This window comes from Topomyia yanbarensis, chromosome 3, assembly GCF_030247195.1.
Source record: "Topomyia yanbarensis strain Yona2022 chromosome 3, ASM3024719v1, whole genome shotgun sequence".
NCBI lineage: Eukaryota > Metazoa > Arthropoda > Insecta > Diptera > Culicidae > Topomyia > Topomyia yanbarensis.
Window position 1 is genome coordinate 249352755 of NC_080672.1, and position 120983 is coordinate 249473737.

Here is a 120983-nt window from a genome sequence, read left to right on the forward strand (position 1 = left end):
TACGGATCCCTTCAGAATTCATTTCGCATTTTAATCGGATCCAGCTCTACAGAAAAAAGAAAACTAATGGAACGGCTTCTACCGGAAGATTTCATGTTGGTTCGATCTTGAAGATTTTCGGAAATTTCAATATAAGTGGAAGGGGCTCGATTTTGAAAGCCATCTTCTTGTATTTCTAAAAATCTAAATTTCTAAATATTTTTCTTGGGTTTTTTTGATCCAAAATGGAATCTATGTTTCTGTTAAGTCACTCCGGATTAAACAGGAGCAAAAACTCTTTGCTCCTTTTTACTCCGGTTTGCTACCAGAAGAAGAAAAAAGAGAAGAAGAGAGTACAGGAACGATTTTCTCCGGAGTACTTCCAGTTTCTCCTGGTACTGGAACAGACCTAATTGTGAGCATTCAAATGAAAGGTGATAGCCCGAATTATCAAGCTAAGTTGTTTTTGTAAGCATGTCTTGTGGAAACCAAAAGTTATAGCTGTTGAAAGTTATGGTGCTCTACAGACACCATAAGTTGGAAAGGGTTAAAAATCGCGACGGACCTTCTCCTATCCAAACGTTTGTTTTGGTTTTGGGTTGGTCTTGATATTAACATATTATATAAGCAACCATTTTTACACAATAGTGTTTGATGGCATTTTTTTTAAATCGGTAGGTTGTGATGCAAAACTGCACGAGAGTCTTTGTGAAAAATGTATAAACTGAACAGTAAATTGAAACAAAAAATATTTTTAGGATTGAAATCTAATATTCAACTTATTCAGCAAAAAGCTGAAGATAAAAGAAATGTTTTAAATAAAGTTGCATCGTGGAAAAGCAATTAATATAAAAGATTTTTTGAATATCAACAACTAATGTATTTCTAATGTCTATTGTTAGGCAATCAATTTTTTTAAAAAATATACCAAATTCTATCAGCCTTATTCTGCATTACGACGGATCGCTTTTTCGAACGAATGTGATTTGCATTCTCAATAACGACAGCAAAACTAAACGGGAGCCTGCTCTTCGATCGAACTACATTCGTTTGAAAATGCGATCCGTCGTAATGCAGATTCAGGCTGCATATTTCGAAGCAGCTTACTTCTAATGTTTCTATATAAAAGATATGTGTTTTAAAATTTTGTGCTGCAATAGTTTACCACTTTTTGAATGTAAATTACTGTCATTGTACTGAGCGAAATAGTTTGATTTTATTTGCTATCCAGGACCGTCTTAAGACCAGCAGGGGGCTGGTCACTGTTGGACGAAGGGGTCACTAGTTGAACAAACGTAGACAGAGTTACATTCGATGCATATGATTAAGTGTCACATCACAGAGATGACATCAGCATATCGTATTTTACTTCACTCGTTCCAAAACGGGATATGGCAATGACAAGTGAAAAGATAAGAAAACAAATGAAAACTAGCAATATGCGTTGCATTCTTCGTAATAGCATCCGTATAATTGAATACACGGTTAGCAGTATACTGATAGAATTAACAATAGTAATTTGGTCTCCCTAGTTACATTGCGTTGTTTGAGAACGAAGAGTTTCTTGACCAAGAAGGAGGAATAAAAGAGGGCAGATTTACCGTAAATTCACCATTCAAACTCCTTTGTCCAGGCCAGTTTATGATGCGTTCGGTTATGCATAACTGCGTAAATACTAGAACATCATTTATATATGCTATTACTTTCCAATAGATGCCAATCTTCATTGTTCGTCCATCTAATTATTACTAGTTTGGAAGTCTAACGCTGAAGTATAGCACATGAAGTTGACACATTAAATGTGGAAAAAATACAGGACAAGTCCTTCTCCGAACGACGCAGAATAACCAATTTTAATTGTATTACAGTTTAATGCGTAATGTTCACAATCTTCTACTCTCACGGTTTCAAAAAATCGATTTTTTTTTCTTTGTTTAATTCCAATCTATATGTGTCTGAGAATATGCCACAGAAAGGATTTGATGAAAATCATATTCATATTCATGGCATGTTTCTAGGAACCGAAAGGTACCCATCTCCGGCCGTTTCGGAGACACTAAGCGCAGCGCACCACGATGGCGCTTGTCTATGGAAAAATCATTGTTTAAAGAATTCACTGGTCATTTTTTGTCGGTTTATGTATATGTGAGCTTCTGTGAATAGTTTCTTGTTTTTTTGAGGACGAGAAAATCGTACAAAAGAAAGAATGTGTCGGACATGTTGAGAAGCGTATGGGAACGAGATTACAAAAACTGAAGAAAGACTACAAAGGTATCGGTGGGAAAGAAAAGGGAAAGTTGACGGACAAATCAATCGGCTCGCAAACAAAATTTTATGGGCTGGCGATTCAGAGAAACTCAAATTCTGTAGAACATATGCGAAATGCAATATGGGCCTCCCTGGAACACTGCTCGTCATCGAACGAAAAACACTCAAAGTGTTCACTCGGTGAGGACAGTTGGTGCAAGTGGCGTCAGGCCGAAGCAAAAGGAACTTTAAAAACTTTCGAACATGTCAGGTTCTATGAAAGTCTATCATCTAATAATTTATTAGAAAAATGCTTCGGAGCTCACACCAAAAACATCAATGAGTCTCTGAATAATAGAATCATTGTCTTAGCGCCATAACACTTGCACAAATTCTGGCAGGCAGGTGGTCAATATTTCGACTTATTTTGCCGTCAGTATCTTCAACCAAGGATTTTCATCGATATTACAAGCTATGGAGATGTTGGGAAATACGTTGGGGACTGAAACTGAAAGATAGCACAGCACATTGACTCAACGGTGAATTTGTCAATTTGTTCCATTTTTATGGCCCCTAAGGCCAAAAAATAATGTAAAAATTGGAAATTTTCACGAATCGTTACATAATTTTTGCAAATCATAAAATTAAAAAAAAACAACCCTCACGGGAAAACAATATAATATGATAAAAATATGAGTTTCCTGATTATAGATAACCTAATTTGCCAAAACTTTACTTAAGCGAGGCCCATGCAGTTTTAACATCAATGTCATCAATCGCGAGAGATTTTTCTTTTCGTCTTCAAAAATAAAATTGAAAAGCCAAAACATGTATCTTCGAAAGAAAAAAAAGTTTCAAAATCCATTGAGTAGATGCTTTACAATTTATTCCCGAAAAATCGCTAAATTTCAGGCTTCGTGAGTAGAAGTTTCTTTGTACACTTTAGTATTCATATTGTAACACAACCAAAAAATAGCTAAGCAAACGTAAGACAATTCAGCTCCGTATCGCAAGAATTCGAAATTATCCCGTCACAGATCTAGAAACGACTCAAACAATGGAGGCCTCAGTTTAGACAGTGTCTGATATTTATCGCCAGAGTTAAATTTAATATCGCAAAAAAATTCAAGCAAACAATAATTCGAATTTGACCAGATTTTTTTTGGGCTGGCAAGCAATCTACAGAAGCGACAAACGAAGTCTGATTTAAGTGACAACCGGGATTATAAACCAAAGCAGGGAACTTACCACAAACAAAGTGCCTTAAAAACGTCGACTATCTTTTTAGACAAGATTGTGGTTCTTTCGTGTTTTGACCTGATTTGTCAAATCATGTCGTGCCGTTATGCAAAATCAGTTCTAGAGTTACATAGAGTCATTAAGATAAGTTTTGTGACCAAAGACTGTCTAGATCTTTAGTGAATCGAAAAATACTGGGCAATTACGAAGCAGCAGCTAAAAAAATCAGATATTGCTAAAATGAAATGAAAAGTATCACTAATTCAACTTTTCTCACGACCACAAATATTTTTTTTTTGCAAGTAGGATGTAATATTAAATTTGTTTCCGCGAGATGCTCTGCACTACACTAAATTGCAAAACTTATTTACAGGGAATCAACATACAAAAATTAGTTCTGTCGTCCTAAGCCTACATAATTACGCCGCGTACATCAATCCAGATTGTAAATTAGCATGTTCCAGATTTGTAGAACATCTTATAACACAACATAAAAATGGATAGAGGAATAGCAAGATAGGTGTGAGTCGTGACTTTTGTTATGATTGGGGTGGGCGGGGGATGGCATGTGAGAAGTGGTAACTGATTGGTAGTGCCGTCTTATTATTTTTATATTTTATGCGATATTTTGCTTCCTTGTATCATTATTATGAATAATGCAACTGGTATTTTTGGCCATAGCCTCCGTTCCCAGTGTAACCTAAATCTTGCAAAAGTTTTCTCAAGAAGTTTGGGAATCGAAAATACAGTTGCCTTCGATAATGTCACGACTACAATAAGAATATGAATTATATGAGAAATGTTTTGTCGTACTACTAGGTGGATTACTTTGTGATTTGTGAATTCATATACCAACCAACATCTAACCCACGGCTGAACGCAACGCCTAATCCTAGTGGTAAATACATCCATTTATAATAAAATTCCGTCTAAAGAGAACCTTTGAGGAGAATTTTCACATTACTTTCTGATAAATAGCTCAATCATTATTGAATAAAATATTTTCAGAATTAAAATCATTGAATCACGAAAATATATTTTCATACCCCAGTATTCCCCGGCCTCGGAAGTTTAAGCGAATCCTATAATTTTTATGTAAGAAATGTAAAAAGGTTGAAATGTTTGTAGTTTTTTGAACAATTCATTTGCATGTAACAGATATCGCTCTCGCTGGCACGTGCCGAATACCAAACCAGAATCTTTTTTCCTGTCGCCTCAACAAGCAATTAAGCATCTTTGGTTTTTCGATTTCGCTGATGCACCCTTACTAAGTAAATAATCATTTTTCCCCGTGCAACATTGCGATCGAAAAGCAACAAATCATCCCGCAACCATTTAGTCCTAACGGTAATCCAGGAAGCTGTGCATATTATAGTGGTTGTTTGTTTTCGTCCTTCTTTGTGCCTTTGCTTCCGACCGGGTGTTGTTCTCTTGAATTAAAAAAAAAGATCAACAAATACATTGGCAATTTATCGTATCCGATTTTGCCCTACACCCTAAACAACCCTCTCCTTTAGATTCGTCCATTGAGCTCATCCGTAGGTTACGCAACGATTTGAAGTATAGGGTAAATCAAACAAAACAACGAAACACGCGAAATCATGAGTGTTAAATGAGAAGGTTTCGGATATTGCGTAACACTATTAAAGGAAGGACTGCTGTCGATTTTTTTACTGGTAAAAAACCCGGCGATAAATGTTTTCTCTGGTAACATGTTTGATATGGTTTGATGTGGGATATGGATAATAGAATCTATTCAATACAGATTTGTTAATGTAGCACAGATGCATTGAATTAATTGCCCAGGATCACACTTTTTTAAACGCACAATACGATGCATCCTAATTGTAACAATTTGGGATAGTTTTTAGCATTGAAAATGCTTTACTTTACTATATGGGGCTGGGGCTAGGTGTAAAACTAAAATCTGATTTCGAACAGCGTCACGAAAATGTGGCATAATTTTAAATTATAATTACAGTACTGTAGCGTTGTTAATTGTTGATAGATTTGTATCATTTATACACTAATCGATTCAGAGAAGTTCAACTTAAAAATTGGTTGCAACTATAAATTGCTATTTCAACTGTACACTATTGAAAAATCCGTATTATTGTGAAAATATTGGGAAAATGTAAGAAAATAGACAAAGTTTTCGCTTACGTTTTGTTAATTGTTGATGGATTTTCATAATTCGAACACCAATCGATTCTAAAAATTGCCAGTGAAATTTTTTTATCAAATTTATCTATGTATTTTATTAACACACTATTGAAAAAATACTTAAATATGCAATTAATTGGGAAAACATATACAATTTTCACAAATTTGCGCAAGACTTTCCCTAACACGGACCTCATCTCGACATTCATAAGCATTCTATGCATTCCATCGCTTGATATAAAAGGAATATTTTTGACCGAATTCCTTCATTGTCATGCCTGCTCTACCGACGGAACTAATTAGATTATCGCTCCTGTTGCTTGTAGGCAGGGCAGGAAATATTCGAACCGAATCTATGTTCGATTACTTTCAAAGCGCGAAGCTTTGCGTTACTGGTTCGTATTCACAAGCTTCGCATCACAATCGCTTACATTTGGGCGATACTTTTGCATGCTCTTCGGCGAGGACAAATGAAGCTTCTTGTTCATTTCATTGATGTTCGGAAAGATATGTAAAAGCTTTTGCGTAGTTTTCGACGAACACGAGCTAAGCTCTTGGTTCGTGTGATGGATATTTTTGAAACAGTTACACGGAGCTTCGAAGCGATGTTCGCGAATACAGAAAAAAGATTACCTCGAAGTATTTCAGAATCGCGAACACCGAAGGATTATATCAATTTAGCATCGCGAGGGCCATCGCTTTATTCAAATACCTACCTACTAGTTATGCAAAAAAAGTATATTCTAGACAGAGGCCTTGTATTAAGGGTGGAATAGGTGAAAAATAATTGTGACAATGTGTAGCTTATGGATGCTGGGGTTAACTGAAAAGTGACGTAACAAGTTTATTTAAGATACCCTACTGATATATTATATATAGTAGGGATAAAATCAAGATTTCGTGACAAGGCGGGGATAAATTTTCAAATGAAATACATTAGGGCTAGAAAATCAAGTTAAACACAATGTACACAACGTATTGAGTGGCTCGCTTATCTTAGTCATGTTCCTATGTCAGTTTCTTGAGGATCCAGTTATGTCAGTTTCTTGAGGATAAAGATATCGATATCCATTCAAAGGAAAAAATCGATTATCAGTTAAATAAATAACGTCATGATGTGTATGATGAATCCTAGAAATAAATAGGGAATGTCAATAAACTCGACCATTCCCGATTCATATTTGGCAGTTCTGGTCGTTTTGTAAATCTTGTTTTCGACTAACAGTAAAACCATTTTGATTCAGAAGTATGTTTTAGAATGGCGCATGTTTTTTCGTGCACTTATTTAAAAAAACGCTTTGAATCCATCTACCAGTGTGATGAGACATTTTTATAACTGTTTTCGAATATTATATCGGTTGAGAACTTTTAGAACATGATATTTCGAGAAATTTTGAAAGTGAAATTAAATCAGTTGTAAAGTTATAGAAAATAGCCTTTTAAAATGAACGGACAATCGAATTATTACTAATACTTTATGAATACATTATCTAAGTTCTTCATTCAATGCAATATGTATGCAAAAAGTTAAAAACTGGATTTCCCTTGAGAACTGGGCCAAAAAATCGAAAAAAATGTGTTGGCAATCCGAGAACTAGAACAGAAATTGTAACCCTTGGACCTCTGAAGTGCATGCGTACAAAATGCTATAGTCTAATGTTTGTTTTCATTCATTTCATTTAATAATTTTCAGTTAAGCAATTCTGTCGCAAACTGCATTGTGGAGCGAGGGTCATAACTTCCTAAATTTAAGTGTTCCTATTAATTTAATACACTCTCTTTAACATAAACTACTCTAACGAATGAACGAATGGGAGTAGGTTCGATAAATTTTGAAAGAAGCCGTTAAATCAACCACTTAAGGGATTACACCACCGCAAAATTGAAAAAAAAATGGAAATTGATCTTGATTGATTTTATTATTCCATATCAACATTTGAATAGGGCTAATAAGATTTGTGAACAAACTTTTGTTTTGCTGATTTCTCTTAATTTGTTATCATTTCAACACAGAAAACATTTGAAATCGATTCTACCAAGGGCAAAGATGTTGATTCATGTGTATTTTTAATAAAATTCAACTCTGTAGCGGAAGCGAAATAAGTTTGTTTACAAAAGTCTCATTAGCCCTTTTGAAGAATTACTATTGTATTGATCTTAAATATGGGTCTTCAAAATAATATATCAAAATATGGAATGCGACAAATGCGAATAATAATGGAAATACAGTATTCGAAAAAGTTCGAGTTTAGAACGACTTTCATTCTACTTGGAGTTATTTATTTCGCTTCTCATTTTCCGAGATTTCCCTTACATAAAGAATTTCGGCTATAACTGATTCAAAAAAAAAAATACAGGGGGCCCTAAAGATTTCTTTCTTTTATTTTTTATTAGTAAAATTCAAATAAGGGAAGATTACATCATGGAGAAGATAAACCAAATTTTGTCCTTTTCAGAATTGTTTTTGGATTTCCAACAAAAAAAAATCACTAGAACATTGTTTGTAAGTTCTTTGCGTTTCTCCATCAGTAATTAGTTAACAAATACAATACAAACAAGTTGGAATATCCTTCTCATTATTTATCACAAAACACATGTACAGGAGTCAGGAAATAAATTTCATAAAAGTGGAACATGTAATAAGTTTGACACTTCATTTATTAAGTGAACAGATTCTGTCGAAAATGTTTGAAAATAAATATTTTGTCTCTTGTGATTAGGTAATCAACCAATAAACTTATAAAACAATATTATAAAAATCATTTGGAAGCTTTCCTCATGGTTTGGTACAGATGCCAAGAAATTATAATTCAATTAATGACAATAATAATGGATTCAAGTATGTAGGTATTTGTTAACAAATTCATTTGGTAAAATTAAAAATAACGTTTAACACACAAATCATCGCATATTATTGAGTGAATATGACTAGCCGATTTAGGAATGTTGCGCAAGAACGTTAGAAACCGCAACAAGTTGAAAACAAAGGCCAACGGACTACGCCTAACTACCCCTCAGTGGATGCAAATAACTGAAGTTCGCCGTCTAACTGAACTCGGACGTCAGCAGTGAGATTCCATCCGAAAATTGTTCTTTTTAGGAAGAATTTGTTTTAGATAGGGAGATTATTAAGAGAGGGGTAATGGTTTTAGCGTTAAAAAACACTATTTGCGATTTTTTTAGAAATTTGGGCGAAGCGAATTGATCAAAACTTTTGTACATTATAATGTATCATTTCATCCAAAAGAGTCATTTCACCAAAAAACATTTTTTCACGCTGAAACCCTTACCCCCTTAAACATACTTTATACATCTTCACCTAAACTTCTTGGCAGGGAAAATATACTCCGATTGAAGAAGAAAAGACGAGTTTGCAATCAAAGTAGCTAGTAAACATAATTGTATTCCGAAAAAAAGAATTTGAATTTCACTACCACTACGCTCATTCAAACTCGTGGCTCATAAATTGGTAAGGTATGCGACGCACCTAATCCCTAAATCCTAAATTATAATCTTAAAATAATCCATTTTATTTATACTCAAAATAAGATTTACAGTTTATGATTTTAAGACAGATAGTCACGTAGCGAACATGTTCGCGGTGGCCTCATGATGCTGATGCTTGAAGCGATATAAAACTTCGATGTTCGCGATTCTCAAATAAACGAGGCATTCGCTTTATATGTGTTCACCGAATATCGCTTCGAAACTCTGTGGAAATGTTCCAAAAACGCAAAAACCACGAGCCAAGAGCTTACCTCGTGTTCGACGATGTGTGCTTCTAAGGTTAATGTGAACTTTTTCGAACATTGTAAAGAGCGAACTAGATGCGAAGCTCGCTTCGTCCGAGCAGAGATAAGTTTTACCCCTAAATGTTCGCAGCGATTGTGTCAAACTCATCGATTGCATGTGGTATGCTTGAGAAGGTGCTTCGTGAAGCTTCGAACAGCAATCAATTCATTTTTCGAAATTTTCCTGCCCTGCTTGTAGGATAGCTGCTAGATCTTTTATTTGACACGAGCTACAGAAGGGGAACGTTTATCTGTCCACTGGAAGGATTTTGTTCGCAGTTCCAAATGACGATGGCGGAAAAGAAGCGAGATGGCGAATTGCTGGGTCATACCGTTAATATTAGTCGTGCAGGCAAGGCTCAAATCGTTCCATATGATTTTCGTCCGTAACCCAAAACATGGTTATTAGCAAACCGTCCCTGTTAGGATGAATATATAATGGAAAAAGAATTCAATTAGAAAATTCCTTTAATTAACTTATATTAAGTTTGTGCTGTTCCTTTACCAGTGAATCATAATATAAGCAAATATTCAAAATAATAATCCCCGATGATTTCTGCAAAACCTTTAAGAAAATTAGTGAATGTGACAGTTCTGCCGCTAAGCGAAAGCCACACCCAAAATGCTGCATTTTCAATGTGACTGCGGTTGTGTCTTGTACACAACCCTTTAATTTTTTTCTCGTTTCGTTTTTTTAAGTGGTAGTTTTGTACAAGTGATATTATCAATCGTGACTCCACCTCCGCTATTGCAGAGTCATAGTACCTTTTATGAATAATAAAGATCAGTTACTCCGAGTCAATACAGCAACTGTGACTATTAAACAAAAATCCAATTGACTGAATCATTATCGTAGTTGACTATATGCAGCTTGATTTATCATTTTTCAAACTCATTGTAGGTTTCCAAAAGTAAGAAGACGGTTATTTTATACAAATAATTTTAAAAAATACGTTTTTACATTTCTTACAACAGAAATGTATAGGATTCGTTCAAACTTTGAAAACTTTTACGAGGCACAGCGGACGAGTCTCATTTACCAACTGACTCAGCTCGACAAATTGGGACGATGTCTGTATGTGTGTGTCTGAATGTACACTGTAATTATCTAAGCAATGGCTGAACCGATCGTAGCGAAAACCTAGTTTCAAATTAAAAGCCTAACGGGACATTACATGTTATTATTGTTGTTTTGCCTTTCTCATATAGAAAGGTTATGCAATCACTCTGAAAAACGTCAACATAATCCCGGCCCGGAGGGCCGAGTGTCATATCCCATTCGACTCAGTTCGTCGAGATCGGAAAAAGTCTGTATGTGTGTGTGTATGTGTGTATATATGTGTGTGTATGTATGTGTGTATGTGTCAAATAATGTCACTCATTTTTCTCAGAGATGGCTGGACCGATTTGCCCAAACTTAGTCTCAAATGAAAGGTGCAACCATCGGCTGCTATTGAATTTTGGATCGATCGGAATTCTGGTTCCGGAATTACGGGTTTAAGAGTGGCCACACAGAAATTTCTCATATAAACTATAGGAAAAATTAAAAATAGAATTTTTATTTTTGATGCTAAATGTCTTCAAGATGCATGAAACGTCGAGATTTGATGCAAACTCGAAAAAAAATTGACGACGGTTCACTTTTTTGGATTTTGGCACATTTTTGCCTTTCTCATATAGAAAGGTTATGCAATCACTCTGAAAAACGTCAACCTAATCCCGGCCAATTTTTTTTTGACTCGCATAAGGTTTCAGGATTTTAACAGGGGCGTAGTTGATGGTTTAAGGAGAGGGGTTACACCCCCCCCCCCTCTACTGTTCACTCCCCTCCCTTAAAAATCTCCTTAAATCACCCCTCAGCCCTCATACCCCTCCCCTTCAACCCCATCATCTTTAAACCACCACTATATCACAAAGCATACCAATTTAAGTTGGGGAGTCGTTCGTTCATGGGACTTTCGCCCTCCTCACATACCCACCCCCGCATGACAAAATGAGTTAGCAAGCAGATAACATTGATGTAATGCTGATTAGGCTAATGAAGTACGATATTTTTTTGTTTCAAATGTTTCACCGTCGACACGTAGCTCATCAAGTTCGTGGCTGGCATGTCATTGTGTATAAGTGCAAAGTGTACTAAGAATGTAATGGACATTTCCACAATTATGTTGAACGTAAACGGCCTCCGTGCCATAGTTTTGAGAAATGAGAAAGGCACAATTGCACCGCTAGGTGGATTAAAACAGGTTTTTGGATAAGTTTGATTTTGTCAAAACACGACATGTTTTATGCATATAACATTTGAACGAAGTAATTCATTTTGAACGAAGCAATTCATTTTGAATTTCGGTGTATGAAAACACATCTACGTGATTCAAAAAATACGATTCCAAAAACATTTTGTAAGTTTACTCAACAATTAATGAACGATTTTTTTAAAAATCCATTTGTAAGTTCACAGTGAATTTCTTTTCCAGAGTTTATGTATTTACCCCTTGAATTAAGCATTGCGTTCAACCATGAAGCAGATGTTTGAATGGTTGGGTTCATCTATAAATGACGTGACAGTGAGCATTTCGTCACAAAGTACTAAACCCCTTCTATATAATGACGTATCTGGAAAACACCCCCCCCCCCACCAATTATTTCTATTTTTTTATTCGAATACAGAAGACGTGTTATGTATTGGTGTTGGCAATTAAGACATTATAAAATACAAGAGTAGTAAAACATTTGAAAATTCATATTCAACTTATCTGAGCTCTATCATTAAATCTTATGCTGTGAACTATTTAAAGATTTTTTTCGTTGACAGCTCGACAGTAATTCCCTCTCGAGTGATCAAATTTATCCTAGAAAGCGGCCCATTTGGAATGTTGACAGATAAATAGTTGATAGCTGTTGAAATTCAGCAGTAGTAGAAATTAAACCTCCGGCAATCGCGCCCTTGTATTTAGTGCAACATCTTCAGAAAATCTAGCGAAATCGGCTGCTCATCCCGTGAGCCATTCGCGCAAGTGCCAAAGAGTTAAGGACGCTGAATTTCTGGAGACTGGAGAACAAACGGTTGATGTTTCCCACTTACCTGTCATTGTTGTTCGCGCACGAGACTGGTCAAAAACATTCAATCATTCTCGAACGAGGTCCATTGACAGCTCTCGTGCTGGATTGACATGACCCTGACCGATAAATGGTATATGAACGGTTAAGATAGTGAGACTTTGTAACAGAGATTCAGCACATTTAGTAAACAGTAATTGTTATTTGAATCTTAGATTTTCGCCTTTAAAATAAAGGGTCACAGTCTGATCCCAGAAGCTTAAATATTCATATCATCTATTAACCCAAACGAAGCTTGACGTCACGAGTTGTTATACTCGTAACTGACTACAAGCACTGATAAATGTTTCCACCTTTTTTTCTGTTTCGCATGTAAACTTGTTTCTATCATACTGTCAAAATTATGTATTGAGTTATTAGACATCTAGAAAACCAACACAGTTACAATGTGTTGACAAAACCAACTCTGAATCGTCAATCAAACGTATTGTGGAATGTCTAAAACAGAGCAATTAATTCAACTCTGCATAACAAGGCTTAAAGATTATTGATCAAGAGTCGATACAATATTTTTCGCGTGCCAGAATAATTACAAAAACTAGTTATATAAACAAATTTAAATAAATGCGTTGTTGTCTATTATTCTGTACTTATTATTAGAAAGGTGCACAACTAAATTTTCATTTTTCTAATTCAAAGAAAGCTACATAGCTTTGTTTGAGACCCTACCTCTCCATCGTCACATATCGTCACAAAATATTAAAAATATTTGTAGTTGGAAAAACATTTGCATTATGTTCAAACCCTACTTTCCTCTGGAGATGAAGGAAACGAAATGTTGCACTATGGGAAGGCATATGACCAAATGTATGAAACTACATCAACACCAATTTAATTAAATTTTATACTGGGTGTTTATATATGGGTATCTCAGAAAAATACTTGACGATACTGGGTAATATGGATGTTTAAGATGAACATTTTAAATACAAACATTCCACGTGCGTTTTTTAAACTTTTCATATCTCTATTGAATATTGAATTTTTAAACTTAAGATTGCCTGTTTTGTGATGATTTTATTGAAAATGGATAGCCATTGTATTGGTATAAACTTTAATGGAAAATAATGGATCGAACTCCAAAAATATTCACAAATTAAATCCAAGAAAAAAGTCTCTCAATGACCCCTTGAACTCTCGGAAGAAGATTCGAATAACATGATTCTTCTAACTTATAGCGAAAGTTTCAGTTGCCCATGTTTGCTCTATGTTAAGAACGCTTCAATTAAAGTTTCAATGGCAGTCACAATTCGTATTCTTTTCATGGTATTCATTTGTACAGGACTCATTATGCTACATCTCTCAGTGGCGGATCCAGACCCCGGAAATTTTTTAACTTCTTGAGAAATTTTAAAATTGTTTTAGTTTGAATTCATTCTAAATTCAAAATTATCCCAAACCAGATTCGACCATCAAAACTGATTTCAATTGATGATAGTATTACATATTACGTATTATACAATGAACATTTCAAAATCGAAATTTCGGACCCCCTCCGAAATTTTTTTCTGGTTCCGTTCCTGACATCTCCCGAACGAGAATTCCGAATGCCACAATTTGCAAGCGATAAGAATGACTGGAAAGAGACTGCATTGTAATCCACGGCTTTTACGCTATCGACAATAACATAATCGCCAACATAGCCTAGGCACTTCACAACCTTTTCTTTTTACTTTAATGCAAATGATTACTTTGAAATATTTGCCCGTCTAATTCACTAATAGCATTTTTTCTCTCACTGTCTCGCTCTTTTTAAGGGGCTTGAAAGGACGTGTCACCTTATCTCATTTTACTATTTCCAAATACGCGTTAAAATACTTGACCTAAAAATTCTATTCTGTACAAAATTCGTCTTAAAAAATCTGTGACCAAAAAGTCGTCTTTAAATTCCAAAACAAATTGAACGTACCAATTTTCTCACAACGAATTTAGGTCCAATAAAATAGAAACACCAGATAATATTGGTCTTAGTTAAACAATTACTCCAAAATTGATTCAAATCCGTGAGCGATTTTACGGATCACTTGCGCGGAATGACATAATATTTACAACAGGTGAGCCTGTATCATCCCATTTATATGATTCTGTACAGTTACTGTCTCCAATTAAACTCAAACCGTTTCAACAAAGTTATTGCGTCACAGGTTATAACAAATAAGCGGATTTGCAGAACACGTCAAGCAAAGCCAGTTTCTTTACCATCGACCAAAACCATTCAGCTTGAACAGTAGAACGTTGCCAATATACACTAGCGTGTGACTTCCTGCAGGCGGAATGCTGAAACTCACGTAGCATGTTGTATAATTCAATTTTACAATAATTATAGACTAAATTTCGGTATCCAAACGTAAATCGGTCCAACGCACCATGAGCATTCTTCGAGTGTGCCTTATGATGGATCACTGCTGTGGCGAGTGTGCAAAAAACACCTTCTCCGGTAGAATAACTTCATTCTCAGGCGCATAAATTTTCAACCTGGTTAATTTACGATCCATCATTATTTTTATGATTTATATCTTAAGAAACAATGGTCTAATGATTTACCATCACCCTTTCACTAGTGTTTAGTCAAATCCACGGGCGATTTCAGAATCAACATGCATTTGTTATGTTAGAATTGTTTCGACACAAAGGCACCAGCAGAACGGTAGAAATTCAATGGGGTAAAGAATTATCCTTACACGGCTTTCCCCTTCTACCAAAATCAACTTCCGATGATAGCACAGTTGGTGTTCGCTGCTCGGGTAAAGGGTTGAAGGGGTAACTTAATTTCAACCGTCATTTGGTAATGTCATATCACGGATGTTTCTTGATGGCTTTCTTAGCTTTTCATCATTCATTTTTTTGGTTTCCGGATAGGTAAATTTCCTGAATGCGAGCCTATTGAAAGTTTTCTTCTCATAATGCAATCTAAGGCTAGCTGCTGACCGTGTTCTAATTACCCACTGAGAAAGCAAACACGAAATCATAATTCCCACTCGAACGCATCAAGTGGATGCTCGCAAACGGCTCATTGAGAAATTGTAACAATAAACAACCGTCGCTGTTCGGCTTCTGATGGGAAAAGCCAACCGTTTGTGTGTGGACCCCGAAATGCTGAAAATCTGAAATATCGCAACACCCAACCTCGTGGTGTTCGCGCACAGTTCAACCGATGAGATGAAGCTCAATCAACCTCATGTAAGTGGCACTCAGTTTCAAAGCCACATGCATTATGTAAACAGAGCGTCGGTAGTTGGTTGAATCTCTCCTCTCATCATAATTCGTGTTGGTTTCTGCTTTTGCGTGCATCATTTTCCATGTTTTCAGATTCTTATACGGTTGTTTTCCATCTCAGAGCAGAGTTTGGCATCTATTACGGAACTTTGATTTGCCATGTAGTCTGATTTGCAACACTAGATGCTGCATCTAATTCAGTAGAGTAATTTCGGAAGAGATGCAGCACATACACAGAAATGGTTTTTATCGTGAAAACGCTTTTAATCCACCTAACAGTGTGATGAGACATTTCTTATAACTCTTATCACTCTCTTCTGATACTATATTGATTGAGAATATTTAGAACAAAACGAAACATAATCGCGATGTTTTTGATAACACATGCAGAAAACTAAAAACTGAAATTGTAGCTCTTGATATCACGCTACCTCTGAAGTGCATACGTGCATAGTTCAAACTTTACTTCGATTTCGACTTTTTCTAAATGTGACTTCCCAGTAGTATCTTTGATTTGAATTATTATCATTGGAATTTTCGTTTCCACGATACTTTTCGATAACCTTCCGTCACTTGTGTTAGTGCACTGGGTGCACGCTGCTCTGAAAATCTAACGAAATCGTCGTAGGGCACCAGCGGGTCTCATTCCGAGCCATTTGCGTGATTTTTGGCGGGTTAAATCTGTAAAGAATTTTAGAAACTAACTTCTATTCCATAATTTTCAGTTCAGCAATTCGAGAAATCGTGCTCACCGCAAGCCATGAAAAATAAACTGCGCGGTCACTACTCCGTTTACTAAAGCTATTAATAATTCTCAAATACTTTTTAATTTTTACAACCTTATTATGGAAACTTGTTTAATAAGCTTTTGTAGTATTGTGTAGAAAAACAGCTGAAGATTTCTGTATTTTTTTTATTTCGATTATAGAGGTTTTAACCTTATGGTCATTCGCCTCTTCGGGTTAGAAAAATCTCTTATGAAAAATTTCTAACCCTATGTGCGGGGTCAGGACTCGAACCCAGGTGCGCTGCGTACAAGGCAATCGATTTACCAACTACGCTACGCCCACCCCTATTTCTGTATTTTCAATCCGTAACATATAAGACCTTTAGTAATTAATTTAGTAAGCCCTTTTAACATAAACTATCGCACGAATGGGAATAGGTTCACCAAAATTTTGGAAGAAGTCGATAAAATAACCCCTTGAAAACTACCAAAAATTGGTGTAATTCGATACAAATGAAAGAAAATATCCTCAGAAAATGGGATGTACCTATTAATGTGGAACACAGTGAATAATAAATACAGTAAAGACCCGTTTTTATCAGCCTCATGGTGTGTTTTAAGCTGACATTGACTAAATCGGGACATATTTCTTTCCTTCTTTATAATAAACTGATGCTGTTAAAATATTCTGCCCTTCCCTTGATCTAGTCTGATAGCCATTTCTGATTATATAATATAAATTTCTCTTAAAGGGGCCTTCTAGCCCAAATTTAAAAAAAAATGATTTTTTTGCATATTTGCATCTTTAAGGTAAGAAAAATATGCTCAAGAAAGGATTTACTCGAATTCAGCCTTGTTCGTCTGCTAGAGCCTATCAAACATATTTTCATATGAGACTGACAAAATCGGGAGTAGACTAAATCGGGGGCTAATCAAATGGGGTCTTCACTGTATTATAATAAATAGGCAGTATTCGAAGAAGTTTCTTGTGGACGAGTGTAGAACGACTTTGTTTCTACTTACTTAGGGTCAGCGGCGTAGCTAGAAATTCGGTTTGGGTTGGGGGTTCGGTGAAAATCGAACTTAATGTTCAAATGGCATAAATCCGAAACCGTCATATTTGAAGTTTTAAAATTATGGAGAATTAATTTATCAAAAAATAGTAACAGAGTTCGTTTCTTTAGCGAATTTGTTGAGACTATCATTTAAAAAACTTTATTGCAGGAATGAATACTACGTGTAGGGAGTATATCGAATTTTAAAATTAATGTTTCTTAATCTATTTTTTTTATCTTAAAAAGCTTTGTATTGCGAGCTTCACAATCTCAAGCTTTGGATAAAATGTAAAATTTATTGTTTATAAATAGTAGAAGATCATAAACAAAAAAATCATAATAATTTATTTTAAAGGTACAAATAGCCTAAAATATGTTGATACCCTGAACACACAGAGCCATCATGTCTTCAACAAAGTGGTTTGTAATAGCACTCTCCAAAATTTTGCTGAAGACATTAAGTCTCGATTTAGATTTATTTAAAGAGTAAATTCTTCATAAATACTTCTTGGAGGATATAACGCCAAAGTTATTTTATCAGATGATGTGCTATTTAACGTTTGTAAAATAGAAGATACTAAACCTCCAGAATTGGCGGTTGCAAAATGATGTAATCTTGACCTTAAATTGCTGTTTGCGAACATTTATTCTACCTATTCATATTATTGACAACACAACAAAAAATAAAAGCTCATGTAAATTGATCAGGACCTGTTAGAGTCGAACGGAAAACTCCATTTTCCATAAGTTTTACTCTACTTTCGGAAAGTGTTATCCTCGTTATTAACCATATTACGTTTTCGTCTCAACTGTACGCATTCCCAAAATAAAGACTTGTTCAAATGTTGAATGCTGTGCAATTTTTTGGTGAGCAATTCTATGTTTCATGTTTCTGAGTTTCCAACTTCGCTTCCTATTAAAAAAGACCCTAATCCACATTACAGTACATCCATTCAATAGTGAGCTCAATATGATAGAACATCGGACGATTATGATTGATTTCAGAACTATGGAATGACTGTTTATTGGAATGTTTTCAGGCAGGTATGTGATATTGATGTGATTAGACAACTGTTAGATCAATACCAATAGATTAGTTACAGGTCAGGATCCCATTCGCACAACTTTTCAAAAGTCCTCATGATGCTTAAAACGACAGGTTATCAATGTACTGATTTGATAATTATTATTGTTATATTGAATGAAGTCAGTCAGCATCAATGAATTATTCTCATCAATCCAATTATTTTTTTGGGTGGGGGCAGGAGGTGGTGTTGAATCCTGAAGCCTTCTCTTGGCTACGCCGTTGCTTGGAGTTATTTATATAGCTTTTCATTTTCTAAGGTATGTTTCAGATCGATTCGATGTTTGTAACTTAGAAACTTTGCAGACTTCAGGTTCGGGCAAATGAAACTGCTTGCATCGATAAGTGATCAAGTTCCATCTAGACAACTTGGAATTGTTCGGCGGTTATTTCTAGCGGTTGTAGATAGAAAAAGGAAATACGAAATTCGTTTTATCGAAATAATATTTGGATAATTTAAATGCTTTACTACTATATTGAACAATAAATATGCAACAAAGGGTAATCTACAAACAACGATTATTCACAGAAGTAAGAGCTACAAATTGGCTGAAGACATCATTTCACTGCGGAGAGACTTGACCAAGATAATTTTGAAAAATCAGAACAAAAAACAGTGACATAAATCGTACTGCAATCCTTTTTTTCCATATTGTCGAGGTCCTTAGGGGCCATACACTAACTACGTAAGGGAATATGGGGGGAGGGGGAGTTTCAAAATATCTTACGAATTCTTATCTAAGGGGGGGGGAGGGTTTGTCCTTTCTTACGTAATATCATAAAACAAGTATGAAAAATTAAATCAATATCGAAAATATTATTTTCATAAGAAAAGGGTCTTATTTATTATTTCTGTCATGAACATGTATATTACACAAAACGAGCATATATTGTACATCATGGTCAAGGAAGGGCAGACCTCGAATTAAAATATTTCCGGCAGGATATGATTCCTAAATTAGTTATGGAATATTATGGATTGCTGGGACCGACTTAATTGTCGATGGTGTTGGAGCAGTTACAACAATTTCTTGACTCTTGATGGTACATTATTCTGTTCAGGAACTCGAGTCACCATATACCTTACAAGTTAGGAAGTGTTGATACCGTGTTATTAGTCTAACATCCTTTTTCAAATTTTCGCTTTAACCCTTTATAAGGCATATAAACCCATTACCCATTTATACTGCCACCTTTTCGTTTCGTTCGTAACGCAGGAATATGAAGTAGTAATGTTCTAGTCTTATGAAATCAATTTGTTAGGAGTCTAGCAACTCTTCTTATTGCTTTTTATTGAGCTACATTGAAAACTTTCAGATTGGTGATGAGTTGAAAAAAACGCGGCGATTTCCCTCTGTACAATAAAATTAGCTCGATTTTAAAGAAAATACTCTACCTTCTATAAGTTGGTGATGCAAATTTGTAAAAGTAACTATTTTGTATCCGAAAATTTCGTTTTTGAGTGGCAAAAATTACAAAGATAAAAATAAACTGGACTTAAATAGGTGGCCGCCCGTTAAAAAACGTGGGTCTTCCTAATGTTTGATGTATTTCAAAAGGGATTGGTGCGAATATAAAGACAAATCGAGCTGGATCAGAAATTTACAGATAAGTAAAGGTGGTTCACTGTTTATTATCTGATTAACAAAAAATCACTTCTGGATTTTGGGGATAAATTGAAAAATGAGACCAGAAATTACAGACGTACAGTCTAGAACGAAATTTACTTAAAAACTGGGCTGAAGTTTCAAATCGATATAAGTTGAGAATTGGTATAGACACATTATGTCATAGAGGCAGGCCCGTGCACAAAGGGACCTTGTGGGGAGGGGGGAGGGTTCAAACCCATTCCAATGAAGGTTTTGAATTACTTTTGAAATTTTCCTGATCAGAAAAAAGTCGGTCAACGAGCTTGCAACATCAGCTATGGATGAAAAACAATAAACGAACAACACGAAGTCGGAAACAATCGGAATAAAATTATCCTGAAAAATATTACCAATAATATTTCCAGGGAACTCTAAGCACCAGCTAAATAGGACCAGATAAATAGGAACAAGTAGTGCCAAGAACGATGAGAAACCATGGAAGGTAGTTGTAAAGACATGTATGTCATTAAGGTCAGCATCTTTCGCGTCTCGGCAGGTCACGATATTTACACCAGACCCCAGCATGTTAGATATACCAGGGAAATTTGGACAGCAAGCAAGAAACAGCAGCAATGGAAAACCACGAACAATTTACACAAAATAAAAGAGTAAGAACACAATCCCTAATAAAGTAATACCTAACGGTGACTCCATAAGGATGAAGGCTGGGAGGAACAAGAGGTTTACTGCAGTAAGAAACCGGCACTACGACGAGCCAGCGGTGTCTGTTGGTCTTCTCGACAACATACATTGTCCAAATTTGTTGAGCTGAGTCGATTGATACAAAAAAGTAGGCTTTCCAGATATGAGAAAAAATCTTTAAAGTTTGAGGGTTGCTATACTCTTCTTTATAAGAAAGGACTAAAAATACCCCCTCGTCGCCTCCTTAAAAATGTTCTGCGCGCGGGCCTTCATAGAGGTATAGGTAAAAACAATGAAACTAGCAAATTCAAAAATAATTACATGAAAACTTGCATGACGGCGGCTAGTATAAGCTCTCGTTTGAGTTTCTTCCTATCCTTTCCTTCAGAAATAGAGTTTGATGTAATGTTTTTACCGGTCGGTGGCAACTATATTGCCACATTTTTCATAACTGTTTTTATTACGAATAAATGTAAATATATTCTAAACTAAGTGAAAGAACCGTGTTTCCATTAATATAACATTCATTATTAGCCCCAAACTCTGGGGGTTAAAAGTTGTTATTAGTAGAGTAAACATTACAGTGGGACATGGTTATATGAAAAAAATAAAATTTCGCTCCGAGTAACTTTTTGGGTCCCATTTGGCTCACAGAACAACTCTGCAAATTTTTAGTTCGATCGGTGAAACTATATTTTTGCGCCCACGGTTTAAAGTTTACATGGGATTTCGTATGGGGAAAACGTCTTTTACAAATTAATTCTTCCAAGAGTCGCCCGTTACCTTCTAAAAATAAATAGATGTCTGATTTTTATAGGAAATTTGTCAAGGAAACAAAGTCTAGAAGACCACGAAACGATTTGATGCTTGTGGAAAATATTATGAAGCAAAAACCAATTGATGCCCTGAAGATTAATGAAAATTTTACTTTTCATAGCATCACTGCTGCTGACGGTCGAATTATATACAAAATCTTTAACTTCCTCTTATTATGTACAAAAGAAGACTCAATTTATCCCTCAAAACTCTTGCGAAGTGGCCAAACAGTATAGATAAATGATTTAGACACATTAAGAGAAGATCAAAACAAAATTACATATAACTGGACAACCAACAGCAGTGGTGCTAGAAAAAATGAATATTTTATCAATCGTCAGAGCGTCAATTGGTTTCAGCTTAATAACTTTTTTCTCAAGCATCAGATCGTTTCGTAGTTTTCGAGACTTTGTTTCTATGTTAAATTTCCTACAAAAGCCACATAATGGTTTATTTTTAGGAAGTAACGGGCGACCCCTGGAGGAATTATTTTGTGAAAGTTAGTTTTCCCATATAAAATCCCATGTAAACTTTAAACAGTGGGCGCAAAAATATAGTTTCAGGGATCGAGTTAAGAATTTGCACAGATATTCTAGGACCCAAATGGTACCCAAAAAGTTGCTCGGAGCTGAAATCTATTTTTTGTCCCACCCTAGTAAACATGTCCATACAAAGTTTGAAAAAATTACATCATTTAAAACAAATTTGTTAATTCGGAATATTTTAAGGATTTTTCATTTCAAGCTTTTAAAATTACCTTAAGGGACCGAAACAAGCATAAAAATATTTTTGAAAAAATTTGAAAATCTAATAAAACACGCTCTAGCCAATAATAGAATTCTGCACCTGGTCAAGTCTCCCCAGGTTCCCCTAAAAGATAAACGTGAGGAACTATTTTATGACTGATTGTTATTTATAGTTAAGATAAATGTAATGTAATGTGAAACTTTGTTAACTGTGTGTGTGCTAAAAGATAGTGAGGTTTTTACACACATTTGTAGATGCTTCTTCAAATTAGCTTTTCCTCCTCCATTACTTAATTAAGACCATTATAGGTCAGATGAAGAAAGAAGGTTAAATGAACGTAGTTTTTACCAAAAAATTTCTCCTCTAAAGAGAAATATAGCATAGTGTGTATTACATAAAGCTTGATAAGCCAAACCATGTTTCGATTTCATTAATTCTCATCAGCTTCATCAGAACTCTTTTTCTTGCAGAACATCCCGCATGACTAGTAGGGTGGGGCAAAAAAAATCGTTTTATCAGCACAGCACTTTTTTGGTTCCTTTTTGAGGTCCCACACAACTGTGCGAAATTTGGGGTTGATTAGTTTTGACCTGGCGTAGGAATCAGAATATATTGGCTCAAATGGCACGTTCCCCGTACATAGTCGGGGATTTGTGCCTAAACTTGTGGGAAAACCTACTTTTTTGTATTTTCAATTTTACAGACAATTCTTCCTACAGTATGTCAACAATTAGATAGAAATGTAGTCCAGAATATGCTGAACAACTTTGCCGAAGGATTATGGTGTTAGAATGCTCTAAAACAAGTCATAGCTGTTCAAAGTTCGATAGATCGAATTAAATACCAAAAATCATTTTTTATGTCAACATTGCGGGTGTACCAATGATATTTCATGTAACATACCAATATAACATTCTATATTTTAGAATTATCATTTTATTGGTACTTTTGGATGAACTATTCAAAAGCCTTAGCTCAATTTCATGAGCGTCCCATTTTTTACAAAAAGAAACAATATATTTAAATTATGCAACATTCAACTATTAAAATATTTACTACAAAGTACGGATGAACCACTTCATAATTTTTACTCTTCTTCATTTCCTGTTTAACAGCGAGTACATGTAAAGCTAGATGAAACAATAACCGCGACAACTACCGCAAGCCTATGAAAAATCCGAAACTGAAAGTGGCCAAGCAGCAAAGAAAATGAAGCTCTACAAATATTTGGAACATCTGTCTTTCTTGACGAGGCACACACAAAATCAAACATCGACGAATTAACGCAGGAATCTGAGGCTATTAGCACACATAGTGACGAAGAGTAACAAAATGATTTTCCGACACCAGCACACCAAAGTTCAATCCACGGAAATCAAAAATGGATACACCAACTGCGTCATCGCCCTTAATGGAGTATTTGATAAAGAATGAAAACAGAAACCGAGGCAGACCCAGTACATGTGTATCTTGCAAGTATTGCACCTCATCTAAAAAAGTTAACACCCCTGAATTTTTGCCTAGCCAGGCTAAAATTAATGCAATCGTTCATGGATTTTCATGAAGTTTGCAACTTTAACTGAATCTGACTGCTGTGACAGAAGTGATTGAGGATTTAGATGTACAAAGCTACCTTTAAAACTTTCAGGAATAAATATCAAACTGAATTCAATAAATAAACTAAAAAAGGAAATATAAAAATGATTAGAAAATGTTTAACCACTGGTCCAAGGTTTCAAGCACAAAATTACAATTCTTTTACATATTATTTTCTATTTGATTATATTGTTTTAGTATATTGGGTGTTCAGCCACAAGTAGTGACTTTTTATACTTATTGTTTACATGATTACATAAACAAATCTTATAAACTAACTTTTAAACTATAAAATTAGCTTATCGTTGCAATTGGTGATTGCAACGATTTTTGTCGGAAATTGCTTATGATACTGTTCGTCATAGTTTCTAATGTTTCTGTGGTTGCGAGTCTGTGCAACTCGTTTGTTCTAAACCAGGGAGGACGCTTCAAAATTATTTTCAGAATTTTATTCTGAATCCTTTGAAGCGTTTTCTTCCTAGTAGCAAAACAACTGAGCTGAGATTGGTACTGCATATAGGATTGCCGGTCTAAATATTTGTTTATAAATTAATAGTTTGTTTTTTGGGCAGAGTCTAGAATTCCTGTTTTTAAGAGGATATAAACATTTGTTGCATTTTGTTTGGATTCCTTCAATGTGATCCTTAAGTGAGTTTTTTTTATCGTGAATCAAACCCAAGTAAATTAGTTATGGAATTTGCGTTTCGACTTCGTCTCATCGGAATTCGACACTAACTTAGTTAACGGACTAAGCTAACGCCGGATTGCCGCTAGCGCCAAAAAACGTCGACACAACTTGTGTTCTTGAGCAAACCCCTAGTCAAGCGTGATGGCCCGCAAGAAAAGAAGCTCACTTTAAGCTGATGAGAACTAATGAAATCGAAACATTTGGTTTGGCTTGGCAGGCCAATGTAAGATGCACTATACTATATTTCTCATTAGTGGTGAACAATTTTGGTAAAAACTGTTTTCTCCATTAAGGAGAAAATTATTTAAACTCATCTTTGCGCGTGAAGAGCACAAAACCAATAACTAAATTAGTTATGGAATTTGCGTTTCGACTTCGTCCATCAGTCTCCTTAATGGAGAGAACATTGTTTTGACCAAAATTCTCTCCTAATGTAGCATAGTGTAACCAAGGTATTTAACTTGATCTGACCACGTTAAATGCAAACCATTAAATTTAATTATATGGTTATGATTTGGTCTAATAGAAAAAGCCCTTGGTTTATGCGGAAACACAATCAATTGTGTTTTTGTAGCATTAGTGGAAATTTTCCATTTTTTTTTTCAGGTAATCATTGAAAATATTCAACCTTCGTTGCAGTCGACTGCAGATAATACGAAGACTCCAACCTGTGGCTGAGATGTTTGTATCATCACATAACAGTGATTTTTTACAGCCTGCGGGTAGATTTGGAAGATCAGAAGTAAAAATATTGAATACAATTGGTGCGACGCTTAGTTACTCTCACAAGTTGATAAGTAGTTGAATGTCCAATACGAAATCCAAATTGCTCGGGAAGAAAAATAGAATTCTCATTGATATGCGACATTATTCTAGTTAGGATGATTTTTTCATATAATTTATTAATAGAAGAGAGTAAACTAATTGGTCGATAGCTAGATGCTTCAGCTGGATTTTTATCTGGCTTCAGAATACCTTGGCATTTTTCCATCTTTCAGGGAAGTGTGCTAATTCAAAACATTTGTTGAATATTTTGACCAAGTATCTCATGGTGATTTCGGGAAGGTTTTTAAGAAGAATGTTGAAAATTCCATCATAACCTGGAGCTTTCATATTTGTTAACTTTTTCATGAAGAATTTGATTTCATCATACTTCGTATCAAAAATCTCGTCTAGTGACGATACTTGATTTGAAACGTTTTCATGTTTTCATGAAACTTTGTTTTCAATAGGACTTACAACGTTGAGATTAAAATTATGGACGCTCTCAAACTGCTGAGCAAGTTTTCCAGCTTTTTCTTCGTTTGTAAGAAGTATGGGGTCGATATATCAATTTTTCGAGGTGAAAGGATCGATTGTAAAAAAAATCTCACCCTTTTCAATGAGAATTTTGGAGGAAATATTGCATTATTAGAAAATCGATTTTATTGAATTAATTAAATGTTTGCTGTCAAACATCAAACCGAAAAGATCGGGTGCAAAAAATCGACCTTTCGACCCGAAAAAAAAATCGCATCGACGTCGCCCATTTCTAAATTAAACAAAATTTGATTCCATCAAGTAAAACCAGAGTTATAGAGATTAAAAGATTTCGACCTATTTTTTCGGACATAAGTTCAATGTTGTCTTCTTGCTAACGCATATTGGCATGCCCGGTGATGATGACGGCGAATTACTCACAACCGAACCACCGCTCGCTACGGCCCTGCCAAAATCTAGAAAAGCTTTTTAAGTCAAAGAAATTGCCGATCACGATTGGGTTAATGATTTTCGGTGTAATTGCATGATGTTTTTGTATGAGAAAGATTAAAAAATAGAATGGTTTCGCTACTGTGCAATTCGCATTGAAGTATTTTGAAAGCTAGAAATTCATTTTCTGAAATGGCAGATTATATTAACTTTACACACAAAACTAAAAGTTTCCAACTGCAAGTCATCCTACGGTTTGCAATCCCTGGTGTTCCTGTCGTCGTCGCGCACTGTGGATGTGCACTAGAGGATGACGACGACGAAGAATGACGGATGAAAACGTGCTTCACGATAGTTTTGAATGAACTCGAGGCGCAATGTTTAAATCGCAACCGGTTTCAGTCAGTCAGCTAGAAGACTTCAACGCGTGCGGTGCTGCGGCTATTAGGGAAGGTATTTTATCCACTCGGTAACCGTTTTGCCAGATTTTGTCGGCTTTAGTGATTGTATGTTTTGCAGTGTGGGAAAATATTCCTTATTTGTGTTTTTGCGTATTTATGTTTTCGGCGATCTCGATCCATTGGTATAAAGATAAATAGTTATGTGCGTATAGAGGAGAAGTTTAATTATTTTCAACTCGGGTTCAGTTTATGAATCGATCAACGTGAAAGAGAAAAATAGTGAATCGGTTATAGCCAACTGCGATCATTTGTAGTGTGATTGATTCCTAAGCGAAGAATGCAGACGCATATCAGAGTAACTTGGTGGCCGAATTGATTATGTTGATAACACATTCTTCAATACAGTGAAACAAATATTTAATCGCTGTGTAAGAGTGACTTGCGGTGTGGAATTATTCAATGCTGCGGAGTGAATTTTTGTTAATATTTTCCCTCGTTTTATGGAGTATAGCAGCTGCAACAATGTATGGCTGATGTGTCTTTTCATGCGTTCAAGGAGAATGAAATAAGTTAAAAGGTATTTCAAATGTATATCTCAAATAATTGATTCTGGTCTTGCTATAGTCAGCAAAAAATATAGCGAATTTTATAAGAATATCGCATATGTTTTAGCCACAAGAAGAACGTATGTAAATTGTAAAATTATCTTATGAAACCACCTCTATTTTTTAACAGCTTTACTATGACTAGTTGAATTTCTATAGGGCATCTTTGATTTTTCAACAAGCATTATATTTCTATTGTATTAATGAGAATCATAAGATGCTCCTATGCAATTAAAACGACTAGCATATGCAATACATACTTGATAAAATGAAAACACAGCTTGTTTCTTTCCTAAGCATCAGAAGATAGTTCTTATGAATTTCGCTCTACGTTTTTGGCAACTTATACTGTATTACACTCAGACAACACGTATAGTTTCACGGAAAACGATAAAGGATAATATAGACGGAAGTGTTGATGATTCATCCACTTAAGGGGTTACACACCTTTTTGCCAGAAAAATTTCAACAAAGTTTGACGTTACGTAAAGGCATAAAGCAATGATTTTAGTGCATTAAAGCTATAGTATTTTGGTAGTACATATTTCATTGAAAAAATATTGATTAGTGGCGGAGTTATGGCTTTTCCCCCAAAACCTTTTTTTTATTTAAGAGGCTTGCGGTGATTACGATTGCTGACCAGTAGGTCAACTGAAATCCTAAAACTCAAAAAATTCCATTAATGTAGAAGTATTCCTCGTACCCTAACGATTAATTGAATAAATAATAACTTTTTCCTGCATTCGGGAACGTTTTCCCTAAAAAAATCGGTGTTCAAGGCTCTGAAAGTTATATTAAAAAATTCTTATCCATGAAACAAAAATTTATGTTTAAAAATGGAATCGTTAAGATACGAGAAAACTAATTACGAAACATTGAAAAAAATTGAAGAAAATCGGTTGAGTAGTTTTTCGGCCATCTTGATCATGGAAAAGCCATTCTCAGAAAAACGACATTTCGAGATAATCGAGTTTGAAATTTCTAGTTACCACTGCTCTTGGTAGACGAGGCGCACTTCAAAGCGCTGTAACTTTCATTCTAGTGATCTAATCGCTATGAAAATTAGGGAAAATTAGGGTCCTGTAAAGCATTATTATGTAGTTGTTCAGTTACATTTCGAGTACACTATCACTCTAAAAAGAAATGATTTTATTTAATTCTTAAGGTTTTTTTATACTCTGAGTAGCCGGCTACCGAGAGTATCCTAAGTTTTCTAAACAAAGGCTGTTTGAAATCAAAATAGTCGACCGTGGGAGTATTGCCTAGAAAAGATAATCTTCACTAATCGGGTCACTATTCACTAATTCACTTCACTAATCGGGTAACAGTATTCCAACAAATTTCGTTATTTCTTGTCTATCCGATCAAGTATCCAAATTGACGGTAGTGTTTTCACGCATAGATTCGTTCGCACCCTGTAATTCTGCTACTATCGGTAGAAGGCTGATAGGTTCGAGTCGTCACAGGACTAAATCTTGACAGACATATAATTACGGCGTAAAAGTCAACTGTCAAAATTCTCTTTGGAGGGGATATACGGACAAACCGTTACTGGCCGTTAACAGTTCACAGTAGTGAATGGAAGAGGAAACTTTTCACTTTTGTTTATTAGCAACATCTGTGATTGATGAGTAACGGTTTGTCGGGGATTTCAGCTCAAAGTGAATTTTGACAGTTACATACTTTTACGCCCTAATCATATGCTTGTCGAGAAATGTCATCAATTCAATTAGAATCGTGTAGAGGCATTACGTAGGAGACTCGCGAGAAGTATGTTATCTCACCGTTGGGTCATACTATGTACTCACGCTAAAACGAAGCATATATTTGTCACAGATGCGTTCACATTCTCAAACAATACACCTACACATACAAATTTACGGTTATTATCTACATTATAAACATAAGAATTATTAAAATAAGAAAACATTTATTTAGGGCAAGTTTGTATTCCTAGGACCCCCAAATTATTTGAAACGTAAAAATGATTGATAACAGTAAAATTTCATGAAACCAACGTACTAAGTTAGTTTGACATTTTTTTTATTTCAAAAAATAACAATATACGTAAAAGTTTCAAAATAGCTATTTGGATGCACGTTTCCACTATTTTTTTTATAAGAATTTCAATCAATTGGGAAGAGTTGGAATTTTCGCGATGTTTTTTATTTATTCATGAAGCCGATAAATTATTTGTTTTCTAGCCCTAGCGTCCAAAGGGAGATACCCACAATTCGTTCGTCCATTTCTTATCTTTCGTTTTAGAGTTATGGTGTCTTTAGTAAAGTTGTTGCATAGTATCTAGTGCTTTATTCGATCGTACCATATTGGTTAGAAATTCAGTCACTAGGGCGGTGCTGTTATCGACTCTTTGATTGGAGAGATAGAAAGTTGGTGTGTACGACAGATTTGTAGGTCGAGTAATAATAAGTATATCTTCTGAAGATATGAACTTTATAGGACCTATAAAATTTTGAAACATGCGCATTTTGAAAAAATAATCTGTAAGTTAAATTTTTACCCAAAACATGTTTATTTTAAATTAAATCGTGTTTAATTGTGCACCGTGTCTCTTTACTACGTAATTTTAATCTACTGTGACGAGAAAACCAAAATAAATACACGATCGTCGTCAAAAATATAGTTTGACCTCCAATAATTGACCCTACAAACAACCTTCGTGTTTGAGTACTGTAAAAGAGTTTTTGTAACCAAACATGCATTAGTTTCTGTATTCAGTAGTATTGATGAGAAATCAAACCCATGCAGCTATATCGCTTATGGAATCATAGGTCATACGGTTTTCAATCAATTATTATGATAACATATAACAAGGCGGAGTAAATCGAATTTGTTAATCTTATTATGATTTATACAAACCATTCTCATTTCACTGTAATTTGTTCTTTATGACATAGCGGAAATTATGACGAATAATATACGCAATTAGATAAGAACAAGCAAGCTTTGGGTAAAATTTACCATCATATTTTCAAAAAACGGTATGTATGAAATGTATAGGACCTACAAAGTTTGCATCTTCAGAAGATATAGTTAATAGATTATTAAATGGTTACATACCCTCTTAATTTTAAAAAAATTGCTTAATCTGAAAGTAGAATTCTTTAAGAAAATTTTCTCAGTTTGTCGTAGAAACCCGAGCAATAGATAGAAAGTCACAGCGCTTCGGAGTGTACCTCGTCTACCAATAACGTTGTTACCGTGAAACTTTAAACTCGATTATCTCGAAATATGCTTTTTCCAAAAACCAATCTTCTACATTCCTTCCTCGTGCCTTAACGATTCCCTCATTGCACAGAAATTTTTAATTTGTTGATAGCTATATTTTAATACAATTTCTAGGCTGCCCTTGTATGCAAAAAGGACCTAAACGACATCGAGGATATTGTTCAGGAAATCAATTTTCATCTTGCATGGTGCGGGTTAAAGTATACTTTCGTCATTTCATTTTTCGCGTTTCAACATGCCATTTTTTATTTTTATTGCAAGTGGTTACGCTGGAAGATGCGAATTTTTGCAGTGAACTTAAAAACGTGAAAAATGAAATTTAACCAAAGTGACGTTTACGTCACTTTTGCATACAAGGGCAGTAGGGCTCAAAACATCAACTTTATTTTCTGAATTAATCGTTAGATTCGATTGCTCTGATCTGCTACAAATTGTACACTTTTAAGAATCCCTCGCGCCAGAACCAATTATGTGATTAGTTCAAATTATATTGAGATTAGAAGTGTGTAAATGTCTGAGGAACACGATGAAACTAGAATTTTCATAATTAAAATATGTGTTTTGCGAGGAAAATGAACTTTGAATTTTCACCTGGAAAACTAGCATTATTGGTAGCAATGCCGCTTAAAACTAATACTACTAAAAACTAATTTCTAGACTCCTTGAACAATTTTCTTCTAAAAATATGGTTTGATTCTAGAGTGAATAGAACCGAAAATATAATCAAAAGAAAATCAAGAGTTTTAAGAAATTGTGAAAACGGGTGCTGTCCATGGACCGAGGGGTGATTCAATCGACACAAAAATTTAGGTTTCTATATATTGGCCCTAGATGATTAATTGCTCCTTCAAATCTGTGAAAGTCGATTTCAAGTTTCCATCTATGGGTTTTCTCCTTTTGGACGCTAGTCATTCAAATGTTGCTTTTATTTAACAATAAAAATTATGGGGAAATTTGTGAAGTTTGTGGCTTACCTCATTCTTATATAGAGATAAATATTCATGTAATATTAAAAATGTACGTTCATGTGAAATGACGTTCACGTCGGTTGTTATTGATTCATAAAAAATATTCATAATACTGTTAAACAGTGTGGTGAACATTTGTTTTAATTCGTTGGTGTGAAATTCGCAACAATGAATGACTACCAAATAAGTCTAAAAAGACTCAAAATCGTTAAACATATGTCCCATATTGAACGTATGTCGAACGATTCGTTGGTTTTCACACAACGTGGACTAATGATGGATCTGGACAATTTTGAAATACATTTTCTTAGTTCATGACAAGAACTGCGAAAAAAATATTATATTTCATCCAAAGAATTTTTATGTTCAAAGACGAAATGGAGAGAAAGTGGGAAATTTAAAGTAAGTATCCTATCTAGTATCTAGTAGGATCCGAGAATACACGTAAACAAATTTACAGCGATTGCGAGAAACGCCGTCCGTCATTAATTTATATTCGAATGCATGGGTGAAAAGCATAGATGCGCAATGATTTACCATAAAATTCTTTATCCAATCTACCCCATCTGATAGAGTTTGAAATCAGACAGAATTGGGTTTTTTACGATGTACCATTGCATACAGGAATCATCATACTTAGTAATGCAATCAAGAAGCTTAAGAGTAGAACGCTTACGGTCAGCGATGCATGAGGTAATTACCTGATAAAGAACCTGTTTGCTTGATTTGTTTTAAGCCGATGATGGAACTATAATTAGTTTTGGTTGGTTATAAATGAAGGGAGCCATTTCTGTAGCGCGCTTTTTTCATTCGCTACCTTAAAACTACATCAACTGCCGTACCCTATCTGACTGCATAAAATGCATGTTTTCCTTGTTGCACTTCTTCGTTTTGAACTTAGCCCATATTTCTCGTCAATAGATGGGCGAGACGGAACAAGAAAAGAACGAAAACATCCAGGAATATAGGTTCACTCAGCTAAATAATAACTACCATCGTCGGGGTAAAGTCATTATGGGATGGAAAACAACGGTTAGGCCGAGAAGAACATACACGCGGGTTTCGACATTCGCTTCCGCCAATGTCTTGGCTGACTATAAATTTAGGGAGAATAGAGAGGGTTCCCTTAGTTCCTATTATAGTTTCAACACATGTTTTTATACAAGCCTGGGAGTTTCTCCCACCAAAGCTTGAATAGATGGGCAAAGATATTAAAAAAAAATGGCATCGGAAACTATGGGAAAATAATTTGTCGATGTCTTATGATGGAAACCAATTTAGGTGCGGGAGAACAAACGGAGCTTATTGGAGTGAAACGCCTTGCACGACTCCGGGCCAGTTCAAGTGCAAATGCGGATATGGTCAAGCGTCATGAATTATTTTTTTATACTCCATTTGTTCAGAGGAGTGTGGTCCCATCTTCAACCAATATTTGCACACTTTGATTTATTTTTTTTCTTTTTTTCTTCACTAAAATTAGGTTTATACCACAACTTTAATAGAGCTCTTAATCTAATAGAAGATCATTATTCTACGCTATAACAGATGAATCCATAGCTATTTTAAAACTGGATTATTGTGTCGTTTTTTCCAACGGAAAAACACACCGGTATAAATTCTATTCAAGCACACCCGTTTCTCTAGGTCAGTCGATTTCGGTTCGTTACACACACTACTCCTTAATTAGTTCGGTCTGGTTTGGCAAATAACAGCTCATAATTGAAGCTGATTTGGTGATTTCTGCTGCCAACTATAAGCTTGATTTCGTCGCATTCGACAAGATCTTGGATGCGCCGTTTCAATTTCGATTTCTAATTGAGTTTTTGTTTGGGGTGTGCGTCAATGCCTCGAGAGAAAAAGAGTACTGCCCCTCGAGCCAAATAGTTCGTCGCGCTGTGGGCTGGGTAAAGTGAATTGCCTCATTCCTACATATTCGTAATTGAAGTGAGCTTATATTGGAAATGCTAATAAATGCTGCAGCTCCATTGAAAGGCATTTTATTGTGTGGGCTTCATCGTTTAGAATAAACTTCAAATAAATCTTCTTGCTGCTGGTTAGAACCAGGGGCGGATTCCGAAAAAAGTCGGAGGGGGTTAAAAATTTAGATATTAAAATGAAAAATGAACAATGTACAATACGTAATACATAAAACCCTCATTTAGTAAAAAAATTTGGTTGTCATATTTAGTTTGAAAAGATTTTGAGTTTGAAACTAATATAAAATTCAAACTAATTTAAAATTTCTCAACAAGTTGAAAATTTTCTAGAGGGGTCCGGGACCCCCAGGACCCATTCTTCAAGACCCTCCTTCTGGATATGGATATGTTAGAACAAAAGATATGAGACTATACAGGAATGTGAGAGAACGAATTAAAATTTGTATGAAATGAAGAAAAGACGATTGATTGTGAAAACATACACGAGACTCTCGAATGATTTGTTTCAAATGCCTTTACTTATTTTGGAATGGGTTTTATTAATGTATCAAACGCAAGCAAAATTAAATATATGTGTATAATTTAAGTTCATCATTTCATCACAAAGGGTTCGATGAATTTCAAGTCTTTGTTTAAATGTTGGTTGCCTGATACCAAGCCGTAGATTGTAACCGTTTTGATTGTTCGGATTTAAAATGTTTGGCAGGCAAAAGTGCACAATGCCAGGCACAATAAGAAAAAAACTGCTTTATGGAAATCTCTGGCTAGAATATTTGTTTAGATCAGCCATTACCACTTGTAGCTCCTGGTATTTTTTCGCGAAAGATTAGTTTTTTATCTACAGCAGTGGTTTTGTAAGCTATCTGAAGGTTTTCAAAGAAAAAAAAAATTACAATGGCGTTTACTCAAATTTTCATGGGAATCTGAGAACTGGAACTGAAATTGTAATTCCTTATAATCCATTAACTATGAAGTCAGTGGCGGATCCAGAGGGGGGAGGGGTGAGTCCTGGGGGTCCGAATCCCTCCCCCGAAATATATTTGTTGGGAAATTTTTAATAAGTTTCAGTTTTAAATTAGATTCAAATTCATGTTTTTGTATTGTTTAGCCCAATCTGTCTTAGGAAGAGATTTGAACTCACACAGAACAGTTCTCGACAAACATTTGACTAAGGCTCAAAAACCAAATGTCAAAATTCACTTTGAGGAGACATTCTGGGGAAACCGTTTTTACCCAAGCAAGGTGCATAGCAGTCAACGAAAGGGAAAACTATTCTCTTTTGTTTGCTATCGGCTGTGCTGGACGATTGCGGGTCGTCCGGAATTTGCCCCCAAAGCGAATTTTGACAGTTGGATGTTGAGCCCTAATCATATGTTTGTCTAGATTTTCTCTGTGTGGAAAAAGTTACGCTGGCTGCGGTCTTGCTTAAAATATTTAGAATAGGATATTTCTCAATCCCGAGAACGACACAGCATTGCGAAAGGTGATTCTATGCTACACGCGCGACGGATTCGCGATGGTGGTATGTGAATTTCGAGGCATCCCTTAAGGTGAAGTATAAGATACTATTCTGTAATGGAAAGTTGAGACATGTGAAAGTCTCTCGAATTAAAAATGTGCTCAATGTGCGCTCTTGTTCTGTGCTTGTTGCAATATGCAATTTATGTACAAACTCGCCATGTTGAATCGAACAAAAACACGTGCACATGTTCGTTTGCTCAGTCGAGCTCCGCGTACGTGCACGGTGGGTATACGTACACAGAGGTTCTTGGCACTAGTTATCTCTTTCACTCCACTTATCGACACTAGCGTTGGCTTATTTTGCTTTCCCTGTACCTTTTATTCTTGTACGCACACGGTGCGCATACACAGATGTTCGAACCGAACTTTATAGAACTGTACACCGTTCGCGGGGATTCAGCGTGTTGAAGCCGCATGTGTGCATGTGACTTTACGCATGTGCAAACTAATTCATATGCATGGTTAGTGGGAAGACTGGTTGAAAGTTGTTTGTTGAAAAAATCGAAGTGGCGCAGAAACCTTTTAATAGAAATGACACTTGTGAAAATAACTTCATTTTTCAAGCCGAAAAATCTTGATTCGGAACAATCCAATAAACGATCAGAGGAATCACCACCAGTTAAAAGATTAAGGCACGTCGACGAAGGTCGATTAGAAGGGACCTAATTTCCAAAGAACGTGGGGAAGGTGTAAAAAGAGCTAATTAAATCTGATTTTCGTCGTTCCTATGTCACTACTAGCTTGAGTTGGCTCAAAAATCTTAACGAAAAATGCCTCTCAAACATTTGCCATTTGTTATGTTATGTAATTTTCAAGTCTCTGATTTTAAGGTGTACTGTGAAAAACATCAAATTTTTGTGGATTTTTCCCTTATTTCGAAAATGTGACTCATAAGGGACCGTACACTAATTACGTAAGGCATTTTTAGAACATTCCAACCTCCTCCTCCCCCAGATAAGAATTCGTAAGATTTTGACGAACTCCCCCTCTCCCTACATAAGATCATATCATGATTTTCGTAATTAAAAAATCATATTGGTAATTCATTAAATAAGATAGCGAAAACGATACTTATAGAATTATTTCAAGAAAATTCATGACAAAATTTAACTGCATTCATCTGTAGTAATTTTATTTGCATCCCAGTAGAACAACTATTGGGTGATACTTATTAAAGCCAATCTGGTCCATATAATCTGCTTCGCTATATTCCACTTCCTTTGAATCTAATTTTGTTTGATGTAGAAAATGTTCATGGCACAAATAATAAATAATTCAAGGAAATGAAATCAATAAGAATAATTTTCTTATTGATTTCATTTTCATACTTTTTTATGATATTACGTAAGAAAGAACAAACTCTCCCTCCCCCTCAGATAAGAATTTGTAAGATATTTTGAAACTCCTCCTCCCCCCATATGCCGTTACGTAATTAGTGTATGGCCCCTAAGTGTCATCTTTATTGAAAATAACAGCTTGTTTATGAGTGAATAAGTGCAGACGTCTAAAAATATGAGCGCTGGTGGGGCAATATGGACAGTATTGATCAACCCGATTGATTCAAAGTTATAAGAATATCTCGTATATAGAAAAGAAAATCTACACGTCAAACATGGAGAACCGTCCAGCTGGCTGAAGTCTGGCTTACAGCAGACTGCATGATGTACGTTAATTCCTTGAACTTGGAAAAGGTAGACGCCTTCGTGAAGGTCCCGCTGAAGGTAGCTGAGTGCAATCAATGAACTGATGTTGCCAATTTAATATATAACTTCCCAGTTTTGTATAATAAGTGATCATTGGAGATGATAATAACCCTTTATAACCATGACAAAAACGACAATAGAAAATACATCATTTGCTTCGAATCTATATTGGACCCCAAAACGTAGTTTTTCGCCTCGAATTGAACATATTCGCATTTGATGAGTCACGGTACAGAACCATACCTGAATCGGATCGGAAAGGTGTGAATTTAACTTAATATGAAGTCACATTTCCTGTTTTATTTTTAAGGACTTCCAGTTACCTAGAGATTATTAATTAGGGAAAATTAGGAAAATTTTAGCGTTATGGTACTCAAGTGAGAACAAGGAGGTAAAATATAGGGGAGACCGGGGCTAGTTGGCCGTGTTTTCAGTTTTCAATTTTTACCGCTTTGATGTAGGTAGTGTAACTCGCAAAGTGAAGTACGCGGCATGATAGAGCAGACTGTTAGCAACATCTCTGTTTTTTTAAAGTGTTTGATGCATTGTCTCCATTTTTAGGGACAAAAATATGTGAAGCGGAAAACCTGCCAACTTATTCCGACCCCGGGATAAGTTGGCGGTATGTGAGGGTACGCCAAAAACTAATCAAACAAATGGAGATGCGATTACTTCAAGGGTCCTTTTGTAACGTGCTGAATGTCTTTTCGAGAAAACTGTATATTAACCGACATTTGCTATTATATTTCAGTTTCAATACCCCGATATTTTGACTCTGACGCGTACTCCTTATTCAAAAGCAAATTTTCGAAATACTTTATGCGATTGGCTGGAATAAATATCTCCTGCATTGACGAGATGCACAAGAAAAAGATTTTCTTACTTTGGAGTTTTTTGCACTTTGTTGCACTGTAAATAGTACCGCCAACTTGCCCCACGTGCAGCACCGTTAACTTACCCCAATCGCATATTTTATTAAAAACTATTTAAAAAATAACTTTTATTTGTTGATAGATGTAATATCTATACGGATACTGAAAGCTCTTTTCACACGCTATCAAAAATATAATCATTCGGGAAATATAATGAAAATTACTCTAAATAACGCGAAATATTTAAAATTTAGAAAATTCACTTGGTATGCTCGAAAACAGAATATCACCCACAACTTCCACCAAACAAATCGTTTTGCAACAAAAACACATTGGATAATGGGTTTCACATAACTTGAGCTACATAAGAAGAAACAGCGCTGTATGTCTAATAGAAACAGAGAAAAGGGGATTTCGCCAACTTACCCCAACCGATAACTAGCCCGGGCTCCCCTACTGATTGGAAATCTAAAAGTGCAGGGTTATTAGAAAAACACAGGTTTCTTTATGCCTGTGCTATAGTTAGGGAAAAGTCCACTGAGAATTCAACTAAGCACATACGTCACATACTCTTTCGAACTACGAGTCTACGAACAACTGCAGAGTCAGGTCAAGCCCCTGATCATAATGGTGAATATTTTGAGTGTTTTCTGCTATATGCTTTTGTTTGCCCATGTTTGCAATATTTGCCATGTCTGGATAAAAAAAAACCGAACGCGAAAAACTAATGTAGGACTTAGACTTCAGTGCAATATACGATACGCAATTAATAGCTAATGTAAGTATCAACCACCATCAAGAAGAGCCTTCTCCCATTCGTCGATATTGAACAAACTTTCTATGTGATGCGTGCTAAATTTTCACAATCCGAGACAGCCAGTTCTCACTGACGAATCGAATCCTACCCGGTAGAGATAGTGAAGATACATTTCCGCTCTGATCTGCACAACACATCCAATGTAGCGTAATTTCATTGAGCTGCAATCGGGTCACATGATGATTATTACTGTTGATTTTATCGTCAGAGCTTCGACCATTCACCGATTATTAGCTTTCTTCGCTAGAAACAAAAAAAGTGTTGCACCTTAACTTGAACAGATTGTATGTATGTTTATAGCAACTGGTTTCTGATGTCTCAGGCAGCCAGTCAACATTTATATTCAACCGATACCTCCGCCATGCATCGTCTTGGCCACATATTGCAGTGGAGTTTATGAGTGTTATGCATTTCAAGCTCGGAGCATTGCTTTCGCTGGCAGTGTACTTTTTGTTCATATTTCATGTTTATTTTAATTTGCGTAAGTTGATTACCCTTCCCACAATTTGTAACAAACAAATTTTTATATCACTTTTTCCTTTGATTGATTTTCACCTCCCATTTAGTGTTCGCGAGTGGGAAACATGTTCGCCTCGCGAGTCTGGTGTAGAGGGACAGCTAATAAGAGATAATCGATCGTTTTGTCGTTCGTCTGATGGAATTAATAAAAAAAATACTACCGACCCGCCATCCGGTGAATACATCATCATTTGATCCATCAATAGATGCTAATAACAGCATTGGTAACTGCACTGGCTGGACTGGTTTGTAAATCAGTAATTATTGTTTTAATATGGCGATCTATTTCGAGAAAGCACGATGATCGAGCGTTGAAACGATGAAGCAAACAGTCTACCCGCTTGCTGAAGAATGCAGAGATTGTTCACGTTTTCACCCAAGGCTAAAACGTGTCTCTGCCTGATATGTATGTACCAAGGCAATGATAACATTTCTCCCTGAATGGGTGTCAACGTTGAATATAATTAATATTAATCAACTACCACATATTATTTTTATTTTGTCTAACCAACACAGATTTTTTGTCATTTTTTTATGAATTTTGAGCACTGAAGTCTCATTGAGAATTCGTCTAAATATTTCGCTCATGATGATCTATCAGGATAATAAAGAATTTTATACAGCTTTACCCATTCAGATAATCGTTACAAGTGTAACTTGAACATAGAACAAATCGTAATAATTTTATTAAACTAGCGCCCTCTCGACCGTAATTTATATGTAGTTTGAATCTTTAGTCTATTAAAAAATCGTTGATGCGTTAGTACAAGTTAGAATCCGAATACCAGAAGTTCGCTGTATCATGCGACAAATTTGACGCAAAAAATGTTTAATAGCAGTTAGCACACTAAAAAAAATTGTTTCCGAATTCGTGAAAAAAGTGCCTTGAATTCTTAAACAACTATGCTTTTACGTTACGACAACAAGATCGAGAACAAAAAGCATGTGTTGTATAATTATGTTGAAGTTTCCTTCAGTAACACTTTCATAATGCTTTGATTTCTGTAGATTTGTGAACTTTAGTCACGGCTCCCGCCATGATATTTGCAAATCGCAAATTCATGAACATTATCCATGAACTAAGGGTACATTCGTGATTTTATTCATAAAATTAGTAATATACGTCCAACTATACGACGTGAACTGATCCATGATCTATAGCATATCGTGATCTGGTTTTCGAGATTGTGAATTGAAATTCACTATATCACAACAATCGGAATATTTTCTCGGTTACTATGTCTGGATACTTTCTCATGAACTAAGTTGCATAACTCAGATATTATTCATGAATCCATTCATGCTTCATGAACCAATTCATGATCCATTATATATTAATCATGATTCAAGATTCGTGCCCGTGAAATAGTTCACAAAATCATAATATGCAATTTTGTGCATGATCTTAGTATTTTCGCGTGCACAATTTCACAGCACGTAGAGTATTAGTCAAGGTTTTCTGAACAGGTTCATAATTTCTATTATATTATGTGGGCACGAGTCAACATTTGAAATAGCTTCTAAAATCAAACATTTGATACTTGGACTAGATATCCCTAATCATTTTCACATGGACACATGGTCTTGAAATTTTCACGTGAACTATTGCACAAAATTTGAATTTTTATTCATGGAATCATTTTAATTCCGTAAACAAATTAATGAACTGTTATATCAACGCTTTTTCTTGAAAAGGGCGATACTAGCAGTGACACCATTCAAAGAGAATCAACAATGAATATTTCCAGACTTGGTTTTATCTCCTATTGAAGAACTATTGTGTTTTTTACATCCTAGATTGCATGATTCAGTGATCGAAACCCAAAACTTCAAAAAGTATTTGAAATTATTAAATTAAAATTTGTTTTTGCTATTGAAATTGACAAATTGATAGTATCGCCCCTTTGGCGATTGTTTATTTTTTCGGTCCCACCTATCAGCATTGAAGTATCGCCCTTACGTTTTTTTACAATAACTACCGTTTTACACCACCGATTTCGTCCGGGTTTTTTTTAATAGCGATCATTGCTACTATTTACAGCTGGTATCAGCTTGATAATCCTAAAACGTGTTTAATCCACCTAACAGTGTGATGAGACATTTCTTATAACTCTTATCACTCTTCGGATATTATATCGTTTGAGAGCATTTAGAACTTGATGCTTCGCGATGTTTTTGATAACACATACTACATGGGATAGTGGCAGGACTCAGAGAATCGCTCAAATCAGCATAGGACAACATCAGTGCTAGAAATCTCAAACAAAATCAATGGGAAAGCGAAAAAATGGCCCATAAAATAGACATACCAACGAATTATTGTTAATGCTCTGTTAATAAAATATCTATATTGTGGTGGGAAAACTGAATTTTCCTAAAGGGGTTATATATTGTACTGAAACAAAAAAAAACTGAATCGAATGGTATATGTCACTCGGCCCTCCGGGCCTCCGTTAAAAAGTCGGTTTTCAGAGCAATTGCAATACCTTTCTATTGAGAAAGGCAAAAAACGATTATTTTTAATCGATTTGAAGTTTATATTTTACTCAAATTTCTATCGCGACTGAGAACTAAGAAATCAACTCTTTTTCTTGAAAAGGGCGATACTAGCAGTGATACCATTCAAAGAAAATCAACAGTGAATATTTCCAGACTTGGTTTTATTTCCTATTTAAGAACTATTGTGTTTTTTGACATCCTAGCTTGCATGATTCAGTGATCGAAACCCAAAACTTCATAAAGTATTTGAAATTATTAAATTAAAATTTGTTTTTGCTATTGAAATTGACAAAATGATAGTATCGCCCCTTTGGCGATTGTTTACTTTTTCGGTCCCATCTATCAGCATTGAAGTATCGCCCTTACGTTTTTTTTACAATAACTACCGTTTTACACCACCGATTTCGTCCGGGTTTTTTCAATAGAGATCATTGTTCCTATTTACAGCTGGTATCAGTCTGATAATCCTAAAAAATACGAAAATAACAGTTTCGCCTCTAAACTGCTAGCAAAAAAAGTATCGCCCTGTTTGTTTGCATGGAGCGGGGAGGGCGAAACTTTAAATAAACTAACAAAAATACAGTTTCGCCCGTTGTATTTTTTGCTATAGTTTAAGAAAGCAATATCGTAGAATCAAAATTTTTAGGTTAATTTGTTGCGTTTCAAAGCCCTCATTCGCATGTAAGAAAAAAGCCCTATGTTTACATTTGTAAGTATCGCCCTTTTCACAAAAAAAAGCGTTGAAATGAAATCGCAGCTCCTGATATCACGCTATCTCTGAAGTACATGCGTGCATAGTTTCAAATTTTACTTCTACATCGACTTTTTCTAAAGGTGACTTCCCAGTAGTATTATTGATTTGAATTATTATCGCTAATCCTAATGCCAAAGAATAAATAAATACCTCACGAAAACGAACCGTTTGGGAAAATCATCATCATTACTGGAACTTTCATTTTCACGAAACTTTTCGATAACCTTCCGTCACTTGCGTTAATGCACTGGGTGCACAGTGCTCTAAAACTCTAGCGAAATCGTCTTAGGGCACCAGCGGGTCTGTAAAGAATACTAAAAATTAATTTCTATTCCATAATTTTCAGTTCAGCAATTCGAGAGTTCGTGCTCACCGCAAACCATGAAAAATAGACTACGTTGTGAAGCGATGATCACTATTTATTAAAAAATCACGGTTAAATAAAAAATAAAACTATAAAAAAATTTCAAATAGTTTATAATTTTCACAAACCTATTAGGAAAAATTGTGTAATAAGCTTTCGTAATATTGTGTAGGAAAAAAGCTGAAAATTTGAAAAGAAATCTGAGGATTATGATTGATTACAGAACTCTGGAATTTTCTATTGGAATGTTTTCAGGCATGAATTTGATATTGATGCTATTTAATAATAGTCTTGATTTCCTCATGATGTTTACAACAACAGGTTATCAATCCACGGATCAGATAATGTTATTGTAATATTGAATTAAATCAGTTTGCATCAATAAATTTTCAACTCCAATCCAAAATTTTTGTTGTGTGGTGGGGGGGGGGGCTGTATGGTGTTAAAACCTTCTCTTGGCTACGCCGTTGCTTGGAGTTATTTATTTCGCTTTTCATTTTCCGATATGTTTCAGATCAATCCGATGGTCATAAGTTAGAAAAATTGCAGTCAGAAGGTTCGCACAAATGAACATTTTTGCACTGATAAGTTATCAAGTTCCTTCTAGACAACTTGGAAGTGTTCGGTGATTATTTCTAGCGGTTGTAGATAGTAAAATGAAATACAAAATTTGTTTTATCGAAATAATGTTTAGCTTATTTCAATGGATTATTACTATATTGAACAATAAATAGGCGACGAAGAGTAATCCACAAACAACAAGCCATAACTTTTAAAGTATTCAAAATAGATATTTGAAGTCTTCAGTAAAGTTATTCGCAAAAGTAAGAGCTACAAATTTGCTGAAGGCATCATTTCGATATAATCACTTTCAAGAAAATTTGTGAAAATATCTCACTCATAGGGGGATTAATCAGCAAAAGCACAATACCAAAAGAAAGGGCATATTACCTCCATTAAATTCTCCGAAGATACTATTGACCTAAAATAAGCCGTTTTGGCGTTAATAATAGATTACATGTTTTTGGTCATATTTCTGGCAATGGGAAATGATAAAAATCTTTCGTCCGCATTTAATATTAAATATCTCTTTTGATAATAGTCCGATTTCAACAATCTATAGCTTGTTCGAAAGGTATTTGTTTAAGCTGTCTAAGAACATATAAATTGTTAATCTATATTGTCAATTCCGGCAGATAATTTAAAAAAACTGCCAAAAACGCCATTTTTACACATTCAAACATTCATATCTTAAAAACTAAACATCAGAATCAAAAACAAATTAATAGCGTTCATACTGTTTTTTAGTTCTTTCATTTAAAATTGGTTTGGATAAGATCGGTTCAGCCATTGCTGAGAAACACGAATGAGAATTTGTCCGTTACATACACACACACACACAGACACACACACACAGACATTGTCCCAAATCGTCGAGCTGAGTCGATTGGTATATAAGACTCGGCCCTCCGGGCCTCGGAAAAAATCTTGAAAATTTGAGCGAATTCTATACATTTCTTTTATAAGAAATGTAAAAATACGAAAAAACAGTTTCGCCTCTAAACTGCTAGCAAAAAAAGTATCGCCCTGTTTGTTTGCATGGAGCGTGGAGGGCGAAACATTAAATAAACAAACAAAAATACAGTTTCGCCCGTAGTATTTTTTGCTGTAGTTTACGAAAGCAATATCGTAGAATCCAAATTTTTAGGTTAATTTGTTGGGTTTAAAACCCCTAATTCGCATGTATGAAAAAAGCCTTATGTTTACATTTGTAAGTATCGCCCTTGTCACAAAAAAGCGTTGATATAGTTGTGTCATGCTGATAGCGAACAGTCATAAATACAAGCAGTATGTATAGGAAAATTGTTAGGACCTCGAACATTATTATTCATTCGATAAGGTTCAGTGTGATGTCCGAATAGAAACGAAAACTGGATTAAATGTCAAAAATACATTATAGAGTCACCAATCGTGCTAGTTCACAAAACAAGATACCGCCAAATGGATTATTATCCAACTCATATTGTCACGTTAATCCAAGTAAAAAATCGGTAAGCCAAAAATAACATATCACGATAATACGAAGAGAAATTACGAATATCATGATAAAACTGTTGATTCATGAACAGAAGGCACATTACTCTGTATGACAAATTCGATTATAAGCTAAAATCTCGATAACGTAGATATAAATTACGAAAACCATTACTAAAAATCATGAGCATTAATGATAGTAATCGCATGAATAAAACAGGACGAAAACATGAAGAAAAATTACGAAAATCATGACTCAATTTCTGAATTCTTGTACATGTACACGAAAGAAACTAAACATGCCCGGAAAACAACTACAGTAACACAACGAAATATTCGAATGTAACGCCTTGTATATCTTTGGCGTAGACTAGTGTTTTTGAAATGCAAATAGTTTCATGAATGCGGGCTTTATTGTTCATGATTTCAGGAACATGGTAACGATTTTCGTAAACGGTTCATTTACAGAATCGTGATTTTTCTCGAATTTTTGGACATTTGCCGTATAGAAGCTGCAAATTTAACACATATGATCTCTTCAACGGAATGTTTTTTTCTCTGCGAAATTCAATAGATTCATCTTTTCACTGCCTCCTTCGTTACTGCTAATCCATTCAAAACAAAATAATAAAAGCATTCGATTCTAGGTAAACAAGTAGCAGAAGTAGCGCCTTTCGTTTTCCTACGTCAATCTGAATCTTCAATCGTTATTATTGGCTCTCAGTCATTTTCGAATCTGATTTTAGTTTTCATACAATGAAGCAATGTGCACCGTAAAATACAACTAGAAGGCAGTAAACACGAAAAATGTGCACTTCTATAATCATATACATATCATGCTTCAGTCTTCTAATACAATCGTTTGCTCGTGAATCCACGGAACTGAACAGTGATAAATCAATATTGTTACTAGTGTATTCTCCTACAGTGTGTCCCACATTTATACGTTCATCCTGTTTTTTCAGTAGAACTTTTTTTTCGTACGAGCAAACTGCACCAAATTTTCATCGTTTGTTTAAAACTTAATCAACGATGTTTCTTGAAATTTCAAAACCCTAGTGCGTTTTGTTCGTTTGTTATGTGAGTTTTAGTGAAAAAAGTGGTGTCCCACATTTATACGTTCACTCTACTATTTTTTGAATAAATTTTTCTCTATTCACACAAACTGCTCCACATTTTCAGCGTTTACTTTAAAGTTTAATCAACGATTTTTCTCGAAGTTTGGAAACACTGGTGCATCTTGTTTGTTTGTTATAGCAATTTAAGTGAAAATGTGTCCCTTATTTATCCTTTCCTCCTGTTTTCTCAGATTAACGTTTTTCAGTCAAAAGTACTGGACCAAATTTTATTTTAAAGCCTAATTTACGATGATTCTCAAAATTTGGAAGGAAATGGAAATGGAATCAAAAGAAAATCAAAGGTTTTGGCAGTTTGTCAAAAAGTGGGGTTGGGTTTTATATATATATATATATATATATATATATATATATATATATATATATATATATATATATATATATATATATATATATATATATATATATATATATATATATATATATATATATATATATATATATATATATATATATATATATATATATATATTGGCTCTAGATGAACCACTTCTCCAAAATTGGTTCAAGTCAGTGAACGTCGATTACACGTGCCTTGATCACTTCACATGGAAGCCCCATATGCCTATGAAAGTACGACAAAATTCGAACAAGATCTAAAATGCTTATAAAGAAACCAAACAGCGTCGGAGATCAAAGAGTTTTCCTATAATTCGACCACCAGCAACAGTGTTGCTAGAAATACAAAATAATTGGCAAACCACCAGAGCGCTAATCGATTCTTGCTAAGTAACTTTTTCCATAAGCACCGGATTGTTTCGCAAATTTTGAGTTTTTGTTTCCTTATTAAATTTTCTTTGAAAAACACAAATCAATTTATTTTTAGAGGCAAACGGACGATTTGTGGAGCAATTATATTGTCAATGTTATTGTTTCCATTAGAAACCTCATGTAAAGTTTAATCCGTGAGTGCAAAAATAAAACAGCAGATTTCAAAACTCGACCTTCTTCGTTTCGATCGAAACTTTGCAGTTGTGTTCGATTTATGAAACTTCAGGTTTTCCACTGGCAAACTATTTTTACTTAGGAGAAGTTTTTCAAAAGAACCCATGAGTTTTACACGAGTTTTCTAGTAAACATTTTGATATTTAAATTTGTTTTTAAATTTATCCTATTTACTGACGAAACAATTTTCATGCGCATCCAACTTTTTATGGTCTTGGGATTCAAAAAGTTAAAGAAAAATCACTGGTGAGTAAAGTTCGAATTAAGCTTTGCATCATCGAGTATCTTGAGCTCCTTAAGAACTTTTGAAATAGAAACTAATCTACGATATACGAGAAATGTTCAGCTCTTCAATGCAATCTAGTGAGTAAATTGTCAAATAATTCCATCATCATCCATCTAAATTATTATGAAGCTGAGATGCATAAATCAAAAAACGTACTGGTCACTAGCACCGCCTAATGAGTGAATTCCGTATTATTCTATTCATCTTCTATTCTGGCAGACCTGAACCACCTCAAGAATTTTCCCGAAAATATCATCTTCCTAAGTTTTTAACTTATGAGATACCTCATAACCATGTGCTGAAAATTCTACACTCACTGCATAATGAGAGTATCCTAATCTAATCTCTCGCCATCACATAGTCCTTGACCTCTTTTCTCACTTGTTGCATCTTTGTTGAAAGTAGTACCCCTCTAAGAAATAAAGATCTGGTAGGACTTCAACATGTGTTGAATATTTTTATGTGCACTAGTGTTGTCTGGTTAGAAGCCGTGTGGTGTCAAGTGGGCAAAAAATTTTTGCGCTATTTCAGCCAAGAATAGATCCACTAGGAACCTGCTCCCATGTCGAAAGAGGCCACTAACAATATGTTAGGAGTACCTATGTCAAGGTATTAATCTATGTCGAAGACTTCCCGAGCAAAATCGAACATCAAAATTACATCAAGTTGACTTCATATTTTGCTAATAGCATCAAATTGAAATCTTATTGTGCTATCAGTTTTAGATTTTTTAAATATAACATCAAATTTTGATCTCACTTTGTTATCATTGTTTCTTTGAAGAATTTTCTATGTCTATATTTCTTTGGTAAAACATCAAAGTATTATCAAAAAAAATTTAACATCTCAATGAGCTTTCAATTTACTCTCACTGATAGCAGAATTAGTTTTCTGTTTGATGTCATAGGACAATTTTGCTGCTCTCCAGTTTGATCTTTCAACCGTTAAAACGACCAAAACGACAACAACCTGAGTAATCATTTGAAGAAACATCACAACATCAAGCTTAGTTTTCAATTTGTTGTTGGACTCTGCTCGGGTTAACCTGGACGGACCTTAAGGTTTTGCATCATAGCTTTTATCCATCCTATATTGAGTGAATATCGGCTCTTCCACGCCAAGGTATAACTTTCAAAGCTTTGGATTAAAACCGTATTCAAAAAAGCAAACTTTCAAGTAAGAAATTTTTTTAATTGGCCTAAGATGCCAGTTTTTTTGTTAAATCTGCAACCGTCTACCGACAAATCTACATTGAGGAATACTTTCGCTTTTCTAAACAGTGGTAAACATTTCAACACTACAGAGCTTCACTCTGTCAGAAAATGTAGGGCCGTCGGAAGTTAAAACTTCGTAAAATCGCACTCCTGGTCCTTTCTTCAAAATCATCCAGTGCATTTCTCTGCGTCACTTTTTCGTGTTTGAACTGCTCATATGGTAGTCGGTCTTTGCCAGTATTGCCCTTCTCCCATCCATTCTTCTTCTGGGTCGCCGATGGATCAAAAGCCCTCGTCGTTGTGTTTATTATATTTATTACGCATAATAAACATGTCGTATGCAACTTGGAAACGTGTCTGATAGGGAATTATGCATTATGGAAACGTGTCTGATAGGGAGAGTGGAGATGCCAACTTGTCATTAACATTTCGCAGTGAATTTCTTCACATTCATTTGGGATATCTTTTGTATTTTTTGTACGTTTGCTTTGTACTGCAAGCTTTGGAAATGATCATTGCAGTGTTAATAAGAAACAATACCTCTTATGGTCGGCTGTTCGGAGTTAAAAATGCTCGTTTCGAATTATCGGACATTGATCGCGAGCGACTTTTGTGCATATTATATTGTCTATACATGAATAGATACCGCTATTATATTCCACGCGGCTTTATCCTTTTATGTAACGCCTCGCGGAAAAATAATTATTAACCGCCTATTCGAACGGCATTTATATTTCTACTGGAGGTTGCACTCCTGAAAACTTTGATCTAGAGTGAAAAGACAATGCGCGTGAGTACTTAGCTAAATCACAATATTTACCAAGATATATCCTGATTCATTTCCCTACCAACTGACACTAATCCTATCCTGCTACACTTGTGGAGGATGCAGAAAATTTCTCGGCCATAATAGTCATAAGTGTAGAAAAAACATTCCTACCCATCCTAAAATTGACCTGCATGGACGTGGCCATCTGCGTTATTGGTCTTACTCTCTTTAGGTTGCACGTTGAGTATGATGTACTACTCCCAAGTATCTACTACAATTGGTTCAATATGCAATTTCAACAGGCTTCGATCAATCACGGGAAACTCACGGGCGGTCAACTAAGCTAAGCTAAGAACACTAGTGCCGTCTGGTTGAAAAATTACGAGTTATTATTGCCACCATTCAGAAGTCCTTGACTTACCAGACCAGTGTTCCTGAGACACCATCTTTCGAAATAATAAGAGTCTCTATACATTGTATGCAAAACCCGCATTTTTTGGTAGTCGTATTTACGACGAGAGGTATAATTAACAAGCAATTATTCTACATCCTATACGCTGCCTTGGTATACAAGAAGAAAAGCGGAATCAACTCAAACGTTAGATGAAGTTTGATCGAATTAGATTAGTTGTGATTTCCTCGCTTCCATACTTATCTGTTTCCTTATTCGCTCTGAATGATAGTGCTGATATGTGCTGTACCAAGAGAGTAACTTTAATTAAACATCAATGTGCAATTGCAGGTTGAAATTCTAACGGAAATTCATATTGCGTCCCATTTCGTTCAAATTATACACAACTTCGATACTGAGAGTACCCAAGAGGACCTCGGCTGGTCAACGGGGTTACGGCAAACGCGATCTCGACCTACAAGCTCTGCCCGCGTTCATGCGGGATTTGAAACCCCAAATCAAGCACTACGTAACAGCCCGAAGAAGTAGGTGAAATATAAATGTCTGATGATAGCTTTTCTCACTACCAACTGGCTACATAATCAGCAGCACACGCAAACACAGCGCATATGGTGTTCGATTTGTATGCATAACAACAACAAATGATAGTAATTATTCACAATTTGATTAGCAACGTAAAAGCTTGGTGGTACCCATACAGTTTGCTGAAAATGTTTGATAGATTTTCTGATTCGCAATGAAATGATAAAAAGTTGTTGTTTTACTTATTTCATTACGCGTTAATTGCAAAATTGTACCGTGTTAATGCTCTATTGATGCTTTGTGATCTATAATTGTCTAGGATTATCACCGCAAACCGGATGGTACGCACAAATTAAAACGATTTTGATCCACCTAACAGTGTGATTTCGTTTAAATGTCCTTATATATGTTACATATGATTTCTGAAAACTAGTAACAATCTTTAATTGCTATACAACACAATATTTATATTCAATCAGAACGGTGACAATACAAGGGGCCGTACACAAATGACGTAGCTTTTTTCTGGCGATTTTCGACCCCTCCCTCCCCCCTCGTAGCATTTGGTCACAAAATTCTAACCTCCCCCTTGTAAATGACGTAGCATATCTCTAACCCCCCCCTCCCCGCAACCAGGAGATGAAAAAATTACATATGTTTTTCAATTCTTTTAAATATATATCCTTACAAAATGTTTGACGACTTTTATCAACATTTTCATTATAACTGCAAATTGCCTACAAAAGAAGCCCATTTCATGACAAATATAGTGTGGATAGTTTTGTTTAGAATCATAAAGCATGAAGAAAAGTTCACAGTCCTGCAGCTGCCAACGACTTTAGGAAGCATAAGCTCAACTAAATTACTAAATTTTCTTTGATTGAATCCGAAAGAAAATTTAATTCAGCTACCAAAATAAGTCTACTAGTTAGCAATATTAGCTAACTTATGTGGAAATTTAAATCCGCATGAAAAATCTATCCTTTTCTATGCGAGCCTGCCATTCCGCGAACAGTAAAATTTACAAAATGAAAAACCCGCGTGAAAATCAACTTAGGAATGGAGGAACAATAAATTGTTTTCTCTAATTAATGGGTTTTGATGCCCGCCAAAAAATTTAAACTTAATGCTACGTCGCACAACTTCTGACCCTACCCTCCCCCTCGTCACACTTCGTCACAAATTTTGTGTACCCCCCTACCCCCTAAAATGCTACGTCATTTATGCATGACCCCCAATAATAAAATATAACTATTACTCAGAATTTAACGTCGATAAGTATCCAAGCAATGTGACGCAAAGTAAACCTTATTTCGCTTGCAAAATATACCCGTGTCTGACATAAGAGATTCACACGCGATCTAGATTGAAGCCATTATCAATTTCTACAAAGAAATGCACTTCAGCCTAGCGTTGTCTGTGTTCACTGTGGAAACGTACAGGCTCTTTGAGTACAAAGACACTTGGGCACCATATATCACCACCCTTCTCCGAAATGCACCATGAGGCTATTGTTTGCATCATGCATCGGTGCACCAGCGCAGCCATTCGTGCAATGTCGGGGGTCTGCGGCTCATAAGCTTTGTACCTCGACATTGGTTGGTACTATTTCGTCTCGGTACATGCAGTATCTGGTCAAACATGCATCCAATAGATTAACAACCTAGGCTTGGGTCGATACAGAAACGGAAACGCATGATTGACTTTTAGCGGATATCCACCACGGACGGTTGGGTTTGGAGGGTAACCAAAATTTGTATCGATTATTTGCCGCCTTTCGGTGCGATGCATTGTCTTCTTCGCAGCCTGGTCTGATCACTATTTACTATCCACCACGCTATACACGCTACAAGAGGGAAGACATGTTTAACTGTCTAAATCACGGTTTCCATTCAAGGTTCATCGATTAATTACCATCTATCAGCAGTCGGGAAGGGAGCGTTTCAATCGCAATTACACATCCATTGTAATCCGTTGTAAACCATGCGGAACGCTTGGAAATAATTTTTCCTCTTCAGGCTTTGCTTCATGAACACTCTACCACTTGCAGCTTCAGTGCATGTCCGACGGTCAAGTTTAAGGGTGATTTTCATTGCCGTGTGTAATTGGCTCTGGTGGTATTCATCGATGGAAACTGTTGCTATGCCATAGGTATCCCTAGTTTGGTGCTTAATAATTGAATTCGTGCAAAAGTATTTTTACACGGACAAACTAAGTGAACAAAATCAATTCAAAATGTTAAAATAAAACTATTAAAACAATCACAGTTGCAGTCGCAGTTGAAATTGAAAGGTATCTATAAGCATATGATTAATTCGTAAACATTCCAAATTGCAAGTGACGACTATTTTGGAACATATTATTTTCCTCACGTCTGCCACAATATTTATAGAGACAACGTCGGTGGCCAAAGGTGTAGGATATTTGTTTCTCAATTTGGCTCCATTGTTCAGATTTTATCTTTAAGTACCTAGGCGCCCATATCGTATGAAACTGCGAAATGTAAGGTAGGGTAAAGTGCTAATTTTCACTCTATTTGGGAGGGTGCCACACTATTTCATTAATTACTTGGTCTACAATTGATTAAATGCGTATACATTGGAGTTAACATCTTGGTTTCGTTCCTAAAAAAAATATAATACAAAAATGGCCTGAAAATATTAAAATACTCATGTTTGAGTGCAACGAAAACTCGAATTGAGTGCCCCAATTATCACTCTAATATTTTAGCCAATGAGTTGAACAAAGATGGAAAATGCTGCTCTAACCAACGGCATCAAATGTGTAGAGTGATAATAGAAACACGGAGAAAATAGGCTTATTGCCCTATAAAAAACTACGCTTACTTTTCTCTTGTTCATTTGGTCTAATGTGTTCACCATGTCTATTTCAGGCGTCAACAGCTGTGCGTGTGCATTTTATCACCTACCCTCGTCAAACATCTGTCTGTGGAATGCGCGCTTCGCCTAAGGCAATTGACGGATTATCCCCATACCACCCGTTGAAGCTGATTTCCTCTTTAGGTCTCCTACTATAGAGTGGTACTCTCGTTTTTGTCTGCTGGGTGCAAACGTATTAACTGGCAGCAGTTGTTGAGTTGAATGATGAATCCAATCAATTATTTATCGCCGTTATGCGCGCGACAATTTGAAAAATTTTGTATAATCGTTAGTAGAATTCCCCCAGATGTGATGAATGATTGCATTATTTTACTACATTCGATAATCGTTTGCCGGACGAGGATATTTTTTTACCGTACCTTTTCAGGAATTGAAAAGTTATAAAAATATTCCTGTCCCTGGGTTTGTCCAGTGTTGATTTTTGTGTTGGTGTCATTATTCGTCACATGCTCGTCACGGTTTTGTGAGCCTGTACAGCTTCTTTGTTCAAGTGTTCTGCTTATCACGAAGGTCTAATGCTTTCTTAATTTTGTTCATCTGTAGTCCAAAACGCTTCAATGGTTTTGTGCAAAACAAATTGAAATCATAAACTTTTTTGCCCCATGAGCATTTTTTTGTTTCGAAGCTAAAGGGTGTCCTAAATTAAATTGCATCATGGAAAAAATGCTTTAGAAAATTACCTAGTTTTTATACTTTGAGGGAATAAAATATATCCCATTAGTAAACTGTTTAATATGCTCATTTCATTCAAATTCAATACCTTAACCGTATGCTCGCACCTTACGCTTAACTCGACTCATTAGGTTCTGTACAACATCTGGCTTCAGTTTATTTTGTACGGAAATCCACTTTTTCTTCATGTCTTCCTCAGATTTGACCTCCTTGGGATGCTTTCGTAGTGCCTGCTTCATAATTGCTCAGTATTTTTCGATGGGCCTTAGCTCCGGTGCGTTGGAAGGGGGGGGGGGGGTCCTTGGGTACGAAAGTCGCCCCGTTGGTTTCGTACCACTTCAGGATAACCTTTGAATAGTGGCTCGTAGTTAGATCCGCTTCTGTACACACTCCTTGGGGTAGATTTCCCCGTCCCGGTAGTCACGAACTTCCTTACTTCTTTCGGAACATCAAACTTGTGCTGGGTGAAGAACAGTAGCACCGGAAGTCCGCTTTGATGTAAGTCTCATCATGCATGATGATTGATAAGACAATGAGACTTCGTCAGTATCTGGGTGTAGAGTTTCCAGGCTCGTGACATTCACACTGTATTTTGCCGTTCCTCACGATTTGAAGCCTTCTGTACTTTGTACGTATGCAGTCTCTCCCGGTCCTTGGCTCTCTGAACGTAAGACTTAGACAGTTTCAACTTTTTGGCCACATCCCTGACCCTGTGATCCTGATCACACATATAACTTCCATTCTGACCACATTTCTCCTTCCATTTGGTAGTAACGCAATCACACGGCTCCCCGTTGACTGCACGATTCCGAGTTGTTTTCCGATATCTCGATGAGAGAGTTGAGGATTTTTCAGGTGCTTGCGCAAAATCAATCCAGGACGTTGCTCTTCGGGTGCGCCATTTTTTCCAGTTTTCGAAAATCGGACAGCGATAAAAATACAGTGTAAACAACACACTCTAAACTGCTTCTCTCAAAATTTTCAAGAGAAAATACCCAATGGGTTATTTTTTACAGCGTTTTTCCGTGATGCAATTTGATGTGGGACACTCTTTATAACAGAACACATTCAACCAATTCTTTTCAAATTCAAATTTCAAATCAATTTTGAGCACGAGATGTAAGTTTACTAGCTGATAAATAAATGATTATATCTAAGACAAAAATTTCTCAACTGCTCAAATGTTCATCACCGCATGTTTTCCTTTGAGGGCATGTAAAGAGAGTGACGACAACTTTCAAAAATGGAACAATGATTATTTATTAGTGTCATTCTAAAAGAGTCAAATCCATGTGTTTTGAGAGGTCGTTTGTTCGTTTGGAATGACACTGACAGATAATTATGACAGTTGTCACTCTTCATAAATTCATTGATTTTCTTGTAAATAGTCTTACTGCGAGTATTACCCTTTTTCATTTCAATGACAGGTCATTCGCCTCTTTTTTAACTGATTAGAAGAATTTCGGTTGGATACCGGACCGAGGTGAGCTTGGAACAATTAAATCAATTAACCAGCTACGCTATGCCCGCCCCCGTAATTATCATTTTCTAAAAACAACCCTTTTCATGAGCCAACGCGGTTAACCGACAATATTTTTCATGATGCTTTTCATAAGCATGCTGGGCCTAAAAAAATCTCAAGTTAAGCTGGTTACAATTTGATTTGATCAAAAATTGCGCCCATTCCTCCAAGTTTCCGCTTATTCCTCGGAAGTTGATTTATTCAAAACTCGCAGCAGTCTTTAAATGATCTGCTCAGGGCAATAGACTTCTTAGCTAACGGAACTCACAAAGTAGTGTGAAATTTAATCATTTTATCTGTCATCAAGTCAAAGTGCAATTGGACAATCTAAAACAAACTGACTCGCTAGCTACCACCCTCGCTGCGCACTAGTGGTTTACTTATTAAAAGATGGACAAAACCTGAAATGTGTTTCAATCTGACAAAAATACACGCCTTATTTTAGCGTGCTAAGTTTATTTTCAGTTGTTGATATGAATCTAGCGATTGCGGCATCGAAAACAAAAATTGTTTGTATAACCCTCCACAGGCAATATTTAAATCACTGCAAAAAATTGATCAATAAACTAGGCAAAATTTTAACGATTTACTATACAAGATGCTAAAAAAATAAGAAAGTATAAAACATATTTTTTCTTTAAATTCTGTCCGACCGCCGGCCACTATGCACACTAATAGCCAACGCTCCAGGCATATTTTTTGAGCTGGCCTTGATGTCGGTGGAAACCAACATAATACATAATTTAAATTGCACAAGTCACAAGACACAATGGTTCGAGTTGTCTTGGCTCACCGGTGCGTTTCGCCGCCTCACCGTTTTCCTCGGATTGCCTGTTCTTCTTTTACATGTTCTATCCAAATACACATGGTGTTACGTTGGTTCCAGAGAGCTACTTCCTCACAATCAAACGTAAAAGAGAAGGAGTCCTCTAGCGGAACGACTGGAACATACTCGTACAAATTTCTAATCATTTATTTTGTACCGTAAAATGGAGTGACGTTGGTCACGAGCGTCACTATCGAACCTGTTTTTTGTAGATTGCTTTTAAGGCTACCCAACCGTACGCATTTTAAATTGGGTTAATTCGAAAACAAATGATATACTGCATAGACGATTATGCAACCATAAATTGGTAGCAAACTACGGAATGTATGTTACACCGAATATTTATTTTGGATGAAAAAATTCCAAAATTTAGAGAACTTGTTTATGCATATATTTTTAAATGATGAAATTGTAATGAAAACTGAAACGATTAAAATAATACGGTTATATGTTCATTCAGTTTGTAGAAAATCCCTCTAAACAATTGAAGCTTGCGTTTTAACAAAAACTTGCCTATGGGACACACAAAATCATCGCCTGAAATGGTTTTGAAAACGAAAAAAAATGTAGATGATTTTATACCGCTATTTATAAACAACAAAATTTATGTTGTTTCGCATATCTCTTCTTGGTAAACAAAACATATTTTACTTTTGGTCACATCATGGAAGTATTAGTACTAAATTTTGACAAATGCAATGAAATATGTTACACGGTTCAAAAATATAAATAAAATGACAAAAATAGGCAATTGTCTTAAAACACAAAGAAATTTGAGGTTCAGTTTCTTCATTAGTGTAATAATGAAGCTGTTAGATGGCGAAATTTGACAAAACATACACATTAATAGATGAATATTTTTGGGTATGATAATTTATACGATATGATATAAAGAGTTAATACTTGGAAAGGTAATCAATATCGCCCGGGTTTACGGTAATTGCTTCCGCTTTACATTCGAGCGGGCTTTAGAGGATAACTGGGCATAACACGGGATCTTCTTACATTGTCTTCTCAAATCATTATTCTATGGCTTTAGCACAATATTGGTGTTCATTTCATCTCGAAATTAGAAGCAAACAAGAAATACTAATAATAGTTGTAAAATTTTCAAATTTTATATGAAATGTGGCAAGTGTGCAAAGATTTGATTTTATTTGTAAATATGTTTTCTTTTATTTTCATTCATTTTCTATCGATATTTGCCTGTTACCGACTACAGAGAAGCAACTACATCATCTATACTCTAGATGGACCGGGACTTATGGTATCACCGCTTTTTCGATCAATGATGTCCTTAGAGATTTTTTTTTCTCGAAAGATCCCACAGACCTCAACTTATCACATAACCAAACAGCAGCTTCGACAGTCGGGACCATTATTTCCTCAAAAGTGAAGAATTCAGATTGTTTCACTCTTGATTGTCTTGCGTTGTCATTTTCTATTTTCTTGCCTTTCCGTTTCCCTTACATTTTCAATTTCGATGTATAGGGAAACCAATCAATTTTGGACCCCTAGAGGAAGTGAAATTACGTGAACGTCAAAAAATATTTGCTTGCCTATGTTTTTTAATGCAATACATGCACGAGTCTGCTCCAAAATTACTGTTCTTGAAAGAAAACTGTCAATGGATGTTTTATACATTGATATAAACTTGAAAATGACTTTTCTTCCCAGCATGAATTTTTAACATTTCGGACCCTTCCACACTAATTTGGACAGTGTTCCAAGCATATTTTGGATACACTGAATGGGACTGAATATATTTTGGAAACAGTGAAGTTTTTTCTACTAAACTAACCTACTGACTCGTTCTCTTTGCAGTATATTTAATGCATGAAAGAAGAACATAAGCAAATCAGTAACTGCCAATTAAAAATCTTTCTATGGAAGGCTGACTGCATGAAGTATTTTTTTAGTTCTATCATTTTGAGAAAAAGAAAAACTTTCGATACAATTAGGTTACTACAGACTTAACAAAGCAGCATTAAATGTTATGCAATAGAGTTAACAATAATATATTTCGTGTAACAATTCATCTGTAGCAGTATTATGGAGTAACATCCTCAAGCGGATGATAAATCAAGGTTTTATATTTAATTTTTAATTCTTTTGTATACGAGGTGGTTTCTAGTTATTCTTTCTAAGCTCAGATTTTCTTTGTTTCTCTTCCTTTACTCTCCTTTTTCCTTTTTCCATTCAAAGTGAATTTTGACAGTTGGCTTTTAGGCCGTAATCATATGTTTGTCGAGAATTGGTAATACGTAATAATTTTATTTAATGAATATCAGTTTTGAAGGTGAAATTTGGTTTGAAATGATTTTGAGTTTGAAACTAATATAAAATTGAAACTTATTTAAAATTTCTCAGCAAGTAAAATAATTTCGGAGGGGGTCCGGACCCCCAGGACCCTCCCCCTGGATCCGCCACTGAACCCAAGGAATGTAATTGCTGCATCAAACCAAACAAATTCAGAGAAACTTGGCAGTGTAGGAGGCAAATACCTTAACAGGGTCCAAAATATGTAGGAGTCCAAAATAGGTTGGTTACCCTACCGACCGGTAAGAAACCGTCAATCTGCGCAAACCCTACTGAGCTGCTTTTTCACAAACTTCAGTTTCAGGGTGTTCGTGATATTGTACCGGCTTCAAAATTGCTACGCTTCCAGAGCTCAGCTGTAGAGTACGGTGCGGTACAAGTGCTCGTGGGGCAAAAGTACGCAATGGGTTTTTTCAAGATTACAAGCGTTCGAAATTAGGTTTAATTAGGTCAACTGAACACACATATAAACATGAAAGTTTAGATTATAGTGGTGTGAGGTTAGGAGACTTAGATTTTTTTACGCGGGGGATACAGGCCGCGTAAATGAAAACCATGTAAATTTCAAAATCCGCGTAAATTTAAGAATCCGTGTTGATAAAAACCGCGTAAATTCAAAAATCCGCGCAAAAAAAGCATAAAAAATACCGCGCAAAAAAACCGCGTAAAAAACCTGACTGCATTTTTTTTATTTTGGGGATTGCAAATTCGTCGTTTGAATAATTCAGATCCTCTAAAATTAATGTACCCTAAAAATTTTCAACATATGGTACTTTGTGAGATGAATTTGTTTTGATGAAAGGCATTCCGTAATTTTCGTAGCAATTAAATAAGTGGAAAAACTGGCGGTGCGGCAAGAGTGCTTATTGCATATCCCCACAAAGAAGAAGGCATAAATGAAGTATTTAATATAATCCACCTAGTGGTGCAATTGTGCCTTTCTCATTTGTCCTAACTACGATTCCATGGCTGGTTATGTTCAATGTAAAGGTGGAAATGTCTATTACATATTTTTTTTATTTATGATGGTCCCACCTTATACCCCCACAAAGGTGTGAGCTGAACGATTTATCTAGAAGATAATTAATATTTTAAATCATGACAAGACCAGTTAACAAAAAAAAACGGACTGGTTCAATTTACAGACTAAGCCTTTCCTTCAAAAGAACGTAACCAGATATATTTCGAAAATTCCATCAACAACCAGGGTCCATCAAGAAAATTTCCATTCCGGGAAGATACTTGATAGAATCGGGAATTGAACCCAATAGCTTCCATTTCTGATAATTCTCTGTAAGACTCCTCCCGCCTGACCAAGACATCGGTACTACCACCTGCTAAGGTGAGAAGTGACGAGCCTAGTGGCAGGGCAGAGTCTAATCGAGTTATATCATCCACATCAGGCCCCTTTATTGAAAGTTGCGTACCACTAACCCAAGGCAATCTAGGGATATTCTTTTCCGGGAGTACCCTGGATTGATCAGGAATTGAACCCGATATCTTGTTTTATTAGAAGAAGTCACCAAGCCCCCCACTCAACGAACCAACTCCGTTATTTCCGCTATGGCAGCAATAACCGAGATTAACTCTATTGTCGAGCAAAGCCAGCAAAGCAACTCCATCATCAAATCAGACCCTGATCACAACAAAAGTCTAAAAGCTTCAATTCAACCCGATGAGCTCTTAGTACTGGTCACCATGTTCGATTTCAAGTTAGTCTCTATCTGCTTACCGCGCACGTGGCTCAGACTTTTGTAGACATCTCATTATTTTTAAAAACTATAATAAACAATTAACAAAAATCCATCATCATCATAGCGAATATAATAACTTAGTGTGACTAAATGCAAATAATAGAAGACAAAAAAATACAATCTTCGTGGTATTACATAGTTATTCAAATAACTATAAAATATAAAAATTCAAAAAAATCTGTCTACAAAGCAGATTTTACGTGTGAAATACATAGTGTTTTGAACTCCGCTAATGTTGCCGCACGTTTAATATGTCTAGGTATCGAATTGAAAAAACTTATTCCTGTGTACAACAAGGAGTTCTGTGATCTACTAAATAAAAAGTTAGGTGTTCTTGCATCAGACGCGTTTCTAGTGTTGTACCTATGCACATCACTTTCTCTTTCAATTCGATCACACAAATATCGAGGCAGAATTCCATTAATAATTTTAAAAATGAACACCATTGTTAAGTAATAAATTCTTTGCTTCACAGAGAGCCATTGTAATGCGCTTAGCATGAAACTAGAGGAAGTGTATCTGTTACATTTTAAAATTAATCGCATGATTCTATTTTGCAATCGCTGTAACCTCAATATTTGTGTTTGATTGGCAAGAAACAAAATGGACGGGCAGAAGTCAATATGTGGTGAAACAATAGATTTATATAATAAAATTTTACTACTAATTGTTAAATCATTTTTCAGACGACACAATATACCATACTTTTTAGCAATCTTTTTGATGACATTGTCGATGTGAGACTTAAAGGTTAACTTATCATCAATGATTATTCCAAGATATTTTAATTCACTAACGCGATCAATACTTTCACCATTTATTTCAACGTTAACGTCAGGCCTAGTATTAGCCGAAGAGATAATCATATATTTAGTTTTAGCAACATTTAACTTTAATTGTTTACATTTTAACCAACGAGCAAGGGAATGCAAATCTTCGTTCAAATGCGCCACGGCTTCATCTATATCCTTAGCTGCAATGAACAGAACAGTGTCGTCAGCAAACAAATTTAAGTCCCAAAATCGTAAAACTCGTCTAATGTCATTTATATACATAATAAATAAAATAGGACCTAAGACACTACCTTGCGGTACTCCAAGAGGATTGTCGACAGGACTAGATACAAATTCGTTAAAACTAGTTTTCTGAGTTCTATCACATAAATAGTTTTCAAACCACTTATGTGCTATCCCTCCGATATCAAATCGCTCTAAAGTTTTCAAAAGCAAAGGTCTCGAAATTGTGTCAAAAGCGCGTTTCAAATCCAAAAATACAGCAAAAATAGTCTCTTTAACCTCGATTTTCTCTTTCCATTTTGCTAACACTAGATTCAAAGCGGTTTCGCAAGAGTGTCCCTCTCGGTATCCCGATTGCTCCGGAATTAGCAAATTATTATTATTCAATTAACTCATCAGCTGGCCCTTAACAACAAGTTCTAAAATTTTCTCTAATGTGTGCAACATGTTAATGGGGCGGTACTCTTCGGCTTTATCCGTCCCAGTAACTTTGCGAATAGGAATCACAAGTGACTCCTTCCAAACTGTCGGCACGTGCCCAGTTTGTAGCGATTCATTTACAAGGTCCAGCAGATCGTGTCCGATGACATGAAAGCAATCCTGTATCACTTTTGCATTGACATTATCGATACCAGCCGATTGAAATTTCAGACCCACTAGGAAATTTTATTCTGGATCCGCCCCTGTTTGAAACAAAAATATACAACATTTGATTAGCTTAATCAGCATTAGCTCAATGTTGTCTTTCGGATACCTTATTTTATCATACCAGTGTGTGTGAATATGATGAATAACCCACAACCGAACCACACACAGCCTATCTTGTTATGCTTAAGGGTGGTGTGTAATGTGGGGAGAGGGAGTCAACGGCTTTTTTTTTAAATACAGGAAAACGTATTTTACTAAAAAATGGAATTAGGTTGGCGATGTTCCGAGTGAATGCATAACCATTCTATATGAGAAAGGCAAAAATGTGCCAAATGCCAAAAAAGTTAATTTCCGTCAAAAGAATTTTTCTAGGTTACATAATCTCGACAACTGGCATCAAAAATACAAATTCAATTTTGACTTCTTTACTCCCTCCTTTGAGTATTCAGTTCCTTTCAGTTCCTTGGAATCAAGAACCGTCGTATCCAAGTAATTTTGCACCGATTTTAATAAGTTTTGCATAATTTTGATATCATGGTATCAGTATATATGGGAATTTGCTGTGTGACCGCACTCTTCAACCCGTAATTCCGGAACTGGAAGTCCAATCAATAAATTCTATAGCAGCCGATGGTAAGATTGTACCTTTCATTTGAGACTGAGTTTGTGCAATTCGGCCCAGCCATTTTCGAAAAACAGAGGTGACATTTTTTGCCACATACACAGACGCACGCACCCATACATACACACAGGCATTTTGTGATCTCGACGAACTGAGCGGAATGGTGCAAGACACTCGGCCCTCCGGACCGGGATTATGTTGATGATGTTCAGAATGATTGTATAACCTATAAACATATTGATGAGTTATGTCTATCACTAACCATTTTACTCATAAAATGCCGAATTTTTTCGTGAAAATATTGCAATATTTATTACAAATGAGTAAAAATTTCCCTTTAATGAAAAATTATCTCAAAAACTCAACGTAGGGGTTAGGTATTTTTTACATAGAATGTGCATGTTGTCACTGAGTCGCTCGTCGGTATTTTTGCATAAAAAATTATAGAATGCTTTTTAAATGATAGATTATATTGCACAAGAGTTTTGTTCAATTCGCTTCACCCAAATTTCTAAAAAAATCGCATAGGTTGCTATGATTAATGATAAAATTCTCTTGTTTTGAAGTCATGCTACTTCTTTAGTTAATAACTTTTCTCAGCGAATTTTCACAAACTTACAATGTTCAACGAATGTGTTCAGTTGAAGAATATCTTTAGAAATATATAGTGTTCTCATGGATTGATTGATGAGGTGATTTTTTAAAAATTTATTTTCGATTTTAACCGATTTTCCATACTAATTTCCATAAAAACTTTGAAATCTTTGGAGGGTCCGTAGACACAACCGATCGGTACCAAAATTTGCACAATTACTAAGGGCCATGAAAGGAATCAGTAGAGTCTGGTGGAGCTAAAAGTCAAAAATTGAATAAGTCTAATGAATATAAATGTAAAATTAGGTTCCACCACAAAGCACGACTTGTCGTGCTTTCTTAAATGAATTTTACTATAATTTTACACGTGGATTAAAAATTAGAGTTTTTTTAAACGGAAAACAAGTGCACTTCAATGTATTTTTACTCGAATATTGATGTAAAATGCATGACATGCAATATTACACGAAGGGAAGTGAAAAATTGTGTGCTTTTTGATGCTCCAATTGAGTGCATTGATTTTAACGTAATTTTCAATCAAATTTTTGATTCAATCATTGTATGTTTACATTCGTATTGATTTACATGTCGATTAAATTTCATTATTTTTTGGTGTGAACGTTCATCACATATAAAACGAAAAAGTTCTTTGACATCATGCAAATTTCAACAGATGTCATGCGAAAAGCAACAAACGAGTGGAGCAAACCTCCACTCTTCCAGGTTACCTCAATGCGAAATAACGAGTGGGTTCCTTGATAATTGTCAACCATGTGACTGATTTCAACAAGAAATCCACCAGAGCCCCAGTTTAACAGCAATGCTTGTTGCAGGCGATCGAACAGCATCGAAAAGAGCATCCTATAAAATCATAATGCGTATTAAACCGAAATATGATCAATGCAATTCTCTGACATATCAACTTGACATCAGTTATTTTATTTAACTTTACTTCCAGTGATATAAGTCAATGCAGAGGGATACAGTATGTGTCGTTTCATCGTTGCTATTATGCATAGGGCACTGTGCAAATGTTTTAAAATAATTCATCTGAACATTCCAGCTCGACAATATTTCAGTTCGAATTTCTATATGTTGAAGAACCCCCTCCTCCTCTTTACTGCGCCTTATTCCTCAACTACCTACACCCATGAAATAGAGCTAAGGCATTTGAGTAATTCATCCGAACATACCAATGTGGTAAATCCAAAATAAATTATGTCATTTTGGCATGCTATATAAAATATCATTGGTACACCGGTAGTGTTGGCAACAAAAATGATTTTTGGCATTAAATTCGAACTTGTTTTGGAGATATTCTATGCATACATCCTTCGGCAAAGTTTTTCAGCATATCCTGGACTATATATTTATCTAATTGTTGGCATACTTCAGGAAGAATTGTAGTCTTTAGAATTGAAAATCCAACAAAAGTAGGTTTTCCCATACTATTTTCCATACAAATTTCAAACGTAATGCGCTACGCCGGGTCAAAACCAATCGACTCCAAATTTTGCAGTTATATGGGAACCCTAATCATAAGTGGAACCGAAGAAGTGCTATGCTGAAAAAACGATCATTTTCCCCAGCCCTACTAGGGACACTTTTTAGTAACGAAGAATGGGCAGGAGGGGATGGATATCCAAAAATTAATTGGTTTAATTTGGTGATGGTCATAAATCGGCTATTTAATTAGTACGCCTTTTTGCCGCCATGTGCACTCACGCAATGTGCTATCCGCGCTCTTGTCCCGACCAAGGGGCAAAAGTGCGAATTTGAGTATTATAACTTAATAATAGAACTCTTTTGAAAATTCATTATAAAAGGGGCAGCAAATTTTTGGTCTCGAGCAGCAAAACACCTCGTGTCGCCACTGTTCATAAGAAATTAATTAATTAACAACAAAAGGGCCCAAACCAAGCGGCACTACCTTATATGAACATGCAAAGCATCAAATACTTTAAAAAGAATGAGTCGACATTTTGCCTAGTAGAGTATCGAGTTAGTTTTTATCATATTTCGATCATCATCATCGCCCAGGATTGATTCTTTTCAGGACCACCATAATAATCTCAAAGAATAATTTTGGAAACATGGCGTCCGGGACCCTGGAAGTAAACATAAACAACCGGACGAGTATCCTGATATGTGGGCATATGATGAAAGGAGATAAAAGGAGAAGCTTCACCTCCGATCTTTTGATTCAAACACTTAGGAACACGTTTTATCGTGAAATTTCTGATAGAAAAAACTAATGACCGAACTTAAACATAACTTATGACAACGGAAAAGCACTCTACGTCATTTGTTTGTTTTGCTTCTTCATACCCTCCTGTTGACGAAAGATGACAACCGCGCTTGCACACAGAAAAAACATGGCCACCAGAATCGTCTTGGTTTATACTCAATAAAGACCACCTTGCATAAATACAAGTAAACAAGATGGCAGGAAAATTGTAATAAACAGAGGTAAAAGGTGTAATTTTGTGCAAACGTTGCTGTCTAATAAATCACCAAATTGTTCGTGAAAAGAAAAACGCACGTGCTGATTAGCTCAGTTTACATCGCTTTCTTGTCTTCTATTTTATTAAAAACGCGCCTCCATCTCGGCGATAGTTAAAGCGAAACAAAGATAAAATTATGTCAATTATGACGTGCTAACCATTACGGGTGCCCACCTTCCGTACTATCTAGCGTGTTCAAATCCCATAGTATGCTCGGTGCAACTGTGAGAGCGGAAGAATACCGACAATTTGTTGCAGAAAAAAAACAATGTTAAATTGTAGCCCCACAAACTGTTGCGCCCTGAGAAAATGGCAATTTAAGGTGAACAAAAGAGTGACTTATGCGATTTTAATAGATTAACGGTGTGAATTGCGTAAGCAAATGCGGAAAAATGACAATAGAAGAACACATTGCTTCACCGTGCTCACTTGTGCACTTTTCTGTCGTCCGTTATCAGTGGTTGCAAAATCGCACTAATAATATAAATTCGTAAATATAATGAAATTGATCAGGCAATGCACGAGTTCAATCGCAACGAAGTATTTTCGTGCATTGTAAATAGTAGGTTTTGTTCATTTCATGAACAAGAATGTACGCTTGATGAACAAAAGTTTTCGCAAATTTCACTTATTTAGTGTGCATTGCACGAATGTTATCGTTGATAACGACATTATTTTTTGTGAATGAAATGTTTTGTTTATTTTAGTAAACGTTTGTGTATATTACGAACAATTACGAACAATCGTCGCTCGAATTCATTCCGCCCAGGTAACCAATAAGCATGCTGAATGCGTCTTAACGGCTACTTGATAAGCACTTAAGTCGTTTTAAATGCTATTTAAAAGTCGCTTTTGGCAAAATATACGGCTACATTACTGCTGTGCTATGAAAATGCTTTTTTTACTACTGTTGTGCATTCAGAATGCTGTTTACTGGCAAGAAGTTTTTAAACAGTTTTTCTAATGCTGATTAACAACAGTTATGCATAAGGAATGCCAGCATACTGCAAGAAGCATCCAGAATGCAAATTTTACGCTACTTTACTGCATACACTAATGCTTGTTGGTTACCTGGGCGGTCATCTAAGAGAAGTTTTCGTATTCAATAGCATATTATTTTGACATTGCTCCGGCCAGGGATGTTATGCACCTCAGAGCAAATAAAGAGAAGAATAACAAACGCTCTTTGCACTTTTCATGCGAACCACCGCTCTTCTCTTTCACAATAAACCTCTTCACTCCGATGCGTGTTGCTCCCACACGTGTATTCCACTCCATGGCTGCACGCTACAAAGAGTAGAAATAAAGAGGCTCTTTAGTGTGTATCTTGGTCCCACGCGCACGTAGGTAGAGAAGGCAACCAAAAAACATTTTTAAAACGTTCTTCCAATCAAACTTTATCTGAATTGTAGTTTGATTCGCCTTCCTACCTGCTTTCCAGTGAGGGGAGGCACTAAAAAAGTGGCTCTTCAAGGTGACTCTTTGAACGGAATTGTGCAGCTCTTAGTGCACAGATCTTACTCTTTTTCGTTTTCAATTTTCGCTTTGTGCGGTCGTTCTGCACATCGCAGTGTTTTTGTGCTGCTCTATTTTTAATCGGTGTATTTCGCTCTTTGTGGATCAATGTGTGAGCAAATAACAAGCCTGGCTCCGGCAGAGAAAAACTCAAAAAACGTTTCGTAATAAGCCAACGAAAGTCGTTTAGTGGTTTTCACGAAAATCTCGTAATAAAAAATAAAAGTGTTTCAATTGAACTACGAACGATTCATTATATTTACGAACAATTCCTAGATTTTATGAAAATTGTCTGTACGAAACTAATTCGTAGCGTTTTACGAATATATTGTATCAGTGTGCAAATCAGTTTGTGAATTAAATAGTGCTGACCAAATGGGAGTTAAACCGGTTAACTCCAGCTCAGAGCTTTTAATCAACATATTCCCATTCATGTGAGTTTTGATGTTCTATGAGGTAAATTGTGGGCAAATTTCGATATGCTGTTTAAATTTTCGCATTTCTGCCGCCTTGTGGCGCTAGTAAACAGAAACCTGTAAGTAGCCATTTCGCGTATGCACAACGGTAAGAGATAGAGGGCTGTAATGTTCTTGGAAGTCGTAGAGAGCGTTCATTTTAAATAATTTGGGATTATGTCGCATAGTGGTGTTAGTAAGATAAAATGATTATTTTTAGCCATCTAAAGCAGCAAAGATTCATCGAGGTTCCGGTACTTATCGCACCCGCACCACAAAATCTGCGGTGCGGTGAGATACTTTTTCCCGCAGATGCGGTGCAGGAAATTAACTTTACCGAATCAATCATAAAAACGTTGAATTGCCATAATTTCCATTGACTTGCTAATGTTTTGAGAAGACATCTTAATATAATCTGCTTTCGACCTATCGCTACTTGATTTTGTATATTGGTTATTCTAACTTGATAATCAGACTGATATTAAGATACAAAATCTAGCTGGGCCCAAAATAATTTGGCACTATTACTATTAAGACATGCTTTGGATACTATTTGTTTTATACTTCTAAGTATAACTTTACAAACGAACCATTTCAAATACATAAAATTCATGATCAGTTTTATTTTAGTTATAGAGGTTACGATCATTCACCTATTTCTCGGGTTAGAAAAATCTCTTTGGAAAATATTCTAACCCTAAGCGCGGGGTGAGGAATCGAACCCAGATGAGCTGCGTACAAGGCAATCGATTTACCAACTAAGCTATGCCAGCCCCTCTAGCAAATTCATAATCCAAAATGAGATAAAATTATTAGATAATTTAAAAATAACTAAATTGTACCATTAAATTCAATTAAAAATTGCATCGTTGAATTATGAAACGTTCTCGATGAAATTTTTTCAACTGTGAATTTTGATTAATTTGAAGCAACAACCCAAAGAATGCAATTATCTTCATCGAATCAAACGAACTTGGAGGAATTGGTAGTAAAGGAGACAAACATATGAAAAGCGTCCTAAACTTGGAGGGGTCCAAATTAGACCAATTACCCTATCTTAAATTCATTGTGAACTTTTCTGCAGTCCGTTTTATAAGATTTTTTCTGGAAAACTATGCCACATAATTTTTTTCGCGTACTTCCATTGGAAAACAATTTTTCTGCTAAATTAAGTTTTATAATTCTCCTAGTCCGCCTTCAGGTTGTAACAAGTATAAAAGTTTGCTCAGCTGCTAATTTTCACATAGCTCGGATAATTTTTGATCAACGCCCACTCCAAGTTTATGCCACTATGGGAAAAAATTGGGAAAATACATTAAATGTTAACACTTTCAACTAGCCATTAGAGTTCATACACTTTTAAAGGGAGCAATCTTAGCATTTGAATGAGAATACGTTTATTGAAAATTACGGAAGCTAAAGTTTTGGGAAATTTTGTCCTTAAAATCCTCTATTTTTAATAACATTACTGCTGTACACTGCAATTCACACATTTTTGCAGTTTTTCCAATATTCAACAGCTCTGTTCCGGTTGAGATTGGATGGATTCCTGATTAGATGTTATGTTTTTTTTTTCTTCGAATATGGCGTAGTTCTTATTGATGGAATTCAACATGTTTCACTATATTGGGATATATGCGCCAATACAGTGGTTCACCTGTAAATTTTTATTTTGATGAAATTATTTTAAGATTGAAAACTGTAAAAATCGTAAATGCTGAAAACATTCATTTCAATTTTATGAGTCAAATCATTGACAGTATGAAAATGTATGAAAATGAAGGGTTGTGTACAAGACACGACCACGACGACATCAAAAATGCAACCAGTTTTATGAGCAAACAATATTATCCGTGACCAAATTAAAACCCCTTAATACCATCGACTGTTTCAAAACTACACACAGGCATGCTATTCTTGATTAGAGATAATTGTTGAATTTTTAAATTACAATCGATAACCTGTAGTGTGACAAGTTCAAGTTTTAAAAAGTTTTATTTAAATCCCCGAAATGGGAACATCTGATGCAACACATGGATTTTTTAAATTAGTGATGCTCACAAACAGAACTTTACCCCTCTTTAAATGCCTGCTATCAAATTAAATGTTTGTAAGCACGATAGGAAAATAACTGGTCATAAATCAAATTATTCGTAAACGAAGAAAGTTTAACATATGTATCTTTATATATTCGGTGGATTAATTAAGAATAATTATGAAATGTTCTATATTTGGAGTCCTAAAAAGAACCATTTTAAGGGCACCATCAAATTAACTCTTGTATGTGAGGTCCTGAAAAGGGCTATTGGTGGAATTCTGAAAAAGGACTATTTGTGGGATCCACAAACACGCGTGATATGGAATGAAAAGTACTAAACTAACTAAGGGCTTTTAGTTTAGCAAAAAGAACATGCAGAATGGAACAATTAGCTGCAAAAAAGGTTTGCCATCTCTTCCAGCCGCGCGCTACTTACATCAGACAAATATTTCGAAATGAAAAGGAACAACCTTTCCCGTCAGCAACTAATATGAAATACTGATAGCTTTAAACGTGGCATCGGCTTTTATCACTTTCGCACTGATGATGGAAGGACTGCCTTCATGCAGAATAACGAAAAAATATTAGCGGATTCTTTTTGGTACGGCTTTCGCTAGTTGGCAGTGTTGCCACATCCTCCAATTTTCTGAAACATTGCAGAATTTTGGATTGTTTCCGAAAGATTATTTTTAATGAATCACAGGTTTTCACCAATTTCAGCCTGGAAATGTACCTTTAAGTAGCTGCACATTTTTTTATTGTTTCGGAAGGATAAATTTAAACAAATAACAGATTGTTGCAAATTTCAGATTGCCAATATACGCGCAAGTAACAAATAATGAAAATATTCAAATTTGTTCTTTATTGTTCGTTATAGCCCTTAAAAGGGCTTTGAATTTAACAATAATAACATGCAGAATGGAACAATTAGTCAGCTTCAACAGAGGTTTTCCAACTGTTCCAGCCGCGCGCTATTTACATCGGATCACCTCCAGCGGTAGCAGTGATCAAATTCTTTACGGCCCGGCGTTCGACGGGAGAATGAAGTCGCTCAAGGAATGATATTCTTTAAATAGTCGAGGATGACGTCATTCATAAAAGCGTAGTGTGCTGGGTGCTCAAATCTGTCGTACGAGACGCTATAGGCACGATGTTATTTGTCTGGCAAAAGAGCAACAACTGATTCAAACAGGCACGCCGCACTTTTATTTATAACTTCTCGTGTTCGTTTGAATTTCTAAGCTGCTCTCTATTGACGGCTTTGCCGGGGATAGATTGACTGATGTATTGGAGTTTTCACGTTTTCGAGATCTGGTCATTTTTGCTTGTTTTTCAATAGTGTGCTATTGAAAAACAAAAACACTATAGCAATATAACATAATTTCAGTTGATTCCGAATTGTTTGGTGATAACCAGACGCAGTGGCGTAGCCAGGGGGGGTTTTGGGGGTTAAACCCCCCCCCCCAAACCAAAATTAATTGGATTGAAAAAAATTGATACTGACGAATTTAATTTAATATTCCACAAAACATTTTTAGAAAAAATATTCTCTGATCACTACATTGAGAGCTGTGTTTAAAGCGTCATGAGAACTTTTGGAAAATTGTGGGAAGGAGATCTTGTAACTTATCTCTTAGCCAAAATCCCATAGTTATCAAATTACTTCAATGTAAAATAAAATAACTGTCTGAATTATTATGAGCTCATTTTTGGAAAGATGTTTCAAAATATGGATTAGAGACAATTTTTCGAATGGGAATCTAAATTTCAATAGGTTGATTGCATATAAAACATAAGCTTGTTTACCGAAAACTTACATACATTTCAACATTTGCTGAAAATGTATTTTTTTAGATTGTGTAGAGTTTAGACAACAATTCAATATGGTTAACAACAAGAATAACATTTCAGAAACTAGTTGAAAGCTGATGTAATTTTGTCTCTAGCAGGTCAGGATCGGTTTTATGAGCATTGGATTTTTGTTGTATTATCAACTATATGAATAGCCTCTTAGCAGGATGCAATGAATGGCGTACTAAAATGTTGTGTGCTACGTACTAGTACTGCAAGTTGTGAGGTTGACTAATGAAGAAAAGTAAAGTTAATGCTCGATAAATTTTTAACGGTCTCGATCACATTCATTCGAAACTGCCAAAATGCGATGTTAAGTAACATTGAAGAATTTCAAAACGTAAAACTGTTCATCTGCTGATAGAATAATTTTGACGGTTAATCCTCCTAGAAGTAATTATAGACAAGAATTACTCTTCAACCAAATTTGGGTCAAGACATAATGTCTCCAGCAAAGTTTTCGAAAGTGCTATTTCAAACAACTTTGTCAAAGACATAAATATCTCACATATTCAGAGTATCGAAATATAGTAGTAGAAAACCTTTACAACAAACTATTCTGAAATTACTGTATTTGATAAATCTCTTCTGCGGTAATTAAATAATAAATTCACATTGCGTTCAAGGTGCCTTTGAAGCTTACAAAAAAAAATAAGGGAACTGGATTTAAAACAAATAATTCCCAGATATTAAAAGGACTCAAAAACACAAAGAGTGATTCCATTTTCAGGAGCTAGCATCAATTCGGCGCTTGCTTAGTCCGCCCACCAAGTTAGTGTCGGATTCTGATGAGATGAAGTCGAAACGCAAGTTTCAGTTCCATCCATCCATAATTTAGTTATAGGTTTTGTGTTCTCAACTCGCACTGATTGTTTCAAACAATTTCATCCGTAGCGCAGAAAAAAATAGTTTTCACCTAAATTTTTCTTCACTAAGGAGAAATATAGCAGGCCCAGTCCATTTAAATCCCTATATGTTGAATTCATGTAGCCTTCATATTTTCAACAAAATTGTTTGAAATGACATTATCAAAAACTTTGCTGAAGGCACCATGTCTTTTAATATTTTTGAAAAATTAATTCACCATAATTACCTCTATGAGAGTTAATCACTAAAATTTCTATATCAAAGCAGGCGCTGTTTTATGTTGATAACTTCCCGAAGTTGTCAAACCTTCAAAGTCAAGGATTATTATATTAGGTGATCTTGAACGTTGAAAATTTTTTAGATCATTTATCCCACTTTAAAAGATCGCAATTTTTGACTTCATTGACATATTATACAAGAAAATAATCTATAGAGGTTTGAAAACTGTTCCATGTTGATCCTTCTTGTTTGTAGACTGGAATAACATCTGTTAGACTACTTATGTTTTTGTGTTTTCAATAATTTATCAAACTCATATTAAATTTTAGCATTTTTTCAAAAAATTTGCTATTTTCATCAAAACCCCCTCCAAACCAAATTTCTGGCTACGCCACTGACCAGACGGAAATCCGTTCATAAACAACAAAGCTATTAGCGTTCAAAATAGTGACGCAAAAACGTGACATCGTTTGATTTTACATTTTGGAATGACACCCTGCCCCAGATAGTGCAGTAAGACATTTTCAATGCCAAAATAGCCTCATTACCCATTACACTTTTATTCCACTTTTTCAATTAACTGAGGGATAAAATAACAGAAATTAAATATTTTATCTTGATTAGAAAGTAGTGTAAGGTGGGGCAAATCCGACCTAGTAAATGGTTTTGGCTGTAAAATACTCACTTTACATCGGATCAAGTCGTTTAATACCAAATAAATGGTTAGACTTCTGGGCAACTTTCTATGTATAGCATTTTATTCGTATCTTGGGAAAATTTTGAGATGCAAGCGTTTTACGAAAACATTCATTTTTGGTGTTTTCAAAAATGCCCCACACCACCACCACCACCCGACCGCCTATGTTTTTGGTTGATTTAGTACAGTTATTATCCAAATTTTATAGTTTTTCAATGATAAATCAATGAATGTTATGTTATCGAATTGTAACACGAAGAAAAAGGAATTCAATGTCAATCTTTGAATGTCAAAATCACGAGCAGTAGCACCATTTGGATCAGAGCAATTGCTCGACGAATACTATATTCATCACGTTTTTGTGTCTTTCGTTTGTAATTATGGACCACTGTGCAAAACAAATAATAATAATAAAAATATATTTCAATTTGATAAATAAACCGTTTCTTAGCAAAAAAGCGGTCGCATTTACCCCTCTATTTGGAGGTCGGATTTGCCCTACCGCGTCATTTTTCATGCGATGCAATTTAAAAAAATTAAGAAAAAAGTTCAACTAAATTTATCTTATGTACTTTGTAGGACTTTAATCAAAGAATTTATATCCACTTACAGTTTTTATGTAATCACTTTAACAATCAGAAATATCCTGCAGTCAATGATGCACAAAAATGGAAGATTGAGTTTCGGGAAATGGCTTCATTAAAACCGAAAAATCTCATATTTTACTGTAAAATTCGCTCAGTTTTCTTCTAAATAATAGGGAGAAAAAAAATTTATTCAGTTTTCTGTGGTTCACACATATTGTGTATTCTCATGAAAAAATCAAGTCAATGATTAGTTTTGCCTTTCTCAATAGAAAGGTATTGCAATTGCTCTGAAAACCGACTTTTTAACGGAGGCCCGGAGGGCCGTGTGACATATACCATTCGATTCAGTTCGTCGAGTTCGGCAAATGTCTGTGTGTGTATGTATGTGTGTATGTATGTATGTGTGTGTGTATGTGTGTGTGTATGTGACCAAAAATGTCACTCATTTTTCTCAGAGATGGCTGAACCGATTTTGACAAACTTAGTCTCAAATGAAAGGTGCAACGTTCCCATAGGCTGCTATTGAATTTCTAATGGATCCGACTTCCGGTTCCGGAATTACAGGGTGATAAGTACGAACACGCAGAAAATGTCGATTTTAATAAATTCTGCAATGAATGTATAAAGGTGAAAAATTTTCCAAAGTATGACCACAACTGCTTCGATTTGTAGTATTAGGTCACTAACATCCATTCAAAGTCTATTTGGCCACATTGGCCACCATCCTCGGTTCCGGAAGCCCCGGCGGAAGTATCTAAATTCAGAATAACAGTCACATCGGTTTCTCGGAGATAGCTAGACCGATTCGACTAAACTTGGCCTCAAATGAAAGGTATTGCGTCCCCGTAAATGGCTATTTAATTTCATCCCGATCCGACTTCCGGTTCCGGAGTTACAGGTTGTGGCGTGCGATCACATAGCAAATTGTGATTCAAACCGATACTCCGATGAAAGCAAAAAAGGTAAAAATTTCGCTAAAATGTCTCTCAAACAACTTAAATTTGCTGTTCTAGGTCACCGACGGCCAACCAAACTTTTGTTGACTACATTGACCACCATAGACGGTTCCGGAGGTGCCCGGGAAAAGCGGCCATCTTTCAAAATTTACGAACTCACATCAGTTTCCCGGAAATGGTTGGGCCGATTTTTACAAACTTAGTCTCAAATGATAGCTATAATATCCCCATAGATGTCTGTAATATTTCGTACTGATCGCTTATATGGGTCCGGAAATATAGACTAAATCGTCCGGTCACATATGAAATTCCCATATAAGCCGGAACTCAAATTTTTTTTCAAAGGGGGGACCTCATGAAATTTCAGAAATCGAATTCGTATTTTTGATGCCAAACATCTTTAAAATGCATGAAACGTCGAGATTTTATGTTATCTAGAAAAAATTTTTTTTTATAAAAATCGACTTTTTGGGACTGCCGATTTCGCACCTTTTTGCCTTTCTCAATAGAAAGGTATTGCAATTGCTCTGAAAACCGACTTTTTAACGGAGGGCCGAGTGACATATACCATTCGATTCACTTCGTCGAGTTCGGCAAATGTCTGTGTGTGTGTGTATGTATGTGTGTGTGTATGTATGTGTGTGTGTATGTGCGTCTGTGTGTGTGTACGCGAACACAATCTCACTCACTTTTCTCAGTGATGGATGAACCGATTTTTAAAAACTTAGTCCCAAATGAAAGGTGCAACGTTCCCATAGGCTGCTATTGAATTTCTAATGGATCCGACTTCCGGTTCCGGAATTACAGGGTGATGAGTACGAACACGCAGAAAATGTCGATTTTAAGAAATTCTGCAATGAATGTATAAAGGTGAAAATTTTTCCAAAATATGACCACAACTGCTTCGATTTGTAGTATTAGGTCACTAACATCCATTCAAAGTCTATTTGGCCACATTGGCCACCATCATCGGTTCCGGAAGCCCCGGCGGAAGTATCTAAATTCAGAATAACAGTCACATCGGTTTCTCGGAGATGGCTAGACCGATTCGACTAAACTTGGTTTCAAATGAAGGGCATTGCGTCCCCGTAAATGGCTATTTAATTTCATCCCGATCCGACTACCGGTTCCGGAGTTACAGGCTGTGGCGTGCGATCACATAGCAAATTGTGATTCAAACCGATACTCCGATGAAAGCAAAAAAGGTAAAAATTTCGCTAAAATGCCTCTCAAACAACTTAAATTTGCTGTTCTAATCAACTGAATGCACGCCTTTTATGCTATCGGCATAGCCTAGACACTTCACACTATTTATTTTAGTTCATATGAAAACTTTGAAATATCTACTTGTCTCTTTTATGAATCGCATTCTCCATCTTTTGCTCTATGTTCAAAGGGCTTTCGTGAGATTTTTTCTACTTTCCGAATCTGTAATAAGTTTTGATGTAGGCGTTCATTTAATAATGTTATGACATATTTGTCGAATGAAGATTCGTCAAATCGTTGTAAACGTCACGAAAGAATGTGTCATGTGACCTTGTCTCACTTTACTATATTCAATTGCGCGTTAAATTACTGGACCAGCAAATTCTATTCTGCACAATATTTTTCGGGAATATATGACCAAAAAGTAAACTTTGATTTCCAAAGCAAATTGAACGTTCCAGGTTTCTGATAACTAATTAAGGTCTATCAATAATGTTGAAACACTAAATAATCACGACGCCGTCAAGTAAAGAAGCGTGAAAACGAAAAGACTAAAACAAAAAAAAGGATAGAAGCCCTAGAAATTTTGTTCATCTGCGTTCATTTAATCTACTTTATTCGTTTCATCATTTGGATTCACTCTGATCAGTTTATTCATTTCGTGCATTTTAGTCATATCATTCATTTCACTTATTTTATTCACTGTTTTCATTCAATGCATTCTATTCATTTTCCCAGTTCATACATTTTGTTTAAAATGAAGAACATTTTATTAACCTGACTATTTTTTCAGTTTTGTTCATTTCATCCAAATAATTCTTTTGACGCAATTTATTTTTTCTATTAATGTATAACCTTACAACATCGATTAATTCATCATTTCAATCAATACATTTTCTTCTTTTTTATTCATTTTGTCAATTCACTTCATTTTGTTTGTTTGGTTCGTTTGTTTCATTTCTTCATTTAATTTATTTTTTATTCATTTTATTTTCTTTGTTCATTCCATTCATTTCATTAATTTGAACCCTTAAATTAAATTGATTCATTTAATTCATTTGATTCATTTAATTCATTTTGTTCATATCTTTAATTTTATTCATTTCAGGTTCAGTCATTCCATTTATTTATTTCATTCAATTTGTTAGTTTGAGTCAATTAATTCTATTAATTTTATACTTATTTCTAAATATAGTCTAAATTTTCATTAATTAAGCTAATATAATTTGATTCATGTATTTTATAATTTTGATTTACTACTTCGCATGAGTTCTGTAAACTAATGAATGATCCAACAGTGATATGTGTAAGAAATGTCTCATCTCACTGCTAGGTGGATTAAATTGGTTTTTCAGTTCAATATTACCGTGGCTGATTTTTCTTTTTCAAAATTTTAGATCTCGAATAATGATTTATTTTCCTGTATATAGTTGTCATGTGATGTATAATAATAAAATGTAATATATGCATTTAAAAGTTTTTAATGAATATAAACAACGCACACATTCTCGTGATTCATGATTGAGAAAGGCACAATTGCACCGCTAGGTGGATTAAAATAGGTTTTTGAGTTATCGTGTTCGCCAAAAAAGGGTGTCCCACATCACATTGCATCACGAAAAGACGCTGTAGAAAATCACCCATTGGGTATTTTCTCTTGAAAATTTGTGTAGTAGTTTAGAGTGTATTGTTGACTCTGTATTTTATCACAGTCAGTTTTTCGAAAATTGTTGCCGATTGATTGAAATTTGCGTGTGATACAGCAAATGCGTGCGAGCAATTCATGGCTGTTTAAAACAAAAGTTCATTGTGGCCACCGAGATTGCAAGAGACTATTATAGAGGTTCAATACTAACAATTAAGCTGATAAAAAAGAAGTCTAAAAAAGTTCATCTCTTCATCAAATCAACCAATCAATCAAAAAATCTATGATTTCGATTTTTGAATTCCTTTATTGGAAAAAGTTTTGGAAAAGGAGTTCAAATTTTATCAGGCCGCGCTGAGGAAATTTTTCAACGTCAAGAAGTTCACTTGCCTTCATCGCTATTACATGATAACATCTCTACAGGTTTCCGCACTCTTTCTTACTGTTTAACTTCAAATACACTAAAACATATTTTTAGATTGATTTTGCAAAGGAACACTAGTTTTTACAGCAAAGTGTTATATTTCGTTTTAATCGTATTAAATGTTTTTATTTTTTTCTTTTTCTTAGAACACCAATCACCATGAGATTTCCTTAACACGCCGAATTACACGTGATGGAAAAAGAAAGAATTGCCAGCGAACTAACACATAGTACGAGAGGATTTCCTGTAGAGAAATCCGCATCAATGGTGAGCACATTAATTCGATTCATTGAGACGTTATGCCACAAATCAAACAGCATCGAGGGGTAATGAGGCAATTCCTATGCCTTGCGGAGGCTTCTTTTATTGGTTGTGAATAAACCAAAATCGGTTCGCATATTTGAATATCTAAAAGCCTCACACGCGAAGCATGCTTGTTTGAGCAGCTTTAAACTAGGTGTAGCACATAGATTGGTTTGAGCTACGCAAGGTCGTTGATTTTCGGGGCGTGGATAATGCACAGAGCCGCCTAAGCTAATCCCCTCACCTTGAGTTGTTTTTTTTCAACCAGTCGTGATTCATCCGTTAATCGACACCCTCTTCACAACCACGTTAGGCTATTGTATATATAGACTGTGAAGTACGTGAATAAAAAAAACCCGGCAAGTCATTAGTCGATACATCCAACCAACAGGCTACAATTAAAACGAAATTATCACGTGTACATTTTCCTGTCTTCCATATGCAAGAGTTGATTTTGATTGATGTATGCGCGTCAGTATGTAGGCCAGATGATGATGTTGCCCCCTTTATCCACGTACAATATGTGCTCGTTTGCGCAGAGTTTTCCTCATCCGGTCTAGTATTGGGTTACGCAGATTCACCCTTCAGTAATCGGGTTTCAGCATGCAAATTTTTCATGCTTTGGAAGACATGAACGTCAACATTATTAGAACGTCAGGAATGTTCCAAAGTTATGTTAGTAACTAGAAGTGTAAATGTAAGAGACATTTTCTTCCGTTTTTCCACAGACCATTTTATCACCTCAGGGAAACGCACATCAACAACAGAAACAGCAGCAACAGGCACACCATCAGCCACCGAGGGTGGTTCAGCTGGAAACGCTGGAAGCAAAGGCAAGTCAAGCTAGACTAAAACACATTTGAAGTCAACACGAGCACCGACGAAAGGTTACTCTGGTTCAGCGACCACAATAAAGCTCCGACAAAAATAATGTTCACGATATTCATTAGAGCATTTTACTGCTCTTTCTTTTCACTCGCAGATGGCAAGCATAGAAGTTTCGCTGAGCACGGCTACACCAAGACGACGCAAGGGTACCTCGTTGGGGGGCGGGTCGCTATCAGCCAGATCATCACCTAGACCCGATGCAGCACCGGCCAGGGAACTGCGATCCGCGCTTCAGGATCGCGAAGCAGTTATTCAAAAGTAGTATCTTAATTGAATTATTATTAATCGATAAAGGACTAGTAGCACTGACATGATGCTCCCATTTCAGCTTACGTTTGCAGTTGGGTCTAGGGAAGCTACCACGTCCAGCGGGGCCAGCTTTTGACGATGTGGAACGACCGGCAGCTGAACAGCGGCTTTCGAAATTGCGCTCCGAAGCAGAAAATAAGAAAGTAGCAATCCGGAATCTGAAAGGTGCACTCGAGAAGTTAGATATTACAGAGTAAGTCTAGTGTGTATATAATCACTTTTAAGCGGACCCTACACGAGCAGAAATATTGACAATAAATCATATATTGATCAATATATTGATGGTGTAAGGTAATCTTTAAAATATTGATTCTGTAGCATTTAAATGAGATTGATGGATTGAAGCAGTCTTGTCAATATATTTATTGACAATGTTTCTATAGCGGACCCTACACGTGCAGGAATATTGTCAATAAATCGATTATTGATCAATATATTGATCGTGTAAGGGTATCTTGAAAATATTGATCATGTAGAAATCAAATGAGATTGACGTATAGCAGACCCTACACGAGCAGAAATATTGACAATAAATCATTTATTGATCAATATATTGATGGTGTAAGGTCATCTTGAAAATATTGATTCTGTAGAATTTAAATGGGATTGATGGATTGAAGCAGTCTTGTCAATATATTTATTGACAATATTTCTGTCTCGTGTAGGGTCCGCTTATTGAAGCAGTCTTGACAATATTTTTATTGACAATATCCTTGTCCCGTGTAGGGTCCGCTTATCTCGTGCAGGGTCCGCTTTAATTAAATCAAAATGCTTTTAACATATAACCTCCAAATGCGATATTTTTCGAGATATTTGGAATTTTGCTCCAACAAAAACAATTAATTCGTGTAATTCTGTCCTTTTTAAAAGTTATTCGCGTTACCCCATCATAAATTGTCAAAAGTCTAATGTTTATCGTTTTAAAGCCATAAAGGAAGCTTTTTCAGTGTATTTGGACATGGAGAAGCTTTTAATAAAAAAGTTTTCCTAACGACAACTTTTGACAAATTTTTATAATTCATACTATTTGCAGTCAAAAGTAGAATTTTATTTTTGAATAAACGCCATTTTAATCAAAATGTTTATAACAAAATTTTTCTGAAATGTAGTAGTTCTCGAGATATATTAAATTTTGTTTTAACAACACAATTATTTTGTTTTATTACTACCTTATCCGAAGTTATTCGCGTTTCTCACTCAACAACAATTAGTTTCTTGTAAGGCCCATAACATTTCCTATAACTTTCCCATTGACATCAAGGCGATATTGTAAACCATTTGAAAGCTACATGAAAACAGCCAAAATATATACTGTTTAATCATCAGATCTTATGGTTGAATAATATATGGATTGTTTTTGTATAGCTTTCAAACGGTTTACAATATCGTCTTGATTTCAATGAGAAAGTTACAGGAAATGTTATGAGCCTTGTTGATGAAGAAACACGAATAACTTCTGAAAAGGTCGCATTAAAACAAAATAATTGAGTTGTTGAAACAAAATTCCAATTCCAAAGGCAACTTTCCAATTATGTTTTGAATAACTTCATCGAAGATACTACAGACATCAGTTTTTCCGACTTTTCCATGTTAAAACCTTAATTGGTTAATTTATTATGTTCTACAAACTTGCAGGTATTACTAAAATACAACTTTTTTGACTAATGGTGTATATCAATTAAAAATAATATGAACACATTTTATGTAATGAGCTGTCGTACATAAATGGTCACTCAAACAATGGCTCCCACCATATCCTGTGCCTATGTAATATTAAATCTATTCTTGGAACAATAGAGTATCGAAATAGCGAAAGTTTAGCTGCCACAAAGTATCTCTGAAAACCAGAGTTACAAAAAATCGAAGCTCTTTTAGACGGATGAAAATGAACGCGAGTCGCAGGTGAATAGAAAAAATATTCATTCAAATATCCATGTTATTGAATATCGTACAATATATTCATTTCACTAATTATCAAGGAAAATGTTTTCAAATGCCGGTAAAGCATATGAAACAACAATCATCATTGTTCCTTAGGGAGCGAGGATTTCAAGCTTGTTTAATGTTTTGTTATGTGAATGTATTGTGTTGTCATTTTCCATTCTCCTATCCTTATTTTTCATCTCCCTTTCACTTCTTATGACGTAAGCGATGAAATAACATGGCACGAAACAAATCTCCGGATAACGTCGGGAACGTACCAATCTACCCAATTCCGATTCCTGATCATACAAAGAATATTGACGAATTGAAATTACAATAGAATGCACTGCAAAATGTATTATACAGTTAACTCTCTCTATGTCGATATTTTTCTCTATCTCGATTATTTCGTAGGTCCCTTCAGATTGCACGTATAAAAGCTCCTCTATGTCGATATTTTCTCTATCTCGATATCTCCCTATCTCGATGTACCTAGCTTTATATTTACCTGCATTATTCTCTCTTTATGTCGATGTTTTTTTTTCTCTCAGGACATCACAAAGCATATACATAATGAAATGAAAATTGGCGATCAGGGCGTTAAGTCCTACATCAATATTCTGCATGTAGGGGCAGTAAAGAATTTATGCATTTTTAGGTTCAAAATTTTAACTTTAACGTGATAATAAAAATATTTAAAATGCAGCCATCTGTAGCACGGAAATCATTCTTTCGTGGTCAAAATAATTTCAATTAGGAGAACATGGAGAGACTTGACCAAGCGCAGAATTCAATTATTGGCTATGACGTGTTCTATTAGGCTTTTAAAAAATTTTCAAAAATATTTTTATGCTAGTTTCGGTCCGTCAAGGCAATTTTAAAAGTTTGGAATGAAAAATGCTTTCCTTATAGAAAAGATTCCGTATTCAATAAATTTGCGTTAAATGATGTAATTTTGTATCAAACTTTGTATGGACATATCTACTTCTAAAATACTCATGCATTATTTTATACTTTATGAACTAGTGAAATTATTTTACATAAATCGGAACATTGAAATAGTTATTACTAAAATTTGCACGAGATTGAACGCAATAACTAATGTTGGGGAAACTTGACCAAGATTTTATGGGGAGACATGACCAAGTGGCAATAAGCCGAAGAAAGATAAAATTTTTCTGATATTTACTATGCTGTCGTACCTACTGCTAGTGTTAATCACGTCACAAAAAAATCCCACATCAAACATCAGTCTATATCTTTTTGTACTAGTAAACAAAGTTAGTAGTAATATGGCTGATTTCGTGACGTGTTAATATGCAATGTAAGCAGTACAGTTAATCCTTAAAAGAAAATGCATTAAACACAGTCGAAATTTATGAAATACAACCCTTTTATGTTTTTTACTGCTACCTAATGACCTCGACAATATGAAAAAAAGGATTACAGTATTATTTGTCATTATTTTTTCTTATGATTTTTCAAAATTCTCTTGGTCAAGTCTCCCCGCAGTGGGGAGACTTTACAAAAAAAAACGATCTCAGACAAACTTTTATAACTTTTGAAAAAGTAAATTAAAAATTCCGCAAAAAATATGAACACGAATAATACCTTTTAACATAATATCTCAGTGACTTTGGAAGCATTGAAAACTTTTTTAGAGATTTATGCAGGTTTAGCTGAAAACTTGGTCGTCTCTCCATGTTCTCCTACAAGTGGGGCAGAATGATAAACTGCAAATAAGGGATTCCTTCTCAAACAGCAAACTTGATGTTATGCAGTGCGAGTGCACTTTAACGCGTCGTCTAGTACCCTACCCCCCCCCCCCCCCAATACGAGCATCTATCGTCATTTCCCGATATGCATTATGATGTCCTGAAGGAAAAGTTGTCTCAAAGAAAATCATTGTGTTCTATATGTCGATCTCTCCCTATGTCGATGGTCCCTTCAATATCGACATAGAGAGAGTTAACTGTAGTTGAATATTGTTCATATGACTATGGTTTAAAACGGCACGCGATCAAAATATTATTTGCGTTTAGGTAGCGATTCCATTTGACCTTAATGATTTTCAAAAAATCAATATGGAAATGTAAACTTTACCTAAAATATATTTCATATATTTCAGAAAGTCTATGTAGACTCTTGTTCAGTGAATGAAATGTTGATCTTTTCTTTTTTGAATCATGTGTTTTACTTAATCTGCTGTAAGCGTATGAAACATTATTTTAATAATTCGAATTTGATATAAAAAAAAATAAAAAAGGAAAAAACTCAGATGATAACTAATCTTGATGACCTAGGATTTCGAGCTCCAGATACATTGGTTATTTCTTTTCCGCATACGGAACAGTCAAAATGATTTTCTTGGATAATTATTATACACTTGTATAGCCATTCCAAAGGTTTTGAATATTATGCAGCTTTTTTACATGCCATAATGGCGGTCGACTATTGTTGATCTATTTCGCCATAAACCAGTTTGTGTTATTTCATTATGGTATGGGTAGTTTTTGATTAAAAGAAAATGCTGTTTTTCTTGGAATAAATCACAATTTGCTTCATTTCTTCTTCGTTGTTTTCACGTAGCATTGTTTCGAAAGCTTGTGCCGATTTCGTTTTTTTGTTTGCACATTTTAAATGTCTTAAACTAGGAGAATACAATTTTGAAATATATTCAAATAGTTTTATGAGATTTTCCAACTATCTTAAACATAGGAATAAAATTTGATATCTAGGAGGGGAACACAATAGTGTCTAAGGAAAATTTTGGAAGTGGAAGTTAAAACTTAAAATCGATATGCAGAAGACATTCTATAAACTCTTTGGCTAAAAATTAAAACTTACTTCCAGTTATGCAGTGTAAAGTATCCGCACATTCACATAGTAGGGCCAAAGGCTTCACTCTTAGTGTATGTTTTGCAACGGCTGGAATGTACCGTGGATGATGCTGATACTTATAAAAAAGAGATCTAAATTTAGTAATTGTTTGTGGTTCAGATTATTAGATACTATGGACGTGCAAAGATGTAATGATACTGTCGCACAGAGCTTTCCGAGTGTATACAGCAGATGTATATACCTTTACTAGCCCGGATCGCCCAGTGATCTTCCTGACTTTGGCAGAAACACCAGCTTCTGTAACTTCCACATATCGAGGAAGTTACCTTCAACTAGACACTTCTGCAGTACCATACTAAATATACCTGAATCGCAGCTTTCTGCGCGACGTTTGGTATTCCATTCAGACCGGAAGTTTTTATTTGATTTGAATTGCATCGATGCTTCTGCGAGCCCCTCCTTCTTCACCGTACGATGTCGGTGGCAGGTAGGTGGAACGTGTTTCGGAAAGGAAACTCTCAACGATTATCTTAAGCTTACCCGGAAACATGTCTGCTGGTGTCGACGAGTCCGCCATCATCACCATCACGACTCGACACGCGTCCCCCAGCCATTGGAGTCCACTTCTCGGTATAGCTCCTAGCCTAGGTATAGCCGTCACAATCATTCTTGTTAGATCAGCCGCATCCACGTTCTCGGTCCCGCTGTTCGGCCATTGTTGAAGGCTTTTGTTTCCCACTTTTGCTCGCCGTTTATTCTTCTCCTGGCTGCATCAGGGTTCTGTTGGCCGCTGTGACATCGATGATAGACTTTCTCACGTCTCTCCGAAATATGCTCTTCATTGCACGATCGTACGTCTAGATTTGCTAGATATTCATGCAGGATACACCCTGTTGTGTTTGTTAATCTATTTGCCCTCTCCGCAGCCCAAGCATTGAATTCACCACCAATGACTATCGGCTTTCGGCCGATCAATTGCTCGGTTAACTCCTCCAGCTTTAGGCTGAACTGCTCCATTGTTTACCCTGGAAATGCATAACAGATTCACACGAAGACACTGTTGATTTTGGCGATCACGAAGCCTATTTATGAGCGTTCTACCCCTTCTTCAATGGAGAGATTTGGTCATGATTTTTTTTTTTTTTTTTGATTCGTTTATTTGACACGGCTCATAGCGGTAGCTTAACGGAGCCATGGATCTTTTATACGTTTACAATACATGTAAAAATAAAAACACAAATAAGAATTAATTAATTGGATCTCGTGCGCGCAACTTTTTATTGCGAGCGGAGACCTTTTTTCGCGAGGTCTGTTGACAAACAGTGTCAGGGGGGTCATTTAATTCTCCCTTCTTTTTCACGTCCCGGTCAAAGCTGGCTTGGTGTCCGGGATCAGATGTTCTCCATTGCTTCTTGCACTTATTGTTGATCAGTGTAAATCCGTCGTCATTGTTACTGCATTCGTTGCCGATGTTGCTTACAGTTGCTTTTGGAGTGCTGGATGATTCTTTTGCGGTTGTCATAATGGTCTGAACAGCTGCCACAAATTTGGCCACCGTTTGTGGTTCAGGCATTGGTATTGAAAACTCTGTTTTAGGTTGGTTTGCCGTAGATGAGTTGGCAATCGGTTGAGATGCATTTTCCTCTGCATCTTCCGCGCAAGGTTGTCCATGATGAGCTGTCTGATTACAATACTTGCACGTAGGAGTTTGTCCCTCATGGGTGCATAGCGTAGTTTGCATAATTGTAGTTCCGTGAGTATTGAGTTTTATTGCCAAGTAGGAGGGTATAGGCCTTTCAACCCGCATCCTCACTACAAAAACGCCGTTAGGAGTACCCGGGAAGAAGTTTCTCCAAGTATCAGGTGTAACAGATTCTACTTCTCCGTATTGCGACATACATTTTGCAATTGGCTCAGGAGGGGTACGAGGTGATAGGTCATATAACCTTACATCTATATAATCATTCTCAATGTATACGGGAATCTTAATTCCAACGTTGTCACTTTCAACCACGTGTTTTAAATTGTTCTTCAAAACGAAACGCTCGGCTTGTGCTAACGTGCTGAATGATATTAACACTACATTGCGAAGATGATGATACTGAAGGTACAAGACTTCTGCAAGCCTAAGTTGCATTTTTACCTTCAGAAGGTATTCCACTTCACTAAAACTCGGTCGTTTTAAACAAAATTTAAAGTCAACGACCGCTGCGTTGGGTCGGAGTAGAGCTTTTTCGTCAACTTTACTCATGATGACAAGAATAATCCGATATTTCCTTTGTTCTCGAGACAATGCACACTAGATCGAGAGGCCTGTTGTTCACTTGGTTCGATTGTACGTCTGACTGCGGCAGAAGTAGAAAGTAGACTGATGATTTGGTCATGATCTTCTGCATAGTTGAGCTGTTAATCGTGGGATCCTCCTTCAACTCGAAAAGTATCTCGCCTTTTTGGGTACACCTGGTTCTCACTACGTTTTCACCCAGTTTCCTCAACTCTTTCGAGAAGTGCAGCATACGTAGTCGAGTCATTTGCTTTTATGAGCACGGTTTGTCCCTTTGGCGCCTTTTGACAAGCCGGGGGTTTTTCTTTCCTCATTTGCGCTACCTTTCACCCATCCTTCCGCTTTCTCTGTTTCTTTTCCTTCTCCTTTCGGACTTGTTGAGCGGTGTCCCTCCCTTCGGCTGCGGGTGCATCCTCGTCAGAGCTAAAAAAATGACATCCCTGCGTAAACTTGAAAAAAAAACGAAATTCAATTCATGCTCGGCGCGATGAATGAAATGTTTGGTTCGTTTCCTTCGTCATTCGTTCTCCCGACACAACGCATTCAGGTTCGGATATGTTCGGTTTCAGAAGCAAACTGAATTTTGTTTCTATGCTAGCTCTGAGGGGGATTATTGATATATAGATATATTGATATATTGATTACGCAGTTCAATTATGCTCGAAAATGTAGAAGATGCCAATTTCTGCCTTCAAACTGCCCACATAATAACTAGAGCTTCCATTTCCCGACGGTTTTTTCCCGGGAAATCCCGGGATTCCGGGAATACAGAAGAAAAATAAAAAGGTTAATGATTTTCTTGAAAAAAAAATTGAAAAGTTTTCAAACCCGTTTGAGTGCATGTCACTAAAATCAGTTGTTTAAATCAGATTTGGTGCCCTACACATCATTCAATAATTTGATAACTCCTCAATGAGTTTACGCAACATCAACTTCTTTTGACTATTTTACTTGGTTATATGTACAACCCAAATTTCGATAATTACGATTACGATTGGACGATATACTATACGCAGCTGCTGGAGTTACTGTCCAAAATTGGAATTTGTTGTTTTGATACGATGGAATGTAATCAATAGAATGCAAAGCACCTTCTTTGGTAATCTTGCATGAAAAAATTGAGCTGCTTCAGGGTATTGTGCAGTTATTTCCGATCAAATGAGAAAATGTGATATATGGAATACATTTCCGTCGCAGTAGGATCAGCATCATTCCGAATTGATCAAAACCAAGCAGATAATGGACGAACTGTGCAGCGATGGATGAATTCTACCATCGGTTTCCTGTTACGGGCGAATATATGGATTGCTTGATCTTATCCCTTCAAAGATCCTGCCTACATCCTTCAAAGCGACATTCAAGGAGTTTGGATGCGCATGGTATTGCACAGCTTAACAGGCACGTAGCCAGAGGGGAGGATAGGGGGCTAAAGCCCTGCCCCAAAATTTTTAAGAAATAAATTTAAGAAAAAACATACTTTTCGGTGACTTCACAAATTTGTTTGGTTTGAACAAATTAATGAAGGAATGATTAGGAAGATTGCTTTTTCGAACCACCAAAGACACCGGTCACGATACCTACTCAGTATGCTGAGTGTGACAAAGACAGTTCCTTTCATATTGTGTGACTTGTCGAAAGAACAAATGAAACTGTTACTTTCGTTCTTGCTGTGGTGATCTGTCGAGATGAGTGAGTCGCGGAAGCAGAAGATGGTGCTCCAGCCAAATACGGAGGTCGATGACTTCCGGCCTTTTAGCATAAAACGCATAAGGTACGTGTTGTAAAAAATTAACTGAAGGTGAAAATGGAGGTTATGCTTACGGAAGTCGCCTTTATCGAGTTCTACCATGCCAGGCATTCAGTGCTGTTACCATTCAAAAAATTAGCCCCGGCGAAACCAATCATTTTGAATAATAACTTGTAACACCTGGTTGATCCTCCTATGGACGATGTTCAATGTTCGGCTACATGATCTGATACCACTTACTTGCACCGTGGCCATTAAAAGATTCATGTCACACTGATTGAATATATTCGCAAATCGCTAGGAATTAATTTCGTGCAGACAATTTTCATAAAATATGCGAATTTTTCGTACATATGATGAATGGTTCGTAGTTTTATTGAAACACTTTTATTTTTCATTACGATTTTTCGTGAAAACCACGAAACGACTTTCGTTGGCTTATTACGAAACAGCAAATGAATTGTTCGCTGCTATATACGAGTATCTTTATACTATTTACGAGCACCATTCGTCAAACCGTCAACGTCAAAAGAGCTTCAATAGAGGTAGGATATGGAGTCATTATTGCTATACGTCAGATAATTGTTGATCATCACGACGGTCTCGGTCTGACTATTTAGTAACCGTATCCGTGCCCGCGGGTTTCAGGAAGATTTGCTGAACCTCTTTCGCTTCAAGTTGATCCAGAATCCGGAGCAGTACGGATTCAGTTGAGCCATCGCGAACTGCTCGCTGGTTTTGTATGAATAAGTTTGAGTTTTTTCTGCCGGAGCAATGTCAAAATAATATGCTATTTTTTCCTGCTCATTATTTTATTGAATAATTTATGAAAAGAACAAGTTCAAGCGCATCACCATCTTCAACCTTTTAGGTACACCATCAAACATATTCGTCACCGCACCTTTCCACCGCCTTTCAACTAGAGCTTCCATTTCCCGACGGTTTTCAGCTTCCCGGGATTCGGGAAATAAATAATAAATTTCCCGGGAAATCCCGGGAATACAGAAGAAAAATAAAAAGGTGAATGTTACTCTTGAAAACAAAAGAATAAATTGAAAAGTTTTCAAATCCGTTTGATTGCATGTATATCTGCACTAAAGCAGTTGTCAGAAGATGGCGATTTGGTGGCCTACACATCATTCAATCATTTGATAACTTGTCAATAAGTTTACGCAAGACTTTTACTTGGCTATATGTATAACCTAAATTTTGGTAATTACGATTACGATTAGGACGATATACTAAACGCAGCTGCTTGAGTTACTGTCCAAAATTGGAATTAGTTGTTCCGATACGATGGAATGTGATCAATTTAATGCAAAGCACCTTCTTTGGTAATTTTGAATGAAAAGATTGAGCTGCTTCAGGGTAGTGTGCAGTTACTTCCGATCAAAAGAGGAAAGTTTATACATGGAATCCATTTCCATCACAGTACGATCAGCATAATTTCGAATTAAGTGTGAATCAAAATCATGCAGATAATGGACGAACTGTGCAGCGATTTCCTGTTACGGGCAATTATCTGGATTGTTTGATCGTATCCCTTCAAAAATCCTGCCTGCATCCTTGAAAGCACTCAAAGAGTTTGGATGCGCATGATATTGGACAGATACAACGTTATGTATTTCTTTTCATACATCCTAAGATTTACAGATATTACAGTTACAGTATGACAAATAAGACGAAATATGCATTCGATGAACCGACCAAATATTTCTGCAGACGTTCTAGAAACATTCCTTATTTTAAATAGCGTTTGCGTTAAGCATGGTATCACTACAAACCATCCCAAGTTTTGAAACAAACACATATCCATTTTTTAAGAATGTAACGCAATTTTCATTACTAATTGCAAGCCCTTTCATTCAAGATCTAACTATTAAAACAAACTATTAAAAGAATTGTTAAAAATCTGATCAATCGGTTCATCGGTGGCAGAGATATCGTGCGCATTACTAACGCTACTGTAAGAAAATGGATCGGTATAAAGGCCGGCAAATTAATCCATTTTTGAATGAAAATTTGAATGAATGCACCATTCTTTAGCAGTGTTTTGAGTATGGCGTGGACTACATACCTAAAAAAATAACGAAAACATGTCAGTGAGCCTAAAGATATATTCCATTGATCTGCAAATCAGTTGGAAAAGCACAATCTGCATTCACTACTCACTCCATATGTTTGCCGGTAAAGATATTTCCTACAGAATTTCATTTGGAGAATCTATGTTTTATGGAATAAATTAAAAATCTTTTTTCCCGGGATTCCCGAATCGCGGGAATGAGAAAACACAATTTCCCGGGAATCGGGAATCCCGGGAAATCCAAAAATCCCGGGATTCCCGGGAAATCAATTCCCGGGATGGAAGCTCTAATCTGCATGGATGAATGGGTGGTTTGTTCGTTTGATGTTTTCAGCGGTGACAATCGACTCGATGGCGACGTGGCAGAAGGAATGGGACAATATGGAGAAAGGAAAGTTGACCTACCGGCTTATCCCAAACCTGTCGATGTGGGTCAATAGAAAGCACGGATAGGTGAACTTCCACATGACATGGCTCCTTTCGGACCATGTCTGCTTCAGGAAGAATCTTCATCGGCTCGGGCACGCAACGTCACCGTTGTGCCCGAAGTGTGAGAACGTCACGGAGACAGAAACCCGTGGTCTTCGAATATCCGAGGTTCGACGCAACACGCAGAGAGATGTTTGAAACGGGAGGGTCGGACATCAACTTCGATAATGTTGTCTACTGAATGATAAGCGACGTAAACACGTAGAACGCGGTCAACAGAGTGGTGATACAGATCATGACTGCTTTACAGCGGAAATGGCGTGATGAACAGCGAGAAATGGTTTCGGGAGAGCAATCATCGACGGGAAACTCTTCGTCGATCTAGGCTAAATCCACCGCCGGGGACTAGTCGAGTAGACCACAACGGGTATAGGTCGTCGGGCGTCAGGTTCTTTTCGAAGATTTTTTTTACTCGTGCAATTGCACTGTTGGAAAATTATTACCAATGAAAGTTCATTCATGGTTCATTCGTGAAACAATCTTTCTTAGAACATTTTCAAACAAAAATCCATGAAACAAAATATCGCATCCGAGTGTATCATTCTTGAGGCAAATATTCAATGGTTCTTAACATCGATGTTCAGTCAGTGAAACTTTCAAAATAATGTTTTCGCACAAAAGAACATCGCAAATAAGACATGGTGTAAAACGCCATCAGTGATGCTTCGCACATCACATCGAAAATATGATTGCATATATAAACTTACACTACGTTCACACTATAATTTAAAGGTAGTTTAACGCTATTTTGATGACATTTTTCTTGTTGCTAATTATTATAACGTGTTTTAACTCTGTAGTGTGAACAGCAGCGTTGAATATGAAGGTAAACAAACTATCAAATAATTGATGCAAAGAATTCCAACGATATGGATTCGATTGGAGCTTGAAGTTTTGATAGGAATTTCAGCAATTAACCCTTTCATGCCCAACTTTTTTCTAGTGCATGTAGGGTTTCAAAACTATTTTTTCTTGAGAACGGTGAGGTCAAGAAACTCGAAAAACATTTTTTTTTTCATAAATGTAGGTCCTTCCATGGCAGTGCTAGAAGCGGTTCAATTTTTACCTTCCAATGCTCACTACAATTCTCCTAGATTATTTACAATAGTCCAACTGCGTGGAAAACGTAGCCAAAAATAATCTAAATTGATAAGTTTTATCAGTTTTCACTAATATTGCAACTTAACAAAGTTATATGAAAAATTCATTTTCCGTCGTCAACGTAAACTGTCCCTGGCAGCACTGCTCCATCGGAGTTCAATCAAACTAATTGCAATAACTTCAGTTCTAGAGCTGATCCTTGTTACTGTTCACACTCAAATGAAAGCCAATAGTCACATTTATTAGCGTTACTTGTTTTTGTGAGCAAATCTTGCCTCAATCAAAAGTTATAGCTGGTTAAAAACGCTTTTAATCCACCTAACAGTGTGATGAGACATTTCTTATAACTCTTATCACTCTCTTCGGATATTATATCGTTTGAGAACATTTAGAACTTGATGCTTCGCGATGTTTTTGATAACACATACTACATGGGAAAGTGGCAGGACTCAGAGAATCGCTCAAATCAGCATAGGACAACATCAGTGCTAGAAATCTCAAATCAAATCAATGGGAAGCGAAAAAATGGCCCATAGAATAGACATAGCTACGAATTATTGTTAATGCTCTGTTAATAAAATATCTAAATTGAGGTGGGAAAACTGAATTTTCCTAAAGGGGTTATATATTGTACTGAGCCAAAAAAATCGCATTTTTTTTTAATCGATTTGAAGTTTATACTTTACCCTTTGGCGATTGTTCACTTTTTCGGTCCCACCTATCAGCATTGAAGTATCGTCCTTACGTTTTTTTACAATAACTACAGTTCTACACCACCGATTTCGTCCGGGTTTTTTTTCAATAGCGATCATTGTTACTATTTACAGCTGATATCAGCTTGATAATCCTAAAAAATACGAAAATGACAGTTTCGCTTCTAAACTGCTAGCAAAAAAAGTATCGCCCTGTTTGTTTGCATGGAGCGTGGAGGGCGAAACTTTAAATAAACAAACAAAAATACAGTTTCGCCCGTTGTATTTTTTGCTGTAGTTTAAGAAAGCAATATCGTAGAATCAAAATTTTTAGGTTAATTGGTTGCGTTCCAAAGCCCTCATTCGCATGTATGAAAAAAGCCTTATGTTTACATTTGTAAGTATCGCCATTTTCACAAAAAAGGGTTGAAATGAAATCGCAGCTCCGGATATCACGCCATCTCTGAAGTGCATGCGTGCATAGTTCCAAATTTTACTTCGACATCGACTTTTTCTAAAGGTGACTTCCCAGTAGTATCCTTCATTTGAATTATTATCGCTAATCCTAATGCCAAAGAACAAATAAAAACCTCTCGAAAACGAACCGTTTGGGAAAATCATCATCATTACTGGAATTTTCATTTTCACGAAACTTTTCGATAACCTTCCGTCACTTGCGTTAATGCACTGTGTGCACAGTGCACTGAAAATCTAGCGAAATCGTCTTAGGGCACCAGCGGGTCTAATTCAGAGCTATCTGCGCGGCGAGTAAAGTAAAGAATACTAAAAATTAATTTCTATTCCATAATTTTCAGTTCAGCAATTCGAGAGATCGTGCTCACCGCAAGCCATGAAAAATAGACTATGTTGTGAAGCGATGGTCACTATTTATTAAAAAATCACGGTTAAATAAAAAAATTATACTATTAAAAAATTTCAAATAGTTTATAATTTTCACAAACTTATTAAGAAAAATTGTTTAATAATCTTTCGTAATATTGTGTAAGAAAAAGCTGAAAATTTCAGTATTTTCTCTATCTGCAACATATTAACCCTTAAGTATACCAATTAATTGGTATACGAATTGGAATAGGTTCGCCAAATTTTGGAAGAAGTCTATAAAAAACCCCTTGAAAATTACCTAAAAGTTGTTGTAGTTCGATACAATAAAAAATCCCCAAAAATGAAATGTACCTATTAATGTGAAACACAGTGAATAATACATACAATAAAGACCCATTTTTATCAGTCTCATGGTGTATTTTAGGCTGACAAAATGGGGACATTGACTAAATCGGGCAATTTTTTTTCTTTATAATAAACTGAAGCTGTTAAAATATTCTTCCCGTCCCTTGATGTAGTCTGATAACTATTTCTGATTATGATGAACTTTTTATTTTTGCATATTTCCATCTTCATGATAAAGAAAACATGCTCAAGAAAGGATTTACTCGAATTCAGTCTTGTTCGTCTGCTAGAGCCCATCAAACATATGTTCATATTTGGCTGATAAAATCAGATATTCAGCATTCGAAGAAGTTTCTTGTGAACGAGTGTAGAACGACTTTGTTTCTACTTACTTGAAGTCAGCGGCGTAGCCAGAAATTCGGTTTGGTGAAAATCGATCATACTGTCCAAACGGCATAATTCCGAAACCGTAATTTTTGAAGTTTTAAAATTATGCAGAATTATTTTTCAGAAAATAGTAACAGAGTTCGTGTCTAGCGAATTTGTTGAGACTTTATTGTAGTCATGAATATTAACCTGAGAAAAATCACCATAAATACTTCTTGGACGATATACCGTCAAAATTATTTTATCAAATGATGCGCTGTTTAACGTTTGTCTCCTCGAAGATACTAAACCTCCGAAGTTGGCGGTTTCAAAATGATGCTATCTTGACCTTAAATTACTGATTTTAAACATTTGACCTATACATATAATTGGTCATACAACAAAAATCAAATGCTCATCAAAATCGATCAGAACCTGCTAGAATCGAATGGAAATCGTTATTTTTCATAAATTTCTCTCTACATTCGGAAAGTGTTATCCTCGTTATTAATCATATTACGTTTTCGTCTCAACTCGACGCATTCCCAAAAAAACCTGTCTTAATCCACCTAGTGGTGCAATTGTGCTTGTCTCATTTGTCCAGACTACGATTCCATGGCTGGTTATGTTCAATACAATGGTGGAAATGAATATTACATGTTCAGTACGATTTGCACATACATACAATGGATCGCAGCCACGATCTTGAGATACTATGTGATACTGAAACGTCGCTTGAAACCAGGGGCGGATCATGGAGAAAGGTCCGGGAGCTCCAGATCCTGCCGAAAATTTTCAACTTGTTAAGAAATTTTAAACTAGTTTTAATTTTAAAGTAGCTACCCCTCACTGCATACTCCCTCCGGGCCGGTATGATTGACGATTTTTAGAGTGATTGCATAACCTTTCTATATGAGAAAGACAAAAATGTACCAAAGTCCAAAAAAAGTCAAAATACAAATTTGATTTTGAAATTTTTTCATTTCAGTTTATATAGGAATTTGCTGTGTGGTTGCACTCTTCAACTCGTAACTCCGGAACCGGAAGTCCAATCAATAAAAAATTCAATAGCAGCCGATGGGAAGGTTGTACCTTTCATTTGAGACTAACTAACTTGAGACTAAATCGGTCCAGCCATCTCTGAGAAACAGAGGTCACATTTTTTCCATATAAACACATACATACACACACAGACATTTTCCGATCTCGACGAACTCAGTCGATTGGCATATGACACTCGGCCCTCCGGGTCGGGATTAGATTGACGAATTTTAGAGTGAATGAGAAAGGCAAAAACATTTTTGGCAAATGTTGAAAGTTATGTATTTTTTTGGTGAGCAGTTCTATGTTTCATAGACATTAAATCAATTTTAACTTCTCTTCCTATTAAATAAAGACTCTTATTACAGTACATCTCTACAAAAACGAGATCGATTTGAAAATAAATCTGAGGACTATGATTGATTACAGAACTCTGTAATTTTCTATTGGAATGTTTTCAGGCAGGGATTTGATATTGATGCTATTAGACAACTGTGAAATGAAGACCAATAGATCCGGTACATATCAGGACCCCATTCCGACAATTTATCAAAAGTCCTCATGATGTTTACAACAACAGGTTATCAATCTACGGATCAGATAATTGTTATTGTAATATTGAATTAAATCAGTCTGCATCAATAAATTTTCAACTTCAATCCAATATTTTTTTTGGGTGTGGTGGGGGGGGGGGGGGGTTGTATGGTGTTAAACCCCAAAACCTTCTCTGGGCTACGCCGTTGCTTGGAGTTATTTATTTGGCTTTTCATTTTCCGATATGTTTCAGATCGATCCGATGGTCATTAGTTAGAAAAATTGCAGTCAGAAGGTTCGCACAAATGAACATTTTTGCACTGATAAGTTATCAAGTTCCTTCCAGACAACTTGGAAGTGTTCGGTGCGGTGATTATTTCTAGCGGTTGTAGATAGAAAAATGAAATACAAAATTCGATTTGTCGAAATAATGTTTGGCTTATTTCAATGGATTATTTCTATATTGAGCAATAAATAGGCGACAAAGAGTAATCCATAAACAACAAGCCATAACTTTTAAAGTATTCAAAATAGATATTTGAAGTCTTCAGTAAAGTTATTCGCAAAAGTAAGAGCTACAAATTTGTAGAAGGCATCATTTCGATATAATCACTTCCAACAAAATTTGTGAAAATATCTCACTCATAGGGGGATTAATCAGCAAAAGCACAATACCAAAAGAAAGGGCATATTTCCTCCATTAAATTCTCCGAAGATACTATTGACCTAAAATAAGCCGTTTTGGCGTTAATAATAGATTACATGTTTTTGGTCATATTTCTGGAAATGGGAAATGATAAAAATCTTTCGTCCGCATTTAATGTTAAATATCTCTTTTGATAATAGTCCGATTTCAACAATCTATAGCTTGTTCGAATGGTATTCGGTAAAGCTGTCTAAAAACATATAAATTGATAATCTATATTGTCAATTTTGGCAGATAATTAAAAAAAACTGCAAAAAACGCCATTTTTACGCATTCAAGCATTCATATCTTGGAAACTAAACATCAGAATCAAAAACAAATTAAAAGCGTTCATACTGTTTTTTAGTTATTTCATTTAAAATTGGTTTGGATAAGATCGGTTCAGCCATTGCTGAGAAACACGAATGAGAATTTGTCCGTTACATACACACACACAGACACACACACAGACATTGTCCCAAATCGTCGAGCTGAGTCGATTCGTATATAAGACTCGGCCCTCCGGGCCTCGGAAAAAATCTTGAAAGTTTGAGCGAATTCTATACATTTCTTTTATAAGAAATGTAAAACGTTGTTGTCCACAAACAACATGGGCATGAATGGGTTAATAAAATCCTGCTTCAGCTGCTGCAATTTAAAAGTAATCAGCCACATTCTCCTCGTTATACTCTTCCTTCTTCGCTGACTATTTTAAAGTGTCTTCTTCGTTACCTCGCAAGCACCGATCAATTCAAAATCTCCTCGCGAAAATCCTCACTCCGTCTGCATACAAAACCACGAACGAAAACAAACTCTTGTTACGTGTGGCGTATCGCTCTGCCGGTTTAAGGGGAAGATGGCGCGAACCTTACCAACTAACACTTTAGCACCATCCGCGAAAAGGAGATGTGTTAGCGGTTTTCTAATTAATTTACCCGGACTCTTACCCTAGGAGGGACATCCCAATTCGCGTTTTATTTAGGCCGTTGGCAATGCCGTGGAAAGCCCAAAATTACTACCAAAAATACACTGAAATACTGAAAATCAAGAAATAAAGGAAATACAAATATGATTTACCCACAGACCGCCAAATACGTTCTCGAGCGATCTTTGCGCAGTTTCTTCGGTCAGGATCGAGAACTAGACAAAAATCCGCTTCACAAACCGAGAAACGCACGACACAGACCACGGAATTTGAACGGTACGCCAAATTTCTTCAACGGATAGAACTACGGCCTTCACAAAAACAGTCAAATACTCAAACTGGACTACTGACTACACAGCGCAACGATTCAAACGTAAGAGAATGATCGAAAGCTTCCCCCAGTCGCAGGAAAACTCCCAGTCTTTCTCCTACTAGCTGTAACCCAGCCCCCTGCTAGGCAGCCATTTTGCCCTAGCCAACACGCAGATAAATTTAGCATATTTAAACCAAAAATATGTGTTATTGAATTCAATCAATTATTGTTTATCACTTTAACCAACAAAATTATTAATTTCACAATATTTTTTTATTAGAAAAACAATGTATTTTTGCTTTCAATAAAAACATTTTTAATTTCAATAATTTTCTTTTATTTTCTATAAAAAAATTATTAGAAAGCAAAACAATAAACTTTTTTATTGAAACAATAAATAAATTTTATTGAATTCAATAAATAAATTTATTGTCTCCCGACCAATAATTTTATTTATTGAATTTAATCCATATTTTTATTGAACCTACAAATCTTTTTTCTGCGTGAACATCTGCCTTTGTTAAAATCAAAACAACCTGGGCCTAGAAGCGTCTAGGCCCATCATATGTTGATGCCTCTCGCGTGCTCCAGTATATTCCTGTTAGTAATTATGAACTCTTCACGATATTGTCAATTATTTCATGCATTTTCCGTTGCAACTCGCCACTCTGTTCAGTAGTACGAGTGCATAGGAAGTCGACTGCGAATGCAACTAACAATTGAGAGAAAATCTGCTGTTCAATAGAAAAACGTTCTAGTTTCTTTACACACTTAAGGTAAAAACATGAAGTGTAAAATCCCTTGCTCGAAGATCCCAGTTGATTAATACTTCGTATTGCTGGGTGATGAGTTCTTGGAATCTTTGTTCTATTGACTGTAAATCATTATTCAAAACATACTAATCCTTAATTTATATACTTCAATATTTTATATTTTATTAACTCCGTCCAATAACTTTTCAGCAATATCGACATACGGATACGGCAAGCGGAACTGGAGTACGCCCTGGGTCGTGAAGAGCTGCAGCTGTTATCGTTGGTCGAGGAAGCGCGTGCACTTCAGGCTCGCTTAGATAAATCAAAACCTGAATCCAATTCGCTGTACGGGATGCTCCAATCTGGTGTAAACCTTACCTTGCATGCCGTCCAAGCGACACCGGGGCGATGGAATGCCAGCATGAGAACAGATTTTCCTGGATTTTGGGTGGATTGGGCACTTGAAGGCGAAGGACTTCAACGAGGTGACCGAATTATCGAAGTCAATGGGAAAATAATTCCTGGGAAAACACGAGAAGAGTTGCAGAAGCTTATGAACACTGCTGGAAAGTGCGAGATGGTTATTCTCAGGAAGAAATCAATTCCTTTCTCGCAGCAACAGCTCCAGCAGTCCCAAGCAGATAATGTCCGTTTACAGCATCGGATATCATACCTTGAGGATCAGGTGAAAGAGTTGTTAACGACGAGAGACAACAACACGGATAGTGGAAGTTCTCAAGCCAGTATAATAAACGGCAGTGGTGGAGCTCACGTTACATCAATTAGTATCACCTCACCACCATCAACACCTCCGGAGAATAAGCCGCAAATTTATCAACGTGGATCATTTGTCACAACCATTGTTGATGGTAAACCCGCTAAGATTCCTCCGAATCATGAAAATCCAAAGACACACCACGGCCACGTGACTACTACTACAATCATTAAAGAATGTGATAAGATTAACGGCGAGTTAACGAGTGGAAATGTGCTCCGACACAATCTCAGGAATTCGATGTCATCTTCGAAGGTATCAATTAATAGCGATGTGAGCAATAGCACTGCGATGTATTATCAGAAAAAGGAGCGCGATAAAAGGGAACGGGAAGCACGCAGATTAGAGCGAGAGAGGTATATGCAGCAGTACGGATCAAAATTGCAAAGAAGTAACAACGATTTACAAAGTGATTCCGACCGGAGACACACACATTATCACAGAAATCATGCTAGGAGCGCAGAATATCTCAATGGTACAACAGAAAAACGCAAGATGACCCTTGCAAGTGAAACATCCAACTGCCGGCGAGATGTGAGAAGTGTTAAAAGCCTCGATTTTGAGAGTGATAACAACGAGCAATACACTTCAGAGCCTTCTGGTCCAATTAGAATGAGACCTGCTCCACCAAAGAAGCCACTCCGACTATCGTTGCAAAGGGCACAAAGCCTTCAAACTGTTGAAGGTATTTTGATCGATTCGATCGTGGATAAGAAACGTGGTATGAAACGAACTCATCGCAGTGGGAAAGCGTCCGATATGTCCTCACAATATATAGAAAACAGCGTCCCTTTACAAACTGCTTCTCTGGGTCGACAAAAGTATATTTGAATCTATCTTTGCCCACCCAAATGCAACAGTTTCTATACGTACTGAAAACATGTTCCATCCAACATCGAGCAATTTTTTTAAAGTGTGTGCATTATTTTGCAGCTGCAATTCATAATGATGTATATTTTTCTTAAATATTTAATAAAAACTTTCCGAATAGCAAATCAAACAAAAAATTCCAGTAGAAACCGAATACAGATTTTCAACTTTTTCGTCCACAAAAATGTTTCCACAATCTAGATGCTATATTCTGTATCTACTGTGTTTCAAAAGAAAGCCATCCAGGATCACATCATCTCACAATGCGAAATTGGTTTACAGAAATTCAGCAAAATGCCAAGTAATGGTATCAAATTTATTTTTCTAGGCTTTCAGTAGCTTGGATTGCTAAAACTTTCAGCTGATGAAAATTAGGTATAATTCTGTTGACCTTTGAATAAAAATCCTGTTTTGATCCACCTAGTGCTAAGACATGAAATGCAATAAACTACAGAACTTCTATCCCTTACCTGCCCGCGGTGCCAACCGGGGTACAGGCCACATTTTAAAGTTTTTGCTTAGACTCGGGACTGGGTTAGGTTCTGTTCCCAACCGCTGTCAGCTCGTTCACTTCGACAGGTTGACGGATTGGAGCATGAGCATGAGGCTTCTTTTCGAGCGGGAGTGGCATTAGTGAAGTCGGCTAGGATCTGTGCCTGACAGGGAAGGGGGTTAAACGACGCGCGCGTGAAACTGCTAGTTCATCCGTCTTGCAGAGTGATTTTTTTGCTACAGTTAATGGATATTTTGAGCAGCTAAAAATTGTTTCTTGGTTTTCTTTTGTAGGTTCGGTTTGTATACAACCCTCGATTAATATTTTTTCTCAATAAATAGTTGTTCGGAAGTCAGCCTCAATAAGACTTTAATTTGAATGTCCCGATGATCATCGCGGGACAATACGTATTGAAAATTCGACGCGTCTGTTTTTATGAATCTTATTTCAAGTTCCGTTGTTGCTAACAAGCTCGTGCATCAGGTTAAGGGTCGTCAAATGGTGGGATAACAAAATTCTCACAAGTTTCCTATTTCATGCCTCCACGCGAGTCTAAGTCTATTGATGACATTTGGTCCTTAGACCGGCGACGACTGGGCGCTATCAGTCTTCTGCCGATAGTAGCAGAATGAGAGGGTGCGAACAGATCTAGTCGAGAAAACATTGCCGTAAAAATGAATAGTTGATCGGAAATTAGCCCAAATACGACTAATCTGACTATTATCGATGATCACGGGTCAATACGTATTGAAAATTCGCCGCGTCTGTTTTTATGAACCTAATTTCAAGCTCCGTTATTTCTAACAAGCCCGTGCATCAGGTTAACAGTCCTTTATATTTCCCTTCAGTGTTCGTTATTATCGCTCGTATACTTGTATTCCAAAAACAATCCGATATGGAAAATAAGAAATACGTTCCATGATTTATAACATCTCGCGCAATCTTTTCCGTTATAATGTGTTATCACTCGGTAGTTTTCAAGCCAATAAATATATCGTAGAGAAGAAGTAACAAATTCCCTCTAAATACTGTTTCAATAAATAGTGATCCGGCCCATTACGCAGATAAGATTAGCTTACCTAGGCAATACTCCAACGGTCGGCTGTGTCGAGTTCAAATTGCTTTTGTTTAGGGAACCTAGGATACTCTCGGTAGCCGACTGCCCAGAGTTTAAAAAGAACCAAAAACTAAACAAGATCTTTTCTTTTTCGATTCTTCGTGCACTCGAAGACTAACTAAACAACTACCTAATAAAATATACTTTATAGGTCGCATCGCTTGCTTGGAGCGAATCCTAGACCTGATACCCTTCCAAACTACCAACTCCGCGACACCTATGGAAGAGTCTGATGAATCGTCGTCCTTCCTTAAGTAGGGGTAGCATCAACACTTCCTGTCTACCTTATTCTTTATCCTTCCCCGTGAACGATGAAGATGGGGCGGCCGGCAATGATGGCTATCATGCTGTTGAGGTTTTAATGTGGGTCGAATTGGTATGAATTCCTACTTACCATTTCCTAAGCAACTCTTATTAGATAATCAGCAGTCAAACATGATGAAGTCAGTGTGCAATCCGACAAAATCATCGTCACAACGCAACGCAACGCAAGCCTGTGCATCAGGTTAAGGGGATCTTCTACTCACGAGGCCTAAAATTGAGCATATTTTGGGAATAAATTATAAAGCATATATTCAATGGGTTAAGAAACTTTTTTTTCATTTGTAAGATACATGTTTTGTCTTTTCAATTTTACTTTTGAAGATTAAAAGAAAAATCTCTCTCGTGCTTGAAAGTTCATTGATGTTGAAACTACATGGGTCCCGCTTAAGTAAAGTTGTGGCAAATTGGGTAATCTGTAATCAGAAAGCTCATATTTTTATATTCATAGTCGCGTTGGCTATGTTTAGACGAGAGGGTTTTCTTTTATTTTATAATTTGAAAAAGTTGTAAAACGATTTGTAAAAATTTCCAATATTTACATTATTTTTTGGTCTAAGTTCTCACCCTGACGCCACTTGCACCCACTTTCCTCGCCGGGTGAACACTTTGAGTGTTGGGGATTTTCGTTCGATAACGAGCAGTATTTGTTAGCTGACCGATTGATTTGTCCGTCAACTTTCCCTTTCCTTTCCCACCGATACCATTGTTTTCTTTCTTCGGTTTTCGTAATCTCGTTCCCATACGCTTCTCAACATGTCCGACGCATTCTTTCTTCCGCACGATAATCTCGTCCCAAAAAAAACAAGGAACTATTCACAGACGCTCACATATTAATAAACCGTCAAGAATGGACCGGTGAATTCTTTAAACAATGATTTTCCATAGACAAGCGCCATCGTGGTGCGCCGCGCTTAGTATCTCACTTTCGGTTCTCAGAAACGTGTCAAGGAATATGATTTTCACCAAATCCTTTCTGTGGCGTATTCTCAGATGCTCAGATAGATTGAAATTAAACGAAGAAAAAAAAATCGATTTTTTGAAACCGTGAGAGTAGACCCCCTTAACGATCCTTTATATTTCCCTTCAATGGTCGATATTATCGTTCGCATACGTGTATTTCACAAACAATCCGATTTGGAAAATATGAAATTATTTCGTTGATTTATAACATCTCGAGCTATCATAACTCTTTGTCTGTATAACGTGTCACTCGGTAGTTTTCAACCCAATAAATATGTCATCGAGAAGGAATGGTGAAAATTTTCTGAATACTTTCGCAATATAGAGTGATCCGGCCCATTACGCAGATAAGATTAGCTTTTCTAGGCAATTCTCCCACGGTTGGCTGTGTGGAGTTCAAATGAATTGGAAACACAAAAAATCAACACTTAATCGGAATTCCGATGTCCATCAGATTTCCGACATCGGATTTGGACGTGGAACTATTTATTGTGAGCTTCATAAACACAAGCTTTGGAGAAAATGTAATTTTCATAGTTAAGAAACAGAAGAAGAGATTTATCACAAACAGTAAAATCATAACAACTTACTTTAAATGTAAATACAAATAGCCAAAATATTTTGATACTCTCACCACATGACGCCTTCATGTCTTTAACAAAGTATTTTGTAATAACACTTGCAAACGAAAACATCGAAAACATTGCTGAAGACCTAATGTCTGTAACTCTGAGGATTTTGATGGATTTCAAAACTCTGGAATTTCTATTGAAATATTTTCATGTAGGTATTTGATATTGATGTAATAAGACAACTGTGAGATCACGACTAATAGATTAGTTACATATCAGAAATGAATTCTCGACATCACTTCGGTTAGATTGCACGTGGAAGGTTGTACCTGATCCTCACGGTAGCGATAATTTGCCAATCGTTGTTTCAATTAACAGTGAATTAGGCCTAACGAATTCAATCAATGTTCCATATGACTTAACATGAAATATTGATTGGAAAACATACGAAACGTTAATTTCCACTTCTCTTGCTTCGACAGAAGAGCTACCCCCTACCGAAGAATATGAATTCTTAGCGGGTTTAATTATTGAAGCAGCAGAACAAGCCCAAACGAAATGCAATCCTGGAATGACAATAAATAGACGGCCCCCTAATCCTTGGTGGGACAAAGAGTGCTCTGATGCATATGAAGCTAAACAAGTTGCCTACAAAGAAATTATGAAACAGAAAGGGGGTATACGCGAGAACTTTGAAAATTATTTCATTTTGCAAAACAAATTTGACAGTATACGTCGTGCCAAAAAGTCTAGCTATTGGAGACACTTCGTTAATGGCTTGTCAAGAGAAACATCAATGAGTACTCTTTGGAACACAGCCAGAAGAATGAGGAATCGAAACGTGACTAATGAAAGCGAAGATTTTTCGAATCGTTGGATATTTAATTTTGCCAAGAAAATTTGTCCAGATTCTGCTCCTGCGCAGAAAATCACTCGCGATGCTCCCACAAGTAACGATTTCATAGATTCGCCTTTGACAATGATGGAATTTTCAATTGCACTCCTCTCATGCAACAATAATGCTCCGGGACTAGACAGAATTAAATTCAACTTGGTGAAGAATCTGCCTGACCTAGCAAAAGACGCTTGTTGAATTTATTCAATAAGCTTCTTGAGCAGAACATTGTCCCGCACGACTGGAGACAAGTGAGAGTTATCGCTATTCCAAAACCGGGAAAACCAGCCTCCGATCATAACTCGTATCGACCGATTGCAATGCTATCCTGCATCAGGAAATTGTTGGAAAAAATTATCCTACGACGTCTCGACAATTGGGTTGAGGCGAACGGCTTGCTATCAGATACCCAGTTTGGTTATCGGAGGGGAAAGGGAACCAATGATTGTCTGGCGCTACTTTCGTCAGAAATCCAACTCGCTTACGCAAAAAAAGAACAAATGGCGTCTGTGTTCTTAGACATAAAAGGAGCATTCGACTCAGTCTCCATTGATGTTCTCTCGGAGAAGCTACATCAATGTGGTCTTTCACCGATATTAAATAATTATTTATACAATTTATTGTCAGAAAAGCACATGCATTTTTCATATGGCGATTTGGCGACACTCAGAATAAGTTACATGGGCCTCCCACAAGGCTCTTGTCTAAGCCCCCTTCTCTATAATTTTTACGTGAATGACATTGATAATTGTATTGTCAGCCCATGCACTCTAAGACAACTTGCAGATGATGGTGTGGTTTCTGCCACAGGACCAAAAGCTATAAATTTACAACAACCATTGCAAGATAGCTTGGATAATTTATCAATTTGGGCTTTAAAACTGGGCATCGATTTCTCTACGGAGAAAACAGAGTTGGTCGTTTTCTTAAGGAAGCGTGATCCAGCTCAGCTTCAGCTTCAGTTGGTTGGTAGAACGATAGCCCAAGTCCTGACTTTTAAATACCTTGGAATTTGGTTCGATTCTAAAGGCACATGGGGAGGCCACATTAAGTATCTAATAAAGAAATGCCAACAAAGGATAAATTTTCTGCGAACAATAACTGGATCATGGTGGGGTTCTCATCCAAGTGACATGATAAGATTGTATCAAACAACAATACTTTCAGTAATGGAATATGGGTGCATCTGTTTCCGTTCAGCTGCGAACACTCACATTATTAAACTGGAACGGATACAGTATCGCTGTTTACGAATTGCCTTAGGTTGCATGCAGTCGACCCATACGATGAGTCTTGAAGTACTAGCGGGAGTTCTTCCTTTAAAAGACCGATTCTGGGATCTCTCCTCTCGTTTACTTATTCGATGTGAGGTTATGAACCCACTGGTAATTGAAAATTTTGAAAGACTTGTCGAGCTTCAACCCCAAACCAGATTCATGACAGTGTATTTCAATCACATGTCACAAGAAATAACGCCTGCTAGGTATGTTCCCACATACGTCAATATACTAGATACACCTGAATCCACTTTATTCTTCGACACGTCCATGCAAGCAGAGATTCGTGGAATTCCGGATCATCTACGCTCGCGGGAGATCCCTAAAATATTCACAAGTAAATATCAACACATAGACTACTTTAAAATGTTTTACACTGATGGGTCACGAATCAGTGAGGCCACTGGTTTCGGTATTTTCAACAATAATTTTTCAATTTCTCTCAAACTTGCAGAACCCGCCTCTGTTTATATAGCGGAACTTGCAGCAGTTCACTATAGTTTGCAAATAATTAATACTTTACCCCCGAACCATTACTTTATCCTCACTGATAGTCTCAGCACAATTGCAGCTCTACGCTCAAAGAGGATTGATAATCACGATCCATTCTTTTTGGGGAAGATACGAGAATCTCTGAGTTACCTATCAAGAAAATGTTATAAATTTACCCTAGTGTGGCTCCCCGCCCATTGCTCTATTGCGGGCAATGAGAAAGCTGATAATTTAGCCAAGATTGGTGCACTAGATGGTGAAATATATGAAAGACCCATCGCTTACAATGAATTTTATAGCGCTTCTCGACAGAGGACACTTGCTAGTTGGCAAACATCTTGGGACAATGGAGATATGGGACGATGGCTACACTCAATTATCCCTAAAGTATCAACGAAGGCATGGTTCAAAGGATTGGATGTAAGTCGGGACTTCATCCGTGTGATGTCTAGGCTCTTGTCCAATCATTATACTTTAGATGCGCATCTCCGTCGTATTGGGCTCGCTGAGGGTAATCATTGTGCTTGTGGAGAAGGTTACCATGACATTGAGCATGTTGTTTGGTCCTGCACTGAATATCGTGAAGCCAGATCACAATTAGTAGATTCTTTACAAGTCCGAGGAAGACCAATCCATGTTCCTGTTAGAGACATCCTGGCGTATCGCGATCCTCTATACATGGAACTTATCTATCATTTTCTAAAAACAGCGTCTGTCAAAATTTAATTAAATTCATCTCCTCATACTCTCATCCAAGGCTAATCATTCACCAATTAAAGTGTCCTAAAATATTCAGTTTTTAAATTTAGACAATAACAGAAAAAAGTAAATAAATACACCCGAAAATACTAGATCATTATGAAATACAACAATATAAGGAAAAAAGCAAACAATAAAGTGATTTCAGTGTTAGTTTTAGACAAATTACTAGTATAGTTAAAATTAGTCTTAAGGATTTTTGTAACGTGCTATATAAAAAAAGAAACTGGCGTAAAAAGCTGTTGCAAATGCCGTGTCAAATAAACGTATGGAAAAAAAAATATCAGAAATGAATTGGAATTCCGACGTCGGATTTTCAGCATTGAAATCCGACGTAGGATTTCCAGAATCGTAATTCCGACGTCGGATTTCCAGCATCGGAATTCCGACGTCGGATATCCGACATCGGAATTCCGACGCTGGATTTTTGACATCGGAATTCCGACGTCGGATTTCCAATGTCAGAATTCCAACGTCGGGTTTCCAGCATCGGAATTCCGACGTCGGATTTCCAGCATCGCAATTCCGAGGTCGGATTTACGACATCGAAATTTCAACGTCGGAGTTCCAATGCTGGAAACCGGACGTCGGAATTCCGATTCTGGAAATCCGACGTCGGAATTCCGATGTCGTAAATCCGACCTCGGAAATCCGATGTTGGAATTCCGATGCCAAAAATCCGAAGTCGGAATGCCGATACTGGAAATACGACGTCGGAATTCCGATGCTGGAAATCCGATGTCGGAGTTCCGATTCTGGATATCGGACGTCGGAACACCGATTCTGCAAATACGACGTTGGAATTCCAATGCTGGAAATCCGACGTCAGAATATCGATGCTGGAAATCCGACGTCGCAATTCCGATGTCGGAAATCCAACGTCAGAATTCCGATGCTGAAAATACGACGTCGGTATTCCGATTTTGGAAATCCGATGTCGAAATTCCGATTCTGAAAATCCAAAGTCGGAAATCCGAGGTGAGTAACAATGAGAATAACATTCCGAATACGACGTCGGAATTCCGATGCTGAAAATCCGACGTCGGTGTTCCGATGGTGAAAATTCGACGTCGGAGTTCCGATTCTGGATATCGGACGTCGGAATACCAATTTTGCAAATCCAACGTCGGATTTCCGATGCTGGAAATCCGACGTCGGAATTCCGATTCTGGAAATCCGACGTCGGATTTATGATTCTGGATATTCGACGTCAGAATTCCAATGCTGGAAATCAGACATCGGAATTCCGATGTCGGAAATCTGATGTCGGAATTCCGATGCTGAAAATAGGACGTCGGAATTCCGATTTTGGATATCCGATGTCGGAATTCCGATTCTGGAAATCCGAAGTCAGAAATCCGAGGTGAGTCATTACGAGAATAACATTCCGAATGCGACGTCGGAATTCCGATGCTGGAAATCCGACGTCGGTGTTACGATGTCGGAAATCCGACGTCGGAGTTCCGATTCTGGATATCGAGCGCCGGAATTCCGATTCTGGAAATCAGACATAGGAAATCCGATGCTGAAAATCCGACGTCGGAATTCCAATTCTGGAAATCCAACGTTGGAATTATGATGCTGGAAATTCGTCGTCGGAATGCTGATGCAAGAAATCCGAAGTAGGAATTCCGATGTTGGAAATCCGACGTCAGAATTCCGATGCTGGAAATTCAACGTTGGAATTCCGATTTAGGAAATCCAATGTCGGAATTCCGATTTTGGAAACCCGATGTCGGAAATAGGAGGTGAGTAATAACGAGAATAACATTCCGAATACGACATCGGAATTCCGATGCTGCAAATCTGATGTTGGTGTTCCGATAGCGGAAATCCGATGTCGGAGTTCCGATTCTGGATATCAGGCGTCGGAATACCGATTCTGCGATTCCGACGTCGGAATTCCGATGTCGGAAAACCAACGTCGGAATTCCGATGCTGGAAATCCGACGTCGGAATTCCGATGCTGGAGATCAGACATAGGAAATCCGACGCCGGAATTCCGATTCTGGAAATCCGACGTCGGAATTAAGATTCTGGAAATTCAACGTCGGAATGCCGATGCTGGAAATCCGACGTCGGAATCACGATCCTGGAAATTCGACGCCGGAATTCCGATTCTGGAAATTCGACGTCGGATATCCGAGATGAGTAAAAACGAGAATAACATTCCGAACGTAAAAGGAAATTTTTGAATAATTGGAATTCCGATGCCTGAAATCAGATATCCGATGTCGGAATTGCGATGCTGGAAATCCAATGTCGGAATTCCGATGCTGGAAATCAGACGTCGGAATTCCGATTAAGTGTTGATTTTTTGTGTTTCGATCCCAATTTATTGCGAAAGTATTCAGAAAACTTTCGCCACTACTTCTCTATGATATATTTATATTACATATTACATCGGAAATCCGACGTCAGAATTCCGATTTCGGAAATTCGACGTCGGAATTGCGATGTCGAAAATCCGACGTCGGGATCCCGATACTGGAAATCCAACGTCGGAGTTCCATTGCTGGAGACCCGACGTCAGAATTCCGATTCTGGAAATCCGACGTCGGAATTCCGATGTCATAAATCCGACCTCGGAATTTAGATGTCGGAAACCCGACGTTGGAATTCTGATGTCAGAAATCCGACGTCGGAATGCCGATACTGGAAATCCGACGTCAGAATTCCGATATCGGAAATCCGACTTTGAAATACCGATGCATGGAATCCGACGTCGGAATTCCGATTCTGGAGATCCGTTGTCGGAAATCTGATGTCGGAATTCCGATGTCGGAAATCCGACGTCGGAATTGCGATGTCGGAAATCCGACGTCGGAATTCCGATGTCGTAGTCAAAGGGAGAGGCTCGCACACGAAAGTGTTGATGCCGGTCGTGGCGTAATTGAAAATATTGATTATATTAAAAATATTAAAAAGTGTAAAATAAGGAAAGAGAAGCTGTACCACTCGCGTCTGGTGGCTGTACTGGGGGCAGTATTTTTTGTAATGTTACTGCTTTGCTTACAGACTGCCGTACAGTGCTGGGCGTCCTGCAACAGCGAACGACAGCAGCGTTGAAAGAGAAATGAGAATGTAGGCAGAAAATTACAGCCGCAGAAAAGGTAGGCGTTTTGCATGCTTGATCGTAGCTGTCAAGTATATAGACGCGAGACCGAGATCGTCAGAATCAAAACCGAGCAAGGATTTTCATTCGCCGAAGCCAAAAAGCAGTACGACAATTGCTTTGGTCCAAAATCTTTCGCCAGCGTCAGCAAAAGACTAAATGTGCAACAAGACAGTAAGGACAATGAAATAGCTAACCTTAAAGCAGAGCTATTTGCTCTACGAAACGAGCTTGCCGCTGTGATAAATGAACTGAAAGTACGTCCCAGCTGTCAAAAAGCCGAAGGAAAAATGCACAAGAACCTGAAAAGCGCTTCAAGGAAATATCGCCAGAAACGCCAACCGTATCTAAATTTCGTCCACCGCCTCCGAAGAAGACAACTGCGAATTCAGATGAAAACGCCGAGCCCAATCACAAGACCCAAATACCAATTACACAACCGATGCTAGAAGACCCAATTGAAATTGTAAATTTCGATACCAACACCAAAGGAATGAGCATCACGGACAACGACTCCGACTGATCGGATACAATTGTTGTCAATCGAGAAGAACTGAAGAAGCGCCACCGAACCAAAAATGGCCCACCCAAACAATAATAAAACGGGAAGAAAAAGAGAAAAGGTTGTAGACAATACTTTTGCTCTTCAATGGAACGTAGCTGGATTGAAAAGAAGATTACCCGAACTGCAGCATTTAATAAATCAAAATTCCCCCACTGTATTGGCGCTGCAGGAAACGATGACACCGTTGAACTCCACCTCCAACCTTAAAGACTATGAATTAAACCTGGCCGAAGGATCAATAAACAAATTCAAGCACGGAGTAGCACTTGGAATACGAAATGAATACCACACGACCGACTAAAGATTCGAAACAATATGCAAGCAGTAGCCGTACAAATAGACACAGGCACAAAATCAACGATATTCAGCATATACATCCCCCCAAGCGAGCACTCACTCAAAAAAATTGAGGAACAGCTCAATGAACTAATTACCCAGTTACTCGAACCCGTTATTTTAATGGGTGATTTTAATGCCGCTAGCCCCGAGTGGGGCTCCAACCACTCCGACCGGAAAGGAGAAATTGATAAAAAAAGTTTGCGATAATAAAGGACTAATTTTTCTCAATGACGGAACGCACACTAGAATTAACCCAACCAACGGTTCCACGAGTGCAATCGACCTCTATGCAATATCCTGGCAAATTCCGGCTAGGTTCAGATGGATAGTCGAGGAAGATAACCACCGCAGTGGTCACTTCCCAATCAGGTTGATTACTCGCCAATCGACTCCGCGTATTTGCGCTAGACCACGATGGCGATACGACGAAGCGAACTGGGCCTCCGCCGTCGGATTTCCGACATCGGAATTTCTGCCTCGGATTTCCGACATCGGCATTCCGACGTCAGATTTACGACATCGGAATTCCGACGTCGGATTTCCAGCATCGGGATTCCGACGTCGGATTTTCAGCATCGGAATTCCGACGTCGGATTTCCAGCAACGGAATTCCGACGTCGGATCTCCGGCATCGGAATTCCGATGTCGGAAATTCGACGACGGAATTCCGATGCTGGAATTCGACGTCGGATTTACAGAATCGGAATTTTGACATCGGATTTCCAGCATCGGAATTCCGAAGTAAGGTTTCCGACATCGGAATTCCGACGTCGGATTTCCAGCATCGGAATTCCGACGTCGGAATTGCAGGATTGGAATTCCGACGTCGGATTTCCGGCATCAGAATTCCGACGTCGGATTTCCAACATATGAATTCCGACGTCGGAATTCCGAAGTCGGATTTCCAGAATCAGAATTCCGACGTCGGATTTCCATAATCATAATGCCGACGTTGTATTTCCAGCATCGGAATTCCGACGTCGGATTTCCAGCATTGGTATTCCGACGTCGGATTTCCGACATCAGAATTCCGATTCTGAAAATCCGACGTCTGAATTCCAATGTTGGGATTCCAGCATCAGTATTCCGACGTCGGATTTGCGACATCGGAATGCCGACTTCTGATTTTCGACATCGGAATTCCGATGCTGGAAATCCGACGTCAGAATTCCGATGCTGGAAATCCGACGTCGGAGTTCCGTTGCTGGAAATCCGACGTCGGAAATCCGATGCTGAAAATCCGACGTCGGAATTCCAATGCTGGAAATCTGACGTCGGAATTCCGATATCCGGAAATCCTACTTCGGAATTCCGTTGCTGGAAATCTGACGTCGGAATTTCGATGTCGGAAATCCGACGTCGGAATTCCGTTGATGGAAATCCGACGTCGGAGTTCCGATGCTGGAAATCTGACGTCGGAATTCCAAAGTCGAAAAAATATAAAAAATCGCAATGCTTGTTTGACTCATCAATACTGTGCCAAGACACAATATTGCGCAAAACCACAATCAACAATTCATTATAATTATATAAAATGTTCAGTGGGTCGAATTACCAATTGGGTAAATTGGGTAAATTCTAGGTCGCTGTAGTGGAAACCGGTGCAATTCGTAGCATTGTGGCACAGAAACAAAAACAAATGAATTGTGGCAATCAAGAAGAAAGCGTCCGTGGCAGCTCAGTGAATTAAAATGAGTTCTGAAAATGTACATATAGTGGAAAACTGTACATTGGTGAAGTGATTGAAATACAATTATATCAAAGTAGCCGACGTGAAATGAAATGCAATTTAGGATGTTAATCCGTATGCGGTATTTTAATAGGTAGGAGTTATATAGCGAAGATGGGTTCCAATAGTTTTCCATTTTTCAATCTCTGTACTGTGTAAATATGAGTAGAAACCGTAACGAATTAAATATTTTTGCCTTTTTAATATACAGAAAGTTTCAGCCAGTACCCCAAAATTCAATTTTTTAACCAAGACCCGGAGGGCCGAATTTCAAATACCATTCGATGTAGTTCGTCGAGATTGGATAATCTCTGAATGTGTGAATGTTTTTATAGTAAGGTTTAAAAAACTTCTAAAGTCTGGCCTGTAGTGTATTGGCACTGTGGCACTCACGACCCACATTCGTGTCTAACCACTCTTACTTCGTAGGGGTTCGTTGTGCTTTCTTTGCACCTCTTTTTATTTTGGTCACGAACCCTTCGCAGCTATCTTGGAGCCATGAAATGGTTCGACCTTTGAGCTTTGATTTAGCTCTCGACTCTTCTCAGTCTTTTCGTCTCCATCTAATACGTCGCTATTCAGTTCTCGTCTTATTGAGATTTTTAGCTGCTGATTTTCTGAGCCATTTAGCTCCTGTTGCTGTGAGCCCAACCTTATCACAATCTACTTGGATGGTCCCCGGAAGTGAGCTCACCCTACTTTGATTGACAGTTCTCCAACGAAGAAATTTTTCCCGACATCGATACCCGCTTTCTCGAGTCATTTAACTCCTAGTTTTATTGAGATCTTCTTGCATATTATCCAGCATTGAAAGTATCCTACTCCGACTGAGAGTTCCCCAGCGGCACAATTTCTCTCGGTACCGATGTCTGACCCAGCATTTCCACCGTCTGCATCAACATACGGAATGGTAATGACGCTTTTGATACAACCAACGATGATCTTAACGTTGACTTTACTCGACGCAACCTCGATGAGGTCAGAATGGCCATTGTTACTGTCAATTGTCGTGATATGTTGGGTGAAAAGTTTTAGATCAGACAATTGCGGCGTCCTACGAGGCAATACATATATGAGATTCTTCGCCACAATGTTCCTAAAAACGTATCAGCAGAAAAGCAGACAATATTGACTGTCCCGACATTCTTTCTAGGATTAATTTGTTTGTTCCTCCTTATGGTACAACGAATCGTCCGCCTCTGTGGATTCCTAGAAATCGTACAGCTTATGACCAGAATGATCCAGTGGACAGACAAATTCAACGAAACTGCTTTAGTTTATGACTTCCATACCACTAAATCTAGTTATAAGTTATCACTTAAACATTTTTAATTTTGACATTATTTATTATTTATTTATTTATTAAAATAATCCATCAGACAAAAAAATAGTCTTAATGAATAGCACGAGTCAAGTCATAAAAATTGTAGACCGCAAAACTTTCTGTGCGAACTTATGCGATGGTTCACCAAACTCGAACGGATCCTCGACCGTAGAGAAAGTCCGAATACATGCGGTTATCGGTTCGTTGAATCCAAACGTCATACGGTGGAATCTAGGTTGTAGTAGGCCAGATGAGCGTAGAGAACGAAACGAAAAATCAAGAAGGGACAGGATCTTTAGGGAGTCAATATCAGCGTTAAGAAGCTTTGCTACGAATACTACTTGCTGAAGCTGTCTGTGTTGTTCCAATGTGTCGAGACCGATCAAGCGACATCGAGCAGGATACGGTGGAAGGTCTAGAGGATTCTGCCATGGAAGGTCTCGTAGTGCGAGTCGGACAAATCTCTTCTGCACCCGTTCAATCCGTAAGTTCCATGTAAGCTGATAGGGGCTCCGAATCAAAGAAGCATTTTCCAGAAGTGGCCGAACCAGCGAACAATATAACGCCTTCATACAATGCGGGTCCTTGACATCCCGGCCGATTTTAGAAATGGAGCCGAGTTGTCGGATTGCTTTAGAGATTAAAGCTGAGCGATGCTGATTAAATGTTAGCTTCGTATCCAACGAAACGCTGAGGTCGCTGACGCAATCAATGAAAAGTTATGACTTGGCATTTTGCAAATCTAATAATCAGCCAGTTTCTACGACACCAGTTGACGAATGTATCCAGAAGCTCTTGAAGACGGATGCAGTCGTCGATAGATCGAACTAGAGGTACAATTTCAAATCATCGGCGTAAATTAGTTTGCACCCCAAATCAAGCAGCATCGTTGAAAAATAATACAAACAGTATGGGTCCCATATTGCTGCCTTGAGGGACTCCAGATTTGTTCGTAAATTGAGAGGAAACACAAGAACCAAGCTGCACATGTAGCACTCTGTCACTCAAGTAAGAATTCAGCCATTTAACAAAATTCCGTGATGCGCCCAGCCGTGACATTTTGGTTAATAATATTCGATGGTCAATTCGGTTGACTGCAGCTTTTAAGTCCGTGTAAACTGCATCAATTTGTGTCTTATCTTCCATCTGCGTGATGCAAGTTGATGTGAAATCTAGAAGATTTGAGGTTACGGATCGTCCGGGCATAAACCCATGTTGATCGATAGAAATGTAACTTTTTGTGCGCGAGAGTATGAATGTGCTTATCATAATTTCAAATATCTTGGAGGCAGCAGACAGGCTAGTTATGCCCCGGTAGTTTCTAACATTTCGACGATCACCGCTCTTATAAACAGGGAACATGGGCTGTTTCCAAATCACCGGAAATTCGCCTTGTTCAAACGATTTGGTTAAAATGTTGCACAAAGGTTCGGCTAATGAAGCAATACACCGACTGTAAACGACAGCTGGAATGCCGTCCGGTCCCGCTGAGTATGATTTTTCAACCCATTCACAGCGGTAAAAATCATATCGGGAGTAATTAAAAATGTACTCAAGTCCACAGCGTTTTCAGGAGCATCTATCGAAGCTGATTCAGCTTCAGTGACGGAGGAAGTATTCTCAGCAAAAACAGAACATAGGAACAAAGACAGCAAAAACAGAACAGAAATAAGAGCTGCCAGTTTTCTGGCTATTGTGTCCGCCTAACTATTAACATAGTTACTATACTTATGATAATTCCCACTGAGACGTCCAAAAAATTGTTTAAAAATCGTTCAATACGGGTCCAACGATGGACGTTTGTTGGACGGTTATTTGGACGTTGCCCAAATTGGGCCAACGAACTGTTCTTAGATGGTTGCCAGATTGCAGAAGGGTTAGAAAAAGTACCAATGCTCGCGTGAGAATAAATCCAGGGGTAGGCTATGACTGTCAAGCTACATATATTTCGTGCGCACTCAACATGTCGCCTTGGTCCTGAACTTGGATCCTGTTTATTGGTTAGTTTACCTCAACAAAAGAATATAGGGTAAACCACAAACAACAAAAGAATATAGGCTTCGTATGGCTCATGTACTTGCAAAAGGCATGTTCTTTCGTGAACCTTCGGAAATCGTGATATCAGCTACGGAAGATAAAGGTAGGTTATATTCTGAAAAGAGGATGTCAGAGAGTGATTTTGATTGTATCACTTTAATTTCCGGTTTGAGGGTTTCAGCGTAAAAAATACACTTCTTTGTATTTTTTACAGAACTACGTGAAGCGAACTGATCAAAACTCTTGTACTTTATAATTTATCATTTCAATAACATTTTGTAATTTTTCTATGCAAAAATATCGATAAACGACTCGGCGACGAAGCAAAATAGTACGACTCCGAAAAAAAACATGATTTGCGGTGTTATTCAAAAACTACTTAACCGATTTCTTTCAGACTTTGCAAACACATTCTATGTAAAAATACTTAACCCCTGCGTTGAGTTTTTAAGATAATTTTTCGATTAACCTTTCGGCAGTCGCGCTAGTGCACTGAAAGTCTAGCGAAATCGTCCTAGAACAGCTGCGGCTGCTCGTTCAGTGAGCCATTTACGTGACTTCCGGAGGGTTAGAGGGTTTCTTGAAAAATAGAAATTTTTGTTTGAAATGAGTAAAACACCCCCTTAATTGAAAATTTATCTCGGAAACTCGACGTAGGGATTAGGAGTTTTTCACATAGAATACGTATGCAAAGTTAGAAAGAAATCGGTTAAGTAGTTTTTGAAAGGCAGGTAACACCGCAAATCTTGTTTTTCCAGAAACGTTCTACAAGAAGCTTCGTTACCGAGTCGGTTGTCGATATTTTTGTCTAGAAAAATTACAGAATGTTATTGAAATGATACACTATAATATTCAAAAGATTTGATGAATTCGTTTCACGCAAAGTTCTAAAAAAATTCGCAAAAAAGTGATTTTTTTGCGCTGAAACCCTTAACCTACACCCCCACCCTCTTAACAAACATCTCAATTACCGTCGGCATTCACTGGTTCCTCCGTGGGTGCAAGTATACTATCTTATAAAATAGACAGGAAGGAAAAATTGAAAACGAAGATTTAGATGCTTTATGCCCGTCATAAGCTCCACGGCGGAAGTATTATTACTGGTATTGTTACTCATGATTACCCATTATTCAGAGTTAAAACGATTTAATCACAAAGAGCATACACCTATGTTCGCAAAAAATAGTTTATTTTACTTGTGTAAACTTTTTACGATTAATTGTTTAAACACTAGCGCCGCCATGCAAGTATATTACAATGAGAAGTATAGATATGTGAAGTCTCAATACGATTACCTATAAATTCGGTTAAACTCAGTAGCAGCTACCTTTGAATAAATCATAACTTTTTACATAAATTAACAGCTTGAGATGATCGCCTGTTCTTTGTGGATAGCTTATACACGAACAAATATTATTAGTCGACTGGCAAAGGCCTTTTAACCCCAAAAGCGTTGATTTGCATTGTTTTGAGATTTTTTTTAAACACGCGCTTCTTTTCTAAACTGTTTTTTTTCGTTTTAAAAATGGGCGATTTTTTATGTTTCATTATTTGAAAATACTCAAATATTGTTACCCTTTCCGCATTCACGCCGTTTAACTTAGCAAAACTCTAGCGAAACCCTTTTCCAGCATCAGCGGCTTCGGAGGGTTAAAGCATTCGGTGCATGCTGAGTTAATAACTTCTTAATTGCAACTTAACTATACCTGATATTATTACTTTGCTGGAATCACAACTATTGCTAGTTTATTTGAATGTTTTACTCCGGTATAAACATGACCTGATTAACTACGTACCACTCTAGCACCTTAGAGCAGTGACAGCAGGTGAGATCGGGCCATTTTTTCATTTGAAGGTAAAAAGTCACGTTGTATCCTAGCCTTGAGGTACAATATTCGCTCCAATAAAATATGGTTGCGTGAAACTTGTTACCTCCGATGTCGTGCAGTATGATTTGAATCTTACTATATTAGGAACAGATCGAGATCATTTGAACTATTTTGAGGTATCTAATCTAGCTCCTTTCATATCATCATATTTATATTTCTAAGATCAACTTTCCTGGTTTAGCATCACAAAACTGACACGCGAAGGTAGCAGAATGCTGAGACAACGAATAAGTAATAGTAATAGTCAACGTTATATCGATCACGGGAAGTTCCAAAGCTTAATGAAACCAGTTTCAGTGAAGTACAAAAACATTGCAGTCACATGACAAACCAGTAGACCTCGCAACGGTCTTTGCTCCGACTTCGGATACCGATTGAGTGAGAGAAACGTTGATTTTCATGCGCAGTTTGATTACACTCAACTTGCAAATAGGGTATTAAAACTATATTCACCCAATTTCCATGATCTCCCTCTCAAATTTGTACCATTGATGAAAGTAGCATCTTCTATCATTGTTCAACGTATTTTCTTAAATTGTAGGGTACAAGTTGGGTCTTGCTTGATTTCGCTCAATCGCGAGAGTGCACCAATCTCCAGCCATTAATAGTGTTTCTTGAGACTGAATCAAAACAGTATTATTAATTTTTACCTTTATAAAGTACGATTAGGGAAAAGATAGAAGAGTGAGAATTAGTCTACATCTCCAATATCATGTATGTCATATCATGTTGAGCAAGTTGAGTAGAAACACGAATAACAATTTTACATAAACCGCAACCAGAACTTCTGACCTTCCTATTACTGTATTTTTTTATCTCATGATCTCAGGTATGTCATCACTACTTCCGCATCAGTAAATGCCAATGCGAATACAAGTTTGAAGTTGTATTGAATATATCAGCAAATCGTCTAGTAGTGAGGGGAGTGAATCTTTCAGAATATCTCACATCAATGGGAACGTGGGAGCGGTCATTGGGTAATTGCTTGTGCGCTGCTTTGCTGGATTCGGTTCCGAACGCAAACGATCCTAAAGTTAAAAAATTGTAATCGAAATAGATAAATATCTAAAACGAATCGAAGGCATTAAGCAACAATGAATGCAATGAGCTCAAGTGTTTATAGCGGTTAATGTTATTAAAGGTCTAGTTATAGGACTGCAAGGATCAATATGAATAAATCTCCGCGGGTTTAAAAGAGTCGTGAAGATAAATCGTTTCATATAACAGCGACAGGTAGGCACAATGTGTGATAATCATTATGAATAGCTGGCGAATATAGTTATTCTCGAAGGTCAAAAGTCAATAAACTTCATGTTTCCGATGTGTGTCAACTTAATAGTTTTTGTGATCCGTCGTTCACCATTCGAGCTTCGAAGCGGCAATGAGAGAAGCATAACCCGTCTGTTTCTTGTACATAGGTACTATAGTCTACCTGGCGGGTATATTTCAAGGATTGCGATCGACCTTCTGAACCAGTCACTAGGTTGATACGAAAATGCGACCTGCGGTCATAAATACATACATTCTATGCGACTTTCTAGAATACATACAGCCTCTCAGACATATATTTTTGAACCATGCGCAAAGATTCAGTAAGATTTTGACCGTTTAGATGATAATCCTCCTTTATCAGTATATATCACTTTTGTATAGTTAATGGTGCAAGAATTCTAAGACAAACTTTTTAATGTTTTTTTTCCTTTTTTATTTCGACTATGTTAGTCACATTTTCTTTTTTACATTTAAACAAAATTGCTAGAGATTACTGGGTAGGGAAAGTTATGAAAATTAGAGCCATAGTACTCAAGTGAGAGCAGGGATGTGAAGTAAACAGATCGTCATTAGAACAGGCTAAATATCGTACGGGCTTAACTTTTGTCTTCTGCTGATGAGGGTCGAGCTTAGGCAGCATAACTACGAATCACCCGAGTTCACCTGCATGTGTCTTGGCATAGACATACTTGTCCATCTTTACCGTGACAACTGACTTTTTAAAATGGGTACCCAGGAATTCGATTTTCCGGGGAAAATGATTTGATTATTTGGATACAAAAATTCACGTAAGTAAGTGAGCTGGCCGACGTCTGCCCCTTGACTCCAGTTTCATTTAGGGTAACCAACCTAATTTGGACCACTACATATTTTGGACCCTGGTAATGTTTCTCTACATTTGTTTGTTTGATGCAACAATTACATTCCTTTGGTTGTCTATTAAGTTTCAATATCATTAGTTCATCTCTAATTGTCTCTAAAATTAAACAAAATCCACAGTTTTAAAAAATATCACCCAAAACGTTTCATATTTCAACGATAGCCAAGAGGAACCGGTGGACATTGTCAAATCGGGTTTAATTGTAATATTTTTGATTGAATTAGTTTGTCTGATTTAGTACTATGCATGGTATGTGTTTGAAAAGGTTTCCTTGTAATGTTTTATCTAAATTATTGTGGAAGGGTCCGAAATGTGAAAAGTTCATGCTGGAAAGAAATTTCCAAAAAAGAATTTTTTTTGTCTATACCTGCTTTTCTCGCATTGTTAGAGGCAGCTCAATATAATTCTCCTTATATTTACAATCGCTCAAATATATGGAAAACGTAATCGAAGGCAGTCTAAATTAATACACCCCAAAAATTCCCCAATGCAAATAATGCGTTTCGTGCATATGCCGAATTGGAATCATGCCTTCTTCGCATTGTAGACAAAATCTACCATCGACATTATACCAACACAACATAATCCGTGATCCGACAAATTGAATGAGAATACGCGCTACACAAATATGACTCATTCGTGTTTAAATGCCCTAATAACACAGTGACGCTGTTTTGTCTGCGAACAACTCAATCTCAATCCGACCCTACACGAGACAAGAATATTGTCTATAAAAATACTGACAAAACTGCTTCATTACGTCAATCCCATTTGATTTCAATGGAATCAATATTTTCAAGATGCCCTTACATCATCAATATATTGATCAAAATTTGATTTATTGTCTATATTTCTGTTCGTGTATTGATATATTGATCAAAATTTGATTTATTGTCTATATTTCTGTTCGTGTAGGGTCCGCTTTATAAGCGGACCCTACACGGGACAAGAATGTTGTCAATAAAAATATTGACAAGATTGCATCAATCCGTCAATCCCATTTGATTTCTACATGATCAA

At 36.7% G+C, this 120983-nt stretch overlaps 1 protein-coding gene across 2 annotated transcripts; it reads left to right on the forward strand.

Annotated features, from left to right (window-relative positions):
• The first annotated feature begins 26868 nt into the window (after positions 1–26868).
• Positions 26869–100073, forward strand: LOC131690124 (uncharacterized). 2 transcript variants are annotated; one of them, XM_058975661.1, is made up of 6 exons: positions 26869–27426; positions 77959–78079; positions 78844–78948; positions 79098–79261; positions 79332–79505; positions 98487–100071. In XM_058975661.1, the coding sequence occupies exons 2-6, from the start codon at positions 78005–78007 to the stop codon at positions 99883–99885; spliced, it is 1917 nt and encodes a 638-aa protein (XP_058831644.1). In that variant the 5' UTR covers positions 26869–27426; positions 77959–78004; the 3' UTR covers positions 99886–100071. The 2 variants fall into 2 exon arrangements, with proteins under 2 accessions (XP_058831644.1, XP_058831646.1); XM_058975663.1 differs by lacking the exons at positions 26869–27426; positions 77959–78079 and having other exon boundaries at positions 78871–79002; positions 98487–100073.
• Positions 100074–120983: the final 20910 nt, after the last annotated feature.

Bases quoted from the DNA above. Each gene is read 5' to 3' on its own strand.
- LOC131690124 (XM_058975661.1), top strand. From the start codon at position 78,005: ATGGAAAAAGAAAGAATTGCCAGCGAACTAACACATAGTACGAGAGGA. The intron at 79,262-79,331 runs GTAGTATCTTAA...CTCCCATTTCAG, and splicing joins CGCGAAGCAGTTATTCAAAA to CTTACGTTTGCAGTTGGGTC. The intron at 79,506-98,486 runs GTAAGTCTAGTG...ATAACTTTTCAG, and splicing joins GAGAAGTTAGATATTACAGA to CAATATCGACATACGGATAC.